The 110,065-nt window shown below is 40.3% G+C and overlaps 2 protein-coding genes across 3 annotated transcripts; one reads left to right on the plus strand and one right to left on the minus strand.

Annotated features, from left to right (window-relative positions):
* Window positions 1-6,777: 6,777 nt before the first annotated feature.
* VGLL2 (vestigial like family member 2) lies at window positions 6,778-12,700 on the plus strand. Of its 2 annotated transcripts, XM_062488751.1 has the most exons (4): window positions 6,778-6,858; window positions 9,059-9,344; window positions 11,058-11,573; window positions 12,660-12,700. In XM_062488751.1, exons 1-4 carry the CDS (start codon window positions 6,778-6,780, stop codon window positions 12,698-12,700), a joined length of 924 nt encoding a protein of 307 aa, XP_062344735.1. The 2 variants fall into 2 exon arrangements, with proteins under 2 accessions (XP_062344735.1, XP_062344736.1); XM_062488752.1 differs by lacking the exon at window positions 11,058-11,573.
* A 13,203-nt stretch (window positions 12,701-25,903) lies between these two features.
* On the minus strand, window positions 25,904-94,372 carry ROS1 (ROS proto-oncogene 1, receptor tyrosine kinase). The gene is made up of 44 exons (XM_062488973.1): window positions 94,250-94,372; window positions 92,506-92,559; window positions 90,792-90,851; window positions 90,093-90,119; window positions 87,203-87,263; window positions 86,464-86,612; window positions 85,076-85,214; window positions 84,393-84,594; window positions 83,632-83,708; window positions 81,161-81,283; window positions 80,021-80,205; window positions 78,824-78,921; window positions 77,774-78,285; window positions 76,954-77,166; window positions 75,978-76,088; window positions 75,279-75,460; window positions 74,133-74,324; window positions 69,617-69,717; window positions 67,866-68,080; window positions 67,310-67,473; window positions 66,597-66,759; window positions 65,579-65,832; window positions 64,692-64,755; window positions 63,842-64,044; window positions 63,157-63,368; window positions 62,475-62,761; window positions 61,419-61,595; window positions 59,391-59,608; window positions 58,826-58,967; window positions 54,618-54,850; window positions 53,636-53,812; window positions 52,456-52,630; window positions 51,867-51,984; window positions 49,688-49,875; window positions 49,007-49,099; window positions 48,192-48,327; window positions 47,622-47,784; window positions 47,273-47,337; window positions 44,446-44,575; window positions 43,339-43,436; window positions 42,531-42,734; window positions 41,294-41,428; window positions 36,081-36,244; window positions 25,904-26,065 (listed from the first exon to the last, which is right to left on the minus strand). The coding sequence occupies exons 1-44, from the start codon at window positions 94,370-94,372 to the stop codon at window positions 25,911-25,913; spliced, it is 6,942 nt and encodes a 2,313-aa protein (XP_062344957.1). The 3' UTR covers window positions 25,904-25,910.
* Between the last annotated feature and the right edge of the window lie 15,693 nt (window positions 94,373-110,065).

A 110,065-nucleotide genomic window follows, 5' to 3' on the forward strand; every position in this document is an offset into this window, starting at 1 on the left:
ATTTCATTCATCCTTATTCTAATAATTTTGAGTACAAACAAGGGCATGTGACACAAGCTACATGTCCTCAATAGAGTCTGGAGCATTGTTATTTATTACAAATAAGTCATCTGCATACTAGTATCTTATCTTTCCATATTAAAAGAGGCTACACAGATTACCAATACAAATTGTATTACACAGATACCATTACAAAACTAAGTCAGAATTGCCATCTGGGGTACAATATGATTATGTATGCACTGCTTTTCAGTGGACTGGACTGCAATATACAGGTATTATGAAAATCAAATGACATATTATTATTTTGTCCCCTTCTTCCAACAGTGAATACCTGTAGTGTCAGTATGTTTGCTCATTCTTTTCTTATTGTCTTCCTCTCTCCTTCTTGCTTGTTTTTCAGCCTCATTTCTGAAGATGGAGTTGGATTTTGCAGCAGTGAGAACTAAGTTCTATATAAATATAACTACAAAAAAAAATTAATTTTTGGCTGTGTTCAGTTTCATAAAGTCAGGGGAATTTCCAGGCCCTGAAATCACCCCGTGTACACTTAACCTGGGAGCTACATTATTTGGGGTAGTTCTGGGCAATGAGAGCATAATTCCCTGTAGCATGGCTCCACCTCCAGTATTTTGCTATGAATTTTCTTTTTATTTTAATTTTTTTCAAATTTGTTGCTTAAAATATACTCGGTTACCATTTTCTAGTGGCATTCTCTCAAAGCTAAGTCAAATACACACTGAATAAAACAGAAGTGAAGCAGTGATCCCCTTCATGTATGATATAATATTGCCCACTCTGCGCAATTAAAGTTTCCACTTGAGGAAGACTTAATCATAGAAGTAAATGAGAGCCTTTCTTTTCCTCATGCCAACTTCATATTCTTGGCAGTAAAGTCTGTACAGACATAAAAAGACACATACCTTACCTGTTTGTGCTCTGCTGAAAACCTGATTTTCTTGTTGTTTTCTTGCATCGAGCCACTTACTCTCTCAAGCTGCAGTCTTCCTCTGCCACCTACCTTCCTCTGTCTGAAATATTATCTGAAAGAGTGGAAAGAAAGACACTTCTGAAATGAAAGCATTTACAGGAATTAAGCCCTTTGTGTAAAAACACTGTCTTTTTCAAAACAGAATGTGCAAAGGTATGACAGTGCAACCAAAATCACTGAGACTGGACATTGCAGAGGATCTATATATCACAATTACATCAGGAGTTTAGTGCCTGTATTAATAGGGCTGGTGCTTAAGAAACCTCAAAACAGTGCAGACATAGCCTTTTTCTGCTTCCACATGAAGGCAATTTAAAAAAAAAAACCCACAGAACATAAATCCCCCTTATTTTGTGGATGGACGTGATTGTTAAGGAAAATTTTCACTGAAATTGCCTTCCTGCTCTGAGCACATAAAAAATACGTACAGTAAATATTATAAACAAATACAAAAAAATAATTATCTTGGTGAATGAATCTCAGAACAAGACAGGCTCATTGTCTAGTGGCTCAATGCTGAGTGGGGGAAAGAGTGCACACTGCATCAGGTCAGATCTGCATGTGCCAAAACACCTGCATCAGAAAAAATGCTGCCTCTGCCTCTGAGGGCAAAACTGAGTCTGTTCCTATGCTGACTTGGGAAAAAACTTCCACGACCATTCCTATTGCAAAGTCAAACCCTAAATTCAATGCATTCAGTGTGTTCTCACGCATGTGAATGTATTCCCTCATGACAGTTCTGGATTTCCCTTCCTGCCCTGCATAATGATCTCTTCATCTGCCACCATCAGTAGAGGAGAGACAGGTGATGCTTCTGGCCCGTCAGGGCTGGGCAGGACGGGTGAGTGACACACGCCAGATGCTGCACCCTGAGCTGGGCTGCAGCTCCCCTGGAAATTCATCATGGAGTAAAATTCACCACGTACATTCCAGCTGCTGCACAGCATGTCACTGGAGCAGGCGTGCTGTCACATGCACAAATGCACACCAAATAGTATCCGTACAGCTAACAGTTACTTTTTTGAGGTGCAGGGGAAGAAAAGGAAAAGGGGAAAAAAATAATGCCTTCAGAGGAAGATCAAAATCAATTAGACAAGCTCTCTGAGATTGAAACACAGGTTTTTCAGGACAGTGAAGGATACAGCGAAGTCAGTGCTATGTGCCCCCTGATTTTTACTTTGTGTTTGACTGTATTCATAATACTGATTTTTATCTTTAATGTCAGTTAATTCAGTATCCACAAAAACTTCCAAGCCAGAAGCTCTTGAGCCTAAAGTCTTCTGCATTAATACAGACCCAGAGGCCGGACCTCAAAAACATCCCTGAGAACACCATGGTAACAGTTGCCAAGCCCTAAAAAAACAAAAAGCTTTTAGGGGTGTGAAGCACAAAGACTGACAAGATAAGAAAGAGGAACAGCATTATCTGTCTTGATTCATTTCAGCCAAATTTGACCCATGAAAACTCACAAACAGTTCATTCAGCTATAAGTTAAGTATGGGCTGAGTCCTACAGGCAGACTGAGGCATTGGAGAGTAAAGTAGAGAGCAGGAGCAGGAAGACTAGTGAAACTGAATTTATCATCTCTTGGCGGAGACACTGCACAATACAAGTGATACACACAGCAAATAAACAAAAATATAAGAAACAAGTCAACACACAATCTGTAGTATTTAGAAATATGATTACTGCCACATAGAAGTATAGTGTATGAACACTGTATAGGAATATTTCTATTAGTTCATTTGTGGACAGTGCAAGATGATCATCAGTAACTTGAAAGTTGATATGAAATCACACCAATAAATTTAGCAGGTGACATAGTAACAAGAAGACTGGTGAGTAAAGTGAGAATTGGGACATTTGGCAATACCTGAGTCTATTGCTGAGTCTCTTGGCGTTCTCAAGAACAAACAGCAGGTGAATGGAGATGTTTGAAGAGTTGCACATCTACAACCAAGGAGGGCAAGTGATGGAAAATATCTTAGAAAGGATAACTACACAAGACATCATGAGCAAGTCTCACATGGGATCATCACAGTTTTCAGACTATTTAGTTGCAATCTCATTCAGATAATTAAGTTTAGGAGAAATTCTAGGATGTTCGCAATACCATCAGCTCCTCACCATCAAGCAGTCCGTGTCTTTTATGCACTTGTGGTATCAAAACTGAAAATACAGTTGTCATCACAGTGAGAGAGAGCACATCAGTATGATGTCTTTAAAATTGTGTTATGGCAAAAAACCCCAACAGTTATAAGCATCAGTTGCAAAGAAGGTATTTTACTTTGTGCATACCTTCAGCAAGAGAAATGTTAGAAAAATAAATTCTTGCCTCAATGTTTTTAAAACAATGTTGAAAAATTGCATAGGTTGCAAATAAATGATACAAAAACTATTAGAGGAATTGCAGTAGAAAGTTAAGGAGTTCCATCTATTTTGGCAGGAATAAAATATATGGAATAAAATCAATTTCATAAGAGAAAATATTACATACAAAAGCACTGTTTAGATAAGTGAACTAAGGCATTACATGAACCAACAGCTGGAGGCTGAAGCCAAGCCAACCCAAGCTGGAAGAGAAAAACACAGAAGGCTGCTAAGCGGAGCAGCAAATGGCTGCAGTGAGGACTGGATTCTCCACCCACCTCATTGTATCTTCTATTTGGGAAAGCATGCCTCACTGGAAACAGTGGAAGTCTCCCTGAGTTTCTAAAAAAGTATATTATGAGCAGGAAGAATGATATATGTGGTACAATTGAGAAACCAGAAATGTCCCTTCTTGATGACAAATACTTCATCCTTTAATTGAATGTGATACTCAGTGCTCAAACCTTCACACACCAGGGGCTGGCAGCCTAGAACTGGATGTAGGATTTCCAGGAAAGGTGAGCAACAAATGTGGCCAGTGCTACCATGTTTTTGACCCAGTCTTTTTAAATGTTGATGTTTTATTTCTTGATCTGTTTACTTGTCTGGTGAACCATTCACAGTAGTACTCAATTCTTGTTTTGTAAAAATTTCCAGCTTAGTTAGAAGATAACAGTGACTTGCTTTACAGCAATGTTTTCTGAGGCAAGTTGTAACTTCCTGCATGTCGCTGTTTATCAGAACCTATCATTCTTTATTCCTAGCAAGATTTTCTTTTCATATTACTTCTGTGAAATATTTACCAGTGCATATCTTAGGAGTAGGCCCATGCCAGTGCTATGATAGTACACAGCCAGTTCTTTACCCACGTCCTTTCTAAAACTGTGCAAGCCTTTACTGGTCTCTTAATTTTGTCTCTGAGGTATCTTTCCAAGTTTTTGTAATTCCTTATGTGGCTCAACCCACCTAAAATTCTTGGTTAAGACCAAGGAAGACTGTTTTTATATAATTGCACATACATAGTGAGATCATTAGTGAATATAGTTTCTATCCCTTGGTTTCCAGGATAATTTCCTATACCAGGACTAATTTCACAGATGCACCAAAGAGGCAAAATATTGCCAGCATTTTTCGTGAATGTTTGCACTGCGCTGCATTAAGACACTGAAGTTTACTTGTGCCTTACACTGCACAATTTTACAGTTGAATTACTGTCTATAAAAGAGACCTAATCCATACCAAGCCACATCAGACACAATTCCCCTAGCATATACTTGAGCGGATGCTAAAAACCCTAAACTCAGCCCTCAAGGGGAGATTCTCCAGGGTACACAAGCCAGACCATCTGCCACATCACAGCACCCAGTCACACATGTTGCTGTTACACTTTGGGTTTTTCCACACAAGTGAATGCTCAGCCTTGGCCAGTGTCAGGTCCTACCTTTGCTATGGCACAGAGTTCTGATGAAGGGCTGGTCCGAAGAGAAGGATGGCATGCTGTGTCTTTGGAGCAGGTGTTCATTGGACTTACCCTCTGAGAAATGGGCTTTTTTTCTACCTTGCCCAGCACACTATTACCTTCGAAACAGGCACAGGTCTGTGTGTGCTGGGAAAGCTCCCTACTTCTCACAAGCAGGGACACAGAGGAAAAGTGAGATCCCGTTGTCCCAAGTGAGATCTCTCAGTCTCTCACCATGAGGAGGGAAGGGCTGTTCTTTAGCTGACTGCTTTAATTTGGACACCAGCCACAGAGTGAGTCCTTCCCCCTGCTGTGACTATTTGCTTACTGTTCATGAGAAATAAAATTATAGAGTGTAAATTACATTTCTTATTGTAAAGCCTTATACCCAGAGATCATCCCCTCATTTTCTGGACCACCAATGCAAAATTGGTTCTGATGGGAGAAGGAGCAATGCTGAGGCAAAACCCACAGCCACAGTGTTTCAGGCTGCACTGCAGTATGAAAAATGAATTTCCCAGACTAGAATAGGAAGAAAGAAATTTGTTTAAATATGAATTTTAAACCTTGCACCTGGTGAATAAAACATTGAGACATGCTCATCAGGCACTGAAATATTATTCTGTTGAAAGACAGGCATTCAAAACAATTTCTAGCACTTGGAATATAAAAATTGCATTTTGAAGAAAACAAAATAGAGTAAACGTTTAGTTTTAAATATGAGGTTTTTCTGCTAAAATTAGTCCAAATATTTCCAGGTCTTCAAAATTCAAAGTGTTCATTGTTTTCAGATTTTGCCCAACACTTTCATAACCAATCAGCATTTAAAAACTGAGTAATATTCTTTCTCTTGTATTTTGTAGATTTTTTTCTGCTTTATTACAGGTACTTAAAACAAAATGGGTCTGTTCTCACAGTAGCTGTGACCCGTACCATGAAACTGAACATTTCAAAGAGTTGATATTGAAATGAGGACTTACATCTCTGTTAAAAAATAATCTGCCTCCTATGCAACTCCTTTAAAATGAGCAGTGAAGATACGTTCACCTATTTACAACTTTGCGTGTTGTACTCAGCAGAAAGCCAGGGAGTAAATCCAGTTTATCTTCACGCTAATTTGTTGGTTTGAGTGACTTTGCCCTCGGCGTTGTTTTAGTTTCTATTAAATGCAAAAGCATCGCTGTTCCCGGGATTCATAATGATTCAAAAGTTTCTGGAGAGATTCCTTCTCGGGAGCAACTGGTTTTTCCTCCTTCGGTTTATCAGACCTCAATTCCTGTGGCTTTGGTGGTGGCATTTTCCGGCGGACGCCGGACTTGGTGGGATTTAGATGGGGTCACCCAAATCCCTGCTTTTCCCGGATCTCCGCTTCACCAGGGCCAGGAGCGGGGGCCGACGAGGTGGGGTGCGACAGGGGCATCCTCCCCGGGGGCAGCGGGGCAGCACCCGGCACAGGAGGCACATGGGATGTAATGGAATAAATGGAATTAAATAAAAAGCAGCGGGAGATGGGTTGACTCGCTGGGTAAGCCCCCATCTTCCGTCGACCCCCGGTTCTCCCCGCGCCCCGCCAGGCTCCTGCGCGGCCGGAGCTCCCCCTGCGCCTCCCGCCCCGCTGCTCCCGGGCAGTCCCGGCTGAGGAACGGGGGTCTCCTCCCTGCTCCCTCCGCCCCTGCCACCCGCCGGGCCCGGGGCTGAAATTCCCCGGGCGGCCGGGGAGCCCCTCCAGCCCCGGCGTATTTGCGGGAGGGAGCCACGCTATAGGAAGGGCGGAAGGCAGGGAAAGAGGGCAGGGAGGGGGTGCCAGCACAGCCCAGGGCGGCCTCGTCCCCACTCACTCCTCCCACCAATGCGTGGTGCCTCTTAACACCCGGGAACCTCCCTCCCCCAAAGCATTACTCCACTTTGCAGAACACGAGTTGATGAGAAAAAAAATACTTCTCGGCCGCGGCCAGCCATGAGCTGTTTGGATGTTATGTACCAAGTCTATGGTCCTCCCCAGCCCTACTTCGCAGCAGCCTACAGCCCCTATCACCAGGTACGAGTAGGGGACAGCGGTGAAGAGGCAGAAGGTGGGAGGGGTATCGTCTGGAGGATGGCCGTCTGGGGCCTCACCAAAGGGAAAAAGGGAAAAGGAGAAGGGGAGGGGAAAGGGGGGGCGGGAGGGGGGGAGATCTGGGAGACTGCGATGGTGAGCGGAGCAGAACCGCATCCCACCTTGGCGCGGGGCTCGGCAGGGTACGTACCCCGGCGGCAAACGACGGGCTACGGGATGCCTTGGGAGAGAGGGCGTGATTTTAACCCTCAGTAGGATTTTTAGGGGGGTAATTTGCTTGTTCGTTTGTTTTAAGAAGTTTACTTGTTCGTTTTCTCTGCCGGGACGGGCTACTCCCGAGCGCGGCGAGTCGGGGTAGCGATGTGCGTGGGGACCGTCGGGAGCTGCGAGACCGGGCTTCCCGGGGCATCGCTCACCCCTGCGCGCCGGCATCGCGCCGGCATCCCGGCCGCTGCCAGGGAAGCCGCTTGGTACAGAGATTTTGCAGCCGCCTCGAAGGGGTGCTCCGGAGTTACGCTCGGGAGGTGAGGGGGGCGAGAGAGACGGGAAGTTGCGGGGTTTCTCTGTTTGGCGATAGCGGAGAAAACCGCGGCCGCGAACGGACTACAGGATGCTCCCTTCTCCCGGGGCTCTCTCGGCGGCGGCGGGACCCCGGGACGTCCCCCAGCCCCCCGGCTGCTGCCGGCGGCCGTCGCCTGCGACAACCACGGGTGCTTCGTAAGCTGGAACCACGTCCCGCCGCCTCACTGCGTGTAGCTCCCCACGGGCGGTCGGGTATCAGCTAATCCCGAGGTTTCAAGAAAAGGATAGCTCCGGCCGCGGGGATGTTTCGGGCACTCACGGCCCATGGTGCGTGGGGATCTGCTGGAGCCGGGACGCGCACGGTCCCGCGTGGGTCAGCGGCCTGCACCTGCTGCACATCGCTTTCCTTTTAACCTCTTTGGGTTCCCAGTTTTTCCCTAGCACTTACCTCTTCCAGAAATCAATTCCTTCCTCCCTCAGCATAACGAAAAGGGGATGGATCTAGAGAACAGCGTCCCGGGCCCGAGGCGGCTGCTGGCCCCCTCCGTGCAGTGCCGGGCCGGGGCCAGCGGCGTGGCGGTCGGTCCCTGTGCCGCCTCCAGCGCCCGGCAGCGGGGCCCAGGACCCGTCACAAATAGTAGATGATGTCTTCGCCCACCTTGCCTTCCCTCTCACCACCCCCTCAACCCCCGGCTTATGACATTATTAAGGGGGATGATCATTACCTCAATGGCCGAACAGGGAGCCAAGCGGAAAGGCGGTCGTCGCGACGAATGACATTATCAAATATGTCGCGTGTCTTGGTCCAATACTCTGCCCAGTCCCCTCGGTTTTTCCCCCGCCGGCCGCCCCAAGGCTCTGCCCGCAGCGGCTAAGCCCGGGCTCCGCGTCCCAGCGCTTATTGCTATGAAACTCTCAGCAGCTGCAGACATGCTAACGCGCATAAGGACGGGAAACATCCGGCAAACTTGACAACGCCCGCTGTTTTCCCACTCGGCGGAGTCCTGTAAAAGAAGATTAATCTTGTAGTAAACACACGGAACTTCTTGGTGTCCAGGGAAATGCTGAGTTTTGCCCCGAACTGTGTTTGAGACTGTCAGTCTTTTCCCCCCGTCTTTCCTTTTACCTCGCCGCCGTGGGTTACAGGACGCTCTTTGCACCAGATACATTTTCGGAGCAGGGGACCGAGAGGCTCTCGCCTTCTCCCAGCTCCCGGCACTGCTCCGTGGGTGCTCGGCCGTCGCCCGTCCGTGTCCCCGCATTGCAGCCCCTTGGCGGCCGCCGTCCGCTCCGGAGCCAGCTGCAAAGAGCCTTTTCTTGCGGGATTTGGTGCAGGGGGACCCGGCAGTATGACCCCCGCCCCGCCCTGCCTTCCCTACCCGGCGGCTGTCTTGCTCCATCCCGTTCAGCGTCTGTGGGTTTCGGTCCCCCAGCCCTATTTGCAGTCCCTTCGCTGCTCCCGGACTACAGAGGGCGATATGGGAATATGGGGATTATGGTGTATACTGAGGGAACGGCGGGCAGCCGAGGACCAGACTTTGGCATCCTCTCGGAAAGACCGAGGGAGAGGGCACGGCGCTGCACGCCGGATGGCACAAGGGCGGGACAGCACACCTTGTTGTGCTGTGTGACCGGCTCCGTTTTCTTTCCTTCCCTGCAGAAACTGGCCTTTTACTCCAAAATGCAGGAAGCCCCGGAGAGCGGCAGCAGTGCCGGCAGCTCCTTCTCCAGCCACCCCGCGGCCAGCATCAAGGAGGAGGACTGCAGCCCCGAGAAGGAGCGACCCCCCGAGGCCGAGTACATCAGCTCCCGCTGTGTCCTCTTCACCTACTTCCAGGGGGACATCAGCGCCGTGGTGGATGAGCACTTCAGCCGGGCGCTCAGCCAGCCCAGCAGCTTCTCCCTGGGCAGCGCGAAGGCAGCGCGGAGCGCGGGCTCCTGGCGGGGTGAGCGCCCAGCGCGGCGCGGGGAAAGCGGGGGATGCGGGGGATGTGGGGAGTGCGGGGGATGCGGGGGGCGGCCGTATGGGCCGGCACCTCGTCCCCGCCTCGGCTCTGCATCTCGGCTCCCTTCCTCCCTCCCACCAGCGGCTGGTGCTCAGCAGGCATCCCCTGGGGTCCCAGGCTAGGAGCTGCTATCTGCTTCGTCCTTTCAGGGTAAAAAAGGAAAGAATAAAGCCCTTCAAATTATGCAAGGGGGCCATGGTCCAGGGGGAAAGCAGCCTGAGAGGCGGTCGGGGGAAACAAATTGTCTTTTCACTGGAGGTGCTTTACCTGGAGGGGGCTACCACCCAACTAACCACAGAGTGACTCCCAAACTGAGACTGTAGCCAGTGTATTCCCCGTTGACCCCAGCTTTCGGTTGAGAATGATCAAAATGATGGGAGCAAAGCAAGAAGCAAATGGGGGAACTATCTAATCAGACTCCCCCACCTCTAAAGAAAATTATTGTCTGTGTGCATGTATCACCACCCCAGTTGCTTCTGGAGTGCTGACAAAGTCTCTTAAGTTTCTGAAAACAAGGGCTTCCAGGTCTGCCCATGGCCATGTGCTGTCAAGACCAAGGCCATGGCTTATGCACAGCTATCTATCCATGCCTGATTCACACTGGACTGGCCCATAAGGATAGTCAGGGCAGGGGAGAATAATTTTCCCTACACTCACTCATCTGCCAGAGAGTTAGGGCTGGCACTTCCTTGTGGGCAGCCTCAATAACCCTCCCTCATAGGGCCACCTGCTTGGCCAGGGCTGGTTTCCCAGACCCTGCACAGATTGCTGTCTGTAGTGTCTAAGAATATTTCACGGGTGAGAGATATTCAGTGCTGGAATTGATGGCAGTAGAGGGAGTGTTTTTGATCATCATGAACTGCTCCCTCTTCTCCCAAGAAATGCCAAGTCTCAGAGCTGACTTACTTCCCTGGCAAAGAAGTATTAAGAATATGGTTTTACTTCTTTCAGGAACAGTCTATATTCCCAAATAATCATGCATAACTTCTATTTGTGCTGTTAATAACCACCAGTCCATCTTGCATTTTGCTAACCAGGCTAAGAAAATGTAGGATCCCTGTCCTTTGCCCTGTCAATTTCCGAAGTTCTGCTGAGGGCTTCCTAAACACGTTGAAAATATACCTAAGAAACAGATCATTTAAATAGATGGAGAATTGCCCCCAGATATTTGAGTGATTCAAACTTGCCTTTAGTCACATCTCTCACTGTTCCTGCCCACTTTGCAACTGTGCTGAGGCAGCAGCTGCTTTCCAGGAATAAACAGGCATAAATGCTAAAAAAAGGAGATTATTACAGAGACAAAAAAGGAAGACCAAATCTTGAAAATTAAAGTGGTGTATAGTAGCTCTCACTCAGTTTCCACTACTGAAGAAAAGAGATGTTTCTCTTGCCTTAGGTAACAACCTTTTGCCCATCTACACAGTAAGAGAAAGCTGAAGGATATAGATGCAGTTTCATGGATAAGCCATAGGCAAGGTGTGTGGGATGTTTATTGTTTGGAGCAAGTTCTTATGTTTGCCAGTTTTTCGTGGAATAAAAGGAATGAAAGGACTGGTTTGGGTGGATCAGAGAGTGACAGAGCCCTAAGGAAAGGAGATCAAGGCTTGTGAGGTGTGCTCATCGCTGACTTTCTTTCCCACTTCCTTCACCCAGATGGTTCCTTCCCAATGAGCCAGCGCATCTTCCCACCATCCTTCTGGAACAGCACGTACCAGCCCTCCTCGGTCCCAGCCAGCCTGAGCAGCCCCCTGGCAGCTGCCGCCCACAGCGACCTTCCCTTCGCTGCTGCCACCGACCCCTACGCGCCCAGCTCTCTGCACGGCCACCTGCACCAGGGTGGCCCTGAGCCCTGGCACCACGCTCACCACCACCACCACCACCACCACCACCACCCCTACATTGGGACACAGAGCACTGCCTACCCCCGCCCCACCGCCATGCACGAGGTTTATGGGCCCCACTTTGACCCCCGCTACAGCTCACTGCTGGTGCCCACCGCCTCTGTGCGCCCCCACCGCCTCACCCCTGCCTCCGTATCCACACCGGTCAGCCCCCCTTGTGAACTGGGCAAGAGCGAAGCGGGTGCTGCTGCAGCCTGGACGACACCTGGCCCCTTCCCCAATGCAACAGGAGACATGGCACAGAGCATTGGCCTCAATGTGGACACAGGTAATGAGCTGCCCTGGGTTCCTCCATGTTCCCTGGCTCTGCTGCACCCCTGCTCCCTGATTCCCACTGTCCATAGCAGTAGGGAAGCGCTCATGAGGAGTGGCTGAGGTTCTGGTGTGTGGGAATGAAGTGAGGGTAGAAGCCCCATGTGTGACACCTGAGCTCTACCCTGAGTGCTCTTCCTGGGGCTCTCAGGCCAGGCAAGTGAGGAAAGGAGAGGAAGGATGGGACAGGCCAGTACATCACATTTCCACAATACTGCTTGGATTTCTGATGCCCTCAAACATGTCCCGAGGCTACGGGTTGCTTTGAGGTACTTTTGTCCTGGCTCTGGTCTTGCTCCTGCATTGAGCAGTGAGAGCTGGGAGCAGAATGGAACAGCCCCAAAGGTCATTTCTTGGCCCCATCCATGGGCTGCCCTGAGGGGTCATTTCTAGACACCATGCAGGTTCATGAGCTAGCTCCTGTCCTTATTTACTTTTTCCTTCCAGTTTTTGAGATGAAAGCACAATTGCATTTGCTGAGCAAAAAAGGCAGTGGTCTTCCCCTGGTAGTGCCTGTTGAGGTGTCTGGAACCAAGGCTGTGGCTGTAGTGCTGACAAAAATGGGTACACAGGCAAAGTCAGCAGTGACAGGTCCTGAGTCAGTGGTTGTGAATGGAAGGAAAGTCTACTCCATGCTGGTTTCATTATTGCAGCCACTAATGGCTCCTTATGGTGTCCTCACTTTAAGCAGGGGGGACGTGTGCCTTTCTCCAATCTGGCTTGGGCTCTTCTTGTTTCACAGCCTTCTGGGGCTCTGGAGATCCCATGCTTTAGACTGATCTCAGCTGGCAAGATATGCAATTTGTTTTCCTCTGTTCTTAAATGCCTGTACCTATTTTTCTTCTTCCTTTTTTTTTTTTTGTCTTCTCTCCATTCTCAGGTTTGCAACCTCAGGATAAAAACAAGGATCTGTACTGGTTTTAGAGCTGTCCTTCACTCTTCTTCCCCTGGCTCTTCCCTGTAGCTCTCTACCCATTAGACATGGTGGCATTCAGAGCTGAAATCGGGTCAGTTTGTAACAGCTTCTGATCTTGGTTTGCAGCTCGCCGTTACTCCTTCTGTGGTGGATCCCTTCTGAGCTGATGTGCTGACTCAAAGACTCTCAGATCCCCCCTTGCCCTTTTCCAAGCCCACTGTGGCCCTGCTGCTCGGGGAAAGACAACAGGATTTAAAAGGACCTGGCTTTGCAAGGCTGATGCTTTAGACTTATTTCGGAAAGGAAAGTCGTTCTATTGCAAGAGGAGAGCCAAAGACATTGAACTTCTATTTAAGCAGACTCCACACCCAGACCTGCAGCCAGACTACTCTGAAAGAGTCAAATGACATCATGGATGGTGATGCAAAACCACTGGCCTTCAAACAGGCAACAGAGGAAATTGTGGGGGTTTTTCAGTGGTGTGAATATTTTTTATGGCAGTGAAAGCTATTTCTTGAATGCAACCATGGGAAAGCTACTCAGCAGTTTTGAACTGGATTTTTATTTTGCTTTATAGAAAAGTAAGAGGAGAAGAAACTGGAACTCATTAACATTTTCGGACTATCAAGGAACTGGTCAGATTTTTCAGCTTTGTGTTTGTGAGTGGCAAGTGTCTGACTGGGGCCACCTGGCCTGGACTTACAGATATGCAGCTGTTCCCCTCACAACTGCTTAAATCCCAGAAAGACGAAAACCAAGGTGGCATTTTTCAGAGTTTGGCACATTTGCATTGGCTGTGTAACAGTTGTTTGGTTGGGGCTGGGGTTGTTTGTTTGGTTTTGATTGGGTTTTTATTGTTGTTGTTTTTGTTTTTTTTTTTCTTTTTACAATAAACATTTTCTAGTGAAAGTTAAACCCTCTTAAAGCAGGGGAAGAAAGGAATCCAACGATGAATGGCTGACCTCCAACCCAACACCTTTAAAGAGAACACCAGAACAAAAAGCATGTGATGGACATTAGTTCTGAGTTGCCTCTAACACTTCCCTTTGTCTACTTGTTGCTGTCATTTTGCCACTTTAGTAGTTGTTTTGTTTGGGGTTTTTTGAAAGGGACAATTAGATATTTAACAGTAGCAAAGCTGTATTAAAGGTATCTCGTTCTTTCACCCTGTGTACTTCAATGAAGAATTAAAGCTGAATAAGAGAAATTAGGCAAACTGGAAACCTCAGGATGAAGCCGAAAACGTATCTCTTATGTGGATGAAGTGAGTTATTTGATTATTTTGCATGAAAGATAAATAGAAATCTTAAGAGCTGAAAATATTTTCTTGGTGTGTAAAATACACAGAGATAAATACAAAAGACAAGAAAATATGAGACCATTTCAGTGTTACATTTTAGAGTATGGTGTGTCTGTAAGATTGGTTAAAGTAAGGGAGCTGCTCCATATTTCTTCTGCTAGAAGAGGTGACTGTAGCATATAGAATTGCTGTTGCAGTGGTAAATTAAAATGTTACTACCAGGTGATGAATAATTAATGAAACAGGGCAGAAGTGACACATTATGCTTAAAAGCTGACTTTTTATAGACAAAACATCTGATATCAATGCTACTGTGTTTTGGGTGTTTTTCTGGTTTGTTTTTTTTTTCCCCTTAATGTAATATCTTTGAAGCTGGAAAATTTGAAAGCATACAGTAGGAAATTCCTAACATGCCCCCTGACGCTGGGAGAAGCAGTAGAAAATGAACTTTTGTGCTGCTACAAGAACTTTTACCTTCCAAACTCTCACATAATTTGGCATAATGTTCACCGTGTGTCAGAAGTGGAATTGTGAATAACCCAAACTTGCTTCTTCTAGGTTTGGTGATAAGTCAATATCTGGGAAAGAATAGGAATCCTAACAGAAAGAGTTTGACAAAGCAGTGTGAGTACATACTGTGAGAAGCGGACCAGGAGCACCCCCAGCCAGAGCTTAGCAAATGGCAGGGGGGGACTTGCCATGATTCCTTCAGCCAGATAAACCAAAGGGCAATTTTTCTTCAGCCTCCAAATAGCCAGAGCCCAGACAAGCTGCAAAAGGCAAGGGAATGACCCCAGAATTTACATTATTTGTTAATCCAAAAACATTCCGAGGTGTTTACCAGGGAAGAAAGCACCAGCTTTTTGCAGGAGAAGAGTAACTAAAAACAGTGTTTAACTGCAGAAACTTAAAGCTAGCAGGGTAATTTTTTGAGGATTTTCCTGAGAGTTTTTTCAGGCTTTTTTTTTTTAATAAAAGATGAATCTGAGTCTATGAAAGGTCGTGCTTCACCACAATTTTTTCTTTCTTTTTTTTCCTCCCCTCTTCTCTGATCCTTAACAAGGAGGGCTGAGTGACGCAGACCAAACACATTTGGAAATACTAATGTAAGCATAAATGAGACATTTACTACATTGACATTTACAATTCATTTTGACTGTGACTATATTCAAGCGTGATAATTTATGCAATGAATCCATGAATATTGGTTTTGGCATTTGTTCTATGGGTACATTTTTTAGTGTTTTATCAAGAAAGCATCTAAACACAAAACCCAAGACGGTGGCTGAAGGTGTTAAAAGTATAAACAACTTTTAAAAAATGCTCATACTCTTGGGTGGACTGAAGCCTGTGTTAGCTAATCCTTGCAGTTTTGCTCACTTTGTGTTTTTCTGACTCCTGAAGGACCAGTCACAGCACCAACCTTTAAAGCTTGGGCATTAGTCTTAGCAGGACTGGGGCCACAGCTCCTAATGCCATAACAGTGCACATGACCTCCATGCCATTTCTCAAGTCTGTTTTATTCCTCTTTACATCATAGGTTATTACTCCCTTAGTCATGAATGCTTGCAGAAAATCTGGAATTACAGAAGAAACCCTTCTTAGATGTTACATAAATATTACCTGTCACATGCTTGTCACACACTGAAAGGGATGTGAGTCCCCATCTCTGCAGCCTGAAGAGCAGATCCTCCTGCTGACCCTTTCTGAATGTCATGCACCACACTGTACTCTCTTAACTGCTCACCTGACAAACAGACTAGCAAAGCTGGGACAAACAAACAGGCACAAACGGCTTCCCATTCGTGCAGAGTCCAGTGAAGGAGGCAGAGGGACAACATCTGCTGCAGAGCATGGCAGTGCTGGACATACCAAAGGTACCTGCTGCTGACCAATAGCAAGAGTGTCCTCTCCACAAGGAGTTTCCAAAATGAGCTCTGGATATATTCACCACAGGTATTTATTTCCCTTTTTGAAAACAGGTCAAAATTAGCAAAGCGTGAAGGAGTACTGTTTTAATAATCTCTGAGGTTAAAAGTGATCTGTCAAGGGAAGGATGGAGGTGGGGATGAACAGGGAATGGTATTTGTGGGTGCAGTCTCCCCTTTTTTTAATAAGGTTTTTGCTTCAGTATGGCTGCAGTCACAAGAATAAGGCATAAAACTCTTAAATGCATATATGTGCCCCTACACTTACAGTCTAATGTTAGAGAGCTTTAGGGTAGTGTTGCTTATTTCTTATCTCCTTTTCCAGTGTGTTTGCCATAGGAGCCCCCAGCAGAAGAGAAGGAAGGGAAGGGACAGAGGGTGAAAGAGAGGCTGAATTATCCCTTTTGAGTCCCCTAGACTGTGTGCTGCCGCCTCTGGGGAAATGTATCTGCCCTGTCTCCTCCTTGGGTCAGGAGTTGCCGACCCTTCTCGCCTTCCCTTTGAAGTCATATTTAGGTTCACAAGACAAGCTCTAGCTAAGGCTTAAATGCTGGGCCCTCCTTGGAAGGGAGGAAAATGCTGCTGGTGGCTTTGGATGCAGCAGTGTTCTCTTAACTGACAGTTGCTTTGCATATTTTCTGGGCAAGTGTTGTAATTAACGTGCCCTTTTGATTACAGAAGGATGAGCCAGCTTCTGTGGAGGATTGTAGTGTCCTGGCTGTCTTCCCGGGCCTGCCACCCAGAGGAGCAGTTGCAGCAGGGAAAGGAGAGAATCCTATGGTTATTTTCAGGAGTGAGATATTGATTTTGTATGCTAGGCAATTTTGCATAGGGAAATGCAAGTAGGAGATCTTAAAGAAAGGGGGAAAAAAGTACAAGGGGAAAAAGAAGACAAAAATAGAGGAAAAAGCAAAAGCGAAAGCAAGAAAAAGAAAAAGAAAAAGAAAAAGAAAAAGAAAAAGAAAAAGAAAAAGAAAAAGAAAAAGAAAAAGAAAAAGAAAAAGAAAAAGAAAAAGAAAAAGAAAAAGAAAAAGAAAGTAGTTTTCCTTCAGTCAGTTCCCAACCTTTGGGACAACAGCCTAGGGAACCATACTGTTAATTTAGTTCCCAGCATGTTAACATTATTATCTTAGCTAAATGTAGTAACAAGCAGCTCAGCCTGGGTTCTTCATGTCCATTTCTAATCGTGCACTTTTGCAGTGCACCTTCTACTGCCTCCTTAGTCACATATAGCTTGGGAATAATGTGCATCAAAGCTGTAAGTGCAAATTGTAGCAGAGAAGCCTTGGGGTGCCATGTCCCCATCCTTCTGCCCCTGCCCTCTCTACACCAGGTCCTGCAAGAGACAGGAAAGCTGCTGGAAGAGCCCATTCAGGAGTGCAGGAGTGTAGGAGCGCAGGGATGCAGAAAGCACAAATGCAGATGTGCAGGGATGAAGAGAACACAAATGCAGATGTGCAGGAGAGCAGGTGTGCAGAGTGCAAGACTATAGGAGTGTAAGAGTGCAAGATGCAGAGATGCCAGGTGCAGGTGTGCAGGGTACAGGAGTGTAGGAGTGCAGGTGTGCAAGGGTGCAGAGGTGCAGGTGTGCAGGTGTGCACTCTCATGGGCCCAGTCCCCTGCATAGGCACTTTCATTTCCCATTCTCGGCTGCAGCCCACAAAAGCACAGGCTGGCCAAGGACAGGAACATTTATTTGTATGTGCCGGTTGCTTATTAATTCATGGTAAAGGCAGGATAAACACCTGGCAGGAGTGCTGTCCCACTAGGAGATGCAATACCACATTGGCTATTACTGAGGGCACTCCATCTCCCTGTGGCATGGCACATTTCCTTCTGCCCTATATGGCCCAGGTACAGCTGCAAGGCACCCCTCCTCCCTCATCATACCCACCCCAACTTCTCCACTTCTCCTCTCCTTGACTTCTGTCCTCAGACAAGACCCTGCATCTCATCCCCTCTCTGTTCTCCTGCCTCACCCAGGCTCTTCCCTCCTGCCCTTAGTACTCTGGCCCCACACCACAGCAGCAAGGAGCAAAGAAACAGTGTTAGGAGGGACACAAAATTTCTTGACAATGTTGTTTGCATGGAGTCTGTATTTACATGATAAACAGAGTTGGATAAACATGGGCCTTTTCAGGAAAAGCCAGTGCATTGGTCTCAATCCTGCACTGAATCTCTGTGGCAGGAACCAAGCCCTAACCCCTGATTCTGATCCAGTAGAACTACTCCTTTTTTCCAGAAGCTGGGTCCTAAAGAACTGTGACAGCCCCAGTTGCACAGAGACACAAATGATTATTCTCTCTTGACAGACCTACACAGCTCCCTCCTTGTATTCAACTGCAGTCCAAGTGAGTTGGATCAGGAAAGAGACACTTGATAGCTGCTGTTTCCGTGGTTGAAATATTTGTGAAGTTAGCGCATAATCTGAAAGCAGAAGCTAATAAATTATAGGGTGCTAATTGGGGCCGGAGTGGAGCCGTCAATCATATTATCCTAAACACACAGAGACCCTCATAACCTAAAAAGGCAAGAAAGCCTCCAGGAACAGCTCCCAGTTGTCACTAGCCATGACCTCCACTTCAGTGAGTGCACAGAGAGTCAAGGCAGAGAGTTTATTCTGCTAAGAAAATGCAAATCCTGTATTTAAGACAGCTCTTTTATTTGATTTTGTTTACACTCTGGAAGTGTATTTCCAAGAGCATATTATTGTTTTCCTCTGTCACTTAATTTGACACTTCTGCCATTTTTTTTAAAAGAAGTGTATATCAGACAAGAATTTGCAATTTTTATATTTGCATAATCCTTAGAGTAACAGTCATAAGACTTTATCGACAGTCTAACTTCCTTGCACACAGACTTGGTTTTTAATAGCCACTCTATAACTCATATATCTTTTTTTGCTTCCCATGTCCCAGAAACATATATTCCACTTAGGAATCTGTGATCTGAGCCATAGTACAACTGTGCAAACATGGTAGCTATAGGGTGTGTGCAGCTATAGTCACTTTGTCACTACTTTTTCTTATACTGCTTCCATCAAAATTAAGTATTTTACTTATAATATAAAACTCAATCAAAGAATTCTAAAGAGACTTTTAGTAACACTTTTCCCCAGAAATTTATTTCATCTTGGAGATAGGTAGGCATTCCAGAAAGCATTCCCTGAATAAAAGATCTGAATGGATCAGATCACCTTGAGGGTCATCACACAGCACAAGGAGGACAGTCAGGGGATCAGGCTCAGACTTACAAAAGGCAGGTCTTGCTTGACTAACCTGATCCCCTTCTATGGCAAGATGTCCCACTCAGCTGATGAGGAAAAGGCTGTGGATGTTGTCTATGTGGACCTTTAGTAAAGCCTTTAACACTGTTTCCCACAGCATTCTCCTGAAGAATCTGGCTGCTCATGGCTTGGCTGGGGTTTTATGCAGCTCACGGGGTAAAAAGCAGTCTGGAAGGCAGGGCCCAGGCAGCAGTGGTCAGTGGGGTTACATCCCATGGGCAGCAGTCACAAGTGGTGTCCCTCTATATTCAGTATTGTTTAATATCTTTATCAGTGATATGGAGGAGGGAATTGAGTGTTGCCTCAGTCACTTTGCAGACAACACCAAGTTGAGCAGAAATGTTGATCTGCTGTAGGGCAGGAGGGCTCTGGAGGGATCTGGACGGGCCAGATCCATGGGCCAAGGCCAGTGGGATGAGGTTCAACAAAGCCAAGTGACAGGTCCTGCCCTTGGGTTACAACAACCACACATAGGCTGTGGAAAGAGTGGCTGGAAAACTGCCCAGAGGAAAAGAACCTGGAGGTGCTGGTTGGCATCCAACTGAATATGATCCAGCTGTGCCCAGGTAGCCAAGAAGGCCAATGGCATCCTGGCTTGTGTCAGAAATTTTGTGGCCAGCAGCACCAGGGAAGGGGCTGTCCCTCTGTACTTGGCACTGGTGAGGCCACGCCTGGAATCCTGCATCCAGTTCTGGGCCCCTCATGACAAGAAAGACAATGAAGTGCATGACCAGACAAGGGAAACAGCTGGTGGAGGGTCTGGAGCACAGGTCTTATAAGGAGCAGCCGAGGGAGCTGGGATTGCTTTGACTGGGGAAAAGGAGACTCAGAGGAGACTTTATCACTCTCTACAGCTACCTGAAAGGAAGCTGTAGTGAGGTGCCAGGCAACAAGTGGCAGAACAAGGGGACATTTCTTCAAGCTGTGCTAGGGGAGATTCAGGTTGGATGTTAGGAATAATTTCTTCGTGGAAAGGGTTGTCAAGTGCTGGAATGGATTGCTGAGGTGGCAGAATCACTGTCCCTGGAAGAGTACAAGTAATGACTGGACAGGGTACTTAGTACTATGGTTTAGTTGACAAAGTGGTGATTGGTCAAAAGCTGAACTCCATGATCTTGGAGGCCATTTCCAACCTTGATTCTGTGAATCTGTGAAGGGCATCAGAGATGGTGAAGGGTCTTGAATACTAATTTTATGTGGAACATCTGAGGAAACTGGGGCTGTTTAGCCTGGAGAAAAGGAGGCTCAAGAGTAACCTTATCACCTCTGACTACCTGAAAGGAGTTTGCAAGAAGGTGGGGGTCTGTTTCTTCTCCTAAATAACAAGTGACAGAATGAAAGGAAACAGCCTCAAGTTGCACCAGGGGAGGATGAGGTTGGGTTTTATGGGACATTTCTTCTCAAAAAAAGGCTTTTAAGCATTTGAACAGGCTGCCCAGGGAAGTGGTGGAGTCATTATCCCCGGAAGTATTTAAAAGATGTGTAGATGTGGTGCTTAGGGATGTGGTTTACTGGTGCACTTGGAAGTGCTGGGTTGATGGTTGAACTCAATGGTCTTAGAAGTCTTTTCCAACTTAAATGATTCTATTCTATTCCAGAAAGAAAATCCAGCTAAGTCAACAGGATTTCATAACAGGAATTAATATCCAAACAGGGAGTGGTTGCTTTACAACTCTGTTCCTACAGTAAAAGATAGAAGGCAGTGATGAACATCCTTCAAATGGAAGATGTCACACAAAAAGTTAACACATCATAAAAAAGGTTATTTATATAGCAGTATCATTTATGTCAATAGCAATAACCACAATATTTTGGCATCTTCACTTGGCTTTGATACCCTGGGTTTCTGGCTATTTTTTTAGAAATAAAATATAATATCAGAATTGCTAAGTGTCATTACAAATAGAGCCATGATTGTTTGAAAAATCCAGCTGGCATGCAATCTTCTGCAACTAGAAGTGTGTGTAACAAAAATGTTCAAGAATTAATTGAATTGAAAGTAAGTTAGAATTTTTTAACATTTACGACCTGCCTGGGCTATTTTATAGACATTCGTTTCTGCAATATAGTTTTTCAGGTCTAGCTGAATTAATATCAGCTTTGTGTAGAGAGAGGTAAATTTGAATCTAGAACAAAGCTTGCCTTCACAGTCACCATTAAAATGCAGGGTCCTAAACCCAAATTACAGAGGATCAATTTCACCTGGTTATGCTCAGTAAAGCCACACCTGATGACTCAAATCATCACAGACAGTATGCCACAGATCTCAAAGAAAATTTTTAAAAAATGAGGAAATAAGCCAGAGACATGAGTCAATTCAAACAGATAGTAAAATTTTCTTTGCTGAAAACCATCGTGGAAAGCAAGGGTGCAGTGACTCTGCTGTCAGGATCTTTGTGCCCTTCTATACAAGTTGTGAGAGAAGCAAATTTTGAGGGACATTGTGATCTAGAGGGTGTTTCTAAGCTCTGTTATCTAAGGTAGCAGGAAAGCTGGGAAACATCTTTAGTCTCAGTGCTGGATCCTAGCTTGAGGTTCTCAGATAAATTGGGCTGAGGTAAACTTAGTCCTTGCCTTTCTTGTCCTCACCGCTTATGAGTTTCTGCAGGTAAAAAATACTAACAGAATAAACTTGTGTTAGCAGTGTAGCTACACAACCTTTTGCTTTTCTGGTGGTCATTTTTATAAGTTTCCCAAATCTTGTGATGATGCCATTAAATGAATAAGAGTAAAGTATCCCAGAGATGAGACCTGAATATTAAATATAAAAAAGGCAAAGAAATCGTCTTGACACTCCAAATTCTTCTGTCCAGTGTGATAAAACCAAAGCCTTTCATATCTCAGCAAATCATCCTTTCAATCTTCATGAATTTTTCCTTCAGAGCTTTTGGCAGCCACATTCCCATAGCTTACGTCACTGGGCACTCCCTCTGTGGTGCATGGGGATCAGAGCATGATCCTTCTAGAGCCTGGCATATCTCTCAGCTACATGCACATTTCCATAATTTTACCTTTGATCTAATAAGAACTCAATATTCTTGTCACAAAACATCGGTTTTTCTTTCATAGTATCCTGATCGTAGGTCAAATAGAAAGTATGAGGTACACAGGTTTTGGATAGCTCTGATCGTCAGTACGTGCCAGCTCAAAAGCTCTTGCAAGCAGCCCTGAAAAACAGAAATGCACTGATGGCTGGGTGCTACCACCTGCTGTAGACCTGAAGATGGAGGACTTAGATCTGATGCCACTGAGAATGCTGCCTTAGTAACATCTGCCATGGCACTTCACATTTACAGAATAATTTACAAACATTAATTAATCACCACAGCATTTGTGTTGGGTTGTAGGAAATTCTAATCATGGACAGAAGTAGAATATTTTTCATCTATTCCTATGAATGTCAAATCTGTAGTTGAAGGACTAGACAACCAGCTACAGACACACACTGTATTCATGTCTATCCAAGCACAGCTCAGAGTTCAGCCATGACTGTTTGGGATCCCAGCACTCATGGATTGTGTGTGTGGCATCGTGTGTGCAGCATGCTCACCATTGTTGCTCAGTGCTTGTGCTGGCATCAAGGAACACTGGAGAGCCTGAGACAGGAACTGGCTATGGACCAGAGATTCACCTGGGGTATCTCCTCATCAGTACCTGGGAGCACATCTCCCCAGCAGCTTAGAGACTGTACTGGGTTGGAGCTTATTCACAGCAGCTTATTTTGTGTTGTGTTTTAGATTTGCAACCAAAACAATACTGATAACACAGTAATATTTTAGATATTGCTGAAAAGTGCCTGCACAGAATCAAAGCCTTCTCTGCTTCTCACTCTGTGCCCCCTGCCCCAGTGAATAGATTGAGGGTGCACAAAACATCGGGAGGGGACACATCCAGGCAGATGACTTTAATTGACAAGAGGTATTCCATGTCATGTAATGTCATGCTCAGCAATAAAATGGAGGAGACTTAAAGAGATTAGTCCTCTTTCTTTTCAAGAACGGGTCTTCCCGTACGTCTACGTGTCTCAGGACAAATTTAAGCTAAACCCATGGAGGCAGTTTTTACACTGCTGTACATCAACTTGGCTTAACATATGTAACCTGATTTACAGCAGCTGAAAATTGGGTCCACATGCCTTATACTACCCTTATCTCACATATAATCTTTCTGATACACATCTGTTTCCTTCACATTACATTATTGCCCTTAAATCCATCTATACTTATTTAAAATCCATAGCCATGGAAGTCAAGACATTTGAACTCAAGGGTTCCTTGACCCTTTCCCTTGATCCATGATAGGAGGAAGTAAAAACAGAGGCAAACACAGGGCAGGTAGTACCCATTTTCCTGCCCGAGAAAGAATGTGCTTTAGAGGTCTTTCACTCTCATCATGTCTTTTATGTGTCTTCCCTACTATGTCAAAAAGTACTATGAAAACTGCCATCAGGCCTGTCTGCTGGAAGGCAGGAGGTGACCTGCTGGTAGTGAATAAGTGTTGCTGAGAAAAATGTGAATCATCAAGAAGAGCTTGAATGAAGAGAGGAAGCAACACTTCAATAAGATAGAAGGTGAAATAATGAAGATGTGTAACGAGAAGGGTGATACAGAAGTATTAGAGATTAAGAAACTGTCTTCAAGTTGAATCATGGGTGGATGTAAGTGAGGCTAAGTTTGCCTGCATCAAATTCAGCTTTACCATAACTCTGTGGACTAGTTGCATTTGCATATTTACTTCTCTAAGGCAGGAAAATGAGGGAGGAACAATGGAGTTATGGCCAGTGTACGAGTAGGGCCATGCTCAGAGCTCACACTGTATCACTGAGCATGATTCAGATGGCTGGGATTACTGGAAAGGGTAGGCATTGTATCTTCTACTGAATTCAACAAGCTATAGATCAGGATCCTCAAATTTGGATCAATAATTTAATTTTTTATCCTGTCCAATACATTTTTTACACTATCATGTACAAAAGCCATAGATCACTAGTCAATATCCTAAAGTTTCATTTATTGGCAGTGTATTAAACTTGACACATTTTCTCATCATACTGTGCTAAATTTTTCATTAAGACTAAGCTTGTCTTGCAACACTTAGAAAATGTGAACACAACAAGAATTACCTTCCCTTTTTTTCTTCTGTATTGCTTTGAATATTTGTGACTGCTTCAGGACATGGAGGGCATTACTCCTGACTGCACTCTGTCACTGATGGTCATCTTGCCAAACAACTCACAGTTCACAGATATTGGTTAGGCTCTTCCACGATTCTTTTCTAATGCAGACCTACACAAAATGGATACCTGTGAAGGGTATTGTCTTTACAAAATTTTGGGAGGATTGAAGGTTTCTCCTGCTAAAGAAAAAGCTATCGTATGGAGCTCTGTTGTTCAAAACCTTTGTGGCTTGCTGACTGACTGGTCTTTTTGACTTCAGTCAAACTATGCACACAGAGCACATTCAGGTGTGATGGCTACAGGATAGGGATCCTCCTGGTTTCTGGCCACCACATGCTGTAGGTAAGCAAATGTTAGTAATTTTTAAATTACTGAAATGGAAGGAATCCCTGTACAGCCAATCAAGCAGCACTTGAAGAAGAAGGAAATATAATACAGTATTTATTTATTTGTTTATCCGTTGCTCACAGTCTGGTGAGCACAGTGAAGTGCTGCAATTTTATTTATTAGCACATCTGTCTTTTATACTGTCTTTCAGATGAAGAAAAATATTCATATAATGCTTGAAAGGGCTTTTTCAGGGACTTTGAAGAATCCTAATTCAAAATATCTCAATTTCTATTTCATTTTAGTTAGATGTTCAGACTCTAAATTTTTTTCATCTGTGTTTAATCTCCATTTAAGAAACTTCCGAAGCTTGATTGCAGTGGACTTGTCTCTTACAAATGTATACATTGTGACATCAGATAGAACATTTACTACTCTCCATTGTGCCCCATTATCAAATATTTGTATAAAACTATAGAATGTTTCTACCTTCCTGAAAGATGTCAGTGAATAGCTCTGTATAATTTGCAAACTGCTGCTCATGATGAAAGGTTAGAAAAAGCTTATTGCTGTCTTTTATTCAATAATTGTTTGTATAAAATTTTATTATATACTTTGATCTCCAAACACACCAAGGAAGAGTACCTCCCTTCACTCAGTCTGATAAAAAATAAATTAGGATGATGAACATTCAAAATGGAAAGGAGAAGAAATGTAAGAAAATAGGACTGTCCAGACTCACAGATCAATTGCTGTGCAATTTAATATGCAAGATGATTGCAAACATTTGTTTAAATTAAGTAGGGAAACAGACCACCTGCAACAGTGGACAACCTGGTCACCCTTCTTCAACTGCTTTCTAATTTGGAGTTTGGTATTTATGTTGTTTTTTCCAGTTTGTAAAATCCTGTTTGTGCACAGTGAATCTAGACTTCAACTGTTTAGTTTTATTCATGAACGAGCTGGTCTGTTCTTTGGAGCAGCATATCAGTACTCCCTTTTTGGAAGGGCTGCCTTGTGCCTGAGGCATATGTGATTGCATAAACTTAATAAACACCTCAGTAAAATCCCTTACTGTCTGATATATAGGGTTGTTGGTTTTTTTGCTTTAAAGTATCTCCTGTGAAACACCCAAACCATAACATACAGAAAATCAAAGGCTATACAATCTCTGTCTTACCCTGATACACACCATTCCATACCTTAGTATGCTTTCTTGTAGTTTTATTAAAGAGTTGGGTTTTTTTTATTTTCAGACACCTCATAAGTATGATGACATGCAGAATATTTTCCTTGTCTTATGTCTTCTTTGAGGAGTTTTTTCTCTTCTTTCACTCTCTTAAACATTGGTTAACCAGACTCAACTAAGTTCAGCAGAATTTGTGGAATTTATACTTTCTTCATTTGGGTTGCCTTCTTTGACTAGTACCAAATAATTTAGGCCCTCTTGATTCCTTGTTTCCATTAGTGTGGCTGAAAGAACACTGTCTGAATCTGCGCATGGAATATCATTATCTGCATTAAAAGAAAAAAAATTAGAAAAGAAAACAAAGGGAAAATATTTTTTAATAATAATAATAAAATAGAAAATACAACAGCCCAGTAATAGACATGTAGTATACGTAGTATTAGAAAGCAAACAAAATCAGACAGCTGTTGGAGAAAGCTGGTCTAGTGACCTCATAAGAATGATGATTCAAATTTATTTTCTGCTATTGTCTGTGTGGACCAGAATTTCAGGTAAATCACTTGGGGAAGGTTGCTTATCAGTGTTCATACCTCCAGAGGCAGCAATACCATCATGAATATATGACTTGCTTCTTTTCCTTGTAAAGAAGCATAAAGCTAACGTGATTTTAATCTGAACCTTTGTAGTAATCCTGCTAATAATACTGCTAAAGAGTCCTGTAACATTGGCAGTTTTCTATCTGCAAAATCATTATATACTGTTTCTCTAGAGGACTAGTCTAGACTTCTGTCTCTCTAGTATTCTGCCCTTTTAGAGGCTTAAACTTGGCAATCCACTGTGTTTTTCAAGTTTTAAAAAACTTCCAATTTTTCCCTATTTTTATGCAGTTCATATATACATAGTTGTTTTAAATTTATTGCAGGGGATATAAATTTTTTAAAATATGAAAATTTTTAACTAAATGCTCAAGTTACAACTGCTACTATTTTTTTTCATTTATTTTTGTATCATGTACCTTCTTTTATTACACTTCCTCCTTACTTTACTTCATAACTGAAAAATTAATCATGTGACATTCAAGGTTATCTGTTCAAAGGAATCACAAGCATTGCACTATTCCACCAGGCAACACACAATTTATTATGTCACTATAATCACACATCTCCCCAAGCTGTAAAGTCGGAAATTTATTCCACATGCTGGAGTCCATTAGAATAGGAAATATTATCAGGAAAAGTCTGAAAGAGAATTTTGATTTTGGAAATCTGTTAGCAACATGGGGTATGGGACACAGAGCAAACTGTGGTCACGTACCACAGTGACTGACAGCAATGAGAAATCATTTGATACTCACTTTGTCAGTTCAGGGCTATTATGGCCATATTTAGTAATTCGGCTCCAACCAAGCCTTTACCAATCAATTCAGCTCTTCTTTGTTGTTTTTTTGTTTCATTTAATGGCAACCTTCAGGGACAAGTTGCTTTGGAAAAGGCACACAGGCAAATGCTGAGGGGACGTTTGCAGCAAACTCTTTAGAGGGAAACCTTAAAATAAGGGCCCAAGTAAAACTGGGTATTTACAGACCAGACATACGCCGGCTGACCTGCCTAAGTATAGAACACTAGAGGAGCATTCAGATTTGTTTCCTGTATAAGTATCTGGAACTGATGAGGTGATGTTTACACAAATGTGAGTATGAGGTCACTGAGATATTTTTAACAGATATATAGATACATTACTAATTCTTTCCCCAACAGGTCTGAAGAACTACAGAATATATAAAATTTTATAATCCTTTTTCAGCTTATGCGCCACTGTGATTCTCATTACAGAAAAAAAGAGCTGAAAAATCAAACACATTGCCTTGGTTTTACTTTTTGAGCTGAGGGAATGCAATAAGGAAGAAATACTATTTTTTCAGAATATTCTTATCATATCCAATGATGGAGGAAGAATATAATATTGATGACCTTTCTCCTATGACACGACATGTGTAAGATACATTGCCACTTTCACTGTGACATTTTTGACTGTAAGTGCCCTTTCCTTCACTGTTGAGTCATCTCTTAGTGCAGTGTTCAGCACTGATGAAAGCTTAGCACCATTCTGCTGTACAAGGCAAAGCTGTACAAAGATCTCAGCTTATATAGTACAATGCTTGACTGTTGTGTAAGTCAGCAGAGCAAGCAAATTATTTTTGCTCATTTAGTTGGAGCAGAAGAATGGATGGAGACAGAAAATGCTAAAAATGAGCGATTAAAGGAAAAATTCATTATATGTTGTGAAGTTCCTCCAGAAATGTGAGGACTAGAAGCACCACCAGCACCTCGGGAAGCCATAAGTCAATTCAGAGAATTCTGAATAATCTTTGGAAGGGCCTCCCAAAAAATGTTAAGAATTTGAAGGAAGATAGAGAGAAACTGGAGTGGAGAGGCAGGTTGGTATATTTATGAGATACCATTATTTTCTTTTCAGTTTTAACATCGCTAAAATTAGTTGATTGATGTACAGTCATGCTGGGTTATACGTGAGTAAATGCAGGATAAACCATGTGATGTGATCCCCTCAGATTTCACAAGCAAAGCTGGGCTGAGTCAACAAAACACCCCAAGAGGAGACGTCCAAGGAGCACCTTCACGAAATCTGAAGTCAGGCTGGGGAGTTGGCTCTACAGGCTTAAATTCTGAGGGGTTGTCTACACTATGAACTGCTGCACAGTGTAGAGTTACCCACGTTTGCTCTAAACAGCCTACCTCTGGGCACAAGGCAGGCTTGCTCTGTCAGTCCAGAGCTTTGTACAGGCTGAGGAATACCCCATACCCTACCAAGAAGCAGGATCCCACTGAGTTCCGCGCTGTCCCAGGCAGGCTGCTTCCCATATCCAAACCAGAAAGGTCAAAGCTCAGCATTGTACTTGCACAGACACGTCTCAGGTCCTAAGTGCATGTGGCTTTGACCTTGCTGGACACTTTTCCTAGTAGAAAAGCTTAAAGCTGCTGCTTAAACCTTGTGTGTAAAGCACATCTGAGCCAAACTTCAGGTAAATTAATTACAGCACCTCTCTCCGGGGATAGGGAGAAGCTTACTCTAGAGAGCCGCGCAGTAATTGACACAAGAAACGACGATCGCCTGACTCATGCTAATGAGTAATAGAGTTTGCTTGCTTAGCCTCCTCTGAGAAGACCAGCCCTGATCTGATAAAATCGGTGCTTTCCCCTTCCCAATCCCAACATCTCAGTCGGCTGCTTCCTGTCGCAGGGCAGCCACAGCGCTGAGCTGGGCTCCTGGATCCTGCCTCATGATCGCAGAGTGTCTTTCCTTGCCTGCTTGGTAAACTCCGGGGGCTCACAACATGTTTTGAAGTCTTGCCTGGAAGGGTGAAAATTTTTGTGATGTCTTGATAAGCAGATGAAGAGGTTTTGGTGTTTAAATTCAAGAAGGTGACAACATTTAAGAAGAGAAAGAATGTCAGTAGAAAAGCTGATTGGTTGAGACTGAATAAACTGATCTAGAGATGCTGATCTTATATTACAGCTATTTCAGGGCCAGACCCTCAGCTAGCACAAATTAATGAAGTTCCATTGAAACCAGTGGGGTGCCACCAATTTACACCAGCTGAGTAGCCAGCCTGAGACATTACTAATTCCGGGTGACATAATCCTCTATGATGCTTAGCACCTTCTGTATGGTAAGGTATTCAGACGTCCAGCCACATTTCCTGTTTCTCAGTAATACCCTTCTCTTCTTCTTGTACATACTCTGTCCTTTGTCACTGCTACACAATGTATGTGGCAGTAAACAAAACTGGCTGACTTACTGGCATGGATGAAATACATACCCCACAGTGAACACATTCAAGAGAAACACCTGATGACATATCTCTGTGAAGGGTGAAAAAGGTGGCTATTGAACCTTGACTTCTTTACCTCCGCCACGTTGGTTAGCTCAGGGAGACAGCTCCTGTGTAGAGAGTATTTTCCTGGTACCTGATGGCCACCTGGAGCTGGAGGGGCTGTGTTTCAGTTTCCGCACATAGCCAGTAAGAATATAAATAGAACAAATATATATCCGTTTTAATACTCCACTCTGTATTATGTATCAGTGGAGATATATCTGTGTTTCCTGCTTAATGAAGCATATGATCTTGCATGGTTTGAGGGTGACTCACTGAGCTTTGCTATTCTGCCAGACACTAAAGGTGCTAAAAGTGAGAATTTTGTTCATCCCACATTTCCCCTGCACTAATCTGAAGCAGTGCCTTCCTTTTTATTTTAATATATTTTTTAAAGAATTGTGCACTGAAATATCTGTGTACGAGAGTTACTGTTCTAGCAATTACAGATATAAACCTGCTTCTTACCTAGTTTATTAAAATTTATAATACAAATGCACAAAAAAACCACTCAGTTCTACATTTGCTGCCCTGAAGTAAGGCTATAAAAACAGCAAAGAACTCCCTTTCTTCAGGTTACAAAGTAGGATTCATTTTATCAAATCTTAACCACCCAGGTCTTACATGTCCAATTTAAACTCCTTGCCTAGGCTGTCTTTACAGTCAACAGAGAAAGGAGGAATGAATCACTTTGTGGAGATTCTTCATCCACATCCTTGCCTTTACACGTTAACATCCCCTGATTATGTCTACAAGTCTCTGGTGACTGTCAAACAGCCTAGACACCTAGTGTAAATGCAGTTTTTACGTTTTAGTTGCCTATATCTATCCACATCAGTCTACACAAATGCCAGCTCTTACAGTCTTTTACCATCAGATTTTTTCCTTCGGTCTACTGCAAAGTACTGGCGTGACTTCACTTGCAGCATCATATGGCTCATGTGCACTCTCTGGAATCAAACACCATTTGTCTGGGGTACAAATAAGAAATTATTACAGCACCAAGTTCCCCTTTACTTACAGCGTTGTCTCATTTGGAAGCAGCCTTTCCTCTGACCTCTGCAGGCTTTGGGTCAACCACTCACTAAGCTAAGTGGGGAAGAGGATTACTGAATTTCAGAAATATACAAAGGAGACTAGATACAAGGTTCTAAAAATGTCTCTTATCAACACATCTGCTTTAGAGAAGCTTCCGTTTGCCCAAGTGATTACTTTACCTTCAGAGAGGTGCGTGGAGTAGTTTTTAAAAGGTGGTTTGGTTTAGGAAAATAAACTGATGGCTCTTACATGGGGAACAGAAAGCATGTACTCAGCCAGTACAGATTGCAAACATATAATTAATGATGAAATCACTGAGTCTAGCTTTATATTAAAGTCCTCTCAGTGCAAAATTTTGCACAGATATTTAAAAAAAAATACAAATGACAGTTGCAGCAAGTACCTGAACAGAAGAAATACATACACTGACTTTGGAAAGAAAAATGAAAAAAAGCCAAACATTACTAAATTCGAACTCTTGTATCTTCCCACATTTTTCAAGCAGTATCTCCAGCTGAGGAATTTAAAAATCATGGTTTTGAGGCCAAATATATTTCCTTTCAGTCTTTAGTCTTTTATCCTGGATTTTCTCTAACTGCCTGGCATCTCTCCTCTTGCCAGAGGAGCCTCTCTTTCTGAGCAAGTAGACATCTCTTCCATATAGGTCCAAATGGCATTGTGAGGAGCAGCCCTGATAAGAATAGTCCTAGGTCATAAAGGCAAGAAGTCACTCCAGCTGCTGAATGCCCAGTTGTCTGATGTCAGGAAAAGTGTTTGCCAAATCAAACAGGTGTTTCCATCTGTAAAGAGGCACTCGTGAGACCCGAAAAGCTATCATGCTGTCTTATATGTGCAAATGTAAAAACTGATGTCTGAAAATAGATGGTCCAGTTATTTTTACAGCAATGCAGGGCCATCTTTCTAGCATGCTGTGCTTCTTGGAACTGGGGGAAGAACAGACTATCTTTCAGCAATGAATGGGAACTCTGGTGACAGGGTCTGTGCTCAGTAAATTCCCACTGAAGTCAAAACCCGCTGGTGTCTCAGTCCTCCAGCTGGATGGTGCTGCCGTCACTCAAATAAATATTGTTACTGCTACTTTAAACCCACAATCAATGTCTTGGGAAAGCCTGTCAGAACAAGAAGGAAAAACTCTAAACTGGTAGACCCTGGTCCTGAGCTTGTTTCCCTCCCTTCCAATGCAGAAGTGCCAGGAGGTGCTGGTATTGCTCAGGCATGTTTATTGACACTTGATGCCTGCTTTAGAAGGGTAACTCTTGCAATAACACAGCATGTGCCCCTTTTGCCATCCCCATGCTATCCTGTTAGCATGCTGTCCACTAGCAGACTGTCTGTATTGGTTTACCCGCACTTGCCATCTCTCTGTCATACTGTATTGGCATTAAGGTTATTGAGAAAATCTAATGTTTTCCAGCTCACCCACTTGTGAAAATCACTGACAGCATATATGGACCTGCCAGCAGTGTGGCTACCCATTGGTAGGTAGGACTCAACAGAAGCTGGAATATGCATGATTCTCTGTAAGGCTAAATATCTTAGCTATTTTGAGGCATGTAATTTCACTTTGCTTGACATTTGTCTCTTTCTTTTGGAACTAGGTCACCTGGTGAGAGCAAGCATTTCTTGGCTGGAGGCTCATGACTGGAGTTTCATTACACACAAAGGCCAAGAACCGTGTAGCATTTTTGGAAAATACTGTCGAGGACAATCCATCATGAAACAGATTTTTTTGCATTATTTGTTTTGGCTGTCATCTTTCTACTACTACTATGATGAACACAAGAAATACTTCACTTAGTCTCAGCTAACAATGAATACAAATTATAAAAATCACTAACTTATTATACAGCATGTTACAAATTACAGTCTGAGACATATTCCATGCCCCAAACTGTTTTCAACAGGGTCATAGTGGAGCATACATTTTAGTCTGGAAACTCATCACTTCTGGAGCCCACATCTTACTGAATCCCACTGCATGAGATTTACATGGCAGGCAGAAAAACTGTCGAACTAATTCAAGGCTGGAGATCTACAAAAAATTGACATGCATGTATCTTTGATGAGAAAATCCAGCAACAGTAAGACATCACATGTACTCTAGAGCTCCAGTGGAGTAAACAGCATAATATTTTAATGGGCTTATTAAGATTATGCTTGGGGAAAGAGGGAGGTAGCCTAGAGATTAATTATAAAAATACAGGAAAATAAGTATGGCATTACAGAGACATGTAAAGAGCTACTCAAGCGTTTATTTTAAAATGCATATAAAGGGAAGGATGATATGTAGATGAATAAAATTCAAACTACCTTGACTCCTGAAGGGAATTTCCTATATGAGAATCACCAAATGAACCTGAGGAGAAGTTAAGAAGGACTTTTGAGATCTGAAACATGAAAATATTGAATGGAAGGATGAAAACAGTTGCTTTGTGTTCTCCTCCCAGTGCAGATCCAGCAATGGGTCTGTGGCAAGAGCAGCTGGGCAGAACTTATGGAAAGGGAAGAATGAGGGGAAGAGGAAGAGGGAACATGACAACTGGTGTGGAAAGGTCCCAGGCTCAGGAAGAGAGTGTGCCAAGTAGAAGTTCTGATGGCCAAAGGTGAATTGCCCTGCTTACCACAGTGGTCCAGATTTTACCAACTAAGTTATTGTAAACAGGTTTAATGGAGCCTGATTTTAGAAGTGACCACTTTCAAGAGATTCTCTGACCAAAATGTACATTGTGGAGTACTGCTATTAAGAACACCCTTAAAGTCCATTATACTACCATATTTTCTGCACTAAACTGATTTTTTTCAAATTTTTGTCCTTCAAACTGACACTTTTCATGGAAGCCTCAATCCATGTTTTCCTTTGCAACTAGGTAATTTCTAAGAAAGTAACTTTTGTTCCTGGCAAACAATGGCTTTTTCTCTGTGACCTCTGCTGCGTGGCAGAACCTGAAATTTAGACAAAATAATGTTTCTTACATTAAGAACATGTATTTGTTATCCCAGTGAAAGTAATTATTTGCTTAGGTTGAGCAAGTTGACAACCGAAGAAAGATCAGGCTTATCTGATACGTGCTAAACAGAGACTTGCCTTGAAACCAAAACTGTTTTGTGTTACATCTGTGCCAGGCCTACTCCACCACAAACACAACAATGTTCCAGCCCCTTTCCCCAGCTCCAAGCAGCAGAGAAGTAGGTTTCTCTAGAAATTTCAGCCCTGCTAAAGATTTTGAGATACTGATGCAATGCCACAAGAACTTTTAAACTCCATTAGTTTTCATTTCTCTGTTGCCTGTGGAGTTAGGGAATACAGGGAAGAGATATCTAAGCTAGGAAACCAAACTAGCTCAGGAGAGGGTGCAAGCAATTGAATCAGTGCAGCCCGTGTTGAGTGGAAGTTGTGCTCCTGTAGGCATCTTAAAATTAAACATCTAGTCTGAGATACTGTAGCTGAGATGCTGTATTTAGGATATGTTATCCTGAGCAGTGTGTTTGGGGGGACTCTACTTGAGCAGGGATGTTGGACTGGGTAACTTCCAGTGGTCCATTCACCTACCCTGTGACTCTCTGTGAACCAAATTAAATATGGCAAGTCACCTGGATGCCATCCATCATCAGTGAAGAGTAAGGCAAAAGGTGACCCCTTTCCTACTATGCCACATGCCCAAAAACCAGGAGCTGTCACTTTCTGCTTCTGACTACAGAGCTACATAGAAGAGTATCCTAGATGAGACTCCTAGCTTGTAGACAGCTGCATGTAGGTGAGATAAAGTCCACCCAAAATGTAAGGCCTATTAGCTTGGGCATAGTGCCTAATTAATTGGCTGTAGTCCTTTCCTGAGCTAATGCCAGGCATACATTTCTGCCAGACTAAGTATATCTTTCCTGAATGTCATTATTGAGAGCTAAGATACCCTTAAAGAAATTTAAAAATTACACCATATGAAAATTGTTTTTCATTATAGCATCAGCGTGCAAAATCAGCTGATAAAAAGCATGAAATGATAGATTATCTCTGCTGGTCCCTTCATGTCTTTATAAAGTTTTTTAGTTGTGCCATGAGCATGCCATGAACAGACTGGATTTGACATAAAGAGAAATCACAATGGAAAGAAACGGACACTTATAAGGCTCCACCAAATTATAAAGGTTAGCAAATTATCAAATTAAGTGACAACTGGACAATGCCATTGAATTGAATATAGGTAGTATCCTGAAAAAAAAAAAAAAGTCTGTGTAGTTCTGTATTTGAGTACTGTGTCATTCCTGGGATGGATCAAGAAATGTTTAGAAAAACATGAAGTACTGAAGTATCAAAACTGTTTGAGAATCAGGGTGAGTTCCTAGTTCAGTAACAATTTGTGACAGAATAAAAAAGCAAACCCACCAAAAATTGCCACCAAAACTTAGCTTTTAGATATTTTAGAAACAGTCAGGTTTGGTTTTTCTAGAACAGAAAGTAGTTATTTTACTTTTTCAATATTTTTAATTATAAAACCATAGCATACAAACACATTAAATGAAAAAAAAAAAATCTGTGAAACGAAAGCGAAATATTTCAACTGATAAAAACTTCCAGATCACATTGTTTACTAATATGGTTCACTTTTGCTCAATATTTAGTCAGGAATTACTGCAGGATGTGAGTAGATTGCTGTTCTGGCCCAGACAGGATGTTAATTTCCATATTTAGATGGTTTACACCCCACTTGCACAGACAACTTCAAATTTAGCATTACCTTTTTTCTTCATTCCTGTCTTCACAACCTTACTAATGTTCTTATATAACTGAGCTTTGTTGTGTCCCATATCTTAAGCATGTCTTCCCTAACATCACTTAGTTTATTCATTCAGAGCGTGCAGAGCACAGGCAAGACCTGAATCGAGCAGGGTTTGGGCTTGGATAAAGGCTACCTGACTAGGGTACCTAAATTGTGCTTCACTTTCAGGTGGCTGCTGAGTCAGTACTCCTAGAAAAAGTGCCTATTGGCCATGTTTAGCTCAGGGAGAAGACATAGATGTCTTTGAAATTGGGACAGATTTCCACAGGGAAGCCTTCTAAGGCTCTCCTGGCTCTTCAAGGAATTTAGGCATTTACTTCAGAGGAACAGGGTTGAGAACTACCAAGAATTTAGATGCAAATTGGGTGTCTCTGTGAGTCAGGCTTAATTACAGCCTCATTTGGGCCTTTCTGCTTGAAAATCTTGCACATCCTTTATCTAATTTGTTGTACCTCTCAGGCACATAATGAATCACACTAGTTCAGTATGATAGATGTAAATCTTTGCTGATTCCATTTAACAACCAGAGAATTTGAGGCAGTGACAAATGCAATGAAAAGAACTTTGCTAACAGGGCAGAGGCCACAAGAATAGTGGGTGCTGGCCCAGACTCACCTTCAAAAGCTTCATTGATGATGCCAGTTGATGACTCTCTGCCTTCAAGAGGGTGGATGAAGGACAGTGGAGAGTGTCTTATCTCTTGAAGTTTGTCATGAATATAAGAGAAAGTAGGTCTGTTGTGAGGTTCTTGGGACCAGCATCTTGTCATTAAATCACATCTGGGAAAAAAGTTAAATGCAAACAAAAATGATAATATAATCATTCATCTCAACACTTACCATTAAACATCTAAGAAGCAAGTTTGGCCTGAAAATTTTCTGTGTGGTACAAAGATTATCATCAGCTGCTGAGGCAATGAAAAACGAATTAAAGATCAAATTAAAGTACGGAATAATTAGTATGAACATTTTAATTTTCCAAAGATGGATATTTTTGAGATTGGAAGCAGATATAACACTAAAAACAAAAAGACATTTTTGCCATGAGCACCTACTCTCACAGAAGAGAGGAATGCTTTCTAAGAAAGGAATGTTTTCTAAGAAAGCAGACAAAGAGGAAATTTTCTCAAAGAAAAAAATAATTTTAAAAAAAAGGAAGTGTAAAATCAGAAATGAACTTGAAATTTTCAACTTATTTAATCCTCCTTCAACTCAAGCTACCTCACATTCAGGAGAAGTTCAAGGAAAACCCTCCAGCACAGGGAGAGTTAATTTCAACTTCTACCTCCAGACCAAAACAAAGTTTTCCAAAGGCAAAAATAGTGTGAATTTCCTCTGGGTGCAGGGATTCAGGCCCACATTGTACAACACTGTCACTACCATTTAGTGGAAGATTTACCTCCTCTTTGTCTAATTGATAGGGCTGGTTCTTATTCCTTGCTCAAGGTTATGCTACACAAAACCAAATCCTACAAAAGCCAGGGGGAGACAGGTTGAAAACCAAAACACAGCCAACACCTGGACATGCTAAGTGTTGGGAGTGGAAAGAGGTCTTAGAGTCTCAAAACCAGAGAGCAGCCAGTGAAAGGCTGGTTCAGGAAGCTGCATCTGGAATGTGGAGCATTTACTTCTAAGCCTTAAATTCAAACCCTCCCCTGACAAACATCTACCCAGACCTGCTGCTATGTGATACCAGGTGTTAATCTGCTATGTAAAACGAATTGGCTTGCTCAGATCCTCGATTATCCACCTTAAAAAGATGACTGCTGTCCTTCACAGCAACTGACCATCTTAAAAAGCCCTTAGTGACAGCTGGGAGGAATCGCCTGACTTCTGATTTTTCAAATATATTTTTCATTAAAATATTAATGTCAAGAGAGAATGTGAGTAGAAAAATTGTTTCAAAACCACTTTTCATCAACCTATGTTCTTGTGGTTCTCAAGTTGAACAGAGTAATTCTGGTTTATTCAAAAAGATTCCATGAAATTTTGAAAATCCGTTTTAAAAATCTAAAAAGTAGTAGTGGCTTCCTAACACTCTGAATTACTTCATCTGCTTACTTTCAGGTGTACTGGTTATTGAAATATAGAAGGAAAAGGACTGAATGGGACTCAAAATAAGGTTAAATAAGTGTTTTCCTTCTGCTGCCAGCAAAGTGTTGCTCATGCTGAATTCCAGCCTTGGATGCTGGATGCCAAACAATCTTCTTTCTGACACATGCTTGTTGGTAGGATGTCCAGGCAAAAAACGAGATCAGTTTCTGGGCTTCATCAGGTTTGCATTTGGGCTCCCATGAGCAGATCCTTGTCAGAGAAACAGCCAGCCACAGACCAAGAAAGAAACAGGAAATGATACATGAGGAATAGACTCATGGAACGTTTTGGGATGGAAGGGACCTTCAAGGATCATCTAGTCCAACCCACCAACCATGTGCAGGGACATCTTCCACTACATCAGGTTCCTCAAAGCCCCACCCAACCTGGCCTTGAACAGTTCCAGGGATGGAATATTTACAAGTTCTCTGGGCAATCTTTTTCAGTGTTTCACCACCCTCATTGTAAAATAATTCTTACATCCAATCTAAATTTACCCTCTTTTCATTTATTAAACAAGAGCATTACACGTGTGGATTATGAATACTTTTGTTTCCTATGAGCAATCTCTGTCTTTTTAATTAATTATTTTTTAATTGGACAATCTGCTGTATACAGTCATTCAGTTTTGCTATGGAGTAAGGATATTCTGCCAAAACTGAACTTCAGTACTGTAATTTTCTCATTTCAAGTATAGTCCATATTTTTATTTCCTAAATCAAATTTCTTGGTGGTCGGCTTAAAATATCCATGCTGGTATTTTTCACTAAGTGTTTAATTCAGATAGGCTTTAGGTTTCTATTGACAAAAACTTTCACGCTTTCTCAGAATATATTTGCAAATTTCACATGTACAGCAACTGGTGGCATGACATTCAGCTTTTGAGGCACACTGTGACATCCAAAATTTTAAGTGATACGGCACAAACTTCCATTAGCTCAGAAATACATGACTATGAGACCAGTCAAGCAGGTGAAAGACAGCTTAACGTGCCAAGATACATGTAAGTGACAGATTGAACACATTCCTGTATTTTTGGGGAGCCAAACATGGGGTAGCAAATAGTGCATCACTTCAGCATGAGAAAGAGACCCAGAGGATTCCCCTACTTCATGGGAAAAGCCTGTTAGGAAAAAATTAAAAATGACAGTTCCAAATATAGCATTAGCTAAAAATTTATGTTAATTTTAAGAACCAACCTTTACACTAGTGTACATCTACACACCTACACTTCACACTTGTGTTTTATCTGGGGGAGACAACCAAATGTCCAACAGACCTGCATATGTGGGGTTAGCTAGAATTCGAGGGCCTGGAAAAGCAAAGAACTGATATTCAGTATCTGATGCTGGAGGCAGAATGCAAACATTCCTGAAATGCACTCTTGTGCACAGAAGCTACAGGCATTACTAATTCTTTTCTCACATGAAATGGGAAATAAAATTGCTGTGTGATTTTCTTAGAAAGTGAGAAAATTTTTCATGATAAAGGACCCCTGATTTAATCTGATTCATTCTGTGCAAGGCCTTCTTCTCTCTCACTCTCTTAGTCCCTCCAGGGCATCATTCCCAGAAACAAATAGCAAAAAACTTTTAGTTGCCAAACTAAAATTTCTTATCAAAGTCAGTTGTGTAAGTTTGTATGGGACTGAGCATTGGGTGAAACTGCAGCTTCAAGTCAGCAAATGTCCTGATGCTTGTACAAATTCTCTAGACTGTAATCCATGGCCTTTGAGGATCTATGTTGAATTAGCTCACTTCAGTTCACACCTTGGCCTTCTCTTGCATGCAAGGCTCATACCCAGGTGGCTGTGCCAGATGTGGATCTCTGACTGCAAATGTACTTACATTCATAGATTCAATTAATGTTTCAATATATGTGCCTCATTTATACATCCCCAAGACCCTTTCTCAATTCTTTACCAAGCTTTACCCAGCCACAGTTCTCTGGGGAAAAGTAGATTATTCGTTCCTGGAGTAACAACTTGTGGAGGCAAGGGGAAGAATTTTTCCCCCTTCCAAATAAAAACCAACCAAACAACCCACTTCCTTCATGCTTTTACAGCCTAGGGTTTCTGTGCCAGTCCTACTTGCACTTGCAGGGTAAGCCCATCACAGATTCCTAAACACTTCTCTGCTGAAGTACTTTGGCCTTTGAACTCTCTTCCTATCAGTGATGGTTTGTTTTGTCAAATGACAATGAGCGAGCCAAAGTGCCGAGGAGACAATTACTGACTGCTGATGTCTTGATACAGGTTCAAAACCACGAGGAGGGAAGCAGGAATGTCAAGAATCTCGGCATGCCATTAATGACCTAGCAAAGCAGCAAAAAGCTGTTTATGCTGCTGACAGAAGCTGCATGCAGGTGATGAGTGTTCACCCATTGAGATAAAAGACTGTACAAGAGTCTAAGCCCTAAGTCAAAGAGCTTGTTGGCTTTCAAAAACTACTGTTAGGCACTGATCCTACAAGTTACAACAGGCAGATCGGTATTTAAGACCTATCTGCTGTGCTAAATTCAAGATCTGGGACCTTAAAAATTGCTTCAAGCAAGGTTTTCTTGATTTTTTTGTAGGTCTGGTGACTCGTTTTAAGGCAATTTATAAGCCTTTGCTTAAGTTTGAATGCCAGAGTAGTACATGGGTATAGCTGCCTCCTGTGCTTTCTTATTCACAGGACAGCTGCCAGGAATTTTTTTAGGATACCTTTCTCAGCAGAAAATGCTGCAATTTAAATTTCTTTGGGTTTTCATTTGTTCTGTTTCATTTTATTAAAATAAAATTCTAATCTCTTCAGTTCCTCCAAGTGCTAAAGCTAGGTTTGGGTTGGGTTTTTTTGTGTGTTTTTTATTGCTAACATGGTATTTCAGCTGTATCTACATAATGGTAAATAATCACTTTCTCTTAAACTCAGAACATGGTAATTGGTGTAAGGTCTATCACGGAGATAGTGGCTTGCCAATCACAGAATTATTCTCAAGTCTTCCTCAGCCCTGGGAGTAAGAATTGCTCACTTTCAGTAGACTCCTGTTTGTAGGATCAGCTGTCATGTGCATTGATGTGACTGCTTGTGCTGAGTAGGTGAGAAATAGAGACATGAAATTAGACAATACTGAGTGATTGTTAAGCTCATGTTCTGCTTCCTCCTTTATACACCTCTGGTCAGTACTGGTTTGATCAGCTTGATGTACTTATTTTATTCTGTTAAATGCAAGGATTTTGCAATTAAACATGCATTTTGTGCTCAAGACACAAACAGAAATTGAAGGACTTATCCAGTCCAGCTAAAGACTAACCAGAAATACAGACTTCCTTTTTCCTGTACTGTTTCAGCTTTTCTTATTGGCTTTTTTTTAACTCTCTATTTTTCACATATGTTTCAATATTAGCCTATTCCTGCACCTACCATTAAGAAAGAGAATTTCATCCACAGTCACAGACACATGATGTACAAAGACAGGCAAAATCTTTCTTAGAGCCATCTTAACTTCTAACCAATACCTTCAGCTACTCTCAGGCTGTTCTCACAGTCCTACCAGATTCATGCCTTAAATTCTTATTCACAGGCTGGTCTACTGGATGAATTAGTAGTAGGTTGGCCCGTTTTATTGGAAACAAAAGTGGAGGATGTTGGGCTCCTCATGGGCATGACTAACCTTCAAAAGGATGACCAGCTGGCAAAAAGCCTCTTGCTTTTTATAAATATTATCAACAACAATTAAACAAAATTAACTTACAGGTCATCAGGACAATTGTTTGGAGAGTCAAGCCTTCCTCCTGATCGCACATGGTGCAAAACTTCTGTATTGGAGAAACCTGGATATGGCTGTTGACCCAGAGTCAATGTTTCCCACACTAGTACTCCAAAAGCCCTGGGAAACATCATTTAAAAAAAAATTAATAACCATAGTCATCATGAAATCTCCCTATTAACAGTTCGATTGTGTCTAACCAAGGAATAAGACTCAGAAAAGTTAGGAGTAAGAAGACTTAATTTGATTTTGTCCCTAAGCCAGCCTCTGGAATAGCTAAAATAAATGTATAGAATTGAGATGCTTATCCAGACTCACTGAGATGCGGCTCAGAAGACACTGAGAGCCCACATCTTCCCAGGCAGCACTCAGGTTGAACATGCCCTCATATATATAAACAAATGTTTTGAAATCTCTAGAGGTGTGGTTTAAAATGGAGAAAGACAAGTTCTTTTAAGCACCACTTGTGGACCAATTAGCACCTCATTTAGTTTGGCACAGAATACTAAATTACTTCCTTAGATAAGTGCAAGAGTAGCAACCACATAGATGGGTGCAGGCACTGGGGACTTGGACAAGTCCCTGGGTTGAATACCTGTGGCCACCGAATTCTAAACTTGTGTGAATATCAGGTTTCATGGATCTGGTTTAGTCTGGGGTTATTTCTCCATGTCTCCTGACACTGGGTCTCTGTCTGCTTCTTCACAATAAACTCAAAGCCACTCAAATACACATTTTTCGCAAACCTCCACCAAAAAAAAAAAAAAAAAAAAAAAAAGGTACCGTGACCTTCCCCTGACAATGTTGCAAAGTGTGAAATGTAAGAGGAAAGTATTTGGCTGTGGGAACAAAATGTCAATAAACCTAATGGAAAACAAAATGGAACAGCATGCAGGCAGTCAATTTACTGCTCAATCAAGCAAAAACCACACTGTGGGCCTGGCTGGTACAATTGTAAAATTGTTTGAGCGACACTATTTCCTTCCAACAGAAACATAAAGCTCAAATATAAAGAAATAAATCCATAAAGAATACTGTGATGGTGTCAAATATTTCATTAGATCCTTAACATTTCACAAATTTAAACAGAAAATCTGCCCTAGCCTAAAAATTATTAGAGATGACAATGTATAAACCTGTAATTTCTCCTCTAAATCAGTATCTTTTTTGCAGCAGAATTTAGTATGATTCTGCCCACAGCTGTGTGGCTGCTATAACTCACCAGACATCAGAACGACTTGTAAAGACACCATCAATAAGGCTTTCAGGAGCCATCCATCTGACAGGGAGCAGACCTTCTCCTCTTTTTCTGTAATAGTCATTTTTATAGACATCTCTGGCAAGTCCAAAATCACCGATCTTTACTATCCGGGATGAACGCTCATATTCCTTCTCAGACACAAGGCAGTTGCGAGCAGCCAAGTCCCTGATTTATAAGGCAGAGAAAAGAGGATGGAGTAAGCATTGCAGAAAATCTCAGGTCTGTAAGTCATCTGCCTCAACGTTCTCTTCAGAGCAGTGCCAGCCCCAAGGTTGGATCAAGTGATTTAGGGCCTTGCCCCAGTTAAGTTTGGCATATCTTCAAGACTGGAGATGACACAGGCCTTCTGGACAACCTGTTTCAGTGACTGATCTGGGATGTTGTGAACAATATTATCTAATTTCTTTGCTGTAAATTGTGCCTCTTTCTTCTCATCTTTTCCCTGAACCTCTCCCAGAAAATTTGTCTCTGTGTCCTCTATAGCTACCCATTAGGCAGACAAAGACAATACATGGATCTTCCACTTGTCCTTCTCTCTGTTGCATTTCACAGGATAAGATTCTTGCCTAGTGTGCACTAAGTCCTTGGTTCAGATCTTAGAAGAGCCCACCATTTTGGGAGAGAACTGTGAATGGTATTTAGCAGAAAAGCATAGTTAGATTTTACTCCAGTGCTCTCTCCTGTCGTTTTTCTAGACATTTTTTCCTGGGTTAAATAATGAGTCCCAATACTGTAAACTCTAGGAAGACTAAGGAAGTAAGTTCTGTACCTGTGTATAAAATGCATTTTCTCTAAATAGACACAGCCTTTGCAAACATCCAAACATATATCCAAGAGGTCTGTGGCTCTCAGTAAAGGGTTCTGGAGCTACAAGAAACAAAGACAGAAGTTAGCTATTCCTTCCTGCTTTACCAGCTCAGAATGACAAACTCCCCATGCAAGATTTCCTCATTGAAATGTCATTCCCCATTTGAAATATATAGGATTTTTCCAAAAGAGTCAAAGAACAGGTGCAAAATCTCTGTATGTCAATTGAGTGAATGTTAATTCGAAGGAGGATAAGTTGCCAAATCACTGCACTGTGAGGAAGGTGAACACATTCTGTTTGATTTGCAGCTCAGAATACCCTAGCACTTTCAGAGCTGTGGAAGAAAGAGGACCCTGAAAATTTCCTCCCACTATCAGATCAGGTTTGTTTGTTGTTGTATTAATCTGTGTAATATATTTTTCTAGTAGAAGAGGTGTATATGCATTTCACTAGAATTCAACACTGACTGTGGATTTGATCTATGTAAATGAACTATACAACTGCTATAATGCTACAAAATTTCATTTTGACCTCCAGTCATACCATCCATATTCCTAATCCACACAGTAACTGGAGAAAATTTTACTTGAAGTTGTTTATTCTTTATTATTTTATTTCCTTCTAAAGAATTTGAGGACACAGGCACAGGGACAGTATATTCTTATATGCTTGGACTATGCTTCTCAAATTAAGGATACTGTTGTCATTTAAAGACAAAAAATCCCTTTATGATTCCTAATAGACCACATATATGACCACCATTATTTATTACCAACTGTCCTTTCAAAAGGACACTTTATGATTTTCACAGTGAGAAATCCAGCAGATGGAAATCTCATCACTGAAACTACAATTTTGGTTAGTGATCTAATGACATTCAATCTTCCTCACAGCATCACTGATTGCAAGGTCAGCACTGAACACTGAAGTCCCAGGGTGTTAAGGAAAAGCTAGGTCAGACCTTGCAAGTAAAGAAACAGCTGAGCATCAGCATAGACTTTTAGAAAGGGAAAAACTGAGAAGCTGTGGGCAGTTACAAGTAAAAAATGTAGTTCTCATGGTCTTTACCTTTTTCCTTCTGGCTCCTCGTAAATAGCTCAGTAGATCCCCTCCCTCCATCAGCTCCAGTATAAGATACTGAGGTTCATTTAATAGACACACACCAAGTAACTTCAGAATGTGGGGATGATCAAATTTGCTAAACAGAAGGAAACAACTGTAAGATTACGTATGAGAAATCCAGCTGGTTGATAGCTAACAGAGTGCTTATAGTTGCAAACAATGAATGAGCAGTTTGGCCTTTACAGTCTTGCTTCTATGAACAATGTGATTCAATAGCTCTCAGTGCCTGGGTTTGTTCAGTCATGGGGAGAGTTTAGTGACATCCTTCCAAAAGAGAGGCTTACACTGTCTTTGACAGGCAGTCTGATGCATGCACACATAGTAAAAAGCACACTTCATCACATATCCAAGAAGAAAAGTAGCCAAATGGCAATTTCTTCTAGGAGTGAGTTGTCGCCTGTATATTAAAGGTATCTACATTATTTTAATAGAGTATTTTTACTACTATATTCACAATAGGACTGGTCCAGAGATATATGCAAAAGTAAAAACACAAGGTGAAATACATTATTTTCACAGTTCAGACGGGGACAGCTTTTTACAGTACATTTCCAAGGGGAACAAAATACATATGAGGAATACTTCTTAATATAATAGCAATTGTTTGTGTGTGTCTAAGACAGGGACTACCACAGACTAATCAGTACTCTCAGTACTGCAGGTATTCTTCAAATAATGAAGAATATTTATTGCCTCTGTCAGTGCCTGTGTTTTTTCAATCACTTAATTGTGTTAGAAAATGATTTTCCCCTCTCATGCTTCGTGAAAGCACTTGCACAAAGAGTCAGAGAAACTTGACTCTATTGGGAGAATTGATGGTGTCCAAAATGCTGTCAAATGCAGCAGTGTAAACAAACAAGAGAGGGACATTTTCCTTCTAATCTCTTTCAATTCACCTAATCTCAGGTGTGGGCAAAGACTCCTGCAAAAAGTGTGATTTAGAATGTGACAGCTCTTCCCTTCCCCCCCCCCCCCCCCCCCCCAGGACATATCTCTCAATCAGACAAACTTTAGCACTTTCAGGAACAAAAAGAGGGGAAGGAGCACCTGGCACTTTCCTTTGCACCCAATGCAGACTTTTCTCCACTGAACTGTCATTCCTTACTTCCCGAGGGATGGGACAGACACAAAAATTTCCTACATGTATTTGCACACAAATGACTCACCAATAACCAACATTTTGAAATAGAGGCAACTCAATTTTCCCTTTGCTGCATAGCAATAAAAAGGAACAAATAGTTCCAGCTTGACTGAGCCAGTATGCATAACACTACAAGCCAAATTTTAATGAATATCCAAAACCGCAAGCAAAATAAAAGTTGCACTTACATATCTTACAACTTGCATCTTATACACCTTACCTGCTACTAAGCACTCAGATGCTTATTTTTATTTCTCCTTTCTACCCTTGGTTTCATTTATGAGAACTTACAGAGAATGTCAGGTAAAATCATTAAACCCTCCATTATGGAATAAAATAATTTTTATATATTAAAAATGAAATATTCAAATAATATAAAATATACATTATTGTCGTTGTTGTCGTGTTGCTGCTGATGCTGTTGTATTTAATTACTACAGAAATTATATGATATTTAAACTTTTCTATTCTTTTCATTTCTGATTCATTGCATTGGTGTACATATGGGGCCATATCAATGTTTATGTTCAAATGTAAAAACATCTTCAATTACACACTCTTCCAGGATTTCCGGGTTTGGATTATTATCTGCCACAAGAATTAGGAGAGCCTCAGAAACTTTAACTATGGGTTCATATAACTATGGGTTCATCATTTCCATACTACACAGAAAAGATACCTTAACTGTGTTTATGACTGCTAAGTAGACTGAAGATGGATTATAAGGAGATTACACACAACTCTTACTCTTTATCGATTATTTGCACTTTAATGACATGGTTGAATTTTTGGCTTTAACAAGCCTTTTACCTCATTCAGTTACAGTGTGTCATAAAAGGCAAAAAATCCAAGATACATATTTTTAATTGTGTAGCCACAAAAAAATTAGAATGTTTTGAAAATCAATTTCCAGATTAATAACACCACATTTACTGTGCAGAAATAAATATTTAATTTAAAAAAAAAAACAACCCTGCTTCTATTTCTGCGTACACGAAATAAAAGTCAAAGAAGTTCAAAAGTGCATCTGAAAACTAAATTACATTCTCATATTACCAGTTGAAACATTCAGTTGAACTTCTTGTTTCTGGAGACACTCTAGAAAACAAGATTTCTACCTGAAATACAAGCCTTGTTATGTGAAATTCTTGCAGTTGTGACAGACGCATAATTTATCACTACATCAGTAGAAGGGGTATGTGGCAGCCCCTAGTGGCACATTTTTAAAAAAATATTTTCCACTATAAATTACAAGTTTAGGCATCTCTTTCTTCTGAGCTGTTTCTTTCAGTAAAATGTGATTAGCCAAATTTTGACCAAAATTGCCTTTAGCAATTTACTTGGTTTAGGGGAATAAAGCTACTGAAATACACCAATACAATCCCAAATAAATCCATGATATGAGCATATTGAACTTGCAGTCTATATCTTAAATTTTGCTTATCAGATTTATAGCTTTAGTTCCGTGATATCCATCAGTAGTGATTTACTTGTTTAGCAGAAACACAAGAACACCCCAAAAATGCCACAGTAATCCGTTTAGAGGAAAGTGTGGCTTTCATTTCTCTGAAAAGCCACCACCCTCAGATGATACCAGGTTTGAAGGGTGCCCAAAGACAAAGTTGTCCCTACCTCATTAAGTGTGCCTCCTTCAAGAATTCGCTTTTCTCGTGGTCTGTCGCACCATTCTTCAAAGTCTACTCAACAGAAAGCAGAAGTGTAGCAACATTTGGTCATCATCACTGTTACCACATGGCACGTAAGTAAAACAATCAGACATAGATGTGGACTTAAATACACATTATTTTCCAGAAATCATTGCAAGGCTTTAAGAGATTTGCAAGAAACACAGCGAAGAAATACCCAGATCAGCCAGGAAATACCCAGATCAACCCAACACCCGTTTCTCAGGTAAAACCTCTGAGACAGATCTCTCTGCCCATCCCATTCTGTTGCCAGAGAAATAGACAGCTGTGATTACCTTAACTGCTACTTTGGATTCTCCACTTCCATCTGCCAGGATATCTACTGCAGTCCCTTCATACACCTCTCCAAATGCTCCACTTCCTAACAATTTGTGCAAGTTGAGTTTGTCCCGAGGGAAAGTTGGCAAGGATTCAATCTCTGCTTGAGAAGGAAGAGTGCTACAAAACAGCAATAGTAGTCACTTGTTCATACATAAGAATGTCTGAAATTCTATCAAAATTCAAATAAAGCTGGTACTAATTGTCTCATCAGGTATGTTTAAGGGGAGCTCAGGTGAGGCCTGGATGTTTTGGAAGTTACTTGAAAACACCAGGTCATCTTCCTTCCATGTACACTTGTGTTTCTTGCCAGAGTGACATGAAGGATGGGCTGGGGGCGATCCAGGCTGGGCTGTGCACCAGAGGGGAAACGTGCCAGGGCATCCTTTGGAGCAGACCTGCCCTGCAGCAAACATGCAGCTCTTAACCCTACCTTGAGGTTTCAGGGTTGAATGCCCTGATTAAAACTGGTCCAGAGAAGACCTCTTAGTTGTTGTCCTGAAAATACATTTGCTCTGAGGACATACCGTACAGCATAACAGGCATTGGCTAGTCCCACTGTGTCAGCCATTCCCCTGAGTCGAGCTAGTTCTTTGTCTTCCTTGATAAACACTATCTGTCCAGGAAAGGCCCGTTTTCTGGATTTCAATCTTTGCTTCCATACTGGAATAGAAAAGGAGACTATTAGGTCTTTCACTTTGAGAGCATCCCAGTGTGTGAGCACACTGAAAGGCTACAGGTTTTATGTTACTTTGTTCAACATCACCCCTCAACAACTCATGTAAGCAAGTCATTTCCATCTGACATTTTTTTCCCCACAAAACACAGACAACTGCTCACTGAGCTGACAACTCAGTCAGGTATCCACTGCTGCATGTAACAAGACCCCAGGAAAACATGGGGACTGAAAGGACACAACCATCACATGTGGACATTTACATCTCAGGGTAATCATTATATCCTTTCTTCAGGGACAAAGCTTAAGCGAAATAAAATGAGACCCTTTGGTGAACAAACTTGAGAATTGCAAGGTGCAAGTTTTTATAAGGATAAACACAAACATTAGAATTCTTTAAGCACTCCTGTGCTCTCCTCACTAGAAATCAACAGCAAGAAATGCCTGAAGAAGGAGTGAATTTCCATCCTGTCCTTGACACCAAAAATATAATTAGCCATCTCTAGGGCCTCAAAGAATGAGAATATTCAAGTTCCTGCCAGCTCCCATCCATCCTAGGGAGGGAGCATTTCCCTAAATCTGGAGGCTAGTCATTTCCCACCATCTGAAGTTCCTTGTCACTGAGGCCTGGCAAACCAAGAGTAAACAAAAAACTCAATCACATACCAAAACCCAATAGCATGACCACAGCCAAACACAGCACAATAACTCCAATCACAGAAGCAACAGCAATGATGGTGCCTGTGGAGATCATATTATCTGTTAAAGAGAAAGGGAAATTGGCTTAATTACTGTGCATGCATGCAATGTCAGTCCCAGGGAGTGGAGCACACCTGAGAGAACCCTTCATCTGCCTGCTATGTAAAGGTCTTCCACTGCACAAAGCTCTCTTGTAGGCTGTATGTGGATGTGCATGGGGTCAGACTAATCCTTCTGCCCCGGACTGGGGCCATTCCTGCGACCTAATGTATATGCAGAAAAAGAAAATGCTGAACTGTTTGACTACTCAAGGTGGGATTTCCAAAAGCGCCCACAAAGTGTAAGTCTAGCATTCTGGCTGAAAGCAAGAAGTAATTCTGATATCTTTTCCTAGTGTGTGAGCTTGATGGCATAAATGAGCAGAAACCCTTTTCAGACCCACTGTTCTGAGCAAAAGAGCCTGGATGAGCACTAGCAGCAGGGGTCACCATATAAACATCACCACTTATTACCTATTAGAAACATTACTTTAGCTTTGAAGTAATATTGTTTTTAAAATAGCCAGTCTCTGTTCCTAAATTGGTATGACTATTTAGAATAACAACAACAAAAAAAAAGATTAACAGAATACAGAAATACAAGACATACCTTCACTCAAAATTATATCCATGCTGATGTCACTGTATTCACTAAGTCCCAGCACATTTGCAGCTGCTGCTCTGAACTGGAAAGTTCCTTCTAAGTTCTTGGCCTTCCACATGCAAATACTGCCACAGGAGCCGTTGTAAACCACCTTCCACGTGGACTTCACATCACTGCTGTTGCCAGACTGTTTCCTGCAACATGCACAGCACAGCACAGGAATGTCATTAATGCCATCAGGGCAGTTTACTGCTTCACCCTTAACCCATTATTTCAGTTTCATGGTTTTCACAGCATTTTTCTGCCTGCATAAAACTCAATCTGGTTGTGGGATTTTGGCTACACAGAAAAAAAAAAAAAGTGCCATGCCATTTCAGCAGTGCTAGGAACCAAACATTTTTATCTTGGCATTGGAAATTAAATAACAGAACATTTTAGACACAAAAAAACTGCTCAGTATATGCCTGATTCACCTGTATCAGTATATGCCTCACAGCCAAGATTTCAAAATGTTCTTATTTAGCTTTCTGGGGAAAAAAAAAGATATATATTTCTACTGTGTTAGAGCTTTTCACTCTTCCAGACCCAGAGTAATTCAGTGTCTCTTGTGCCTCAGGTTTCACAAGCTAAATAGGAAGCAAGTCATTGGCAGTGAAGATACCATTCTTTAGCTAGCCACTTTCCCACAGTATCTGCTGACTGCTGGGTGTATTTCTTCCTTTCCCCATTGGACTGAGATTGATTGCTCACAATAAATTCAGAGCTGATTATTCACCAACCAAAAGAAGACCATGTACTTAAACTTGAAAGGCCATATCTGAAATATCATTTCATGTCACACAACACCCTAATACATCATGGGAAATGACCTTCATGAGCAAGTCACTCATTCTCCCAACATGCTTTAATGAAGAAAAAAGGCCAAGCACTTCAAAACCAGAAAGACATGGGAAAACTATGTATTCATGCCCGTGGTGTGTACATGTTGCCACTAGAGCTGTATGAAAAATGTCTGCTTGAAAGGGCTAGGCAAACATTTTCTAGAATGTTATGCAACTGTCCTAACATTTTTCTACCTATTGTGAAATTCAGTCAAAAACATCAGCATGTGTACATTCAAACTGCAAGAGAAAAGCTTACTTCATTAAAAGACCACCTCAGTGATGCATTATGATTCCAGAGTTGAATAAGAAGCTGGAGTCTGGAGAACAGAGCAGCTAATGCACAGCCCTGGCACAGACGAAGGGACTGACCTTTCCTTACTATCAGCAGCAAGTCAGGTATAGATTGTCTCCTGGCATATAAAAATTATTGTTTTATCAGAGCATGCAGGTCAGTGCTCCTGCATGCTCACAGAACTGTAGGAAGCTTACAGCACCAGAAAAATATATCTGGGTGAAAACCTCTGTAGGTAAAGCATTTCAGCTGCGGAGAGCTGCCAGTCCTTAGTTTTCATAAGCACAGAGAAAGAAATGGCTGAGTTTAGAAAACTGCTTCCCTCCATCAGTAATAACTTCAAAAAATCACTGCAATATTTCAGAAGATGGACTCCCCTAATTTTAAAATAAAACATTAATTAAACATTGCACTGACTGCTTTAAAGAAATCTCTCCAGAGTTGTGGTCAAAAAATTAGAAGTTCAAAGTCACTGCCCACAGCAATATACTCTAACCTGCCCAGTCAGCCCTTCCAATGCCAGTGCAGGAATAAGAGTGAGCTGGCACCCCAGTGCAACATCAATAGCCCAGCAATTGGTATTTGATGACAGAGCACTTTAAAAATTATACAGTCATCCTATGTGGGTGGGAATACTTTATTTCCAGCAATATTACAACACCTTCTTTGAGTCCTTTGAACACTAGTAGGTTTATACATATATTCTAGCCAAAAATACATATTACATGTAAGTTGAGATGTAAATCTTCAATTCACTGACATGGATACAAATATATTGTGTTTCAAGATTGCTCTGGAAATGTTGTCAGTGTTTATTTTCCTTCTGTGTTTTCCAGAATTTCTGGAAATTATGGGTACTTGATTCATCTAAGAAAGAGATCCCGAAGGGAAGAGCCTTTAGCATCATATATATTTCATTCTTCCCATTGGAGCCCACCTGAAAAGCCCTGCACACCCAGATTTGTTCTAGGCTGCTACCTATGGGAAGAGTGCCTCATGCATTGCTTACCTGCTTTCTAAGATGTAGTAGGTCAGTTTGCTTCCATTGTCATCAGCCTTTTCCCACTGTAGAGAGTTTTTGGAGTCTTCTGCTCTTTTAGGAACTCCTGGCTTACCGGGAACACCAGCTTAAGCCAAACAGGGGAAGAAGCAGAATCCTTAAAATGTATTTGTAGCATGACAAAGGGCCAACAGGTGCAGAGAAAAATCTCATGTGTACATTGGTGTTTAGACATAAAAAAGGAAGGAGGATCTATATTAATAATCCTCATAGAGAATGAATCCTTGGCCTTCTCTTTGTGATGGATAAATTCCAAAATTTTTACTCACAGCCTTTCACTAGTAATGAGTTCACTTGCATTATAGGTATTTTATTTCATTTCCCCTCACTCTTTCCTCTGCTCCAGTTGGAAATGAACCTCATTCCTTTCCCTCTATTACTTCTGAAGGTATGGTATCATGTTATTCATCCTTCAAAGACACAGAACTCTTGGGTCTTGGTATAAGAAAATTGCCTGCTAATTTTTGAAAATATTATGTTTAATATTCACATCCTGCAAAGAGTCTTAAAATCTTGTTATCCTGCATTAAGTGCTTACCTGTAGTTTTAAAGCTTGTTGAAGAGGAAGTGCTTTTCACTCCTGAAACATAAACTACTGTTACTCGCACGAAGTAGTTGGTCCAAGGAAGAGTTCCTGTGAGGTTGCACATGTAGACAAGATTTCCTGTACATGTAGTGCTCACAGGAGAAAACCAGTCATTTTTTGTTGGCCACTAGAGAAATAAAATATCATTATAGTCAACTTTCTTGCTCTGCTGAAAGTGTGTCACAGTTCTATTCCTGGCTAGATTAACTAATTTGCCACCTCTTAATATCGTAGTGGAAATCTGACGCAGGTGCTCTTTCCATGGGACCATGGGACTTTGTCCTCTCAGAGACCAAGGACACAAACCCTAATTTTCTTCTTTGTTTTCAGGAGACCTCCAAGTCTTGGCAGTAAAAAAAGAACAACAGATTAAGTGCCTGCTTTACACGGCCAAAAGGAGCCTTCCCCTTATATTTCTGGATCATCGTGACGTACCCATGAGTTCAGCTTGCCATGATGCAATTGAAAGGAGGTGGGTTAATGGAATTGTGATGTGACATTTATTTTAAGTCAGGGAAATGTTTGGTGTAGGTCTATCGAATCTGATTCACTACAGTAAGGAATCTCTGCATGATTCAGTTTAGGACATGACTTTTTCTCTGTCCAGTGGTTCGGGTGTTGAAGTCTGAAGTTTCCATGCATGCTGCTCTCACTGCAGTGCTTACTTCTTACTCCTTGGATCTGGTCTTCTCTCCACCATTTTCTCCTAACCTCTATCACAGGAAAATAAAATCCAGATACTAGGTGGTAGCTAATATTTGTTGCTGAAAATCCTTTTCTTGTTCAGGGCAGACATAGGATTGCAACTGCAAACCCAGTTGGGGCAGGGCAGCGAGGAAACAGGGATAGGACTGCTGAAACAGGAGACTCAGAAGGAATTCTGGTGAGGTCATGCAGGATGTCCTTTGGCACTGTGGAGTACTAAATGCTACAGCTGCACTCCTCCTTGTTCCTGGCAAATGCTGACTCCATCCTGCCCCTGCTGAGCAGCTAAGACTGACATCACCATGCCCAAATTATCCACTGAGACTCTTCATGTACATCCTGCCACCCTATCCTGCTTACCAGGACAGAATAGGTTAAATTTTCTCTGATCTGAAAAACCCACCCCAAAACTTAGGGGTATTTTTACCTTACGCAGCTCAAACCAGAAGTTGGTTTCATTGATGTGCAGGGGAGCTCTCCATTCTAGCTGGAAACTGGTATTTCTGGTGATTATGTTGATAGGTGCAGCTGGAGTCTCAAAAGTTTTTGCAATTATAGGGACACTTTCAGAAAACCAGTTCTCATCAGGATGAAAAGCAAGAACCTAGCAAGGCAATGGATGAACTGTACAATAACAGAGCAGTTGGAAAGGCATCTTTGCTTTAGCAACACCAGGTGTTTGGAAGACTAATGTTTCAAACAAGACAGTATTCAGGCAATAGAGATACAGGTATAGAAAGATTTTGCACCTCACAGCTGCAAAGTTATATACCTTCAGGCTGAAAGTTTATGCCCAGGTGTACCCTTCCCCAGAGACTCTTCTTAGTTTCTCATCTCACAATGAGAACCATCTCTTTCTAGATCTTTCTTAAATGCCACATGCTCTTACACAGACATCCAGATGTGATATCACATATTAGGCAGTGTTTTAGAACCACAGAAACACAAAGTCAAGAAATGCCTTAGCACTAAGCCACAGGCAAAGATGACCTATGTTAGGTATGCATACTTGCATACACACACATACAGATATTTAGGTATGTGTGTGTATATATATATATATATATATTCCCCATTATATTACCCAAATCATTAACAAAAGCCCAAAATCAAATTAGGACCTGGAGATCCCCTCCTGCCATCATCTGAATGTTCTCCCAACTGTGTAAATCACTCTATTTGTGATACCCAGTACATATTCTGCAGACATGTTTACTTGGTTAAGCAGGTTTACCTGCTTTCCAGATACACCATTTACTACTTTTTTTAAAGCCTTCATCTGTAAAGGGAGAAGCAGTATATTTTGCTCTTATGAATCCACACTGCACACTTTTATTTGTCCACTCTACAGAAGAGCAATCTAAAGATTTACAGGTTGAGCAAACCGGTAAAACTACTTGCAATTATACCTTGAATGAATTATTTGTTCCAGGTTGGAGCCCACTGACAGACCAGGCAAGCATCCCATTTGAAAATTCACTTTTTCTCAAAGGTGTTGCTGGAACAGGAGGCAATAAATTGACAGAGATTTGATAGCGGATGGATTCAAGAGGTCCATTTGGCTTCAGAGGTTCACTCCAAGATATGTTGATGGTGGTGTCAGACAAAACTAATGTTTTAATAGTGCCAACTGCCTCTGGTACTGAAACAGAAAGAAAAATTAACCTCTGTTTTAGAGAAGACAAGAAATGTCACCAAGGGAAGAAAAGAAGGATATAAGCATATTAATATGATTCATTCACAGGACTGAAACTCTGCACATGTAAAACTTGTCTTCTGGTCTAGTCAGTCAGCTGCAGGCAAATTCAAAGTATTTTGAAGGACTTCTAGTATCTTCTTGGCTACCCTAATACACAAGAAGACAAAAAAACCAAAAAAACTGAACAACAACAGGAAAACAGCTCCTGTCCTATACCTCTACATTTCTAGCCATGTCACTGAATTCCTGCTCCCTCTTAGCTTCCTAATCAGGGCGTCAGATGTGAGTTTAATATGTTGCTTGCTTGAATATGTAGACAAAAAAATACCTGTGCACTGTTCCATTTGGAAAGTATTTTCTTGAACAGAAACTTATGAGGGAATAAAATACAGAACTAAGCATTATTTCCCATTATTTACAATTTTTCTCAGAAATACAGAGTCTGTCTGAGCTGTGTAAGGAAGAAACTGGGTTGCTGGTCGGATGTCCATGCCAGCTGGTTACTTACTAATTGTTCTGGAAAAATCAACCCTTCCTTTGAAGTTTTAAGATCACAGACTTTGTAATGGCTTATGGCATGTCTCCACTCTGCATTATTTTTTAATTTCTTACTGAGCTGTCCAATAGGAAAAGGCAAAGGTTGACAAGTCATTATACTATTTATGTTCCCAACATATCAAAATTATGAGTCCATATGTTTTAATTCATATCTTAGTAGCAAGACTACAGATTATTTGATGAAATATACAGAAATTAGACTAGGAAAGAAGAAAAATTTCTCATTTGTCTAGCTCCACATGAAACATATGTGGAGTAAGAGTGACACTCTGTGGCAAGAACAATGCATTAATTGTCTTCCTCTTTTCTTCACTCCCTCTACCTTGTTATTTGATGGAAAGCACAAATTATTCCAAGCTTCTTTCACTTCATTAGAGAATTGAGAAAAAGGCAGAGGGAATTCACACAGCTTCAGAGGTGTTAAATAGTGTACACACTTCAAGAGGCTCTAGCAGCATCTGATTACAATTTAAACTGGCAGCTACATTCATGAAATTGAGAGCATAAGTGTCAGCACACATATACCTTCTATTTACAGCTGGCTGGAAGTTTTTCAACAAATTGTGTAAAGCTCTGAACACTGATACAAATACCTATTCAAAATACTCAGGGTTTGTAGGCTGGGGTGGGGTGAGGGTTTTTTGTTGGTTTGGTTTGCTTTTTGTCTAAGACTTGATTTTCATCCAGATTTTTCATTTTGTCCCAACTAGAGAAACCTGATCTGAGTTTCATGTTTCATTTTAACATGAGACTAAAAAATTCTGTTTGAGTGGAGCAATCCAGTTTCCCATTTCATATGCTGCCTTTATGTTTCATCACTGAAAGGGTTTAGGTTGCTGCAGGACGGCACAGTTTACCACAAAAGAAAAAAAGTTACTGTGTCAATTCTTGCCACACCCCAATAGTATTTAATGTTATTCAATCAAAGTGTCACACAAATTTTTTATTACAGATGTGGAATCCCATGCAAAGACTTGAGATCTACTGATAGAAGGCTAGAATTGTTGGGTGTTTTGGGGAGTTTTGTTTGTTTGTTTGTTTTTCTCCACAGACTGCATAAGAAGGTAGAATCACCAAGGTTAAAAGAGACCTTTCAGATCATCAAGTCCAACTGTCACCCAGCACTACCACTGTAACCCCTAAACCACACCACCCAGCACCAGGTGCCTCTGAAGCACCTCTAAGGATGGTGACTCCACCACTGCCCTGGGAAACCTATTCCAGCACCTGCCCACTCGAACAGCGTAAACATTTTTTTCTGATAAGTAATCTGAATTTCCCATCTCAGATAAAGGCCATTTCCTCCAGTCCTCTCACTGTAGGCATGGTAGAAGAGACTGGCTCACAATATTCAGTGATCCACATAGGATGGAAGGCTATTTGCTTGATGGTACAGATGCTAAAGGATCTGACTGTTAAGAGAAAAATCCCAGCAGAATTGAACTAGAGAACTTTCAAAGTATAGCATGTCTGGATTCCACAAGAACAGTGGCAATATGCCTGCACCTGTTGTTTCACTTTCATTTGAAAGCTGAAAAGTTCACCTTAAACAGAGAGTTTTTAAGGGGAAGGATGCGACTGCTCCCAGGACAAAAGACAGGGAATGATCTGTGCGTAAGAAGCCACTGGCTTCAGGTGTCCTCTCCTCTGGACAATAGTGGCAAAGAGAGGAGCTGATTATTCTATGAATGAGCCTTTAAAGAAACTGCAGAGCGCATCCCTAAGGAAAGAAAAAAGGAAATTAGGACTCCTGGCATGTACTTGTTGCCAGGTATTCCAGATAAAATATTTTCTTGGGCACAGTTGATCACTAGGGGAAAGAGACATTGAGGAAAGAAAGAAAAACACAGTGGTGGCTGTCCATACTTCAATTCCAGTTATTCCATCAACTTCTGAAACAGCCAAAACCCAAGGAGAGGTAAAAAGATGTAAGGGAAAACCTTGGGAGTCTTGCCATGGTTCCCTCACTGTATGTCACAGCAATATCCACATGCACAGCTGTGCAGCCCGCACGGCTCTGTGCCAGACACAGCCAGCACTGATGCAGCCAGGCTAAGGGAGCCAGTGCCCAAAGGCTGCTGTGCCTCTCAGTTTCACTCCCTTACCCTCTCTCAAAAAAAGAACTACTCCAACTCTGCAGGATAAGACCCAGGAAAGAAAACTAATTAAGATGGGGACAACATCATTCCCACATCCCAATGAGCTCAACACCAAGAATCCCTAGGTACCACCTCCCCAGTCCTTCAGCAAAACACAGATATGCTGTCATGTAGACTTGGCTATAGTTCTGACTCTCTCGCTTAGGAACTGACAGAGGTGCCTGATGGCTTTGCAAGTGAAGAGTTTATATGGATCAAGCTGAGAGTGGCTGGTAGCATTGACAACATGGACACAACAGAAGAGCAAGCACTATGCATACTATGGGGAATAGCTACCTCTCAAAATGGCTTTCCATGTTTTCAGCAAGGGAGTTTAGCAGAAGCACTGAGAAAGTTATATGAAGAGGAGCACAAATTTGGGTCCTCATACAGACAAGTGTGCATGTACAAAATTACACTTGCAAAAAACCAAAAAGTGCTGAGCAAGATAGTTCTGCTGGGTTGGGCTGCAACACCTGTAAAAGCATAGCATGCACCTTTAGCATGATCCTTCCTTTTCTGGAAGATGTCAAGAGCTTTAAGAAAACTTGCACAGTAGCTGCCCTACAGCTACAAAGAGATAGAGTGAAGCAGGGGATAAGTAGGAGCATCTTCCTGCCGTAACTGAGGTGTTTACAAGCACGGGAGGGATGTAGCTCAGACTGTAGTATTCTCAAAGAATAAGGACTGAAAGGGCACATCCAAATTCTTGAAAATAGCTGAAAATTAGATGTTTTCATTCAGGCCAAAAGTAAAAATGAAGTGTTGTCTTTTCAGCCTGTTTCACAACAAAACAAATCTGCATTACCCTTAGAAACAGCAATTATGGGAACGATATCAAGCCAAGGGAAAAAAATCTTAATGCTGAATGAATACATAACACAGATATTTAAACCTGCATAACCACACATACATTCAAATGCACATTATTTGAAGATGCGGCCGAAGGCAGAAGCTGCAACTGTTCAGTCACTTTTAACCATGATTTATCTTTCCTCAGGAAGGCAATAAGCCAAATCATTAAAGAATAGATCCAAATATATTGAATGAAACTTACAAATTCATCAAGGTTTTGCTTGCCAAAACCTTGAAAAGGTCTGCACAGGTTATATTTTAAGCAGACTATTTGTCTGCTTTCTGATTTACAACCCAAATTTGCATATACCTTTCTCTAACTGAGATGAGAACTCTGTTCAAAATCAGAATAAAGTATGAAACAAACCTCCATACAGAGTTGTGCCAACTGTGCCTTCTCCTGCAGGCAGTACTTCCTCATCTGAATAGAAGTTTTTCACTGCAACTTGTATGGTATAACTTGAAAATGGCTGTAGGTTCTCTAAAACAGCAATAGGACCCTGATATTCCTGTAAGTCAAAATCAGAAAATAAATATGCATTCTTAGAAAAGAGAGCCATATATCAACCTAATCATATGTCAAAGAAATGTGTGTTCAAAAAGCAATACAGTAGTGTTTTTGCATAGTAATCCACTTTAGTGTTTTAAAAAAAAAAAAAAGTTGGATTGATAATTCCAGTAATAGGTCTCCATAGAAAAGAAAGCACATACCAAAAAACGAACCAAAATGTAGGGGGATACTTGCTCAAAGGAAAGCTAAGGAATCTACCACTTACCAAATACCATAGGGAGATGGCAGTTACTGTTGGGATGTGGAAATGGAAAAACTCGTGACAGAAAGCTACAAAATGATTCATAAAATCACTAGAAGTGATATCACATTCCCTATTTATAGGTGATATCACATGCATTTCTGTGTGAAGTAGCCATACCAATGTGTTTTGCTGTGGAGCAGACAAACACTGTCTTGAGTTCCTGCAGATGTTGGTCACTTGTCTGGAAAATACCAGGTACGTTGGTGTAGGCTGGGATATGCCAGGACATTGCTGCTGTGGTGTGACAGATGGCAAGCTTAATGTGAAACTGGTGTTAGTCTTAGCAAGGATAGTAGGTTTCTCAGTGTCTGGCAAGAGTATCAGGCATCTTTTATCTAGGAAAGACATCAAAAGATAAAAAATTTAAATTATGGCTGGACTAATCCAAACTTTCATGGGATTCTACCACAGTTCATATGAGAAAGAATAACTACAAAGTATTCTTTTTGCTCTCACAAAGAGAAACAGAAGAAAATTCCACCTGGAAGTACTTTATTTGATTGGTCTCATGGACACAAAAATAGTGGCCCTCAAAGAAACTCTCATTTGTCTTTTATAAAATACAACTTTAATAAAGAATTTAGGTTCTTCTTGAAGTAGAAGATGGAAATGTAAATTGTAGTTTCTGTGTTGTCAGGGAAGTACATATTGATGAGCGCAAACTTGCCTGTTACAGGCAAGACAGTTATGCTGAATAGACACTGCCTTTCTCTAGCAATTAAATGTTATCTGCTTTTTCTTCCCAACAGCTTTTGATGTGTAAAGTAACAACAGATAATGAGAGACAAACTTGGGAGGTAGAAAAGGAGGGAGAAAACAACAGAAAACTACACTTGCAGTTACTGAAAAGCAGCAAAAGAAAATTCCTCATCACTTGATGTACTTCCAGAAACAAAATAAAAATATATTAAATGGACTTCCTGCTAAGAAGGAAGAAATTTAGACGTGTGCACAGGGAAGAAGGTAAAAGAACCAGTGCTTGCCCTTAGGCCACAACAACTGACCTCATAGTCAAGATCATTTTCCCCGAAGTGAGCAACCCTGCCATTCCTGCCAAAGTCAGGTTCATGCATATTCCTCCAAATATATTTGCAGCAGTCAATGTAAATTAGAAAATCTCCATGGGGATCTCTGGGTAGAAATAACCCATTTGGACTGAAATTTGGTTCTTCCTTTTCTGCACCGTCTAAGCCTGGGGCTCTTGCAGGAAACCCTGTCCCTGGGGAAAAGGGATTGGCACATTCTGTACCAGGGCCAAACCAGGCACCTGCATCAATGCCAAGCCCTCACAGATCTCCTGAGAACAAACATGCCCAAAGTGTTGGCAAGAATATCCTCAGCGTTGGTCAGAGCAGCTGCAGGCAGGTGTGACTGTACCAGCCACCCAAAAGAATGTGAATTTTTTAATTCCAAAGAAGTTCATCTTGTTACAATATTCATTTGTATATTTGCCAGCCTTTTTATGCAAAACTGGAGTTCAAGAAATATTTTAATATATTTATCATGCTAGTAGCTGTTCTAAACCTCTGCATTTACAATTATAATCTTTATAGGTACCATGAATCCTAATTTTATATTGAAACTAATGTTTTATTTCTTTCATTATCATTCTATAATGGCTTGTTTAAAATATTAGGAGTTCTAAGTGAAGCCTGGGTCTACTATAATGTAACCAGTAATTGTCTCTTGGGTGCTTCATTAAAAATCACTTTATTAAGCAGAGTTCTTATCTTTTTTCTTTGGAAGGACAGACTTTTTTAAGTTCTACATACTTGTGAGCACACTCAGAAATCTGTGTCATAACAGGGATCTATCAAACTCTTGCTGTAACACTGTGGAACATATTTGCTCTTTTTCTGTGCTGTAATGTGCACCACCTTTTCTAAAACTCCAGGTCTCACACAACTTCGAAAATAGGCGCAGTTTGGTATTGACAAACAGGGATAATATTCTTCATGAGCTCCCATTGTATCCAACACAAGGCCAGTCCTTATATTAATCCTTTTAAAAATGTGCAAATTGTTGAAAGAGTGTTCAAATCCATGAAATGTACTTTACATAAATACACATAGCACGATCTGCAAGCTAAATAGATGCTCTGAAAGAAATTGGTTACATTCACAAAACAACCCAAATCCCCTCTACCTGGATATGATTGTGCTGCTGAGCTGTAAGCTAAGATTTTCAGCATATGGTTTGCTCTCTTGTGAAGAAAACATCTTCTGCTTTCTTTACTTGCTAGCCAAATTTCAGCATATTCCTTTCTTTCAGCGGTCCAGTATATAAATTTCTTATCTGCAGTCAAGCTGCCAATCTTATTACCTGTAGGAAAACATTACACAAATAAGTTTTATAGCCAGCTCTGAGCAGATGATTTTACAGAAGCAGGCAGCTGCTTGTATTCGCAGTGAGTCCATATAGTTATCTTGGACATACTGTATCCTCAAAGACTGCCTCTTGAGATTTCTGATATTTTCCAGAGGGTCTCGTGAAGCTGAGACACTGTTATTCCAGTTTGCAGGTGCAGATTTGAAGGTGCTTAATTACTCATAATTATGAGAACTGCTATTCAATTAACAAACACAAGAAATAAAATACAAAAGCAAGAGATGCCTAAAGAAATTTTGCTTTTTTTCCCCAAGATGAAAACCACCATGATCTGCCATCTTTCAGGAAAAACTAAGACAGCTCCTCTGGTAACAGAGCAACTTTATCAGCATGCCTCCAGTGTTATTATCACAAGAAGTAAAACATGGATAATTTGTCATACAAGACCCTACCTGTGTAAAGTACCTTCCCCACATGATGAAGTCTACAATGCCATTTTCAGGCATAAGTTATTGTATCTTTACACTGAGATAAACTGCAATAGGTGTAGCTAATACAAACCCTAGCAAAGTAATGTATTAATGTTCTTAGTGAAATCTAGTGACAAGTAGCACTTGAGGCCATAACATTTCTTTTACATCTTACTAGAATACACGCTTGCATCAGTAAACATCTTCACACTGCTCTTTCTCCTAGTTTGTATGAACAGGGTATGCAACTGGAAACACAGAACACAAATATTTTGTCCATATTGACTGTAGAGTGTTTTATGAAAAATGTGTTTCATGAATGTTATTTTCTGAAATTAATGTTGTTTGAAGTAAGAGACAGCAAGAATCACAAACTACCTAGAAAAATAAAAAACACTCAGACCTTGAATATTTGTTATTTTGATAATTCTCCAGCAGTGGCAACCATCCACATCTGAGGCCCATATTTCATCTCTTCCTCTGACAAAAAGCAGCTGGGGATTTTTGGAGTCAGACAAATCTATACTCATAGGTCTTCCTAGCTCTGCTTCTGTGACATTACAGGTGCAGTTGTTCCTCATCTGTTTTTCGACCAATCCGTGTCCCAGGATGTGGTGCACAGTGTTGTTCAGAATATCATAATAAAACATGTGGCTGCCATTGTTCAGCTCTTCCATCCAGTACAAGCGGCTGCCAAAGAAAATGCATTACTTTCAGTAGAAAAACTTCAACCTAAATACAATCCTAGTCTGGCACAGTAACTGACTATTCTGGATAAAACGGTTTCGGTAAAAAATTTGTTGTTTTGTGCTGACTTTCATTTGCATTACTCATATAGACTAACCTACCAGTAGTTAAGCATAATTTGAAATCTTTACTCAAACACAGACATTTTTTGAAATTAGATATGTCCAAGCTCAACTAGCAGTTCCAAAGTAGTACTACATCCAAAAATTTCTGAGATTTACATAATTCCAAAACTCATCTACAATGAAAAGTTCTTTTTGGTCTTTAACAGTTCAAGTTTTAATGAAAATCATGTCTAAAATTTGCTTCAAAGAAATTATTAGCAGTATGTGCCTTACCTTAAGAAAGGATATGACAACAGAGATGATACAGTTGAATTACTTTTGCCCAGCTGCATATTTAAGGCTTTTAGAGATTTTTTCTTGAGTTCAAGATCAATAAGAAATATTTGAGTTTCATCCTGTGGTGTTTTCAGGGCAACAAAGAGATGTCTTGCAATCCAATCAACTGTGATGGCTGTGACATTGTGAAGATATGCATCTTTGAAAAACTTAGGAAAAATATAAAAAACAGGACAGAATTTTCCAATCTGTTGTCAAGACATTATGAAAATCAATTTATTTCGGAAAGAAAAATGTCTAATTGGGGAATAGAAATCAAAATACAAAGATGTGTCATGGATTGGCAATATTTTTAGACAAATCAAAATTATTGTTTCACAAATATCATTTGTTACCTTCATATACTTGAAATTAGAATGAAGTAAATTAAATTAAATGGGATACAAAATACAAATTTCTTGTATTTATTAGTATTAACTTTAAGTTAAACATCTGATAAAATATCAACAAAGCAGATGTCTGTAAAACCATCTATGATTAACAGGACAACCTTAACAATGGCATACTCTGGTCATTTTTTACTTTTTTAAAAACACAGTTGGCCATAAAATAATGGCAACAATGGTCATGTAATGATCATTTTCCTAGATTCTCTCAAGTAAGGGAGTGAACAAAGGAATACCTGAAACATTGAAGCATTCTGTACATTCAGAATAAAAAGAGAATCATCAGTGATATGGTACACTTTGTCATCATTAGCAGTATAACAGATGTCCTTTACATTAGTCTTTGCTGAAAGTTCCCATATGGTTTGACCACTGTCTATGTCAGCAAGAAACAACTTGCTGGCAGAAACAGTTATTAGAGTTGGGACAGGGAAAAGATCTGGAAGGAAAAGGGCACAGCAGAATTAACAAAAAAAACCCCATCCCAGATAATCACAGTCATTCATAAGGAAAGCAAGTATGAGATACAAGAAAATGATGGGTCTGAACTTATCATACTTGTTTGTATGCCACAGTAAATAAATAAAGTAATGAGATGCCCTCTTGTCATCACAATCAAACTACTAAGATATTTCCAGTGGTATCATGAATGCTTGCTTAACAAATTTATGCATAGTAAAACAGATTTTCTCATTTAATGGCTTTTAACAGCCAAACTAGAAATAGCCTATGATCTCTAGTGGGTCTCTAACTCTCCTAGTTAACTTTGACAGCTTGATTAGGAATATGTTATCATCTCTAGAAGTATACAGATTACAGGTGAAAACCTACTGTTCCATGCCAGCCTGGAGTTGTACAAAAACACTAATTTATCATAGTTTTGAGGAAAGGCTTGAAATTCCCAAAATTTAATCTAATGATAAGGAATGTGTCAATCTTTCAGAGGATGTAACCACTTCCTCTGTTGTGTCTGCTGTATACCACATAAAATGTTGGAGGCTATTTATCAGATTACCAAACTCTTGTACTGTCATTTTCACCAGCTATTGCACACAAACCATGAGATGGCAACTAAATCATCCCTACCTGATGAATTCCTCTCTGCCATATCAGACAAAGGTCCTGGACCTACAGAGGTGAAGGCCTGCACCTGTGGGACAGGACATTATGTTAACTAACAGCACAAATGACTGCATTTGAGAGCCTGTGGAGCTCTTAAAAAAACCCCTTTCTGCTCATCTAGGAACATAAATGTGTGCTCTATTTGACATAAGGCTGTGCTGGTCAGTTCAAAAGCTACATTCAAGTTGGGTCCGTGGCTGTGAAGAGAATTTTGAGCAGTAGTCCAGAGACTGACAATCCATGCTGTATCTAACAGTTAGAGCTCAAAGGACTCCAGGCAGCCTTTTTGTTTCCTTTCCCAGGAAAGGAAAATTAATAATTAATAAATAGGAATAATTCCTACTATTTGTTGGATGTGGCCTTCTCCCCTATTAGTATCTGGTCTATTCAGTGCTCTCATGCTTTTAACTTGTCTTTCAAGCACACATTCTGTCTGTTCCAAACCTTTTTTTTCCAATGAAAATATGACTTCTGACAAGTTTTGAGACTGGAAGTCTCTTTCAGTGGAAGCCACGAGTCCTTGCATTTCTCAAACTGCAGCTCTGTTCAAAAGGCCTGTCACTCTCCACCAGATCAGTTGTATCTGTGTCCAACTTGCAGTTTTTAGAAGTAGTTTGGGGAAACCTCTAGAAAAGTTCCTTTTGGGCTTCATCATTTAGTGAACAGCATGATACACAGAGAGGTTAAGCCAGGTATCCATGGGTGAGTCAGCAAATCAGCAGTTCTACAAGCAAAAACAACAAGATCTTGCCCCAAGCAAAAAAAAAAAAAAAATCTCCCAGGCAAGCACATCAGACTGCACAGATAACATCTACCATGTAGCATGAGACAAGCTTAGTAATTTTTCATACCTGAAACCTTACTGTGAGACTGGGAAGCACATCCTTGAGAGAAAGCTGCATCTGGATGGGTTTAACATTGCTTTCAATCCACTCCATGAAAGTGCTGCTCTGATTCAATAGCTGATAGTAAACCTTGAACTGCATTAATACTCCATTGACCCTTTCAGGTCTGTCCCACCTGAGCTCCACAAGGACTTTCCCATCACTTCCATGGAGGTTATTGCGTAACATATATATTCTAGGGTTCCTAGGGGCTGAAGGAACTGTATTTAAAAAAAAAAAAAAGATAAAATACACAAAACAAAATATTCCTGTTTAAGCACAAACCCTACCCCTTAACTAACTCTACAGAATATTATCTAAAACTTAATGGTTATTCCTTTCTGTTTTTCATTGATGTGAGGCTATTTGATTTTAACTTGCCTAGCCAAAAGAAAGATCTGTATAAACAGGAAAAAATTGCACTCCTGCAGTGAGATTGGGACATATCTATTTAACCAAGTCCTGTATGTAGCTGTGGGCCTATAAAAATTTTCACAACACAGAGCATATTCTATCCCCTCTCCTCTTCACTGCAAAATCTACTGCATCTCATAAGCTTTCTCAGTGCTTCAGTCACTCAACATTATATTTTAACTGACTTAGACATGCGTAAGACCAAAAATAAACACTGAAGCAAGAGTAAAATGTGTATAACATTTATTAAAAATCTACTAAGTGGTTAAGATATTGCATGCAGCCTTTTGTGTTCACTGTAATGAATTCAATTTCTCTTTCTTACTCATAGTTACAGGCACATGCTAGATATATTGTCCTGAATTTTCTGTTCTGAATTCAATTACTTCAATTGTCTGCATTTATGGATGCAATAGATGATTACCAAAGATACTCAGAAACATATCCCTGCAACTCTGCCTGCATCTGACTAGCTCTGAAAGCTGCTCATCCTTTGCCAGGGTTTCACTTGCTGACATTGAGCTGCTCCCAGTAGCCATTACAGGAGGAACAGGATGGAAAATTCTAGTACCTCCTTCAGGGGCTCGAAGGGATAGAGATGTCATTGGTGCCTTGCCCCAGTACGTGTATGGAGTGACAGTAAAATCAAAGAGTGCAAATGGTTCCAGCCAATCCACTCGATAGGATGGCACTGTCAGATTATGGGGGTGAAGGCATCCTTCACTCTCCAGAGACTGCAAATGAAATTAAATAGAACAAAATAAAGCAAAACTTTTTTCCTACTGAAAAGGCCTTCAGTTTTCCAAAATTCCCACACCAAACTGGTCAACTAAATCAAAATACAGCTACTCCTCCTGTGAGCAGTCATTGTTTCACCAGCTCCTGTGGCACTGCAGTGATGTGCCAGCAATCTGCACTGTGAATTTAAATTAAGCTTGCCAAATGCTCTAAAGGGGGGATGAAGGCTGCATTTCACATTCAGGCAAAGGCTGTCCTGGTTGTTATCTCAGAGGACACTTCTGTCTCTGAGTTACTGTGAGAGGCTTTCTCATTAAATTTTGATCACTGTGATCTCCTTGTCTGGCTCTTCACATCCCAGCCACTAGCCCAGAGCTACTGCTGCCTGTAGTGGTGGAGAAACTGAACAACCTGCACTCTGTTTGTAATTTAGTTTGGTTCTTGACCAATCTGTAAATGCCAGAGAAGAAACAAATCCCACTTCTTTTGTATCAGCAAGTAGACACAGTAATACATGTACATAATATGGAGGGATTGCATAAATACCCTCATTTGTAGAGCTTTTGATCCCACGCAGTAAAAGACAGTTCCCCATTCCACCTTTGTGGAGGGACTCCAAGTGATGTGAAAACTTGTGGAATTTCCTTTAATTCTAAAAGAAGACTCTGGCACTGAATCTGGAATCACTTTTGGCATAGAAGAAAAATTTCCTGTCCATAAACAGAATGATGATGATGATGATAATAATAATAATAGTAATAATAATAATCTTCTAAAGAATGTGAGGAAAAGGTAGACTATTCAAATAAAAAAATATTGACTTAAAACATTAAATACTATAAGCCAGCATTAAACAGAAACAATAAATAACAACAGCATGTATTCTTTTTATCCATACTAATCAGCTTTTATAATTGCACGTTATCCTGACATATTTATCAGGTGGTGTGTATATATACATACACACACACACATATATATATATATCTGGTGTAACCTGATATTTTTATTAATAAGTCAAATGACTAAAGAATTTCAAGAATGAAGAATTGCAGGCTGACAGTGAATACCTTTATTGAGGAGTTTACATAAAATAATGTACCTGGCAAAGGTTTAAGTGATGCTTGAACAAGGGTAAAGGCTGTAAACTCTGCTGGTTGTGAGAAGGGAATGCTAATGCTCTGATTGACTTCCTGGACTGTAATGATCTGAAGCTTATTAATCCAGAACAGACGACCACTGTAGTATTCCATTGTACTCTGAGATATTTCTGAAGTACTCCATGCTGCAAATTCTGTGATGATGGCATTACCACAACTGTGGAAACATGTATGAAATTAGGAAACTGATAGCACACGTGTAGAGGGAGCAGATTTATGCAATGTTTGATATGTTAAGTATAATTCAAGTTCTTAATACTTAAAATTCAAATTCTAAAATGTAGGAGGCAGGAAATCAAATCAAAAATTTTTCTTTAAGCTCCTTAAAGCAGAACACTTTTCAGAATATGAAACATTGCAGAAAGAACAAAAAGCCTTCATTCCTTTTATTTCATTGGAAAACTAATCTAAGATAGTTTAAGATTCTGCTGCATAGATGCAGAAAAATGAGTAGTTTGAAAAATCATCCCACCTTCTCTCAGCAATTCCACTGAAATAGTGAAGTCTACTTCAGAGCATGAGATTCATTCTACATCACAACATCAGGAACCCAGATTTATTTGACCCTGCTAGTTTCCTTCTGTTATTTATTAAGATCTATTAACATTTTTATTTTCTGGGATCACTGGTGATTTAAACTTACAGGCCTTTTTAGGTCCCAATTCATCTTGGTAAGAGATAAAATATGTTGTAGGAAGCATAATTTTGCCATCTCAAAAATGTCTTTGAGCATGCCATCTAAAACAAATTTGGAAAAGCTTTGACACACCATGAGGTCCATTAGGATGGATCACTTCTAATCTCTGTACTCTGACATGCCAGGGACAATGATTTATGGCTGCCAATTGGTTCATAATGGAGCTGCATGTTCCAGCTAAAACTAATCAACATATTTTGATCCTTTAAGTGTTTACTATTAATCATAGCAAGTCTAAAATCAGTCAGAAAATTAATCTGATTCCCCACAAAGCCAGCCTGCAACATTATGGGCACATGTAAATACAGATGTTGCTCAATTAAGTTTAAGCAGTTTAATCCGATGCTTGAAAAAAAAAAAAATAAATAATCGCATTCTCCACATGGAAGGGAGCAAAAACAGTTTCACAAACTACTATGGATTATGCACCTTGCACTTAGAGAACAAACCACCATTTTTCTCAAGGTTTTAGTCAATAATCAAGCTAATCCATAAATATTTATGAATCAGTTATGCTTTGACTTATTAAACTTTGCCCTTCTGGAGTAATGCGGCCCTTTCACATTCAGGATGATCAAGAGGAAAGCCTGCTCAGTACTGTTTGCTCAGGTGAGAAAGTGGTGTCACTTCAAGTCCTGAGATTCATGAGATGAGCAAGTTACAGAGCTCCAGGCATTTGGAAACTGTCAAGTGTTACAAATCCCAAGATAAAATAGACAATAAACAGCAATTATTTCCTAAAGCTAAATCTAAAAATTGATGAGCATGATCTCAGTTCAGTTGAGGTTCCATACCATGTTTCTCTCACTGTAAAACTGTGTTACCAACCATCACAACATGTAGTTTGCCAGCAGCTAACTATGATCATTAGCTCTTCTTTTTGCCTATTGTTAAATTAGTAAAGTGTGCCCAGCACTGGACAACTTTTTTTTCTTACAGAGTGTGACAAAAACTAGAAAACAGAGACTTTCTTATCTCTGCTATGCATTTACTTACCCTTCTTTGCAGAGAGAAGCTCTGTATAGGTTTAGGCACAGACTATCTTGCACAAGCCAGTAAAGAAAGCCATAGGTGAGATCCAAAGTTACACCAACCACCTAAGTAAAAGCAGTCCAAATAGCAATTTGAAAACATCTTCACTTCTGAGGTAAGAACCCTTAGACATAACAGTTGTCTAGACAACATCATGAGGAGCTCTTTATTGGCAGAAATACCATTACTACCATAAATGTTTACTTTAACACAAAAAGAGATAGCACTAGAAAGAAATGAGGTCCTTGGTAGACACCTATTTACAGCAGCTGGTGATTTTCTAGATAACATTTTTTTAACACCCATCACAGTGTTCATCCCTGGAGTATCTGAGTACCTCAGATATGATGGCAATAGCATATCAAGAGCTTAGTGGAACTGCCTATCAAAATCTACGAGAATATGTCTGGTATTTTAACATGTTTTGTCTGTAACAGGTGGGTGACATCCAGTCTGAAAAAAATATTGAAAACCAAATTGAAAGTATTGAAATCTTTTGAAAAAAGTATTTCATGTCTTTTGTCTTTGTTTTCCAGCTTTGATTTTATACATAAACAGTTAAAATGTTGCATTACTTATGGAAAACAGATGAACAATTTTATTTCATTTTTTGATTAACCAGGAAATTTGAATATTTAATTTTTTATAAACAATTTATTATTAAATAAAGGGGAAAATGAAATTAAACAATCTTCCTGTTAATTTCTTCAATGTTTCATCTTCCTTTAAGGGAGGTGAAAGATTTGTTGTTTCTCTTTAATAGAATCTAATTCAAAATAGAGTTTTCTTGTTTCTACAGTAAACAACAGATTCAATACCATATGCAACAGTAATAAAAATCAGACATTAATAATCTGTTCTGTGAATAAAAAGTAATTTACTTCCATAAGTTAGTCTGCTAAATGTTATCAAGTTTAATCTATTTTATATCATTAGCACAGCTTACAAGTGTTTGGGGCCTCTCTGAACATGTTTTCCAGCAGCTCTCAAACTTCTCATGCAAACACCGATCATAACTATTCTTTTATAAGCTTAAATTTCCATTATGTATGTAAGTGGAACAGCCTTTTTTTTTCCTAACTCTTCATTAATAAACTGCAGAAGATGATGACAGGAAAGCAAATGCTATATCACTTAGTTGTCTGTTGCTCCTTATGTAATCACATTCTTGACATATTTCTGTTGACATTGTATGTCAGAAAATCAAGGTTTGAATGATTGCTCCTGTAGGTTGTCCTGTTAAAAATACCTCACAGCGTGTATGTGCCCAAGTGCATATTTAGTCAGTCGTGCTATATTTTATACCATTTACCTATTCTCCCTCCCATGCTCAACACCAAAAGACATCTTCCTAAATATATGTTGCCTTTTTGAACATTTGGGTCCTTCTTCCTTGCCCCATTTTTTTTGATGCAGCTATTAGATTTTGCTATAGATGTGTCCATCTTCTTTATCCTGGTCCCTGTATCATCATTATTAAAAGGTAAATTAATATTTGTACTATTAATTTTCAGGAGTTCAGCAGTAGTTTAACACTTCCCTTCTGTTACACTTCAAAAACAGGCAAACATTTCCCAGTTCATGAGAGGTATTAGTCTCTGGGCACGGCATGTATTTGTGATGGTGCAATGTAATTGAACATCAAGACATGCAGGATGAACTCAGCTATTTGAAATACACTTTGACTAGAAATATTGAAACCACACATAAAGGGTTCTGGCCCCACTTCCGTATAATGCACTTTGCTGCTCCCCTATAAATTACTTTTTTTCTAGTCATATTGTATAGTGTAAACAACTTACTAAGTGCTATGGAAATTCTATGCCAGGACCTAAGATGGAATAAATCAGAGTAGCTCTGCTAAAATCAATCAGGATCTGTCTATACACACCAGCTGATCTAAACAACTGATCAGAAAATAAAGTAATTGCCATAAAAGAATTTGGTTCCTGCTAAGGAAATTTGACTTTCAGAGCTCTGCCTTTGTATTTGTTTAGGAAACCTGCCATTTTCACAGTAGTCTCCTCTATTCCTATTCCTAGCATTCAGATTTCAAGCTAAAAGGAGGAACAGCTACAAAATGCTGAAGATTCAGCAGAACAGCAATTCTTTATTAGAAAAACAGATGGTGAGTACCAGTAAGAGTCACTTATGTGGAGAACATGCTTTAACTGTTGGATAGCAGCAATTAATTGTTACGTCTGTGTTTTAATACTGAGGTAAGACATGCTCTTTTGAGGTAAATGACTTCATTGTGCAAGGCAGATAAATATTAGTGCCTCTGCAGACCTATATTTGTCTCTTGATATTGAGACAATAACAACCAACTCAATTTCACCATTAAAGAATGTTATGCTGTCCTCTTTTTCTGATATTTTTATTCTGAGTTTTATTTTGATAAAGAAACACCTGTCAGCTATAACTGGTCACTTCTCAATCTAGACATTTTTATTTGGCTTTTTGCCTGTGTGCATCACAGCAGGAGGCTGAGTTCAGGAAGTCAGTGCATAGATTAGGGCAGCAGAGAAGCAGGAGATGAGATGTTTGTTTGTAGGAGGTGTGAATAAGTGAATGGTTGAAGGCTGGTATCACTGACAAAGAGAAAGGTGCAGAAAAAAAAAAAAAAAAGACAGGACCAGACAAGCAGTCTTACTGCTGCCAAGGTTCTTGAAAGCAAGAACATGAAATCTGAGGTTAGCTTGAGGCGATCCAGAAAGTAGTGAATCAAAAGACAAGGGCAAGGAAATTGAGGTTTGGCACTTAGAATAAACTGGAACTTGTCAGTCCTTTGCCACAGATCATCCAGAAGATATGTGCTAAGTCCAAGTGTGCCACTGAGCTTGGATAACAATTATCTTTCCATGGAAACAGTCCACATCAGCCAGCTTCCACAGAGAGGTAGGGAGGCTAGTACTGGAAGATAGGTTTGTCCTTTGCAGCACAGACTTTTCTCTCACATACAAAAGCTTTACAATTCTTCTGTATGAAGGATTAGAAGTATAGTTTATGGCACACCAGAACCTGCCTTCCTTCTTCCCAAGCCCTCATGAAAGTAAAAGACCCATGAGATTAGCTGGCCCTTCAGAATATTAATTCCCTTTCATGGGCTAAACTAGGCCTGGGTTTTTTTCTTATAATCAGAGAAACACCAAATTCTTTTCTTTCAGGAAAGGAAAGTGAAATGTTATGGGCAATGATACAAAGCTAACCAAGAGAGATAGATCTCTAAAGTTGGAAAAGCTCTTTAATAGACAACCTGGCTCCAGGTAAAATGGGAGTACAATTTGTATGACAGATGGGATAAAAACAAAGGCTTCTTTAGCAAGGGCTGTGTTTTAAAGTAAGCAATAATTTACCTGTGCTGACCTGTTCTGTCACAGTCAAAGTGTGCCTTGCTCCAGCACTCAGGGCCACCCTGCCCAGGCTGTGCAGCATGCAGCTCTTGTTAGAGAGAGAACCCAGATGCTAAAGGCAGTCAGGGGAAGGGAAGGGAAGGGAAGGGAAGGGAAGGGAAGGGAAGGGAAGGGAAGGGAAGGGAAGGGAAGGGAAGGGAAGGGAAGGGAAGGGAAGGGAAGGGAAGGGAAGGGAAGGGAAGGGAAGGGAAGGGAAGGGAAGGGAAGGGAAGGGAAGGGAAGGGAAGGGAAGGGAAGGGAAGGGAAGGGAAGGGAAGGGAAGTCCTGGCAATCCTCTGGGTGTTGAACTTGCTGTTCCTGCCACCACATGGGGGACAGAATCAGGCAAGATGGGGACTGTCAGAACCAGAGGACACACTTTCAAGCTGCACCAAGGGAGATATAGGTTGGATATTAGGAAGAAATTTTTCATAGAAATAATAATAATAAAGTATTGGAGTGTTTTGCCTGGGGAGGTGGTGGCATCACCATTCCTGGATGTATTTAAAAAAAGACTGGATGTAGCACTTTGTGCCATAGAGCAGTTGAGGTGTTAGGGCATGGGTTGGACTTGATAATCTTGGAGGTCTCCTCTAACTTAGTTATTCTGTAATTCTGGATCAGAGGCAAATATGGAACCCTCATCAACACTGTGGAGGCAGCAGCAGCAGCAATCTGGGCCAGGCTGCAGCAGGGACAGATGCCATTCCCCCTCTCTCATCACCACAGATAAAGCCTGTTTCTCTAATAGCACCTCTGCAACTTGAAATGCAACCCTGGTATCCCTGCCAAGCGCTAAACCTCAAAACTGGCCCTGTCAGGTCCTGCAAGCTGGGGAGCATCATAAAAGAGGCAGGATGCTATGAATCTCTGGTTCCATATTTTGATGTGAAAGCCACAAGTGACCATTAGACTTAAATCATTTGGAAAAGAAAAGAACCTTTCACATGTCGGAAGGAGCAGTATTACAACCACAATTTTGACAGCTATGAACACTGAGTATATTCAAGAGATTTAAATACTAAAACACACACCACCCCTCCACCCCATCTCTCACAAAAAGAAAGAAAAGTAAAAAAATCAGTCACCTGTTTACCAGAAAACTGTAGCTGCTCTTGTAACATGAGATACTCCTCTCCATTCAATCTTGTGCTCTCCACTGAATACATCGTGGCCCAGTACAAATAGCCGTTTACTGAATCCACAACTAGATCCTTCACTGGGAACATAACATGAGCTACAACATCTATATGGCCTCCCCACAGTGATTTTCTGTAGATCTAGGGACAAAAGAATTGACTTTAGTATCACATCTAAATCACCAGCTATGATCAGCTGAGTGCACATTAGTGACTTTTCCACAGCTGTTTATCAAAAGACTGTGCAAGCCTTCAGCTTTCAAAGCCTAAACCTTTTGCATTCAAAGTAAAAGGATGAAGAATGCAAAATTATTAGTTCATTTTTGCCAGCAAGCAACAAAAGAAAAAAGCTGAAATAGCTTTTCCCTTTGCTTTCCCAGTTTTGGCAGCCTTCTGTCTGACAGAATTTCTCACCCACTTCATATTCACTATTCACAAGTGTAAATGAGGGTGCAAGGCAGTGTGAAATCTGGCCTCCTAGCTCCAGTTTTTAAAACAGCTTCTGACATTGCACTTAGGAGAAATGAAAGGCATAATTTGACAGCACTGCATAAATTAGCACTACAATTTTGAAGTCAGATACCTTTTAAATAATTCACATGTCAGTGTTCCTGATATGAGAGTGCACAAAGTGCAATTGTAATTATTTCTTAAATGCAGTGATCTGCCAAATGTCACAGAGCAGAGGTCAATCTTGAAAATCTCTGTGTAAACAAATAGTGCCAAATTTGATTAAAATAAAGTCCATCTACTTCTTGGCTGAGATCAACAGGGCAGCCTCTATTTTCACTATCTTCCTTTATTTTTACAAGGTTGAATCCAACAAAACTGTTGATTGCATATTTGATTTTCCTGTTTTGCACCTGGTGAATTCAGTATCCTGCACTAGTGAGTGTTAGTAAATATTTTTCCCAAAAATTTTGTATAACTGTGGAAAATCACTTGAGGAAAGAAAGGCCTCCTTGTTCTACACTGTAATAGCAAAGGACCAAATGTATCTTGCAAGATGTAGGGATCATTTTCCCAAGTACTGACTTACAGTCTTTATTGTTGACTTAAGGAATATTTTCTTTTAAGAAATGCATCTATACCTACCGTATTTGCTTTGCCAGCCCAATACAAGCACTGACCCAACCAATCAAAGGCCAACATCCTTGCATTTCTGACATCAGATACGTAAGTGCTCTCAGTGGTACCTTTTCTTTTGTTCAATGTCCAGGTGTGAACTTCCCCCATGGAATTAATCCAATAAAGAGTGTTATTATACCAATCGAGGTCTTGAAGAATAAAGGAAGATGTTAAGCATTAGACAAACATGTAAATTAAAAAATAAACCATTGTTTTAAAGAATAAGAAACAGGCACTTCAGCTTTATAAAAATCAATACAAATGCACAGTTAGGCTTAGCTAATGTGAAGGTAGATGCTTCTTTATAGGAAATAATGTACATGTATTGTACATATTACAATATGCCCTGATTACTGTAAATGTATGATGTATGCTGGAGACTGGATGCTGGAGACTGAACTATTTAGTTCAGAGGGTTGATTTTAGCGCTGCTGTACCTGTGGTGCTGTGGTGATGTCAGAAGTGTTTCATTAAGGATTAATTTGACTCATAGAATAGAAGAAAGGGGATGAACTCAAAGGGTTGACCAGTGAAGCTGTTGTACTGCACTGCAGGACAGTCAGGTCTAGAGAACTCTTGTCTTTCAGTGCTGTTGGTGAAATTAATGGAGAGATAACAAATGCCAAAAAGCCTGTAAAATCAGCATACAATTTGTTTAGTAGGTACCTAAAATGTTTCTTATATGAGGATAGAGGAGTTCTCCTGGACTGTAGCTATCCAATCGCTGTTTCCAGAGACCTTCAGGCCCTACAGCCAATATATATGGTTCTTCTTCAGCTGCAAAGGAAGAAAACTGCAGTTGTGCACACCAACAAGCAATTTACGTATTTGTATATCAATAGCAGCAGTGCCTGGTTCTGGAAAGTTACAGAAGCACCTTTAAAACTGCCCCTGCCCTAAGGAACAAAGGACAAAGAAGAAATGCATGAAAATATCATAATTTGAGAAACTCAGGGATTTAGGGCAGGTTCAAATCCAGAACAATAAGGCAATTTGGAATCCTGTTAGATGCTGAAAAAACACTGTGGGTTTGGACCTGTCCTTACCAAAGTCAGGTAAAAGTTACCCTTAAGCCAGTACACCACCTTAAACTGGAAGCTATTTTCCCCTCAGACATAGGTTAATTTGGGTGAAATAGGTTTCAAAAAACATTCCAAAGACATGGAAATCTCAGACATTTTGCAGACATCCATTTCCCCTGATTACCTATGCTCAAACCAAGGATTGGAAGGATTTGGTGAGCTGCAGTTCTCTGTGAATTGTCATTAACCCTCAAGGTACTCCACAAACCACTTAATCATACAAAGTTCTTCACAGAGCAATGGAAAGTGATAACACCTCTTTTACCACTTATTACCATTATTACCAAATAATGTTTTTGATGGAATATTTGCTTAAGGAAATATTTAGGTAAGTACCAACATTAATGCATAAATAATATTTGATATCATTATTCTAGTTTGAGAATCTTACTACTTTAACTTAATGCAAATTTACTTATCCATTATTATTTAATATTTCTTAGAAAAACCTTCTTTGTGCCCCCTATTTTTCAGTCTTTGCCCAAAGTGTGTGCCTCACTAGGTGGAAAGATTTACACAGACTTTGTTCTTCATTTTTCCTGTGACAAAGCAATTCTCACCTTCTTGTAAAGTTGTACCTCTGAATGACTCTGACCATGGCCCTGCACTGGCAGGAGACACAGCTCTGACTGACACCTTGTAGGCTGTGAAGCTGGCCAGCCCCTTCACTGTAAGTCTCGTGTTACTAATATTTGAGACAACCCATTCCTCCTCAAATGGGAGCTCAGGTGACACTTTCACATCATAGGTCCACTTCTGCCAAGCAGATAAACCTGTGCAAAGCAAATAATTGTGTTATTACAGCATATATGGTATATAACTGGTGATACACATCCTTTAAGAAAGATGTATATTGGAGACTCCTTTCAAAAATGCCAGTGTCAGTGGAATTAAAAAAGGGATATATTAAAAATTTACACCTTTCCTCTCTGGCCCCATGCTTCAATCCTCCATGAAGAATAAAATTAGAATAAAAATTTTCCCTGGCCAGGTAATTTTCTGCTATTCAAAGACATATGCACAGAGAGTAGAAACCATAGCACAGTCACTCATCAAAAGTCATTACATCTCTGCCATGCATTTTCTGTGTGATACCAGTACCCAACATTACTGCTACTCCATAACATAGTTATGATCAAGTTTTGCTTAAAATCCTTTCAGGGGACATATGAGTTGCCAACCCAAACTTCTGTTAATTTAGACAGACAATTTAGCTATTCTACTGGCAAATTATGGGCTAATTTTTTTGAACAGAGGTAATGCCATAACTTCCATCAGGATCTGCTACTGAAATCCCTAAAGCCCAAGAAAAGGTGAAACAGAAAATTACTCCTCTGGAAAGAAAAGAAGGGGACCTTCAGAAGAACCAGCTGAACTTACTGGTTCCAATGGTGCGTTCAGGTGGTCTCCAGCTGATCACGGCTTGGTCCAACCCAAACAGAGCCGTGACAAGAAGAGGAGCAGTTGGTAAAGGAAAAGGCTGAGTTGATGGCCCATAGAAAACCAAGTTGCCAATGCCAAAGTACTCTGGATGCATCAAATTGCAGTCCACAATGTACTCATTGAAGCTAGAACTTCCTGCTGGAGTGACCTCCTCCTGGAAAACTGCAGAGCCATCTGTGACTGTAAACATGTCATCCTCATAAACGAAGCTCTCCATGTCATTAAATGGCATGTGTGATCGCAGTGTGTGAAACTCTGAACCATCAAGAAAACCTGACACAAAGGCCTGTTCTGTTTTGTTGAAGAAAATTAGTCTCTTATACTGGAAGTGGATTGTGAAGGTTCTCAGAGCACTGGATCTCACCACTGGTGAAGCTGCGGAGGCAGGGCCAGGAAAGAGTGGAAGGTTTGCTCTGTATATGCCATCCTCCAGGAGACAGAAAATATAACTGCCCATAGAGTAAAATAAACCCAAATAACTACAGTGCAAGAAGTCTGTAGATGAGCCACAAATATTTTAGCAGATAAGACAGGTGCCTGTCTTTATGCACAACAGAAAAATGCTTTTGAGTCTATTAGTATATATATGCTGGGGAAGTAGACACATCAGTTTTTATCTTCTGGGAATTTGCATAGCAGATTATTGGAGAATATTCTTCTATAATACCTTAAATGTTAAGCATGAGCATTTAAAATTCAAAGAGCTTCATATTCATAAAAGCATGAAGTTTCTGAAACTGAAATTTTTGTATGGGAAAAGCTTTATCTCTTCTGCTAATGTCCTAAGGAAGAAAATTCAGGAAACAATGCTGCATGGCACATTTCTGGTTGCAATTGTTTTGTGATGTGTTATTTGTTGCAAATTGTACTTTTGTTTTGTTAACCTAAGTGCCTGAAACAGGAACCTAGATGACTAATGAAGTGGAGAAAATTAAAGAGGAGTGTCATAGCACCTTTGGCACCAAGTGCTCAAAGGAGTTCACTTACCCATTATAGGGATCAGCTATAACCTTCCTAGGGGATGTCATGGAAAGAGGAGTGATGTCTTCAGCTACTGTGCAGTTCTCTAAGTGGCAGACGTGTATCTGGGGAATGAGAAGAAAAATGGGTGATGCACTCATAGGGTGTTTGCTAATGAGCAGACAAGCTGACCTGAGATTCCTTCAGGGGACCAAGAGAGTCAAACACCTCTCTCACAGTCCTAGGTCCTTCTGGGCTCCTGAGTGTTCTGTCAGCCAAGTATAACCCTTGTACACAAAGCCATGACAGCTTACCCTGAAGCTGTCAGTCACACCTCTAAGCTGGAGGGGAAATTGTGTATCCAGCTGGAGGCAAACTGTACTTTGAAAATGGTCTGGCAGGGAAGGGAAGTGCTTCTCTGATCCTGGAAACAGTGCCTTGGAATTCAAAATCTCTGCCATCGGTCTGTTCATCTACAGCTCATTTGTATCTTTTCATCACTACTGCTTTTCCTGCTCCCTGTTCCCTGGCCAGTAAATGTAAAATGAGACAGGGCAAGAGGATTAAAAAAACAAATAAATCCCCCACTAACCGTTATGGGCAAATTTCTAGTCCTTTGTACATTAGAGGATTACATGGGTACATGCAAAGTCTGACCATTAGTGTCAGACTAAAGTAATTACTAGACTGATGTTTTATGAGTAGGAAATCCAGTGCAGGGCTGCCACTTCCATTTTTACTTCAAAGTGAAACAGTTGTAATCTGAGCTATTGCCTTTATATGAAACATTTAACATATTTTGTCAATTATGACAGACAGTGAAATCACTATCTAGTTATCTGACCACCTTCCTGAGGCAGAGTAGGAAATGAACAGAGTAGATGGGTAACCAAGAGAAACAGTGTGCCTATACTGGGTATGAGGAGTGTGTGAAGTCAGTCTCAAAAACAAATTAAAACCAAACCAGTTATGTCCTATTGAGAAAAATAAGGCAAGGAGAGTTCCATGTAGGCTGTTTAAATATTTACTTTAAATATGACCTGATATTCAAACCTTTCTTTGTTTTAAAATTACTAAATATGTGAATATTAATGTTATAGTAAAACAATTTTGTAATTATATTTTGTGCATATATATCTATACATAAATCATACTTTATAATGTAAAATTAATCATCTAATGGTTCAAATTAAGCAAGTAATTAATTAAGCTCTGGGGCATTACCTTTTCATTCATCACAAAGTATATCCTCTGGTAAAGCCAGTCTACTGAGATGGACACAATATTCCCCCAGCCAGCATAAAAGAGCATTAGGTTGGATACATCAGACATATTTGCAACTCCTTTCTTCCAGATAGAATTCCCTTCAGAAAAATAGATGACTTGCTGATAAATATTCACAGAAATTCCTAAAAATAGAAAGACACATGCACACAGATAATATAAGAAAGGTTTCAGTTTTTCAGTTAATTTTTCTACTTTCCTTAAAAATATAAAGTTTTCAGTCTGCAACCTGCCATCATCCTCAGAGAAAAGTTAATCGTTTTTTCTCCTCACTTCTACTCTTTCAGATAATAAGGAAGCATTCCCATTTCCTATGTAAGTGACATTATTATAGAGAATTGCCCTTCAGAAAGGTAATCAGACAAAAAGAGGATATGTAATATGCAAACTGACACTGATTGCCCCTCTACAGGTCAAACATATGCAACAGGCACCTCCTCACAACGCACCATTCACTCTAGAATTCAAGCTTGAGATTATCTGTGCCACCTGCACAGTCAAAGGCTATTTCGTAAAGAGCAACATTCTTTCTCTGGAACCTTTGTGGCTCTGTGAAATTTGGTAGATAAACTCAGATTTCCACACTGTCACCAAAGACTAGTGTAGATAAGAATCACTGGAGTGGTGAGCAATTTGAGATAACATGGTTATCTGGTGACTTGGCTACTAAACGCCTCAACTGGTATGCTAACACACTAGCACTATCTTTTAACACTTGGCATTATTTTCTTCAGAAGCTTGAACCACTTCATTTCCCCATATTCATATTGATAAAAAGTAGATATTAATCTCAGGGAAACATAGATTCATCTTACCTCAATTTGGATACCTACAATGTAAAAAATTAAGCAGCTGCCTAGATACAGTGAAGAAACAGTTGCACTGGGGAGAAGGATTGATCTCTTCCGAATGCCTGTCACTTCAAATAAGTCAAATCATGTCCTGAAAGTTCCTGTTTCTCCAGATTGACTATAAAGAGAGACTAGATACCGTCTCAAACTATGTGAGGTGCATTCTGCTTGGTGTAAAGAGGTCTTAGTTGCACTTGACAGAAAAGGAGAGAGCCCAATCTGATTTTACCTGTGATGTTGTGGTGAATATTACCATTTGGTAGGCACTGAGCAGGTTCGAGGAAATGTTCTGTGAATCTCTTCCTTAAAGATTCCTTTCTGGATAGGAAGAGCCATGCTGCTTTTTCCTTAACTAGCAAACAGAGAAATTCAGATTTTAGATGACTGCAGCACGTTGCTAACTCAGATGCATCATTAATAGACCTGCACGTGCATGCGTACCCAAATGTACCGATGTCTGTACTGTATATTCTTACATTAGCAGTGACAGACCAAAACTTAAACTTTTTCAGTGTTAAAAGTATATGGAGTTATTCACCATTACCGCTGATTCTGGCTCCTCACACATGGGTGAGAGCACGCCATGTGAATTTCCACACCATCATTTCCTGCAACAATACTCAGCTACCTAGTGAAGGAAAGTGAGCTGGAGCAAATGAAGCCCTATTGACTCAAGGAAATGAAGGCACTAAGACATCCAGAAACAGGATATTTAACCCCTCTGGACATCTTTGAAAACCCCAGTCAAACTAGAATATTATCCCACAGTGCTGGAGAAAAGCAAGGTAAGTATGTTGTGTTTGTATGTGTTTCATTGAAATGATTAGTGATTTATTAAAAAAACAAGTACCTATCACAGATAAAGATGATAATGGGATAATATAATCTGCTTCAAAGGTGGAAAACTTGCTAATTTTTTTCTTCTAATAAAGTCACAGAATTTTAAGTCAGCAAGGATAGTTTTGGTCATATAAACTGACTTCATTCTTATAAAGGCCCAAGTAATTTACACCAAAACCTCTTCAGTAAATCCATGCCTTTTTTCTGAGCTATGCATAGCTCTGGAAAAGACAGCTTGCCTCACTTCTGAATCTCAGATCCTTGGAAATCTAGCACACACCTTGCTAAATCAATTGTTACCTTCATTTTTAATGATGGAGTATTATTTTCAGTACAATTTTGGCTAATTTCCATCCACAAACAATCCTTCCCTTTTTTTCTCCTCTCCAGTTTAAGCAGCTGTCTGCAATCAGATACCATTTCCTCATATGGATATCACAAAACTGTGATATGCTACCTTAATTTATTCCCAGATCTGCATAGATTGAGTGTCATGTATTTCTCATATGATGAACTGTAATTTCAATAATGATGACTTCAGAGCAGAGTACAAGAGGCCAATATTACCTCTTTATCTCTTTTCAAGTAATGTTTCTTGCAGTCTACAGCAGCAATCAGATTCTTGCCCCAGCTATTCTCAGGGCTCAGACGTACACAGCTCAGTGCCTGATGCAGTAACACCATTTCTGGACATGGTACATGAGGAAGGGCTGCTCCTGTTCATGTTAGCACAGAGAGAAACAAGTGCCTGTGCAATTCAGGGGGAAGCACTTAGGACATTTTATTCATTTATTTATTGAAATTTATTTATTGAAATTTTATGTGGTGACTAGTAAGGGTGGATGGGGTGGTTTGCTGCCCCCATAAGGTGGGGGCTGGGGGGGCAATAGTTTTGTTTTTGTTTGTTTGTTTGTTCTCTACCTTAAATTAATTGCTTGGCAATTGGATTGACATAGTGAACACAGTCCAGACTTCTCAAAAATGACACAAATATTTATGACTCAGGATCAGCCAACCCTACAGCAAATCTCTGTGGACTCATCAAGTCAGGAAATATCAGTGTGTCTGAGCTAATAAACACACGCATAGAAAAGTAATATTTTAAAAAGCACTAGAGAAGCAAGTTCAGTTTCTCTAACCAATAGCAGAAAACTAGCAATTCAGAGACAGTCTTGAAGTGTTTTCATATAGCTGAAGCATTTCCAGGTGTTTGACAACTGAATTTTTTCATGATAAGGGAAGTCTTATATTTTCTTTCCTAAAATAACATTTTTATAACATCAGTTTCATTCTTGTGTTCTATCTCAATGTGTATCTTTCTCTACCACTTAATTAATAATTCTGCAATTCTTTGAGTAATAGCTGTAGTGCATCGTTACCTTCAATAATAATTAGTTGATATAGTAAAATAAATACCTCCATGAAAGAGCAAAAAATAATTGCTATGGTTTCACATATTTGGCTTGAGATAATTGAGAATTTTTGACAAAAGGGTTTCATATTAAGTACTTAGTATTAGAAGAAATACATTCATTCAACAGCTGTTAAAACCTCATCCAGAAAATGGAATCATGTTTGTTTCACTCTCCACCTGAGACCACTGGGGTGTTTTTAGCCCGTACTACAACTCTAATCTGTTTGGACCTACCAGCCTCACAGGCTGTTCCCATGCTGTGCTGCCTTATCATGTCCACAGCTGAAGAACAGGACCCTCTCTGAGGTGCTGTTGACTCCTCAGTGTACAACTCCCTGACATGCTCACAGTCTAAATATTTGTCTTCTGCCAGGCATGTGGCAGGCCAGGGAACGTGAGTGTGTCCCCAGGAGCAGACAATGATAAGGACTCTGCTGCTCTTGTACCTTTGGATGGTGGGCTTGTGATGTTGGCTTCGGCAGGGGGTCCAGCACCAACCTCATTAACCGCCACGATACGGAACCTATGGCACATCAAAGAGACAGGATTTTGGTTGGCAGGTTTATTTCGAAAGATTGCCTGAGAAACATTTTATCAACAATTTTATCAAGTAGATGAGCTGCTACAGAAGTGTTTGACTATCAGAAAATGCCCATTTAAATATGATGCTCTGTGAAAATTTAGAACAAGAACAAAAGCAACCATAGTATGAATTGCCCAAAGGCAGAACGAGAACAGAATCTTCTACATTTCAATTCAAAATAAGTTTTCAGACTCAGAAGAACAACTCAACTTCATTTCAAAGGAAGATCTTTATTTACCAGTACAAGCAGAATGAAGACCTTTTCATTTAATAAAAATGAAGGAATTTTCCCAGGAGCTTAAAGGACTGGAGAAGACTGGTCTTTCTCCTGCTGTACTTAAAACATGCCACACAAGCCTAAAAAAATTAAAAACAGCAGCTAAGAAAATGCAGCCTCCCAGCCCTATATCAAGTTGCTTTTCCTTCTCCACCATCTGACTTCTGCAAAAGCAAACAAGTTAACTGGCATAACTCTGTTACCTCAAGGAAGGTGCCCTTGCTTATGGCAGGAGTTTAAGTAAATAGCATAATTGTGCAGAAGTGGTATTAAAGCATACTCGGTGCTATTTGGGCAAGAAGTGTGAATTCATACCTGGCCACATTGGCCATCCTTTCTTTTTGTACCTGTAAGTGGTGTTTGGGAAGGTGGAGTAGAACTGAAAGCTGTGTCCCCTTGAGGCTCTCAACAATTCATGCTTCTCACTGGTCAGGAGCAAGTTATATCCAATAATCAATCCGTTTGGAAAAAGTGGTGGAGACCAACTAACTTCAACAGTGTTTGGACTTGAACTCTGAATGTCTTTAATGACAGGAGCTGTTGCAGGAACTGCAAGACAGAAACATCTGACTCTAGTACTTGATTAAGACATTAATTGTTTTCCATTTTTAAATACATTTTTAGGTTTCACACCTGTTAATTCATTTATACTCCAATAAATATTATTAGGGACTGTTAACATTTCAGCAACATTTCCAGGTTTTTTTAAATGTCCAGGAAAACCGGACTGTGTTTCAATCAAATACATGAAAAATTATGTACAAAGGTATCCCATGTGCACTCATGATTTTGACCATGTACTTTTCTGTGCTTGCTTTTAAAGCCAAAAGCAGGGAGAAGCCTTAAATCTTCTAGGTCAAACAGAAAGAACCTATAGTTCTTTAGTTTGGTCTTCTGCAGATACCCAAGAGACAACATGCATGTGGTTCTGAAGATTAGACACCAATGGTTTCTGCCAAAGAAACAATAATAAAACCCAAATGTTTCTGTTAAGGTCCTGAAAGATGGAATTAATAGTGCAATTCATTACCTCCAGAAGCCTGTGTCCGGTAGCTGGGACTGGGTGGAGAATGGAGCTGCAGCTGAGATGTAATGATCCAAACTACTTGAAACACATATTCTGTGAAGGCCTGAAGGTCTTTGACGGTATATGAAGTTCCAGATACTACCTAGATTAATGCACAAGCAAAATTGGGCTTTTCCTTCCTCCAGCTGCAGCTACTATGTAGGATGCTATGAGGGCAAAAGAGGTCTCATACAACAACATACATATTTCAGGATAAAAAAGTGCAGCATCCTAAGTTTAATTAAGAGGAAATTCTCAAAGTTATTTTCAGCATAGACTTTGATTTTCCATCTCTTCAGAACATTTTCTCTTCTCTTACCTCAGAACAAGGCACCAAATCTCACCAATGAGCAGGTAGAACAAAGGATTGATGCAATATAATAGTAAATTATAAGAAAAAAGTTTTTTAAGAAGAACCACATTAAAAGAGTATCATATCATATCATACAAGCAATGTATTTTAAACATATACCACAAGTTTCAGATACAAAGCATTCTAGTTACACTGAAATATTTATTGTCTGAAGTAATTGCTCCCTATTATTTAATCAATGATTCATTCAGAATAACTTCCTGCTTAGCAAATTATCTTTACCTTTGATTTGTGGCACCAACTTGTCATGCCCTGTAAATTGGTCCAATAGAGATGACGGCAAGATAACAAGTGTACAGCTGACGCAAAAGAACTAATTATGAGAATAACTCTACTGAGTCAGAACAAAGGTCTTTCTAGCCAGGTATTGTGCTTTGACAAGAACCAAAAAAATTTCTCTAGGGAAAGGTACTGAAAAAAAAAATAAAAAGAAAAGAAAAGAAAGCCTATAGCTGTACTTCTGAATATTCTCATTGGCATTTCACAAGCATGGCTCAACATGAAACAATGGGAATATTTGCATTTAGTAGAACTCCGTTTTTTATTCTGCTAATTTTTCCAGTCACTTTTCAAACCTGATTTAGTAATTTTAGCAATTTTAATATTCAGGAGTTTAAATTTAGCAATTTAACATCCACATGTGCCAGGAAGCAGTGGAACATTTCAAACACCCATTCAATAAGGAAACACATTTTGCTAGTTTTGAACATGCTACCTGCTAGTTTCCATCAAGGTCCCTAATTCCTGTGTTGGAGGAAATGGGGAGTAATCCACTGCTTCACAGCTCCCCCATACCACTTATGATTTGGAAAACCTCTTTCACGTACTTAGCATATGATCTAATGTCTTTCAAAAAACAAACAAACAGCAAACAAGCAAACCCCAGAAAACAAAACAAAGACAAACAAAAAACAAACAAATAAAAACCCCAGAGAAGAGCCAGTTTCCTTGCAAAGTAAAATGAGGTATCCTGCCTTACCTCTGTGTACCTCCAGTCACCAGGGAGTTTGTTGAACTTCCACTGGATAACATATTTCACTCCAGAGATGTTAGCTGCCTTCCACCCTAATGTGACACTGTGGTTTCCAATGAGAGATGCAAATGGTGCACTGGGTTTGTTCAAGTACTCTGAGGGAAAAATACAATATAACAGGAAGAAAAATCTTTCATGGCAATCCCTGCATCTCAGAGGTGAAAACCTTTTACCTCACACACCTAAAAAGTGGGAAGCCCATAGCAACACATAAAAGAATATACAGAACATGTTGCTGAGTAGCTCAAGTGGTATTTTAAAGACTGTTTAATACATCAGACAGAAAGGGGCCATGTTCAATGTGAGTTGTGACTATAACCTCATACTTGTGTAAGTGCATTTTTAGTTAAATCTACTTAGTAAAATCTTTCTGAATAGAAAGATAGAGAAGGCATGAGAGACTTCTGAAAAGATTTTCAAGGGGACAATTTCAATAGCACTGTATTGGCCCAATTTATCTTCTTAAACAGTTGAGACTGGATTCAAAAAGTCTCATGTCTATGAAAGGGAGGGAAAATGTTTTACTCCAAGATAAACTTCAGTGTATTTTTTAAATAAAAAAGGTAGTTTTGTGATTAATGAAAATACTCAAGACATTCCTATTTTTTAAATAAATCCAGATCATAGAACAAGACCATGAATTTATCAAACTGTCAGTCAGACACAGGACTCTATTCAGACTTACTCAGTGCTTCAGCTCCATATGCATCCTCTGCACAGCTACAGCCAAACTTACAGGAAACTCTCTGTGTAGGGTACAGAACTCACTGGTTAGCTTTGTGTGAAGGCAAACTTCCTTCCAGAATCATGCAGACACATTTTAAATACATACAAATTCTGTGGGCATTTTGCATATACACAAGCCCTGTGGAAATAATTATATTAAATCTAAAAAGTAGCATTACCATGAACTTACTCTAAAGATTTTCTTGAGAGCCTTTTCATCAATTCACTGGGCCCTGAATTAAACGTTTCTTCCATACACACTGTCCCTTTGTGGAAAGCATGAACTATTTTACATAGTTCATTACAGTTGGAAATAGATTTCAGTGATGGCCATGGATTCAGGAAGACAAGGTTTTTGACTAGCTGGCAATATATTCTACATGTTGCTTTTCACATGTTGCTTCATGTATTCCCTATGAATGAGGCACATTGTTACAATGTATTTCCAGTGAATTTCCAAAATAGCTGAAATTGGCAATTTTTAAGAGCAGCCATGCCTAATTCACACTTCCTTTTCAGCAGGAAAACTACTCCTCTGTTACAGCTGTGCCTACAAACTGCAAACATAAAAAGGAGGAAAAAAAAAAGAAACACCAAAACAAAAGACCAAAACCCAGGGCAGTGAGCTCCACATTGATGTCCTAAGAACAGAAAATTTCTGAGTCTTCAGTTCAGGTAGGGAAGATAAATATAGTGTCATCCTGCTTTTTACGTTGAGAACTTAAGAAGTAGAAACATGTTCTAGGTGGTTGTCAGTAGCTTTAAAATTACATGCAAGACCCAGTCTCCCGAAATTCCAAAACCTTTGAGAAGAGGTGATTTGAGCTTTTCTAGGCAAGGTTTTTTCAGGCTCATTTTATTCTGCAACTTCGTTTAAAATCTTGAAATTTGCTCCATACAGCAGCAACCTTTGAAGTGATAATCAACCTTTAGGTCCTTCAGAATCAATTAATTATGGCAAATGAGGAGTTTTTAAATTTCTCTTCCTACGATTTGAGGAAAAATGCTTCCAGCACCCTACAGAAACTGACAAGACATGTTATTTCAGAAAACACAGTTGCAATGAAGACACATTTGAAAATTTGCTTAGCTGTATGTATATTCCTATATACATTATGTCACATCTAGACATTCCGTGCCAAGTGCAAGCACTTGTAATTTTTTTCCAATATTTTCATATTCTGAGAAATAAAATACCTCCAGGTAAATTATCACCACTGTTAGGAGGTGAAAATTCAGGTATTAGCAGATATAAGTTATCTGGTGTATACTGGAACTTTAATTTATGACTAATATTTCTTGGTTTTAAGGGGTATTGTACCCAAATTGCATGCTGATTCATAGTGTTTTCTGCCTCATTTCACACAGGTATTTCTGAACATTTGTTTTTCATTGCGTTATTCTTTCTTATGATTTTTATCTGAACCTGAACCATAAATCCAATTTTTGCTTGAGGTAAGAGGTTTGCTAAATCTCCTAACCTTAAATTTTGAGGGAAATTTGCCAGCTGCTCTACTTGAAAACAATAAATCCTCATATTTTCTCCATTCATCAGCAACATTCTTATATAAGCCACAGTCTGATGTCTTTTCTTGTTACTATTCCCATGAAATTCAGTGGCAATCCCCTGTTCCTAGGTGGAAGGAGAAATCCTACCAGATTTCAGTCCTAAGGTGTATTCAGACAACAGAACTGAGCAAACACCAAAGAAAAAGTCCCACTCTTGCTCCCACTCCTTTGCTCTGCTGGCTGAAATAACCTGATCCTCTGGATGCAGTGACACAGTGCATGCCTGACATATGGGTAGTCAAGTCAGTCAGCTGATCCAGTGGAAAGATAATCCCAAAAAAGCCTTTGCAGAGTCAGCACATTTAAGCGGGCACATTGCATGACCAGACAGGCAAAAAAAGCCCCCCAACACAAAAGTAACAAAACACACACGCTCATTTTATGTTTTTACAAAAGCAATTTGGTTACTTCTTGGACTGTTCCTACACTCCAAAACACCATTTAGTGCATTAGAAAACCTTTGTCACCATTACAATTTGATAGGCTAAGAAACATTACCAAAAAAATTAAAAATCCTTTCAATCAAATTTCCATGTTGCCAATGGGTTTCTATTCCACTCAAGACTCTCTCCAACTCCTCCATCAGCTCCTTGAAATATTTTGCTTCCATCTGGGAACAGATGGAAGGTCTCAACAATGCCAAACACAATCTTTCAATCATCCCTATCCCTATACCTATCCCTGTCCCTGTCCCTCTCCCTGTCCCCATCATTCATGCTCAAAGGGCCCATCTCTTTACCAGCACTTTTTTGACCCACACTCATCACTGTGAACATCAGTCCATCCACAGCAGTCCCCACTTGAGTTCTCTTTCTAAAGGGCCACAAGTTTCCCCTTACTGAATTGCATTTTATTTCATTTAGACTCTATCCTGTCAAGAATTTTCTCTTCTAGCCCCCACTCTTTGTTTCCAGTTCTCACTCAGCCTTATAAAGCATCCTCTCTGGATAGTCTTCGATGGAAGTAATGAAAAACTGGATGAACAACACTCTTGTGAAAGCACAGGACATGGTTTACATTGGTCTGTCCTGTTTCATAATACTGAGATTAGTCTGCTTTCTTCACAGCAATGTTCTTTGTCACACAGCAGTTTTTTATGCAAACCTGTCTTTGGTCACCATGCTGAAAAGGTATGGAACTCATTCTTCAGCTTTAGGGAGTACAAAACAACAAGACCTGAGTTGTTAAGTTTGTGTATCTACATTGTATTTCTTATGTGTGGACACAGCAATCACTGAAATAGTGATGGTTTTGTATTACTCTGACAGCATTGAACTTACCTCACATGCTCTAGTGTATGTCTCATTCTGCCAAGAAAAAAATTAATAAAATGTGGGGTTAGTATAAATATAATCAGAGTATTTCAAACAGATAACACTAATTTATTAGAATTTCTTACACTGAAAGTACATTACAAAACTTTATCACAGGCAAATAATGAAAGAAGGAATACCCACACTTGAAAAAGCAGAAAGTCATCATTAGAGTGATGCTAAGGTTGAATGAAATTCAGGTGTTCAAGAGATGCAGAAAAATGAGAAGTTTAAAAACTATCATGGCAGTAGTCCCAGACCAATGCTAGTTCTCATCCATCTGGTTTAGTAAAAACAAGAAATCAATCTACTGATGGCCATGTGCTTCATTTCCATCTGCATGCAGCTCTGTAACAGCCCAGTAGAGAAAAATCCTGAAAAGCACCAGTGCATTCTTACTGTCTAAAAATCTCTGTTAAGCTTTATGAACCGTAAAATACATATATTCTAACAAACTCAATGATTTTTTTTTATATTACAGGCAACTTGCATAACAAAAATTATTAATTTCCCAAAACAGGATTTATAAGGAACTGAGAAAAAATACAGACATTACATCTTTTCATGGAAATATTGCTCTGATTGGATTTTGAATCTCTGCTATTGGATAAGATACTTGACAGGTGGAAACAAGTGCTGTAGAGCCAAAGCTCAGGTAACACTCACACATTCCAGTGGACAGTTGGTTTGCACTGTTGCATTCCAAAACTGACATCCCTGTGTACACTGCAAAGACAGAGAACGGCTTTAAAAATGACTTTGAAAGCAGATTTCTAAAGGCAAGTGTGATTGATATCCAGCATTAGTGGTATATTAAAGGTACATGTGGGCTTTATAAATACTCAGATCCTACTGTTAGAGTTATGTTGTATAGTGTCCTCCTCAATGTAAAAACAAATACAAAGCAAAATAAACTCAGTCTCGTTCTGGGAATGAGTTAACTCAGTTGTCTATGACATGGCCAGCACTCTCACCCTCCCAGATTTATTTTACCACTTACTCTCTGTGCAGAAGCAGCACACATGCAGTGTGCAGGACAGCAAAGCAGAGAGGAAAGCTGTTCAGCACAAGCCCTCCCACACGTGCTCGCTAGCAGGCATTGGCTTTAAGACCACGAGTTTTCAGAGAAGTAATAAATATTACGTCTTTCAGTTTTGATGTTGGACCTTTCTCGTTCATGCTGTCCCGTCAAATTCTTAGTGGTTGTGAAGGTTTTTCTTCTTAAAGGGAAACTGGAATAACTTTAGAAGCAGAAGACAGATACTGAGTGTTGCAAAGCCTCTTGAAAAATATAGTGGAGACTAGGTAACACTGAGCAAAGATACTCAGCAACTTAAACGGGTGAGTCAACCTTGCTATGTATTGTCGTGACAACAGACTTTTATGGTCCGAGCCTCACTAGATGCCAGGTGCTTACATACTCATTAAAACGTGTTTCTTATCTAATATATGAATATCAGTTTCCTAGAAATAATTTCCATGTATCTACCTCCTACTGGAAGTCCTGTTATGGTCCAGAAGGTTTATCAAGAGGGGTCTCTGGGGGCCATATTCACTGAATGCTTCAATATTAAAGGTGACCCTTCCTTTAACTTTTTCTTTGGGCATGAGCCATTGATCTTTTTACATAACTTGCAAAAACCCCACAGTAGTCCTCTTTATTATGTTTCTCTGCTGGTGCCAGCCATGCTTATCATCCTGCATGCATACCTTTACATACTTTTATCTTTACTTTTTTTTCTTTCTTTTTTTTTTTTAATTTTTATTTTTTGCCAGTTAGTCTTTAAGCTCAATTCAGCGACTTCAGGGGAGCTGAAAAATTTTATTCTGTTGTTTATCACCACCAGCTTGAATTGCATTTGCAATCTGAACTAGGAAATCAGCTGAAGAACTCCAAGAATGCTCCTATGGAAAGCTCACATTAAACCCCCATGACAGCCACTACCATTTGAAGCCCTAGAGAACTCTAAATGTTGAACAATTATAAGTTTTCTTATACTGAATCACTGATAAAACAAAATAAACTATTTAACTGTACATAGGTAACTGAATAAGACAGTCTTAATGATTTGCATGTTGGAGGTAGCACTAGACTCCTTGTCCATTGTCTCAAAAATGAGAAGTTATTAACTTTGTAGATCACAAATGTGAACATAACTCACAGCAGAGATCATCCCCTTTACACATACTCTTTAAATAAAAAAATATAACTATGTCTCTAATAATTTGAACGAATCTACCCACTCAACTTATGACTTATGTTAGACAGGCAACCGTGCATATTTTCATGAAGTCTTTGAAAATGTGACCATTGTACCCATTGTATTCAAATAGCAGGAACATAAAATGTCAGTAATTAACAAAGTAAACCATTACTCACCGCTCCAGTGATGTCACTAACATCGCAAAGGTTAGTAATTCCAAGTTCTCCTTCCTATAGGAAAATACATAATTTTTTAAAAGAATCAAAATACTTCCCAAAAATTCTTTGTTTAAAAGACATTAAATCATTTGCTTCTTGTAAATCAAATATTCTTTGGCTGATGTTTCCTCATCTAGAGAAATTTATTGTTGGCTTCTCACTTGAGGCTAATTTCAGAGATACCATCAAACAAAGGCACTGGTAGAATCAGTTGGTGTTAAATTATGTGAGGTAGGAATTTGGCTCTTACCTCCCTATTCTGATTCACTGAGTCAATAAAAATGCTTCACAATTATGTTGGGCTTAAATGACAAAGTCAAGTGGTTTTGACCTCTTGGGAAAGACGTTCCTTCAAGCTAAATGCCTTTTGTCTGGCCACCTTTTGAAGGAGTTTTACAGCCATATGGTGATTGCCACCACCCTTCCTCTCCCGCCAAAAGTGCTCTCCAGTGAAGTGTCTGTTTTTTCACATCATTCAAAGTGTGCAAAACCTATCGCTGTCACTGAAGTGCAAATGATTTGAGGATGCATACAACAACCACAGAGAAGCTGAATAGCAGCTCTTAAATTTTTGACTTGAAACCAGGTAAGAGCAGCTTTAATAAAATAATTCACAGGAAGAAACTTTCAGCACACTGGGTACACCCTGACAATAGTGAGAATCAAAGTTGTCACATAAAAAAAATCAAACATAACAAATAGATCAGAAGAGAAAAATAAGATTTATAACTCCCAGACTTGAATATTACATTTTTCACACCTGAATCAATACATTCACTGAACATAAATCTGATTTTCTTGTCTTTCAAAGCTGGAAGGAAGAGCAAATTATTTTTATTCTGGATTAATTTAAACTAAAATCAAAGGATCCCCATTAAGGTTATCATTGCATGATAGGCTTCCACCGCAGAAGGCAATTAACTCTTTCACTGGTGCAAGAGCTCCAAATAATTTTAAAGGAACTGTCAGGCAAGCGTATGAAATAAAATAGAGCAGGTGATAATTCTCTGCAGCAGGTTTCCACAGTTAGCAACAGCACATAAAACGTCTTTTTTACAAAGCAGAGATACACAGCGCTTTAAACCACATCAACATTTCTGGCAAATAGAAGAAAGGAAGCAACTCCTGAAGGCAGAATAATTGTATGGATTTCAAAGGTTTTGCTTATCTTTGTCTTGCATTCGTAGAAGGAAAAATAATAAATTCTGCACACTATTTAAAGGAATATTAAGAGTGTATAAAACTAAGGATCTGACCACTAATTTTAATACTTACAGAGATACCTGCAATTTAAACCAGCTAATTAAAAAATTAAGCTGCAACTAAGCTCAGGACAGCTGTGTGCATCAAGATTCCCAGAAAATTTATTGTGACTTTACAGTTTTTCTTCATTATGTAAAGAAAAGCCCTGGACTAGACTGAAATAAGTAAAGTGAATAAACTGAAAAAATAAAAGTTTATCTTCCCCACCCTTCAGGGTCTTTAGCATTTATAGTAATTGCATGCAGTCAGGGTAGTGGGATTTGTTCCTTACCAGATTCCACAAATTCAAATGTTAAACATAAATTCTCAAACTATGCTAGTTTTAGCAAAACACGTTCTTTAGAGTAATTTTGGAAACACTGATATGCAATATGTAGTTCTTACACTGCTAGCAACAGTCTGTATTTTAAAAGATTAGGTACAGGTTTTGAAAACTTACCAGGTTACTTGTACATAAGTTTTGACAGTTCCTTGAGAAAGCACAGTACGCTGCAGAAATCCATAGACAGCAAAAAGCAGCAAGCCATTTTATTGGGAAAACCCACGGGAGAATGTTCTTCATAACTTAAATGATTTCATCTGTTAATCTGACGCTTCCCTTGACTTGGCCATACAAACTCATTTTAGTCTAGGTGACAGAGATGCAACTGTGACATTTTTGCATGTCAGAGCATTAAAATATTTTTTTGAATCCTTGTTTATACTCTGCTCCCTCAACAACTTCTCAGCTTCCTGGAGCACTTGTCTTGAACTTATGCAACCTCTATTTCATAGTTTCTTATTAAACCACTGAAACAAAAGAGCTGGCCAATGAAAGTCAGTGTATCTACTTACACAAATATCATTAACATAAAAAGGAAACTAAGTGCAATGCTTTTAATCAGGTGCTCTGAGGCACACAGAAACAGGGAAATGGTGGGGAAAAAATGGCCTAATGTTAATTTTAACTAGATTAAGAGATTTCTAAATATGTGTAAATGGATGCAACTAAGAAAATTTGTTGATGGTGTTGATGAATAATTTTGTTAGAACACCACTGGTCATATCAGACATGGCAAAAATCTTAATTAATCTTTTTTTGAGTGACTGTTTCCAAATGTTCCATTTCTGCAGCAAAATACCACACAGAACAGACCTGTGTCTGCCTTCATATGCAATCTAGACACAAACTAACCAGAGCAAATTTGATAGGGGTTCTCTAGATGAGGTGACACAATTGTACAAGTAAGTTTGCATCCATACCATGGAAGAAAAATGAAGCTGACTGATAAATCGTGTATCTGATTTAAAGAGTGGTGAAGAGCTTACATGAAATTGAAGAATGGCATTAAAGAGGTCTGTGGGAAGTCAGGCTTAAAGCACATCCAGGTCCTGGTCTGTGGCACATCTGAGCTGTATCAGCAGAGACATCCACAGAGTAATTCTGCCGTAGAAAATTAATCCTGCTTACACACACATATATGTATATGCATATGTATACAAATGCTATGACATTTTGTGCACGTGTATTACTCATTATAAATCAAACATGCTACTTTACAAATAATATTGCATTTTGATGATCAGTTGAGGCTGGCACATTCTCTTACTGCTACTCAGAAAGGGTACCTGCTTTTCCACCATACCTTTCCAAGCCCAGTTCACTTGCCAAGGAAACATTTCTGCAGTCATGCAATAAAACAGGCTGAGAACCTGGATAACACTAACCCAGCAACAGCAGAGGTAAATGGGTTGGCATTAACCTGATGCTACTTTTTTCCAGCTCATGCTCTAGTACAATCCCCCATGTTGTTCTGCCCATGCAGTGAAAGGAGTAATTGCACTAAGGCAGGAGGAAAGGGAAAGCAAGGCTGAAGACAGACAATGAGTATCTGGAAGCTCGTGGCTCAAAGTGGTCCAAGGAAGGAAAGGCTTTCAGGATCAGGTTCCTTCTTTTTCTTCCAGTTGTCCTGGGAAGCATTGGGGGAGAAAGCATTCCTTGTGCATTATCTCACTCTCCTCACCACTACTCAAGGGAACTTCCAGATGAGAGTAAGGCTCATCCAGGGTGAGATTTGCTTTCAGCTAAGGGTTTTCATCTGAAAGCAAATCTCACCTTTTCAGTTTTCAGGTGCTGGGGAATTACTGCCTGATTTGCTTGTCACTTCTCCTCTCCAGACAGATGCTGCCCCCACTCCAGCCAATGAGCAAAGCTGCTCATGAAGGAGCTCCTTAGATCCAGCCAAAATAAGCCAGTTTAGTCTGACTGCTTAAATGGTAGGTCTCTGCTAATCCAGCTCATCTTGGCTGAAGAAGTTTCATCAAAGCTCACATGACTAGCTGGTGACAGGCAAATGGAGCCTGTAATTTCTTCCTGAGGCAAAGAACTTTGGCTTTGGATAGTTAGGACATTTATGAAGTTCAGGATTTGGTCTCTAGGACTTTTAGGTCTATACTAGTAAATTCAGTGTACCTACATCAATACCCTAGCAAGTGGCATGGGATAACCCACAACAACACTTAAAATATATCTCATAGTCCAAGAGAGGATAGGCACAGCTGAAATACCTATGGACAATGGCTCTTAGATTTACTATATCCTAAAATGTTCCTGGATGTTATTTGTGCTAGTGCTGATGTGGATTAAAGTCAGACAGTTCAACAATTGATCCATGTGGTCGCTCAAGATTAAGAATGCTGGCAGGCATGGATTTAAATTACTAACTTAGATGGAGTGCAGGTAAAAAAATATGCCTAAATTCAAGCATTTTTTAAAAAATTTTTTAAGAGCATTTAGTCAACATCTTTTTAAAATCTGTTGGTTTTGGGTTTGTTTGTTTGTTGTTTTTGTTGTTGTTGGGTTTTTTGTTTGTTTTTTGTTTTGGTTTGGTTTGTTGTTTTTCTTCTTTTGAGGAAGTGTTTGGCCGTTAGATGTCTAGGGGTATTTTTTCAGGATGTATAGGGAGAAGCATTGGGAGATGAGAAATACAGAATCATAGAATCATTATTGTTGCAAAAGACTTCCAAGATCACTGAGTCCAACCTTTGACTGCACACCACCATGCCAAATAAATCATGGCACTAAATATCCTGTCCAGGGGTTTCTTGAATGCTTCCAGGGACAGTGACTCTACCAGGTTAAGAACCAGGTTAATTCATGTTGAGAAATGTAATCAAGGTGCATTTTAATGGTCTGAAGGAAAAGTTCACAGCACCGTAACAATAACAAAACGGTATTTGGCTTTTTGATAAAGGAAATTTGGTTACTATCAAATACACATGACAAACCATTTGTAACTGGAAAGCTTGGCTGCTACTACTGATGAGGATAATTCTTGTCAGTGAGCCTTTGCACACTCATGTAGGCTTAGTGCACACATGCCTCGTACAAATGGGCTGTAACCATCACAGTTAGTTAATAAAATAGTAATATTAAAGACACTATTCAAACAAACTACTTGAATGGTGCAGAAATTTTTCTTAAACTTCCGACACCGTTTTCCACCAGGTGTCACTGTAACATCCCATAAACCACGACTTTGAAAGAAAAAAGCACTGAAATATCTCCTCTTGTTTACCTTCCTTTGAACACATTGGGTAAACAAATAGCAATAGTCACTCGAGTCTTTGGATTTTTAACCTGAATTTCAGGAATTCTACAAAAAAAGAGTACTTATGGGCTTTAGAAGCTAAACTTTAAAAGGACTGTTTGCAATATCTGCAAATGACAAAGCATGAAGTGTAATTTTTAAGTACATCCCTTCCACAGCACTGCACCCTGACATGGAACTAGGGATCCAAATTTTGTGAGATATCATTAATAAACTTGTCTTTTATACTGTAGATCTCCTTAAAGAATATAATTTCCTTTATCCCAAAGACCAGCACAAGGTAGATGTGCTCACAGACCAGCACATCTGCAGGGGAGAAGACTGAGAATAGAGAGGAAAATAGAGAATAGAAAACTTGATCACAATTCCCTACCTGGACGGAAGTACATATCAGAGCTCTTTACAAACTGTGGATTCATCTTTCAAGTTCTTCTGGGTCTCTTTTAAGTGAAATAGAACTATGTACAGACAAACGGTCTGCCCTGATAGCAATGAACAAGGGCAATCATACTTTGAGGAGAAATGTGTACATTACTACTACCAGTAAAGTGAGTAACTAACAGCTTCTTTATACCTGAAATTATTATGACCCATACATTTCCTGTACATGAACATGCTCACCACTGTGCATATGTATAATGAATGGTATGATATGAGCAGACTAAGGATCAAAGGCACAGAGCTCTAGTGCTTTGCTGCACTTACAGCAGAAGATTAAAATTATTGGCTCAAGGTGGGTTGGCAGCCTCCTCTACCATTCACTACAGTGCACAGTGAGAGGCTGTTGAATATACAGCCAGAAATATCAGCTGGGAAACAACTTCTGGGCTTCCAAAAGATTGCAGCCCAACACATTAACATAAACTGATGGCAACTTCAGCTTATTTTAATAGTACAAGGCAAAAGCTCTCAAATGGTCAGCTCCCATCTGATCCAGGCCTGGAGCCATGCCATCATTCCTGCTCTTGTGACAGCACCCGCCATCACAAAGGTAGGCAAAAACACTCAATGTAAAACCCACTCCAGCAATCTAATTTTAATCTCTTCCACGTTCGAGTCAGGCACCTAAAACCTCATCAAATGAAACAATTGTCTGCATGCTGCCACTTAAACACATCTGTGCACAGTTCCACAAAAGGGTGGTACACAGCAGGAATCAGCAGGACAACAAGAACTGAATACAGGATGGCTGAGGAGCCAGGCAGGGGAACAGCCAAAGCCCACAGATGTTTGTGTCTAATCTGGGCTGTTTGTGTCCAGTCACACAGCACTAAAATTCCTCGAAGATAGACCACCATTCATGTGTCCTATCTTGATGGGAAGGAAAGCTGGGAGAGGTGAGAAAGGAGAGACTGTCATTCCCGCAGCCAGCCTACAGGGCAGAGCAATGGAAAGGAAAATCTCAGCTTTTACTTATAAGTTTCTACCCTCTTTGTCTCGGGGAGGTCATCTTGAAAAGATTTACTGATATGAAGCACTCACAATGGTGGATTTTCACTCTTTTCCAAAGATCACAGATTATTCTCATTTTCCCTCCAGCAGTGGACGCTCATTAGATTTTGAATTTCTTAGTAAAGTAAGTGAGCAAGGACCCTTAGGGCAAAAATCTTCCTTCCACTGCCCTGGCCTCCTCCCTTCCCCTTTTATTTGTTAGTGCAACTGCTAAGACAGCTGTTTGTCTGGCAATAGCAGCCAGTCAGTCAGGGAGTGCTGTGCACAAACAGAGGGAAGGCCATACAAGAGAAACCCCCTGGAGTCTGGCTCAAGATTTATATCTATCTCTGCAGATTAGAGAAGTGGGGTTGGGGAGGGGGGGGGAGAAACAGACTGTTAAACTGGATCAAATTGGAAAGACAGTCATGCATGAGATCCTTAGCTAAACCAGTCAGGAGACAGGGATTTGCTCCTATTGATCTGCAGTAATGATTACTGGAGAAATGTCTCATTAAACTATGCACAATGATGGATTTCAGACTAGGCAAATTTGAGCTGTGGAGATCAACAGGAAGAGATGTAAAAACTAGGACAGGATAAAAAATATAAGGAATAAAAAGGGTAACATGGATCTATAAATATATTGCTAAAAAGTCAAATTTAAAAGAAAAATAATATATTAGGGCTTATTAAACTATGTTTGTATGATCATCATACACAACATTAGGAGAGACAGTGAGCACAAAGTCACAATAAAAACCTTGGTGTTAAGTGGGTAAAGCTTGCACTTCTTTTTGTACTGCTTTAAAGAGGATGAGTTGGCAAGGTATTTGCAAAGCTATTTAGTGATTAGTTCAACCATGTTATCTATTAGATATCTCCTGGTTATTACTCATCAAATGTGCTGTCTGAAATTTGAAGAAAACTAAACTTCTACATAGACAAGTAGCAGGCAGTGCAACAGTGTAAGTGTAAAATGGCCTGATGAAGGATGTCTGAAGAGGATTGCAAAAAGATGTGCAAAAAAAAAAAGATGTGCAAAGGATTTTAGAGAGAAAAAGAAGGAAAGAAGATTGCATACCACAGAGGGAGTGACGACACTCCCTGAAGCATGCAGATCAGTGTGTAAGAAGATATACAATCAAGATTAGGAGAAAAAGACAATAGGTGCAGAAGCAGTAGTGCAGATTACATAATCTCCATCCGTAAAGATATTCAGAACAGTCAGATGTTCAGTTTGCATAAACATCTCCCATAAAACTCTCTACCTCTTATACCTCTTGGTTTCCATGGCATTCCCAAATACCTGAACACTTCATCTCCCAGTAATTCCATAAAAAGAAATTGCTTATCCAATAATCCAGAAGAGAACCCATCTGCCTTGAGTTCCTTACAGATTGAGAAGCAACAGTGTCCACCATGGAGACAGGAATTGACTGGGACTTGATTTGACCATTTCAGTCACCAGCCTGAGAAAGTGAGTTGCTGGACTGTAGTTTGATATACTGCTTACTAACCTGTTGGTAGGTATCTAGAGTCCCAGTCCTTCTTCCCCCATAAATTCTAACCCTCCTCTTCTTGACTGAGCAGTAGCCCAGGTCCACAGGAACAAGCAGATCCCCTTCTCCACATAAGCAAGGGAAAATCTCCTCATAGTAGGGTGAAAAAAATTAAGGATGTTCTCTAAAACATAGGCTTGTTGCAAACAGCTGGATATAGATCTGATAGAGATAAATCCCTTCTTTTCTGAGGGAGAGGGAAACAGTCAGTGGGAAGACCATAATTACCTGGAATCTACCATCAGGAGAAATCCTGGGGATGGTGATCCAGCACATAATTTCCACCTGCAATAACAGCTGAAAAGGTAAATACTGTGGGCAAGACAACACTTCGTCTTAACTTGCTAACATGCACCAAGACGACAGGCAGCCCAGTCAACTTCAGGCCTTATCCACCAAGAGTTTCAAGCCCTTCTGGAACACCAACAGCTGCCATGACTTTAGACAAGTCTGCTCCTTGCCCTTCTGGGTGCAGGGGAAGCCCTGAGCACAGCTCCACAGCTCCCAAATTCACATCAACCTGATGAGGGCCAGCCCAGGCTGAGCTCCTGAACTGTGCACCCACTTGCCTCTTATGGGGAATATGGGGCTTGGTCCCATTCCCTAAACACAGGTCCCTAGTGACACCCTCCCTGCTGCAGAGAGCCCTGGATGTTCACCCAAGACTAGAAGTGTTTAGGCACCATGGCGGGGGGTTCCCAGGGCAGCGCCCATCCCACCCCCAGCCCAGAGCAGGGCAGCCAGGGCCATCATCAGGCACCTTCCTGGGGACAGAGAAGCCAAGGCTAGGACGTGGGCCAGGGCTGGAGGGTGGCCCTGACGCTGCACCGCTGGGGCAGGGGCTGATGACTTCAGGAGCTGGCATGGGGCCCCAGTCCCTGGGTGGACGGGGGAGCCAACTTAGGCATCCCAGTGCAGCTGGGCAGAGCCAGCCCATCCCAGGTGTGCCCTCAGGCCTGGCTGGCAGGTGTCACCTCAGAGCAAAGGAACCTCTGCCCTTCTGGACCAGCAGCCAAGAGCCAGAGGGATCATCCAAGAATCTCAAAAGGCCACTGGACTGAGTCTGCCAACTCCATTGACTGCAGCAGCAGTTACTTGAATTTAGATGTATTGATTTTAAATTAATTGTAATGCTTTTAAACAGCCTAAGTATTATCTGCCCACAGCCATTATGTGCTGACCCTCAAGCTGGCACAGACATGCTGTCAGAATCACTGAAAGATGGTGGTTTGGATTTTTTATTTTCTTTTGCTGAGGAAATTTCCTTCCAGCTGAGGGAAGTTTGCTTCCTCAGGAAGTTTTCTCTAGTGAGAAGTCAGGCACACAGAGCCACACCCTCACAGTGGCAGCGATGATTTCCTCCCGATGCCGAGAGGATTTATCACTGCGAAGGACATCAGCCCTGACATTCCCTGTCATGGTCCCAGACCTGTTTTCCTGCCATGCCCTAGCAGTGTGGTCCTCCCTCCCCTTTGCACCAGCTTTGGTGCTGTTTTGATTCTCCACTGAGCTAATTCAGGTCCCCAGCACAGAGGAAAGCCATTCACCTTGTTGTCAAGAAAATGTTCTGCTACCTCAGCAAATTGAATTAGCTCAACACAACGTCAGGTGAGCTCCAGGAAGAGGGGAAGTAAGGCAAAGAAAGGAACCCTTTGACCCAGCTGGTTTGAGCCTTCACTCTAACAGCTGCTATTGTTAACTAAATTTAGGTCTGATACATCATTGTCCCTTAATAGAGGGAAGCCTGGGGAGCAGGGTCTGCTGCTCATGACGTGTTTGAATGTACACAGCAGAGCAGTGACCTCTCTCTGCATTATGATAACACAAGTAGTAAGAGGGGGTCTTTAATTTTGAGTGCATCTGGACTTCTAAATATTTGCAGAACAATGACATGCTTGAACAGTAGTGACAAACACTACCTCAATGTAAAGCAGGCTAAGACAGGAGAAACATTAAACAAGGGATGCCATACAGGTTAATATATTTATGCTGCCAATATTAAAGATCTAAATTGGTTTATGAAATGTATATTATTTTTCCAGTATTACTTACACATACAAACACAATGATATGCCTTTTCTAAGGCTGAAATGACTCAGTGGAGCTCAGAGAAGAAAAGGATGCACTTAAAAGAGGAAATCTCTATACCAAAATGGATATAAGAGGATGAATTATTTAAAAACAATAAATAAACCAATTATTTCTGAGAAGATTCTTACAGCAGTTTTTTTTTGTTTTGTTTTGTTGTTATTGTTGTTTTTGTTTTGGTATTTTTTTGTTTTATTTTGTTTTTTAATTTATTTTCCAGCCATGTTTTGGGTTTCTACTAAATTACAAACCAGAGAAAAACTGTTCTCTGAAAAAAGGTTAACGTGCCCTTTTGTGGTAATCCACAGATTAAGTAAAGGCCATATCCTTCAACCTCCTTGGGCATTTGTGTTCTCAGTGTACTGGGAGATACCCATCCTAACACAGCAATTTAAATGAGGTGCAGACATATGCTGTCTTCCATTGCTCTGCAAGCTGCAGAAGTTGAACAGAGTGAAGAGCTATGGACACAGCAACATCTAGAAATATTACAGCATCAGAATCAGGAAAGCATGGACCCAAAGGAGCACTTGGCCCTGCTGTCGAGAGAGGCTCCCTCAGTAATTTCAAGATACTTTAGATTAGGCCCAAGAACTAATCTGAAGATAGACTCTACCCAAACAGGACTACTAAGCAGTAATATTTCATTTAGTGGAGATTCCAGGTGCATAGAATGCCCAGGTAGATGTACTTAAATGTCTGTATGCCAGTAAATATAGTTTACTGCATTTTCACACAAGTTTTTCAGATAAATATAACACATATGAGAAATTGTCTCTAAATGTGTTTTTATAAGACTAGTACTGCAAAACAGCTATAAATATTTCCTTTATGTAGCAACAAGTTAGCCTTCACTTGGTAGAATGGCTGTCAGCAAATATTATCATTATTTTCTGACTATGGTATCTCTGTCATGCTGTTCTTACTTCCTTTGCTTCAGTGTTTGGTATTTTATTGCATTAATGCAAATCTACAGATCAAAGCAACAACAACAACAAAAAGTTTCTGGGACAGTAACATAGAACAAGGATCATCAAGAAAAAATACTGGAAGGAAGTAAGCAAAGGTTCATGGTCCACCAAATCCAGGCTGCGACCTGCAGAAGCCAATGTGAAATTACCTGCATGTGCCCCAGAGTGGTTTGTAACAGAGGAGGTTGAAGAGCTGCCAGGCTTCCTGCTCCTGCTCATTTAGAGGACAGGATTTGCCTCTCTAGATCGCTAGTAGTAGGAACATACTGGTGGGAGTGAGGGAGAGAAATCAGATAATACCATGAAAATTAATCAAAATCCATTTGATTGCTCTTTTTTCCAGGTAAAAGCTACAAAGTCAGCTAGAAAACAATTCCACATGTTGGCATGAATCCCAGTGATTGATTAATATACCATGGTCATCTTTATTGAGGCAATAAGACAAATAGCTATAAGTGCCTAGAGGATATAGTATTCAAATGTAGATAGCAGAAGTCTGAGCCTAAAAGATTATGGTAACTCCTGAAAAGGTGCTGAATCCTTGTAAACTCCTCACGAGCAGGGTGCTGCATGAGAAAGCCAGAAACTACAGGGACTCAGGTCTTCTCTAGAGAGAAGAGGTAACTGCAGAATCTGAGCAGGTAATTATTAACAATTATTACTCTATAAGTCTTAGCTGTGGCTGACTGCACCAACACCAAGCTCACCATTTGGCATTCTGGGTGTGCATCGTTCCTCATGTTGTGCCAAACTAATCCCAACTGTCCCAAGGCATCTCCTCTGTGAAGCTGCCTGATTCTCTGGGCACATGAGGAACAGTGTCTGGGTGGTGGTCATTGTTACAGGGGGGTTGTTTGGCCACAAACAGGTGTTCTCTGCCACAGCTGGTCATGACAGATGAAGGTTTTCTTGTTCCCAGATGTTCAGCACTGTTCATCCTCTGGAGAATGAAGTCATGAAGGGTTCACTCCAACTTTTTATTCAATTGAGGACAAATGTGTATGAAATAGATAACACTTAGTGTGGGAACTCAACATGCATAGGAGCTCAACAGACAGCAGGAGCTAGAAACTAAGGTTAGACAGCAGAGCTGCTCACACAGTGAATGCCTGGCCCTAACATCTCTCACCTGTGCAGGCAACCAGCCCACAGGAGGTGAATGCCTGGGCTGATTCCACATGGACATTCAGCCCAACCCCACCACCCTGCACCAAAACCTTCATCATGCCCAAGGGAAGGAGGGTAAGAACATCTGATTTTGGTGGACAAATGCCACACTGGATATAGAGCAAAAAATTTAAATACAGGCTGAATTAAGTCTTGGAAGCAGACCTAGCTCAGTGTGTATCACATTTGGAAAAATGCCTTTAGGATGATTTATGAACTGTGGGGCCAAGAACAACTACCAGTATGCATGTCTGACACAACTAAGAATACAGTATCTTTAATGAAAAGAAGAAGACAGACGAAAGCTAAAAAGTTCTTGCTTTGGGGAGGAATATCTGACAAATTATTCTGTCCACACAAACCTAACTTTATGTGGCAGCCAATATCAATTATTAATCTTTTATTATCTTATGAAGAAAGAATGTTCAAAACTGATTTGAGTGTTCACCAACATGCTATATTTACTTTCTGTTGTGCAGTTATCTTTGACAAGGAACCTAAAGCAGGCTCTAAATTTTTGTATTTCATAAAAAGACACAGTAGTGCATTAAAATTAATGTAATTAATATATGAGAAAATATTCACTCAGACTCACATTTTTCTAATTATTTTCAAAAAGATAGAAAGTTTTTTACAGAGATGGATTACTTTTGATCAAGCTTTTACATTTAATAATTAGCCTGGCTTCAAAATAATTTAACAGTGAATCCTTTAATTCTATGTACAGTTGTGATCCACAGCTGTGACAGGATGAATTACAAGAATTTGACCTTGTGATTCATTGGCGTAGTGGCCCAATGCTATGCAGAAAAGTTGCACAAGAAGGTTTTTCTCCATGCATAATGATTATTGCAGATTTATGAGCTATGCTTCCACTATGTATAGCTGGCTTACTTCTGTGCAGACATCCACAAAGCCTGTACAGAGCACAGGGAGGGGGGAGGGACCACAGTCCCACACACCATAATTGCTAAATTAATAAGCATGATTCCCATCCCTCTCTCTTGAAACAAATTGAATTGAAGAGAAAGACGGTCTTACTTTTCAACTCCCGAGACTTTCAGCCTGAGTTCATATCCTACCCTGCAAGGAAACTGCAACATGGCACAAACACTTGAAATTAGGAACATGATCTAGATCTGGAGTGAACTGGATGACTTCTTTTAATTCAAGCAGTCACTCAGCTCATACTTACATTTGCTTTCAGCTCTCTTAGTTATACAGCCATGGATATCATGATCAATAAACGAGCACATAAACTCCTCTCCAGTGTACATAAGTGGCACACTCTCTATATTAGAAATGATCAAGACCTGCTTACTTGCTTTCATCTCCCATTAATCTCCACCTTTTGGCAAAGATTATAACTAGATCAATTGCTAACTGTATTTAAAAGGCATGTGATTCAAACATAATTGCTTATTCCTGGAAGTGATCACTGGATTGCTTGATATTTTGCACAAGTAATTTCTTAGCTTCTACTTGGATGCAACCTCATAAACATGAGTAAATGATTAAGACTACTTGTTTCCCACAGAAAAAAAAATGCAGACTGTGCAAATTCAGCTGTGAACTCCCTCTTGAAAATCCCAAACATGCTACTGTTAAAAATTACATACTATTTATGTATTAATGGGCAAAATTTGAGATTTCTTAAAAGTATGAGGACTAATACCTTGCAGAAACACAAAAACTCTTGAAAACACCTATAAAAAACAGAGCTTTATCACTGATAATGACCAAGGATGCTGCCAACTAGTAAGTTATAAAATAGTAGGCTCTGTTTTGACAAAGAGTGTCATTAATCTTTAGATCATAATATTTTTCAAGGCAACCCTAAAACAATATGTTTAAATGAAAAGGAACATTCTGCCCCATGTTTCTTGACAGCACCATAGCATGTTTGGTTGATTGTCTTAAAAATCTAGAAGACGAACAACTTTATTTCTTTTTCCTTGAAAGTATGAAAAATTATGACCTAAGACTACCAAGCAGCTGTGAGAAACTGCAAAATATGTGGCAGTGGGACAAATGATTAGTCTTCAACTTGATCTCATAATTACATCATAATAGGTGACATGATTGGATAGGTTACAGCAATTAAAGTGATGAAAAGTGCACATTCATCCCCTATATTACTCTCATTAGAGTTACACCCAACTGCTGCCGTTGCAGTCAATGAGGCTGCCTATCTTTTAACATCCAATTATCCCATAGGCATTCCCTACCAGCGCTGGGAAAAGCCCTGCTATCACCTCCACTCAGACAAGACCTATAGTTTTGTTGTAAAGACAAAAGTCTTGAAGCCTGCTGCAATTTAGTTTTCTCTCCCAGAATTTATTGCCTTTAATTTCTTTTTCCATGTTCTTAAGGCCTGGTCTCTCTCTCCCCCTCCCCGCCCCCGGAATTTTTGCTACCAATGTGGTTACATAATGACACTATATGGTTCCAACTAGCCCATAGGGGTGCAGGCAGTGACCTGTGCTAGTTCAAGTTAAACTGTTTCTTCTACCACAAGATATTTTTTTTCTGTCTGATTCTTGCTTCATGTTTGCCTTAAAATACGAAGGAAGCATTTGATCATGATAACTCCTTAGCTACTTGGTCAGAACTACTTGAAAAGTGGAAATGTTATTTTACTGACTTCTTCTCTCCTGGGCATTTTCACACCTGGAGAGTGATGCTTACATTAAGCCAGGAGGGAAGCTGCTAACATGAACTTCACCAGAACCCAGGCTGGCTCTGAGTAGGAGGGCACAGTCCCACAGTCTACTACAAATGGGTAGGTTTTTTTATAATTGCAGTGGGTAAGTTGCAAAATTTTTGCAACAGTAGCTCGGTGAATATCCAGAGGAGTCCTGGAGGTCCGTTCATCTCCTTATGGTTTAATGGTATGCAGACCTTAGTGGAGGTGGCTGAAATGTCCGTGCTGCCCTATGAACAAAGCCTTAGATTCCAATGATAAAAACAAAACATAGAGATTGTGTCCATAAAATACACTGCATACACAAAATAATTCATGAATACCTCAAGGAATTTGCTAAACTTCCTAAGTTGCCTTGTGGCAGCACTGACTTTGCTGTAATCTGATGATTTTTAACAGAGAGGACTCCTCACAGGGTACATACAAATATTGCATCTAGACACATTTCATTGTTTTACCTAATGTGTTTTATTTTCTGAATTTTTTATATAACCACCACATACACTTCCGGCAGAACACAGTCCCTGAATACACTGAGATCAGAAACCACAGCATTTTATTCTCAGCTTTATTCTGTAAATCCACTATACCATTTACTTTTGCCCCAGTGAAAATGCAAAACCTAGCTAATGTATAAAGACTGCTAAAAGGCCTCTCAATCTGCAAGCTATCCTACTGCTAATGAAGAGATTAACATACCTCTCAACGTCTAGAATTGTTCTTGCAGTCTTGTAATTTGTAACCTCAGGTCCTCTCCACCTCATTGTGTTTTCAATTCCTCCCCCTTTTTCTATGCAAAGAAAAAGCTTTCCACTTACTAAGAACAGGAACTTTCCTGTTAGCTGCACAAAAGCAAGACTGCTCCATTAAGATAAAACTTAAACCTCTTTGTATAAATTAAGTTTTTAGTTTCTATTTTTTTCTCCCTAGAACCTGTACAGAGCAAGGTGCTTTTGAAAGGAAGAATATATACAGTGTCAAGCTTGCAAGATAAGCTTAGGTGAACTGTGGGGTGTGTTTTTCCTGATCTCCCCTGTCCCTTGCCCCAGACAAACTACCAGTTTAACATCACACGAGGAACACACGGACTCATCAGGTGATTTAGGCCTTCTTAGAAGCAGCTCTTTCTCTGTGTACTACATACATACAACATACATGCATACATACATGCAACAGTTTATATTTATAAAAAGTATAGGTCAAGAAAGTAAATCCATTAACCTAGAGACTGTACAAGTCTACAAATGAAACCTGGGTATGTCCCCATACTGACTATCCACCTTCTAAAGTGTTTTGAGCTGATTTTGTCCTGAAGTCCTCACTTGCTGTTTGTTCATCTCCTGAGGTCCAAGGTCCGTGGAGTAAAACCTCAATTGCTCATTTCCAGGTGGCTGCACAGTAAAGGTATCCATACAATGAAGGAATGATGAGACACATTATCGTGTTGTAGGTGACTCAATATCATTTGCATACCACACACAAAATACTCATACCCTTGGAAAACTACCTGTAAAAGAAAGGCATATGCTCATGCTAAAAAGAAGCTATGTGTTTGGGGGAATCGAAATCGGGTTTCTTCCAAATTAAGTCAGTGACCAAAATCAGTTGCATTAAGCTGTCAGAAGTGATTTGGCAGGGAGTTTTCCTGTTGTGAAGCTCCCACTGTGTGACAACGTATTAGTCAGGCTCAACGTATGCCTTCTTTCTGAACTAATATTTGGCCTTAACTAAAAGTACTTGTCTTTAAAACTATATTTATTTAAAAGCTGGTTTTAACTCTCCTCCTTACAAAAGGAAATTTGGAAAAGTACACATGAACCAGCGTAGCAATGTGACAAGGGTTACACCAGTCCTTGTGAATAGCAACTTTGAGAGCTATAAACGACTTCATTCATCTTAATGATTATTTAATCGTGGAAGCTGACAGTAAGTTCTTTGCCTACGGCATATTGAAAACTGACAGAGAGAGGGAATAATAATGAGAATTTAATAACAAAATAAATAATACAGAAGCTACTTCACTGATTGCATTATTATTATCCCGCTGAAGTCAATAGGAGGGCTGTGCTCCCAACACCTGCCGGAGGAGCAGGGTTTCCCCTGAGCACTACACGTTTACAGCAGGAAACACGTGGCCTTGGACGAGTGACCGGCTCTGGCTGCGCCCAGAATGGTGAGAAGATTCTAAAGGCAGCCTGCACGCTTTCCCTCCACCAGTGCTCTCCTTACTGGCCATGAACAGAAAACAAATACCACTCCCAGACGTTTTACAGCCCTAATCCCATGGGCATGACTTATCATTTCACTACGAATCATTGAAATAAAAATAACTGTGAATTGAATCATTATCTCTCTGTCTCAGAGGGCACTGCCAAGCCTCCAACGCCCAGAAGATGAAGAAAGCCTCCTTTTATGGTATCTGCCAACCTACCTTCCCTCTTGTTCTGAGCCTCCTAGAGGTGTGAGACAGGCAAAAAAAAATACATTTTGACCTTCCAAGGCTCCTAACTTGCCTTTACCAATTACCAACCATCCAAGTTCTGTGGAGGGATCAGCACTAGTGACATTATCTGCATGCTCCACGGCAAAGTGTTTTGCACATTAAATTGCCCAAGATCACTAAAGCCAGTTTATCGCAATATTGCTTCCCTAAAGTTAGTTGGGATTGACCTGCAGGACTGTTCTGTCCATATTTACCATAACCCATAACAAATATAACTAGAACCTGGCACTATTGCTAGA

This window comes from Cinclus cinclus, chromosome 3, assembly GCF_963662255.1.
Source record: "Cinclus cinclus chromosome 3, bCinCin1.1, whole genome shotgun sequence".
In the NCBI taxonomy this organism is placed as follows: Eukaryota; Metazoa; Chordata; class Aves; order Passeriformes; family Cinclidae; genus Cinclus; species Cinclus cinclus.

Excerpts from the sequence above, each read along its gene's own strand:
- ROS1 (XM_062488973.1), bottom strand. The coding sequence starts at position 94,372 with ATGAAGAACATTCTCCCGTGGGTTTTCCCAATAAAATGGCTTGCTGCT. Across the intron at positions 78,922-80,020 it reads ACTTTGTGATGAATGAAAAG|ATACACGTCTGCCACTTAGA; the intron begins GTAATGCCCCAG and ends CTCATTCCCCAG. Across the intron at positions 77,167-77,773 it reads TGAACGCACCATTGGAACCA|GTTTATCTGCTTGGCAGAAG; the intron begins GTAAGTTCAGCT and ends TGCTTTGCACAG.
- VGLL2 (XM_062488751.1), top strand. The coding sequence starts at position 6,778 with ATGAGCTGTTTGGATGTTATGTACCAAGTCTATGGTCCTCCCCAGCCC. Across the intron at positions 6,859-9,058 it reads CCTACAGCCCCTATCACCAG|AAACTGGCCTTTTACTCCAA; the intron begins GTACGAGTAGGG and ends CCTTCCCTGCAG. Across the intron at positions 11,574-12,659 it reads TGGCCTCAATGTGGACACAG|CTCGCCGTTACTCCTTCTGT; the intron begins GTAATGAGCTGC and ends CTTGGTTTGCAG.